At 36.8% G+C, this 144,179-nt stretch overlaps 1 protein-coding gene across 1 annotated transcript; it reads right to left on the reverse strand.

The window, feature by feature from the left end:
* Positions 1-57,655: 57,655 nt before the first annotated feature.
* Positions 57,656-119,237, reverse strand: LOC127029978 (cadherin-19-like). Its single transcript, XM_050915865.1, has 12 exons — positions 119,189-119,237; positions 98,006-98,235; positions 94,390-94,684; positions 87,496-87,615; positions 86,687-86,851; positions 85,761-85,945; positions 84,314-84,567; positions 81,129-81,265; positions 72,895-73,016; positions 64,506-64,623; positions 62,151-62,402; positions 57,656-58,146 (listed from the first exon to the last, which is right to left on the reverse strand). Exons 2-12 carry the CDS (start codon positions 98,204-98,206, stop codon positions 57,656-57,658), a joined length of 2,340 nt encoding a protein of 779 aa, XP_050771822.1. The 5' UTR covers positions 98,207-98,235; positions 119,189-119,237.
* Positions 119,238-144,179: the final 24,942 nt, after the last annotated feature.

Here is a 144,179-nt window from a genome sequence, read left to right on the forward strand (position 1 = left end):
TAAGTCCACAGAGTTGTGCTTAGGGAAATAATTTCTTCACTTGTTTTTATGTCAAAACTATAAGACTTTGAAAACAGTGGACTTTTGATGACTATTCAATTAACTGATTTTTTTTTATAATGCTCTAGATAAAGAACAATAAACAATTGTTTGTGTGCATATGTATGTGCAGGTGTGTGTGTATGTTCTTTTTTATTTGTCAAGTAGGAGGCAGGAAAGAGCAATTATCTGATATAAAACAATAAGCCATAAAATTCAGCATGACAACAAGAAATGGTAGACATATGTCTCAGGAAAGTTAAGATGAAATAAGCAGAAGTAAATAAGGGAAAGAAAGGAAGTATATAGCTTCTGTTGAGCATACTGAGCAAATGAAGAATTTAGGGATGTGGTGGGTAAAATGTGAATACCTTGTCATAGGGCCTAATGAAGCTAAAAGATGTATTGATGAGAAGTGAACTACTGAATAAAATCTGAAGGACATTTTCCCAGGCACAAATAATGACAAAAAGTGAGTGATATCACTTTAAACACACTGTGTTGCCTTTTTGCAATCATGTTATAGAAATAAAAAGAGTAGTAAATTACAAGACACTAGGAAAGCTCATGAAGGGATTCTATTGCTTAGAAAAAATGTAAAGAAAGCAGGTCTATAAGAAATTCAGAGTAACATCTGAAATTTCCACAGGCATGATAGCTTCTACAACAGCCAGAAATGTGTCTTTCAACTATCAATAAAACTGATTTTTTTTTCTTTTTTTTTCTGAAGGTTTGTTTCAAATGAGGTCTACCTCAGAGAACCTGTGGTTGACTCATTTAAAGCAACATGAATGAGAAGGAAGAAGAGTACCTATTTCCATTCTGAAGAAGGTATGCAGTTTAATAAGCAGAGATAGATATAAAGGAATAAATTCATAAGGTTACAACCCAAAATTTAGGAAAAATAACACTAAGCTTGCAGTCCTGTTATTTTATAATCATCAAAAATTTTCATTAATGTCCATTATCAAAATTATATTCACTTTTTAATTTTTTTCAGGAGATTTTAATCCTTGTCTTTGTAAAGACAGTTTAGATTCTGGTTCCAAGAAATCCCAGAAAAATACTTTTTTGCCTCTCTGAGGCTATTTAAATTTTCCAGAAGCAGCTTCACAGGTACTTCATTCTATAATAATGCAAATGCTAATTTGTCAGGGATTTTAATGACAAAAGGTGGAATATGACTGAATATAGGATGCTTTAAGAAGTTTGTTTCTTTATATCATGACACAATGTTTGGTAGGGGTAACCAAGTTACTCCTAAGTAAGCTGTCCAAGCTTGCTTAATGTGCTTTTAGTAAACAAAATAATTGTTAAAATGTTATTTATTGAAAAGCAGAGTTCCAATTTTTCCAATCATACAATGCCTTTTTGACAGGCTTCCCACAAAATCAAGCATTGTCTGCTTAATACATATACATAATATTATGTGACTACTTTGGCATTTTCTGTTTGTCTGCTGTTAATGACAGCAGGAGCCCTGTTAAAATGGATAATCAAAAGAAAGCTTAAGGTCAAAAAAACATTCTGTCAGTCTTCAGTAGTCTTCAATATCACATTGATATTCCATTGATATCGGTGAGTTGGTTGATTCCCAACTTGTTCATGGCCAACTCTGATATCTTTGCAAAGTAGTGTACAATGGCATTTAAACATACTCTCAGTGCCTCAAAAAATCAGAAGAGCTTGTTAAAATATAGAAAAATATGTAATTTTATTGTCAGCATACTTTATTGTTTATAATTGAATAACTTGCAGAGGCTGCTGCTTAGATTTCATGTCTGTAATGCTTGGCATTATGCTAGAAGATACTAAGCAACAGTCCTGAATCTAAAGAGCTTCTCCTCTTTGTAAAGGAATTATAGCAGGAAGGAAAAATAACTTTTCTTTTTAGGTAGTACATCAAGTTAGGAAGAATTAGGTTTAAATTAATGTGTCTGTTATCACAAAAATAGCTTTAATAAAACCAGGATCTCACTGCAAGTCTCTTGAGGCTCAGTTGTAACGTTTCGGTTATACTATCTCCCTAAGTATTTAATTCTGAAAGGCAGATGAAAGGAACAGATGAAAGATGTAAGTTTATATATACATATATGTATTCTAAAATGTATACATATATTTGTAAGGAAAATGTGTTAATTTGCTCAGGGGATAGACATTTAATATACTGTTTTTAAGAGTTTAACTGAACAACATTATACAGTATGCTGGGATATATGGCAATCATTTGACAGAGTGGAGCAAAAGCATCTTCACCTGCAGGCTGGCCAACCTGCTCAGTCAAGCAGGAAGATCAGGATTGGGACATTACAACCACAGTTAAATGAGGAAATGGTTGGAAAGATGTGGAAAGCAAAGGGTGTATGGTGATGGGAACAAGAGAGACTTTGGGAATGAAAAAATAAACTGAAAGAACACCTGCCTTAAGTGTTGGTACACAAATGCATGCATCCTGGGAAACAAGCAGGAGAAACTACAGTGTGGTCAAAAAACTAAACCAGTGTTGGAACAACTAAGATGTGTTGACTCAGCTTGCACAACCAGAGTGCTGCAAAGGTACGTAATCTCTTCAGGAACAATAGGCAGTGAAGGGGCACAAGGGAGGACGTTATCCTCTACGAGCAAGAGCAGCTTGGATGTATGGGGCTGTTGTAGAAGATGGACATCCGTCTGGATGAGAGCTTGCAGATCAGGGTCAGCAGAGAGGCCAGTAAAGGTGACATTGTGGTGGGAGCTTGTTACAGACCACCCAATCTGAGTGAGGAAGTCTGTGACATCCTTAAAAACCCCTTGGGAGTCTGCACCACAGACCTTGGTTCTTGTGGGGGTCTGTAACCTCCCTGCCAGCTCCCCAAAGGACAACAAGGAGGGACCCAAGTAGTTAAAGGATTTCTGGTGGGTGTTGGGCAAAACTTCTTGATGCACGCATCAGATGGGCACTGCAGGATCTGCAATTCACAAACAAGGAAGTGGCTGGGGAAGTGTTAATGGTTACCTTGGCTTTATTGACCACGAGAAGTTCAAGATGCTGAAGAGAATGAGGAAGGAGAGCAACAGTGTACAGGTCTTGGACTTCAGTAAAGTCTTATTCAGGGAACTGGTGGGTGGGATGCCATGGCAGGTAGCTTTAAAGGACAAAGAAGCCTACGAAAGCTGGTAGGACTTTAAGGACAGCATTCCCCAAGTCCAAACCAGACTATAAGCAGCTGTATCAGAGCTCATTAGCTGTATCATTAGCTCTTTGCTAAGCAGGGAACACTAACTGTTCTCCACTAACTGTCTCTGTAAAAAGACAGCATGCAGGAGGTGGGAGCAGGAACAGGCTTCAATGAAGGAATTTACAAACATTGCCCAGGCATATGATCTTGGTGTCAGGAGAGCCAAAGCTCAACTGGAGCAGAGACTTGTCAAGGACATCAAGGACAGCAAGAAGTGTTTCTATGACTGAGTTAGTATTAAAAGATTGAACGAGGAAAATGTGGGACTGTTACTGAACTGCATGTGATTTAGTGACTGCACACAAAGATAAGGCTGAGATATGCAATATCTTCTTTCCATCAGTCTTCACAAATAATCTGTCCTAGGCCGCTGTGATTTCAGACAGGGTTCAAGGAGGAGAGAAGCAACCAGCAGTGGATGTAGATCAAGTCAGGAATTACTGGAGAGATATTGACCTGTATGAGTCCATGGGACCCAATGGATGCCTCCAAGGCTCCTGAGAGAGATGGACGATGCCCTCCAAGGCTGCTCTCTATCATCTTTGAAAAGTCAGAGAGAACAGAAGAGGTCCCTGAGAACTGGAGAAAGGCAAGTTTTGCATCTATCTTCAAAAAGTGCCAAAAGATATCTGGGGAGCTACAGGCCATTTAGCCTCACTTCGGTCTCCTGGAAAATCATGGAGTGACTCCTATAGCATGTTTCTGGGCAACTGAAAGAGAAGTAAGTGACTGGAAACAGTTGGCAGGGTACCAACTGACCAAAGGTAAATCACACGTGACCCACTTGATTGCCTTCTATGTTGAAATGCTGGGATTTGGGGATAGAGGATGAGTGGAGAGCAATGGACATAATTTACCTTGACTTTAGAAAGGTTTTTGACACTGTCTCTAACAATATCCTTAGGTCTTATTCTTATTAATTTAGGACATTACGGTCTGGATGGATGAACAACTGGATGGGTAAAAGAACAGCTTAGATGGTAAGATTCAGAAGGTAGTGATTAACAAGTCAACAAGTTGGGTACCACAGGGGTCAGTCCTGGGAACTATTATGCTTAAAGACTTTCTTAGTCACCTGGAGGAGGTAATGGAGCTCACTCTCATCAACACTGCAGATGACACCAAGCTGGGGAACTAGTCAATATGCTCAAGGGCAGGGCTGCCATCCAGAATGATTTAGACAGGCTGGAGGAGTGGGCCAACAGGGATCTTGTGAAACTGAACAAGAACAAGTGCTAAGTCCTGCCCTTGAGATGGAGAATCCACTGCAACAACACAGGCTGGGAAGAACAGACCTACAGCAAAGGTCCTGGGAGCCCTGGTGGGCAGCAAACTTAACCTGAGCCAGATGTGTACCTTCACAGCAAAGGTGGCCAACAGCATCTGTTGCTGCATGAAGGAACACAGCCAGCAGATCACTTGGCAGGGGTTATTATCCTCTGGACATAACTCATTAAACCACACCTTCAGTATTTGTAATTGGGTCTGGCTGAGATGGAGTTAATTTTCCCCATAGCAGCACCCATAGTGCTGTGCTCTGTATTGGTAGCTAGAAAGGTGTTGATAACACACCAGTGTTTTGGCTACTGCTGAGCAGTGCTCACACAGCATCAAGGCTGTCTCTCCAACATTCCCCCCTCACCAGTAGGCTGGGGGTGGGCAAGACCTTGGGAGGGGACATAGCCAGGACAGCTGACCCAAAATGACCAAAGGGATATTCTATACCATATGGCATCTGCTCAGCGATAAAAGCTAGGAGAAGGAGGAGGAAGGGGTGGCATTCGTTATTTATGTTTGTCTTCCAGAGCAACCATTATGCGTACTGAAGCCCTGCTTCCTGGGAAGTGGCTGGACATCGCCTGCTGATGGGAAGTAGAGAATAAAATCTTTGTTTTTCTTTGCTTTCATGCGCGACCTTTGCTTTTGCTTTATTAAACTGTCCTTATCTCGACCCACGAGCCTTTCGTTATATTTTCTCTCCCCTGTCCATTTGAGGAGGGGTGTGATAGAGCAGCTTTGGTGGGCACCTGGCATCCAGCCAAGGTCAACTCACCACACATCCAGTCTTGAACCCCTTCCCCCCTCCCCTTCCCCACAGTATAAGAAAGATATTAACAAACTGGAGCAACTTCAGCAGAGGGCACCCAGGACACTCAGAGCTGGAGCACTTGCCCTGTGAGGAGAGGCTGAAGGACCAGAACTGGCTCAGCCTGGAGAAGAGACAGCTTTGGGGGCACCTAACTACACCTCCCCGGTGCATTAGATTGTTGGGAAGACAAAGCCAGGTTCTTCACAAGCATTCACGGTAGAGTAACAAGAGGCAATGGACATAAAATGAAACTAGAAAGGTATTTCCCCATGAAGACAGTCAGGCAGTGAAGCTGGCTGCCCAGAGAGGCTGTGTCCTCTCTGTCCTTTGAGGTTTTCAAAACCTGACTAGATAAAGCTCTGAGCAATCTGGTCTGGCCTCGTAGGTGGCCATCCTCTGAGCAAGCGGCTTGACTAGCTGTCCCTTGAACGTGAATTACACTCTGCTGCTATGACTATGATAAAAAGTAGGGACAGACTCATTGCAGATTGGTTTATTAGGTTATATAGCATTTGCCACAGATAAAGTTCCGGACATCCTACTTCTGGAATATTTTACCATATTGTAGGTTCTGGCCTTTAAAGAAATCATCTGATTTTCAAGCAGTATTCTCCTGAAACCTTTTAAAATGGTTTTAATGGTTAAAAAGTGCATATCAGTTCTCTTTTTGTGCCCTAAGCATGAAAGATAGCTTTTATTTAGTTTTAGCACTCTGAGCTCCATGCAATTCTTATCACAGCCTTAAAAAAATAATGGACGCAAGCTTAATCTAAAGCTAATTTATTGTTTATGGAATTCTATTAGCAGTTGTTAGTCTGCCTTCACTGAGCCTAAAAGGGAATAGTCAATGCATTTAGAATTAAACAGGGAAAAAAGGCAGGGGGGTGCAGGGAAGAGAAAAGAAAAGAAAATAAATTAAGCTTGTCTTGTCACAGTCTTCTACAGTAATTTCACTTAGTGAAAAGCAGAGTTGCAGTTTTTCAATCAAACAGAAAACCATTCTGAAAGAAGATCTACAAAATTAAGCATTGTCTATTTAATTCATATATATAATAAATTGTGGCATTTCTTTTAGCACTTTCCAATTGTCTCCTGCCATTACACAGGAACTGTATTCAAATGGATTATCAAAGGCAACACTGAGGTCAAGGAAACAAATTCTGCAGACTCCTCTTGAACATCCCATTGATTTCCACATTGCAGCTAAATTTCTCATTTGTATTTTTAATTCATTGTGGTTAAAAAAAAAAAAAAGACTTGAAGAAACAGGGATATAGATAGTTTAGTAAATCAATGCAGAAGCTTTTATTCCTTGCAGCACTCTCTGGATTGCAGATTTATTCCTTTGGGACTAGATTGTCTCAAATACCTTTCATTCTTATGGCAATAAATCTGACCCTCAGAATAAAATCATACAGCATTGCCCTAGTTTTAAAACTATTCAGTTCTTTAAAAATTACATTTTCATTTTTTATTTGGATCATACGATCTAAATTAACGATGAATTATTTCCTTTCTAAAAAATTCTTGGGTTTGGTTTGTTTTTTGTGGGTTTTTTTTTTTGGCTTAGATAAGTATTAACTTATGACTTAAAATACAAAAAAGTAGAGAACATTTAAAGCTACAGCACATTTGTGACAAAGTACTCATTTTAACAAGGAATTAGAAAAAAATAAAAACACTTGTTTGTATTTCTTAGGCAATAAATAGTCCTTGGTATTTTGTGTACCACATGCCAGCTGATAACATGAAATGACTCTGTGCCTATAAAATTAGAATGGCTCCCTACCTCTCTTTATAGAGATTCTGCACCTGCCCAGGACGTTGTAACCTTTTTAATAAAGACTGAGTATCTGTTGTCTCCTTGAAACTTCTCACTGCATTAATTTATTTCTGCTTCCGCGCTGCACGTGGATTGCTTCTTCCCTGTTTAGTGTTGTTATTGTTTTTATATTTTGTGCCTTTTTTTTTTTATTCCGCCTAGCACAGGGGTGAAATGACAATACACATCCTGAAGTGAGACTGAAAAAACCAAAGACTTTAACTACAGCTACATATATCTCTGTCTATCTCTACCTCTACCTAGCTGTATTCTGTAATCCATACTATGGCTATAAGGCAACATCTTATACTCTGTCAAAGGATAATGTTACTTCTTGATCATGAGAACATTCCAAATAAAAGAGGAAATCTGACAATGGCCATGTGGATCTCAACAGTTTATTTTCTCAGGAATTGTATTTTGCTTCTCATTATTTATTTCTGCAAGATGTTTTTTGACCATGATTTCATATCTACCCTCCACAATAAAGGTCTTTCAGGACATAAAACCTCAAGTGTACAGTCACAGTGGACTCTCTACTTGATACAGGATGCATGGTATAGACAGATCTTCTGTTTACGTTACGTCATCTGGCTTGGGTATCAGTGAACATGATCTTTCAAGTTATTCAGTTTATTCTTATACTTTTTCAAAATAAACATCTGTAATCAGTGTATTTTGACATCTATCAAAAGAAAACTATCTACTGGAGCTACTATTACACAATCTTCTCTTAGTACACCATGCATGATAATGTACTATGCCTGAAGAGTATCACATCCAACCTTTCCCGGCACCTTTACAGCTGTATGTTGTTCTACCTGATCCCTCCCAGGACTGTTATCAGTAATGGTCTCATGCAGAGTTGCAGCCTTGAGAGAGGACTGGCTTTGCTGACTTCTAGACAGAACGTGCTGAACTTTTTGTATTGCAAATGAGACAAAGGATTTACTGTCTCACTGTTCAGATCTACCACATACATTATCCAGAAAAGGATAATACAGAAGATACATAACCACAAAACTTCACAAAAGCACAGTTTTGGATTTTTAGGATCCAAGTTGACCATGTGCACTAAGATCTTGCAGAAGACAAATATGTTCAAATTTACTCTCTTCTCCAGCAATACGTTCTATCACATGTCACTTTTACCAGAATGGAGCAAAATTCTATAATGGTAATATCTATTCTCACATTTCCCATAGGATATCTCACTTTATCCTATCTGTAACATCTTTAAATAGTCATATGGTACTCCTGGCTGTCTAGTAATACTTCTGTGTCCATTTTACTGCAAAATTAAAGATTTTCTGAAATTATAATGGAACTGAGTAGAGCTGGATCCATGATTATCATTCAGTTTAGTTCAGTTCATAAATAATTATCAAATATAAACAAAACCATAATGCAAGTCATATATGTTGTTATCATTTACATCAACCTTTACAAATATTGATACAAAATTGTTGGACACAGATAGACGGTGTATTAATAACAGGTTGCTAAATAATGGCCTTGACGAATAACTAACTTTTAATTTTCAGCCACAGGTTTTTTTCCTTCTTCAATTTATTACTGAAAAGTCAATGTATCTTTAAATTAAATCCTTCACTTTAAAATCTTATATTTTACTTAATTTTTTTCTGACAAAATTTGTATGGCATTCCAGCTTGCTTGTATTGTTTACCAAAGACTGGGTTGAAACTTTGTCTGAACGTTGTTAGCAGCTTTACAAGAATGTAAGATTTTCCCAATTTGTCCTAACAGCTTGGTTTCTCAGAAGGTAGAAAATCGCAGTCATAGAAAGGAAATTAATTTTTAGGGAATGATCTTCTAGGACCTGATAGACCCTTCACACTTTTTTAGGTAAAACCAGCTACCTTTGTAATCTTCATACATACTGTTTTAACAGATGTTCTTAAACTTTTAGTGAAATATCTAGCAAAATACTTAGCTGTTAAAAATTGTGCAGTTATAAAGTAGACCTCAACCAATCATAAAAGACAATTCTCTATATGTGCAAGAGATACCCCAAGAAGGTATCCATCCCCAGACTCCATCTTCTCATTGCTTAGTTGTTGCAGCACGCTGAGACAAGGTGTATGACCAGAACTAAAACAAGTCACCATAACCTGTGTTTGAGAAAAAGAATATCAAAATCCACAGTGTGTGTGATTCTGCCTTGCAGCTATAATCTTAATAGAGTAAGTGACATTTTTAGTGTGTCCATTTGTTCTAAGATCTTCGTAAACAGGGAACAAGACAGGGTTTAAAACTGTTCATAAGCAGAATGGCAGGATTTTTATTCATGTTCTTAATTAATGGAAATCAATAGTATGATTACAACAGCATTGCTTTTTCAACAAGAATTTGAAGTGGAACTTTATATATTATATGTATTATATTATGAAGTGGAGCTTTACATTTTATATATAATATTATATGTATTATTTATATTCAGAACTGAATGAAATGATGTGAAGTTCATTCTTCTGTGACTTGTTTCAAAAAGTTTATAGGTTTGCAGCATGTGAGATGCTAAACTCTTCTCCGATGACAGAGCAAAATTCTGCAATAGAAAAAAAGCGATTTAATGATCTCTTATTACAGAAAGCAGGGCTTGTCTCTCTAAGTGTAAGTGTAAGGGCTCAAAGGTAGCAATTCTGTGTCCCTGTTTCCTGTCTACCTTTCCTAAATGCTGATCAAATGTGAGCATTCCTTTTGCTTATAACAGCAGAGCCTCCTGGACAGGCCTTGCAGGGATTCCCAAACCGGAAGGTCAAATTGTCATGTTGTTTTGGCCTGGTACAGCTTACACTGGCTATTGATGGGTTTTCATCACTGTTCTGAGTGTCCAGGCTTGTCGGGATCAATGAGTCAGAAGCTCAGACTGTCACATTGCCTTGGCAGGGTGCAATTCCTTGTAGCTTCTGATGATTTCCACTGCTCATACTTGGAGTCTCTATCTACTGAAATAGTTTGTCAGATTGTGAAGGTCATCCTGTCAGAAAGTGCTTACGATTTCAGAATTACTGTGCTTCATGGCAAGGCTTTTCTCTTGTGCCTAGATGAACTTGCACATCAGTGCAATCACTGAGCTTTGGAAAACGCTTTTTTTAGTGTCTCGTAAAAGCATCTGTGATCACAAGAGGAAGGTTGTTGTAAGAAATTATTACCTTTGTTCTAGTCCTCATTCCTTGTTAATGCCTTGTGAGAACGGATTCATTTTGTGCTGTCTTCTGCCCTCATTAGAGTTTGCCAATGGGGAAAGAGAACTGGGAAACAGGTACATTTTAGCCTTTAAGTTACATGAAAAAGGTCACAGTCAAGTGGTTACATAATGTATGTCAAACAGTTGAAGGTAAATGTATGCAAGGTTCTTAGAAATCACGTACTTAGTGTTTAAATCACTATGGGTCCTATTTTCAGATGCTGAACTTTTCTAGCAGGAAAACATAATTCAGTACATCTGAGACATGCAAAAGACCAAATGGAAAATCTAAAGAAAAAAAGAAAATATTAAAAGAAAGAGTGGGCGTGTGAGAGCAATACAGACTCAAAAATATACACGTAACTGTAAAAATATTTGTTTATGATTTCTGTCTGACATTTATAGCTGCATAATTTGTGTTACAAGTATGACAGCATAACAGGATTCCATTTTTTAATTAGAGGTGCCAAGAACTAGTGACATACAGTATTAAAAATATAAAATAAAAAAAAAAAATACTAATTATACTCCAGTACGACCATTATAACTGTTCACTTCATTTGGTTTGCAAGTTAGAAAACATTAAGAAAAATCACATCTTGAAAATAAAACATTTTTCTCAACTGAGCAAGACTTTTAAGGTTGCATTCTCTCACAGTTCTTTATGCCTATTCAGCATACTTGTTTGTAAGTTGTTGAACTGTGAGTTGTAAAAAAAGCATGTGACATATACTGTAAATAGCAAAAGAGAGTTTAACTAAAGTGTTTAATGTTTAACTAAAGCCTCCTGCATTATATATTCAGGCTTTCTATTTCCAGTGAAAGAAAAAGATTACATAAATTTAGGATGAGTATTTTATGCCAGAAGAAAGTGTTATGTTAACAGCAGTGGCAATGGACTTTTTATGGAGTTTCAAGAAGAGCAGGAATGGGGGCAATACTGGAGGCTGGGAATTGAAAACACTACAGAGAGCTCTGGGCTGGGAGGAAGAGCAGAAGAGAGTCTGAGGGTTGATACCATGAGGACAAAGCTACATGTCAGGGTGGCTGAAGAAAATGAAGAGAAAAAAGATACAGTGAAGCAGTAAAGAAAAACTGATCATTGACTGATTTCAGGAGTCAACTCAGAGTATAGTTGCTGACTTAAATAATATGGCAGACTTAAACAAGCTTTTTAAAGATCTGAAGAAATGTTAGAAATAAACACACATAGTCTAACTGCTTCTTCTGTTTTCCCAACTGTATGCATTAACAGTAACATGACATAGCTGTGAACCAGAAGACCCTTGAATGCACAGAGTATGTTAACTCTCCTGCTTTGGCATGAAGATGGTATCCCATATGAGGTCTGACTAAGAATCACACCAATTTAAAAGATGTTGTAAATTTCTGGCGCAGTAATTCTGCAGCAAAGTGAAATGGTCGATGTGTTTGCTCAGAAGCCATTGTTTTCGATTCTTCTCCAGCTCAGAGATATTTCATAAAGTACTGTTAACTAAGCTCAGGGAAAGGAAAAAAAAAAAATTAAAAAACCCTTAAAGTTTTGTTCCAGAAGGCAGTGTTAAGCAGTTTTCAAACGCAAACTCAGTATTAAAGAATCACAGAATCACAGAAGGGTTGAGGTTCGAAGAGACCTCTGGAGATTAGCCGGTCCAATCTCACTGCTCGAGCAGAGACACCTGGAGTCGGTTGCCCTGGACCATGTCCAGATGGCTTTTGAATATCTCCAAGGTGGGGCACTCCACAAATTCTTTGGGTAACCTGTGCCAGTGCTTGGTCACCCTCACAGTAAAAAAGTGTTTCCTGATGTTCAGGGGGAATGTCCTGTGTTTCAGTGTGTGCCCATTGCCTCTGGTCCTGTCACTGGACACCACTGGAAACAATTTGGCTTTGCCTTCATTGGAACTTCTCTTCAGGTATTTGTACACATTGAGGAGATCCCCCTTCTAAGCCTTCTCTTCTCCAGACTAACCAGTCCCACCTCTCTCAGCCTTTCCTCATAGGAGAGGTGCTCTAGTCCCTTCCTCATCTTAGTGGCACTTTGTTGGACTCTTTCCAGTATGTCCGTGTCTCTCTTGTGCTGGGGAGTCCAGAACTGGACCCAGCACTCCAGGTGTGGCCTCCCCAGTGCTGAGTAGAGGGGAAGGATCACCTCCCTTGACCTGCTGGCAGTACTTTGCCTAATGCAGCCCAGGATATTGTTAGGCTTTTTTGCCACCAGGGCACATTGCTGCCTCATCTTCAACTTGGTGTCCACCAGGAGCCCCAGGTCCTTTTCTGCAAAGCTGCTTTCCTGCTCGTCAGTCCCAGCATATATTGGTGCTGCCAGCACCACTCCCCAGCATCTACTGGGGAGGTTGTTCCTCTCCAGGTGCAGTACTTTGTACTTCCCTGTGCTGAACTCCGTGAGATTCCTGTCAGCCGTTCTCTCCAGCCTGTTGAGGCCCCTCTGGATGGCAGCACAACCTTTTGGCATATCAACCACTCCTCCCAGCTTTGTGTCATCCACAAACTTGCTGAAGGTACGCTGTGTCCCACCATCCAGATCATTAACAAAGATGTCAAAGAGGACTGGACTCAGTGTTGGCCCCTGGGATACACCGCTAGTTACTGGCCTCCAACTAGACTTCATGCCACTGATCACCACCCCCTGGGCTCAGACGCTCACTCAGCCAGTTTTCGATCCACCTCCCTGTCTGCTCATCCAGCCCATACTTCATCGGCTTCTCTATGAGGATCTTAGAGGAGACAGGGTCAAAAGCCTTCCTGAAGACAAGGTATGCAATATCCACTGCTCTCCCCTCATCTACCCAGCCAGTCATTTCATTGTAGAAGGCTATCATCTGGTTGGTCAAGCATGGCTTCCCCTTGGTGAATCCTTGCTGACTACTCCCAATCACCTTCTTGTGTTTCATGTGCCTGGAAGTGGTTTCCAGGATTAGTTGTTCCATCACCTTCCCAGGAACTGAGATGACGCTGACCAGCCTGTAGTTCCTTGGGTCCTCCTTCTTGCCTTTCTATTAGACTCTGCAGAAATCAAGCTGATCAAACTGTACTGTGTATTCCATAAATGAAGTTTGAACCTGTAGGGAAAATAACTTGTAACCTGTATATGACACGATCCAAACAGGACTATACCTTTCTTCCCATGATCAAGTCGATAACAGAAAGACAAAATTTCTTCTACGCCACTTTATCAATATACTGATAACTCTACAACTTATGCTCAGATAAAAAAAAGAATTGTGAAAGAGGGAGGATGATTGCAACAGTAGCTATCAAAACATGGGACTCTCTTCTTTTAGTGTATATGGTGAGACAATAGAATGAACATTCCACTATAATGGGAGTTTGTTATCTGCGGAGAGTGGGAAGACACTATGAACAAATGTCTGCTCCAAAGATAGCAAAAGAATATTTACACTACAAGAAATGTTTCTGCGCAAAGGATGGCAATTTAATCAGGTATGAACTGAAAATGCTGCTGATCAGCATTTCTTAAAGGAATCTTTCTATGACTTGAGATTAATAAATTAATCTAAACAAACATTTTAGCTTATATTGCCTTTATTGAATTTTTACTTAGAGACATACAGAAAATTTAGTTTTTAAAAAATATTTATATGTTTAAATATGCAAACAATTATTATTAAACTGTGCAGCTGATGTTATTATGAACGTTACTATAAAATGAAACTCACATTCTAAAACAAGTTGTCCACTTTACACAAAAAGATGCTTAGCCTGCCCAAGAGAACACAAAGTGAAAAGCTAGCCCAGAAAACTACCACTCTGTTTTAACTCAGGCCCTCTAGACTGAAATCTCCCACTGAAGCCAATCAGTCAGAACTGTTCTCATATGAGAACTAAATGAACACTGAATATGGGCCTCAATTTTAGGTGCAATATACCTTTGGAAAAGATACAGCTCTGCTCGCAACTGGCTGTTGTCAGCATAAAACACAGACACTGGAATGAAAACCACTGACCAAACTGATTTGCCTTTCATTTATTGCACAAAAATTTACATAAGGAAGTGATGGAAATCCCTGAAACCAGCTGTGCTACCAGACTGCATCAAGGTTGTTTCCTACTGTAATACAAATGACAAATTAATGTAGCCCCTCAGAGAAGCATACTGAAATATACCTAAAATACAGGCACCACTTCCTCTAACCTCCCAAGGTGAAACCCTGAAATGAACAAAAAAAAGACAGAGAAAGCAAGAGCTCTTTGTTTTCTTTTGGTATCTTTACTTACCTTCAGTGAAGATGGGAGCTCACTTCTCATGTGAGAGAGAGCTGGTTACCTCATGATTACCCTCCCGTGCTTCTTCCGACACACTGTAGTTTCACAACACAAGGTTGTGCCTAAGTGGTATGGCTGAGCTCTGTATTACTTTTCTGCCAAAGTTCCAAAGTGATTGCATCTCTTTCCTGTGATTTATCATTATGAATTTTCTATACACCTTCTGAGAGGTGTAACTCCCCATCTGAGTAAGTCTAGGATGTGTGTCCTAATTGAAGATCTTCTCAGATGGACAAAGCAAAAATTCACATCTTAATAATCATGTAAAGCTCAACTGCACAGCTGTATAGCAGGAAAGAGTTGCTCAAGTGTTACTCTTGCAGGCTTTGTCTGGACACCAAATAAGTTGTTGTTGGCTGCTTGGCCGGTTGGCAAGACTGTTCTTTTCTGGACAGGTCCACCTTCTTTTCGTTGACCTATACACAGATTTGGGTGCTATATATAGTAATAGTTATCCCCAGTGAGACCATGCCGATGCAAAGAGATTCATCAGTATATGAATTTTACAGAGTCTGGCTCGTTTTTAATGGTTGATTTAGGTTGTCCTATTTTCCATGTAATATCAGAATCTCAAAGACCAGATTTCTGTTGTTGAGACGTATGCCAGAAATTGTGACCGCAGAAGCACGAATACATAGCAGAAGTTGGCAGCTCTAATCCTGCTTATGTCAGGAATTTAGAAAGCTTGGTATTAGTATGCATAGTATGAATAACTCACCTTAGTGCAAAGTTAATTGTTTACATCTTGTGCTTAGAAAACGGCATATGGCCATTGACTTTAACAAGAAATAATGTGAAAGGATGAATAACAAAAAAAAAAAAGGGTGTGATAATGATATATGGTATGTCTTATTTATATTCTGCATTTAATTCTTCTGCTTCCCTACACTCCATCCTTGTCTTCCCAGTGCATACTGAAGAGACTGGCATGTGTTGTATATAGCAGATGGACATACGGTGGCAAACACAGATTCTCAGCGTAGTTCTGGCACACACATTTTCTGCTGAATTTGCTAGCTAGCAAGGACTCCAGCAGCTGTTTCACAGAAAATGTTGTTCACTGTCACTATATTAAAAATAATTAGGCCAGGGTGAATCAATGAAACCAAATAAATGAACCAACCTTAGATCAGGCTGGATGGATATTTTTGATATGTATTTCCACACTTTGTTTTTTGTTTTAACTGGAAGATATGTTATTAAAAGGAAATACAAAGGAAATTCAGTTCTCATCCTGAATCCTCTACTAAGGTACTTATTCAACAACTTATTCTCTTTGGAAACAGCTGTTGCAGCCCTGGTAGGTTTTGCCATGTTGGGAGGGCAGTCTTAAGCAAACAGTATCAGCAAACTCCACTGGTAGATGCAAAAAACTTTTCTCATTGCTGTATCTTGTCCGTTCTGAGGACTTTTTGGTTTGTGGTTTTTTTCTTCAGTGTAGGATGGCCTTAAGTGATTCAGCTTGGTAGACCTTATATTCCTCTCTTGGATGTAGTAGAAGTACTGATTTTAAATCTCAGACTACATTTTTTCTTGGCATTGTGAATATTATCACAAAGATAATAATAAAGTTTGCTCATATACATACCTACCTAAAAATGGGTAGATACTCAAAGGATCTTTGATTTATCCTATCATTTCTGCTGTCCAACTAGCTGGCCAGCATGGCACAGAATAAAAAGACTTCTTTCTTAAAGAGTGCTAAAACATTTTTTTTTACTCCTAATGTTATTTGAAGGATGGAAAGAATGAAATGTGGAGAGAATAGGAAGGAATTATACCTCTTCCCATCATGTCTTTCCTCCTTACATGCCGTAACAGCCATCTAGTTTTCTCTCAATAGATCATAACATTTGTTTAGTGATAGACACAGGTGATACCTGATGTTAAGATTTCATCATTAAATGCAATATACCCTTTTGAGTTTAAACTTGCAATTCATTCCCATTGTAATTCTTCACTTGCATCATGCCAGGTTTTGACCCTCAGTTTGAGACTACTATATTGATAATTGTCCAGATGATTGGCAGTCATGTAGGGTCTTCCTGACAGTAACTGATAACGTGATCATGTTCATGGCTCTTCCTTTAAACCTTGACTTTTTTTGCGATTTATTAAAAATTTACTAAATGAGATTGCTCTGGTGCTTGTCGAATAATATCTCCTCATTTACTACATACATTTCATCTTTAATTTCATACTGCATACCAATAGCTCAAAAGCAAACAAAGAAAACGACAATGCAATTACCTTGAATTTAGGGCTAAAGGTAAGCATTCCAGCATTTCAGCATTAAAATTATTGCTATTAGTAGCTGTCACTTCTGCAGTTGCTCAGGGGTCTTTCTTTGACTTCTCTAGTTAATACTATTGCAGGTTTATTACCTGGAGAACTACTGATTGCCTTACAGTAGGAAGAGTACTTAGTGCAACTGATATTCTCTTCTGTTCTCCCATGACAGGATTATGCTTGTAGTTCTTATTGGAAGTTGACCTACTGACCTCACCCTTATTTATGCACAGCATGTGCAGTTACCTATGTAAAGATCTGCTAGGAAGTCTTGTTCTTTATCATGTAAAGTAGGAAATGAAAAATCCCACTGCACAGAGCTGTCTTTGTGGATCCTACTTGTACTTTAGTTCTGTACATACAGGTATCTCAGGATTTGACCTGATATTTTTTTGTTAAGTTGAGGATACTTCACATCACATATGCTTTCCCTCATGGAATACATATATTCAATATGTTTATTTTTTACAGACATAAATGGGTAAGAACCAGGTTATTGATTTGCATTAGAATACTGACTACAAAAACTAATTTCTGAGCTGTACAAACTGCCTCATGTATTTTAGTTTTATACTTCACTTGTGAATACAAATTTGTTCCTTTTTAGACGACTCTCCACTTAAATGATTTGCCAATATTTTGCCTTTTTATTCACCCCTACCTTGTGTGAAATTATAAGCTGTCATAGTATTAGCTAATTTTTTCTGATATTAAGGTCTGTTCATTTGCCACTGATTACTGGGCTGCCTGTATGTAAAGTTACACAAAAGAAATTGCATTGATTTGCTCTAGCAGAATGAGTTACTTCTCACCTAAATTAACACGATCATTGAAAACGCATTAGCACAAAGACCAAAAGGTGAAAGTGGCTAGTTCAGTAAGACTTATTAAAGCAATAATTTGATCTGCAGGCCTAAACTTGGCCTGAGTGAATGACTTTAGATTTTGAAGAGGCAAGAGGAAGAAACTGCATGCAGGCTAGGAAATAGGGGAAATAAAAATTAATTATCACTTGTTAAAAGCAAACTAATCTCTGTAGTTAATAGGACATCTTATCATTACCCAGATCACTTTGTTTTATACTGTATTCATATAGCAAAGCTTTGTCTTTTTTCATTCTCCTTTCTTTTTTGACAGAATGAAGAACAGCACCACAGGTGAGGTAACTCATTCACACTTTGTCAGTTTGCTCCTTACAAATCTTTTTCTGGGTCTTGGTTGTATAGCAACATCTCAAGCACTATTGCAATGGTACTAGTAATCACAATTGCCACAGCCTTATAGCATTAACTATGCTACCTGGTGTAGAGCTAAACTACTGATGCAGTTCCTTCCCTAAGAATGTATTTAGAGTTTAAAGAAGGGTTTGTGAAGGAGATTTATGCCTTGTGACAAAGTACACCATCTTTTCCTAGGAGTTCTGTAAACATAACTAAGCACAGAAGCATTAAAGACAAAGAAAAATAAAGCTAAATGGCCCCAAGTGTAATAACAGCTACATCTCTCAAGAAATAAATTACCCACATGACAGGGCAGACTATGGGAAAGGGATAGGAGAAAATATATATCAGTAAATCAACAGAAGTTCAAACGGCATTATGCTGCATGTCTAGCTGAAAGGAAATTCAGAGTAGTAGCTGACACATTATCCTTTACTCACCCTCATTGCCAGCTGGTGCCAAAGTGATCCTTACTTGTTTTTATGTTTTTTAACAGGAAAGCAGTTCATCTTGTGGCAGGAGAATGACTTAGTGAAAAGGTAAATAGTATTAAGGATAGGACGGTGAAGCAGTTTTATTCCTAGCTCTGCAAGAGACTTCCCACGTGACTTTGGACAAATGCCTTAACAGTTCTATGTCTCAGTGTGTCCATTAAAATTCTTATCCGTGATCTACGGATGACTATGATAAATTAATATTGTCGAGACTGCCAATGTCATCCACAGTTAAGTTCATTTTCAATAAGGACATGTTTACAGCTTTTCTAAGCTTTTCCATTTTTTTTGTTAATTTGTTAATTTCTAATTAAAAGTTTGTAATTTGTTCATTTGCAATTAAAAATTTTCTGAAAAAGATGTTTTGATCAACCTTGGAGAATGTCTATTGAACTACAATTTTAATTTGTAACGTTTTGGCAGTTTTATCTCATGGTGACCTGAGCAATCCTTGATTAGTCTTTTGGGAAGTAATATATACTTGTTCTGGTTTTAGACCATTTACAACCATTATCTTGTCTATAACTTTGAGAAGAATACTACAAATTTCATCTTTCTTGCCTGTGGTAAAAATCTATGTTTCCAAATAGATATATTTGTAACCTGTGACAATATTGCTGCCCTTTTCCATTTGAAACTAAAATGTTTGCTGCAACTTTTCAACTAAAAGCACAGACAATGGGTCTATATCTCATTTTATGTAACTCAAAGTAATACCACTGATTTTAATATAAATATAAAAACACTGAGTTGCTGGAGATCTAGAAAAAATCCATTGATGTAATTCAAAATAGCTATGCAAAACGGTCCAGAAAAACAAAACAACATTTTCAATAGGAAATATTTTATGAATACCAGTAATCTGACACACACTGACCATTTCAGATAAAAAAAAAAACAAAGAAAAAACCCCTTGCTCTCAAGAATTAGTCTTTTGAGTCATCTCTGCAGAAATGATTTAAAAGTATCAATCAGTGAATGATCCCAACAGACTATGAAAATTTTTCTCTAGTTTGCTAATGCCAACTACTTAATAAAGAATGCCTGGGAACTTGTGAGTGCTTCACTACATCCCTTGATAGCCCTATCACATCTGTAAGGACAAAGAAAGAGAATGCAATGGTATCATCTAGTCAGAAACCAGTTGCGCCAGTTGAGGGTACATGTTAAAGCTACCAATGTTTCGAACTTTGACCTCTAGGTTAGACTCTTATCATATTTGATTCTATGATCTTTCTGAGAAAACACTGCAGATACTCCAACTTTGGCAAAATTGTATTGTCAGAATTTTCCTCTCACTAAGTGGCCTCAGCATGTCGGTTGTATCCTGAAGGGAATACACTGGCTTCCTGTCAAACATCAAATTGATTTTCAAATTGCTTTGATGGCTTATAAGGCAGTGCAGTTTGAGAAGTGTGTATTTATCAGAATTGCTTTCTCTGCATGAACCCAGTCTCTCTTTGAGATCATAAAAAGCAAGTAATTGGCAATTCTGGAATGTACAGCAGGGTAAAAAACTCGGGAACACATATTTAGCTGTTTCACAACTCAAATATGCAATTGATTCTCTGACCAGGGTCTGTAATATGACTTGATCCATTCATATTTATGTAGCATTTCAGACACCTGTAAATGATGAGCAGTATTTCTTTGTCTCTATATCTGTGTAATGATCTAGACCAGGACATAGGAACTGCCCTTGCAACACACTTTTAAGGGAAGGAATCTTGTTTGAAGGACGCCTCATAGCTGAAAAGGAAAGGATGGGCTGCTGTATGTGCTGGAACTTCTATGCTTAAAGTTGACCTACGAATGTACAGAGGGCTTTATATCATGTCAGTAGGAAAACTATGACGAGTGCACATGCCATACAGAGTTCTTTATATATGTTCAAAACTTTGTATTTGTAGGTGCTGAGGCCAGAGCAAAAGATGACCCTGTTGTAAATAATCTCCTTTTGGTGCCCTTTGGCTCACAGGCTTAATGTCAAAGTCAATAAATTTAACTCTTAAGCACATTTGAGTTAGGGACTGAGTAAACAAAAAGCCTTTCCTGCTTCAAAAAATACCCAAATATGTCGTCTTTATTATTTAATTTTAATATTGCAGTAGCAGCTGAACACCCGTTTGCCTTGACTCCATTGTGCTAGAAGCTGTTGGTCATATAATAAATGATAAAAACTAAATTTCTGAGTTTCTGAAAGAATTTCCAAAAGCTAAAGGCATTTGCCAAGGGTATTTCTCCCTTTCAATGGGAAAAGCGTGTAAGCAGGGGATCTGCCAAGACTTCTGTCAAATCAGCTATTTGCTCTCAATTTTAGGTATGAGAGGACCCCAAATTCTTTCAATGGTGGTAATGAAATTGTGTGGCCAGTATTATTTTTCATTCATCCTTATCTATTACTGGTCACTGATATTTAATATATTTTATCTACAAAATTTATGCCCATAAATTAAATAGATTTAGGAAATGATAATGAGACACTAACTAACCTTACTTTCCAACAGATATTTGTGAAATTAAGACAGGGAGCTTAGACATGAAGAGCTGATGATGTGTTTTGCCTAAAGGAGTATGAAGTGAGTTAGAGAGATGTGAAAAAGAAAACCACAAGTAAAGTTACATTGGGTTTGGATATGTGTTTGATTTTTTTTCCTGTATTAGGATCCATCTCTAGTCTACTTTGATTTTCATGGTGCTGTTATTCAGGTGACCCCCAGGATGTACAAAATGAGATGTAGTTATTCTGTCATTATTATAACTTGTCTTTTTTGTGTGTGTATGTAAAATATAATTTTTCAAAATTCAGGGATTTTTAAAATGTTTATCCCTAACTACATTAACCCTTTATTTACTTTTTTGAAAAGAACTCTTACCAACTGTAAACCACAGAACCATGTTTTCTAAGGCAGCTTAGAAAACTCTATAGAAAATATGCCATGTTATTTTATAATATGCAAAGCAAAATTCGTGAAAGCAAAGACCATTGTCCATAAAAATGATCTGTTTGTAGATAAGTGAGCATTAAATAGCGAGAACTGCATAAAATAAAAGAGGTTTTCACATGCTGGGGGGGGGGGGGGGTAATCAAGGAATTATAAAATTCAATCTAATCTAATCTAATATTTTTACCAGGCTACGTTCTGGCATGTACTCTGTTTCTGACTGTCCCAAGCTACGCAAAAGATTTTGAAGAATGTAATTTGCCTACTTTCGTCTTACTGACTTTTGTTTCATGAAAATAAATTGTAAGTTCTGATTATGTATTTTTAGAATAGTTAACACAATAAGTTTTTGGTCTCAAATGAAGGAGCTCAATAATTATAACAATAAATATTTTTCAGCCTTCAAAATAAAGATCTTGCTGGCAATGTAAAATTACTTTTAAATTGTATTCTTTATTTTTAATAACAAATACAAATGTTCATGCTGACATTTTCAATATGACTATCAATCTCCTTCATTAAAATTGTTTGAAGTGCTTTGAACTTTATAGTGAGACAGGGTGACTGCAATTTCAATGAAATTAGACTGTATGTTTTCTTAACAAGCTTCTTTGAGTTAAGTTATAAAAAGTGTAACGTATTTTCTTTCTGTTAAAGAACATAAAAATCAATTAAAATGTGAGAAAAGCATTTCAATTAGATAAAAATAGAAATAAGCATTTATTATTACTTTCTTAAATAAAAATATGTCAAAAGTTTAAAGCTTTGTTTTCTTCTCTTAACTGAATTTGCTTACATGTAAAATATTTTAAAATCGTGATTCATGTTCTTTGATTAGGACAGATATTTTGTCTTTGCCTTCAAAATGACACGGATTTGGCTTGTAGTAAGATATTATAGCTGTGGCATACTACCGGTTTTACTTGATAAATACAGAATTCCCCATTTCTATACATGTATTTCACCCTGAATATGGCAGATGTAGCCCCTGCAGTTGTAATTAGAACCTATTTAGTTGTTCAAGACAATATCAGTCAGTTCATCTGACGCATATGTGATGTTATCACATAAGCAGGTTAAACGTAAGTCAGACAACTTATTATGTAATGGTGTGCACATTGACCTGGTGGGCACACAGGCCAAGTATATGGCGAACAATGGGTAAAAATAGTCATGTTCACTTATAGTGCTACAAAGCAGTTAGTAAACATTATGAACAGTCTGAGTCCAGTACTTCAAGTTCATTGTTTGATTTGGACAAATCGTGTAGTTGTAACCTTGGAAAGGGCTTCTGTATCCTTTTAAAGAAGGTTTTCATGGTAAGTACTCATTAATTCAGTTTTTTAATTTTTTTTTTTTTTTTAAATTTGCTCAGTTAACATTCCTGTCAGTTAGGAACAGCAGTTGCAGAAGGCAAATCAGAGTGACTAAATATGCACATCTTTTGTAACACACTAGAAAACAACAACAAAATGTTCTGGAGATGCTATTGCTGTACCTATGCAATTAGTTCCACTTAAAATAATTATGCTGTAGCATTTTTATTTTATAAAAGCATAAAGAGCTCTCAGCTGAGATTAGTCTCCTCTTTTGATAGAGAATGTGCAAACATAAAGACAGAGGAAATTATTCATACTCCATGGACATGAACCCAACCTCATAAACAGACAAATAAATGTACGAAGTAACAAAAGGACTTGCCTAAGTTCATAGAAGATACGTCTTTAAGTAAGACCTATAACAATGTTCCAAGATCCAGTATGCAGTTCTATGCCACAGTGAGGGGAGACTTTGGGCGATAAGTAACCTATCCTGGTTTCTGTAGAAACCAAAAGGGAGCTGTTGCCACCCAGATGAGATGACCAGGGATTTGATGAGGTTGTTAAGATCTATCTTCTGTGTGCTAGAAAAGCAGTAAATCAATGACTCAGCCAGGAATAGGATCCAGATTTATAGACTCACTGTCCTTACTTTCTAAACTGTGGTGTGACATCCATGCAAGATAGTGCAAAATAATATTTTCATTAGCATGGATTATAGCCTGTGGGCTCAGGAGTTCATTTCTGCAACCTAGTGAGGTGTCTGATAAGATCCTTTTTCCCCTTAACTAGCTCTGATTTCTGTGGAAATTGAAGGTACTCAATATTTTGCAAAGGTGAAACTAGAAAGATAAGTCTATAGGCTATAACTTCATATGACATAAATCAGCATCGTTCCAATAGAACTGTCCTGATTTATACCTACTGAACTACAGTCTCATAGAAGTTCCTAACAAGTTAGTAGGTACTCCTTAAAATTAATGAAAACTTGTCAGATTTGAATATCTATAATTTATTCTGATAAAGTATGTTTTGGGGAACAGAGTTTAGTATGGTCACCTACATTCTTTATTTATACTGCCAAAATAAAGCTCTCAAAGTTGAAAACTTCATGTTAAGTATTTAAAATGTATTTTAAACTCTTATGATAAGTTGAATTAATTAAACCTAAATAACTCAGAATTGTCCTAAAAAGATAGATTTATGAATGGGAGGAGGTATATCACTTCGGCATCTATTGTCTCAACAGCATTGAAGGTCATGTGAAAAAATACATTGAATTCCTGCATTTTTGCCCCTTGGACATCACTGATGTATTATTTCTTCTCCTTTCTTCATCTACAGTAAGACCTTCACCAATAGGACCTAAAAATATCTTAACAACAAGATTTACTTTTCCAAGCTGTTCCCTCATAGATATCAAATACAATTGTACCTTTTGAGATGAGGCAATTTTCTTCAAATGCCAAACCTTAGTCAAGAATTAAGTTATTCTATTTTATCATATCTGCCGTCATATCTGTTTTCAGAAATGCTGGAACCCACATATATATTTGACTAAAATTTAGTGAATCTGTTGAAGTTGGGCCTCAGTCAGTGTAACATATACCTCTACAGAATGCCTAAGAAAAGAGGTCACAAAAACTCTTAGATTTCCAAAACCTGTATAATTCATTCTAGAGATTTATAGCTGCTTTTAGTGTTTGTTTTGGTTTGTTGGGTTTTTTACATTAAAAAAATGTTTAACATATTCCACAGAAATAGGTAATGAATAATATGCTGTGGAAAGGACACAAATGGATTCCCTCGAGAAACACTAGGTAACTGGTAAACACAGTAAATTAACAGCAACCAGCGCTTAGCTGAAGAGTTGCTCGTTATGGGGAAGATTAACCTTCTCTCCCTTGGCTTGATTTCAGAATTGCAGCACAGAGATTTATAGGAGAATCTGTGTACATGGGCAAAGAGAGTCCTACACTCCAAATGTCTTATCCCCAGATTATGAAGAAGAGGAAACACAATCAGTGAAATCTAGAGAGCTCTGGATGATGAGGAAAACGTCCCTGCAGTGCAGGCAAAGGTGGAAGAACCACCAGTGCCCCCACTGAACACCAGTTCCTCAGCCCTGTTGTCCATTCAACAAAGCACTCAGAGGGCTGGTCCAACACAGCCTGCTTTACTGAACTTCTCGGTACCACAGGCCAGTGAAAGGAGAAGAGGATGGAGGAGGAGACCTAAGTCTTGGTTTAGCTGTTCTGACGATTCTTGAGTGTTGAAAGATGAATTTTTTTTTTCTTATTGATTTTCAAAAGTTTTCTCAAAAACTTCCTTGACTATTGAATTAATTTTCTTAAAGCTACAACTGAAAGTGCTTTTGAAAGGAACACAACAAGCCAAGAAATATAATTTTTTGCAATACATTTAAGTTAAAAAAACACACTTTGCTTTATTTATGTTGCTTTGTTTTTTTCTTTTTTGACTAGATGAATCCAGCTCTAGATGACGTGCAATCCCACTTTTCCCATTTTCTCACAGCTCTCTGTTTTGACAAGTGTCAAAACACTTCTGTCCATCACTTCCTAATGACACAAAACAGCACAAGCTATAGGTTTCAAGTTAAAATAATAACATAAAATATGCCAACATAAAGATTGTCAGAAAAATACTATGCAGCTAGCACTGCAATTACAAGCAAGTCTGTTTTCATAAGCAGGTTTCCCTAGCCTCAGTAGGGTTAAAATACTGGCATGGGTTCATAAACTAAATGTAGGAAATTGTTTCAAAGGAGCTGGAAGTGAATAAACCTTTTAAAATACCCAGGTTATTAATAAATATGCTACCTTCTTCCTATTATTATCTCTCTGAGACACAATCTTTCCCAGCCTGGGACCTACAGTGATAAAAGACATAGCAAGAAGAATTGCCAGCTTCCCTTTTGCATTGCTATACTTTTTCAGTGTTTCTTGATCATGACAGAGGTGTTTAAAGGCTCAAGAACAGCACCTCAGTGTGAGATGGGGTCTAGAAAGGGATACGAGGAGTCAGGATAGGTCAGGCAGGAAGACATTACAAGACATTGAGAAGACTCTAATTTTACTGCACACCATGTTCCATGAACAGCTCCAACCTCTGAAGCAATCCAGAACTAGGAGTGCGTGGGGAGGGGGGGGGGTGTTTAATGCTCCAGAATTCATCTTGCTGAAGGGTTGTACATTTTGTTGTGTACCTGTTGATCTGAACTAGAGGAGTCTTACTGAACCATCCCACCATCTGAATATGAAATGTATACTTCTGAGTATACATCCCATTATAATTATGTATTCTGCAGCAAAAGATACATGAAGTAACAATATAATTTTAATAATGTTACATATAACTTCTAGATTGCAGAAAAGTACTGTATTGATACTCCTCAGAAAATGTTTCAAAAATAGTGCTATATATTTATCTTCAGAGAGATAATTATCTGGGCTTTTTTACTGTTTTACAATGGTTATTTCTTTAAATATTTCAATCAATTTCTATTTTACAAAATAGAAGAAAATTAATTGCACTATAATTTAAACAAAAATGTCTCTCGGCGCTGTTTCTGTGCCCCTTCTCTTGAGAGAAATCTTTAAAGTCCCAAGAAATATTAATTTGCTACAACTGTCTGTAATTAAAATATAAAAATAGCTAAAAATACCCGATTACCACAAAAACAAGGAAGGACTGAATTTCAGACATTGAACAGCATGGATGAGTAGAAGAAAATATGGTACACATTTTTAATTTATTCTCAGTAAATCTCATGGGCTTTGTAGAAGTGTTAAAATGGATTAGTAGTATATTAAATTATTCTTTGAAAATAGTCAATAACAAATATTCAAATTCTTTCAGGTCCTATAAAAATAAAACTACAAGAATATCACAAAACATGTTGTTTCTGATGTCAGCAATTATTATACTAAAAAAACCAAGGAAAAAAAACCCAGAAAGATAATGTAGCTGCATTTTCTCTGTTTAGTCAAAATTTTGTCTTTACACCCCTAAAAAAACATTAGGGATGCTTACATAAGTAGGAAGAACATAGACAATCTTTGTGATAAAGGATTTATTCTTCAGAAAATACTATATGTATGTGCACGTGAATCATCCCTACCAATATATGTTTATTATTTTTTCCAGCCTTAGCTGGACATCGTCTGCTCATTAATTCAGATTAACAAATGGGAGTTCATGGCATTATGTTTGAGGGTGACGTACCTAGGACATTTTTGAAAACCATAGTATTACCAACAGTGTAGGCATATGTTACGTGCTAAGAAGGTTGAACTTCCCCATTTCAGCGATAGCATAGGTCATAAACCTGCCTAGACAAATAACGAAAAGTAAGATTTTTCTCCAGATATATACACTCATTTTTGTTGTCTTTCTCCCATCACAGAATATGGAAATATTTAATAACAAAAGACAAAAGATGCAACGCTAGTTTCATGTAATCTGGTAACAAAACTTCTCTTGACTGTATTTGGGCTGGTTTCTGTGACAAATATAATAAATTAATTTAATGTATAATATAATTTATTATAAAGATTATACTGCAGCTGCATCAAGTACATTAAAATATAGCCACAGTACACTTTCTGTTTCTTGGTCTTAGTTTAGTTTTTAGATGCATTCTGAAATCTTAAAATGTAGTTGTTATTTTCCTCACCGTAGCAGCAGATGTCTTTCAGACATCTTGCAGCTTACTGCATCTATAGTCCTGAGTAAACAGCTTTGGTTTCTGATGCAATTTCTGGGGAAGGTTAGTTGTCTTGAAACAGAAGAAACAAGAGCCAGTCTCTTTACCCAAAGAGTAATCTGCTGTGCACAAATATGTGTAAACAGAGGAAAACCCTAAACAAAGTTGAAAAACAAGTTAGATCAAGTTAACAAATAGATATGTAAGCAAACTGGACACCCATAAGTCTGTTGGCCTGGCAGGATGTGCCCACAAGGTCCGAGGCAGCTGGCTGTTGTCATTTCATGGCCACTTTCAATAAGCTTTGAATGATCATGGAGAATGGGAGATGTTCCTAAGAAATCAAGGTTCAAGGATATTATTTGAGTTTTGAGATGCCTAAAAAATGCCTGTATTGGCTTATCCAGTGTGCTTTCTTAATATACTTAACAATATATGAGATCTTGTTTATGTTATCATTCTGGGTGGGGTTTTTTATGTAAACTTATGCTTTAGATAGGCTGGAATGGGATATCTAATTTTAACTTGTTGCTGAAGATCCTCAGATCCTGAAAGTAAGTGAGGATTACATAAAGCCATGCAAATTCATACAAGCTAAGACAATAGCCCATTGGCACTAAAACCCTGTGTTCCTCATGTATCCATATCCTGCTGAGTGAAGAAGGTTAACTTGTCATTGTCTGGATCATTAACTTTTTGGAGAGAGAATTTTGAATGCTCTCATACATAAATTTACATGGCAAGACAAACTTCTGAACTCCATAACTAGACATTTCAGAATCTCCCAAGGATAGCATTTGGAAATCAGCATTTTGATTAGCAGATATTTTTTCAGAATGTACTTTCTAAATGGCACTGGAATACCATTACTGAGGTACAAGGATGATGGATGCACAAGGCAAATAGAGAAGGAAAAGTTTGCTTTGTTTTCTTTGTGAAAAGGTTCACATTCCCCGAAGACAAATTTGTTTAACATACGTGGAACGACAATTTGATAAGATGGCTAACAGGCTACAAATAAACTCCTATTTTTTTTAGTCATTTTTGAAAGACAAGTGTAATGAAGAGAAGAATAAAGTCTTACCATGTCTATTTTGTTTGTATTCAAATAATGTTATAGAAACTCAATGCAGCTGCATACCATCATAAATTTTCTACAGGTATCTGGCATTTCACCTACTTTATCCTACTGTCGTCTGCTGTCTTGTAAACTGTAACAACGCTATGCATCTGCATCTACACACACCAGCTTTTTGACAACAATTAAAATTGGCATGTAGAAGCATTTTGAGATGAAATCTTATAATTGATAGACTAAGACACTAGCCAAAGGGGTATACATTTGGATAATCCCTGGGCTGAAACACTGCTGGTCTGTCAGCCTCTGAAATTATTGGCAATCTCATAGCTCGTATCTAGCAGCTGAGAGGAAGCTGTGCCAACCGGTGGCAGGCTTCAATAGGTTTTGAAAAGCCGTTAGTGTAATTGTCATCTTTAACACTGAAAAGTGCTTAGATGCCATTGTGATAAGTGTGATAGAAACTGTGTAAATAGAAAAGAGCCAGCAGAGTCTTGGAAAAGGCATTCTGCGTTTACCATCCCCCGCTGCTTTGAACTGCCTCCAAACAGACAGTTTAAAACAACAGACAAGTAACACATCCCATCAAGTCCAAAGCATTATGAGAATGACCTCGGTGAATTGCTCTGATTCCTTGTGCTACACCACATCGTGTAACGGGGAGGAGGCCAAGAGGAGGCAGAAGTTCCCTGGATCATACGGCTGCAGGATGTGACCGTCTCCCTGTTCCTGACTCTGGGAGAGCCAAGAAGCGAAAGGGGCAGATAAACATTTACTGGAGTGTTTTGTGATATTGGTATCTTTTCTTATTCTGGGGAGGACAAAAAACCCCCTCATATTCTCAATGTTTTAGGTACTTCAGTACAAAGTCCTTCAAACTAGCACAGAAGTATTAAAGCTATTCAAGTCATGCTGCATAGTGTGAGGCTGATAAGGTTTTTTAGTTTTTTTTTTTAACAACAAACGAACCAACCAACCAGACACCTCTGTGGCTTTTTCATTGTACCAAGACGGTTGTGTGTTGATAGGTTGAAAATAATTGCTTAACCATCACCCAAAAGCCTGTAAGAGCTAAGGCACAATATTAGAAAAAGTCTGGATAATTATGGACTCATTTCATTGTTCAGTGCTGTAGTACTAAATAGAATAAATACAAGAGAGAACTGTGTGAAAGGTTTTCTGTAGCAAACTATCTGGAAGAAGTTGTCCTTGTGTATTAACTATTTATTTAAAACAGCCAAATTGGAAACACAGGAAAGAGGACTAATTCTGAGTTGTTGATAAAGTAATAGCTTTCCTGCTTTTTCCAAATGATATAACACACACATACACACACACACACTCATACACACACAGAGGAACACTATTTTCTGTCAAACAGAATTATGCATAATGCTTGTCAGTCTCGCTTGCCCTACTGCTTTACATGCAGAGAGACAAACTCAGTCAGGTTGCATGGGATGTCATTTTAGGGAAAATATAGTTACTTTTTGCTTGGTTTATAGTGGGAGGATTTTTTCAAGATAAGAGATGAGATTTCATTTACTGCTTATAACATAAAAGTCAGCACAAATATGCTAAATTAAGATTTTTTTTTTTTAATATTTTTAAAGTGGTACCTACAGCCCACTGAAAATAAAAGTTTAGGGGAATTTTATATGTATTCTCCTTAGTGCACATTTTAACTAAGGATTACGGGCCCATATCAGTAAAGATAATTAGGCACCTGCTATGACACTGTTGGCCTGTATGTACCCAGTCTCCATTCAAGTGTTGCACATCTGTTGCAAACCTAACCTTGAAAAGCATTTGAATCTCCTGCATGACATTTCCCGAGGTACCTGCCACTCTGCTTCCAGACAAGCTTGGCATTTGCATCTCAGGCTCAGGAAGGGGTTTGTTCTTACAAGTGGCACCCAGCTCACATCTGCCAAATCTGGCTCTACCCAAATTGCAGCAGGAGCTAATACTTCCTTTCACAGAGACCTGTTCAAAGAGCCATGGTTTAATGGAAGAGACCAGTGTTTAAAGTCTGTTCAGCTCAACTGGAGAGAGAGCTGTGCTGAATTTGCTGCTCAGGCAGTTCAAATAACCTCTAGAAAAGTGTCATAAACATCAAGGCAAAGGGACCCAACCAGCTGGAAAAAGAGTCCTCAGATTGAAATTAGGTGTTTCCATGAAGCAATGTCTAGAGATTCCTTGGAGTAGAATGAGAACGAGGCAAGGGTGATCCCCCTGCCTCGAGGTGAGACTCCTCTGTCTGAGGAACTACGGGGCTGTGTTTGTGTGGACCCTGCTCCGCCATGTCTTGTGCTGGTGCCTTGCTCCTCACGTCCCCGCGTGAGAGCCTGCTGGCCTGCCGGCGTGGTTCAGGTGATGGCACAGCTTGACAACCTGGCTGGGAGGTGGGGCTGGCAAGCATTATCTTCTCATGGAGTCAGGGAAGTCCAGCTGGCATTTAAGCCTAGAGGAAGATCCTCCAGGTGTTAAATCTGCACATGGTCTTTGCACATACTTGTCTTTAAGCAACTGAATATGCTGAAGTGATCCTCAGATCAGAAGCTGGGCTTTTCCTTTCCTAACCTGCAAATTCGAGGGGCAAGCTGGGATGGTGCTGGTTATTATTTAAGAAAAAGAACAAAGAAAAGCATATTTTCTTATTAGCTTCCTGTACAGGAGTCTGTCTTCATTAAAATACCTAATAAATTACTTACAAATTCACATTATTAAAATATTTTTTTTTAAAGTGTGCCTTTTTAGAGTATTTTCTGCTCTGCTAACAGAAGGATGAATAATGAGCATTTGAAGCACAGACATGACTTCAGCACAGGGCATACCCTGAACTGTTACTAAGAGTGCAGATAGCAGCAGGGTCTTTTTAGATCTGTTTGGTAAGAAGAGTGAAGCTTTTCCTTTGTACACATAATGTTCTGCCATGTATTCATACAACAAATGGAGATGAATCAATGCATTATTAAAACATCTTATTCATAAAATGACAATTCAGAAGCATCTGCTTATGCATTCTCATTTAGTAAATACGATGCACTTTTTGGTTACTTGTGGAGATATAGCACATGCGAAATAGCACCAGTGGTGTTCCCATGTTTTACTGACTTACATAAAAGGATATAATTTGTTGCTGCATAACACTGCAATTATTCTAATGCAAGCCCAAGTAAATATGTTCCTTTCTGAGCTTCTATAAGATTATAGTTACTTTATACTTCATGCAAATAAGGCTAATGAGGTTCACTAGTTTAGTAACATCTTTTTCTAATTTCAGAAGTAATTGTCATCAACCACTTAATGTAGATTGGTCATTTGGTGTATATTTGATGAAAACCAAATGTCTGTGCTACTGAATATGCAAATGGTGGTTTTCATTTGTATTCATTTATAGGAGGTACCTGAAATGTTTAGTGTTTGTTTGTATTAAACAAAGAAAATAGCTGGAGATTAAATTAGCCACAGGAAAAAACTTTTATAGAAATAATCCCACAAATTGCACCACACTACTCCTGGCCAGTGTTGGCTGCTTTTAGTTCACTGCTATTGGTAAAGTTAAATACCACTGTTTTGTCATGGAACACATTTACTGGAAAGCCAGAGAGCGAGTCTAACATTTGAAATTTTTATTCAACACAAGCAGTACAAGGATAATCACCTATACGTTCGGAGCAAGACTAAAAGTGTGCTATAGGCAGTGTAACCTGCACGCAGAAAACCTGGATATTTTTGTGGCAGGTAAAGATTCACTAATAGAATATGATCCAAGCTCCATTAGTTTAAAGATTTTCTGACCTCACTGTACTGCTTTTTTCTCCAAAGGTAGTTGTTCTTATCTTAGATAATTCTCAACAGTGCAGACAAGCTCTGATCTTCTATTGAAAATTCTGTAGAATTAGATGGACAATATTTTCTGCTAAAGATCTGAAAAGCTCAAAAAGTGCCATAGAAAGGATGTAATTTTTCAGTGCTTTTTATCATAATTGTCTACTACATTTTTTTCCCTCTTTATTAACTTTTTCTAGACTTTTTGTAAAGGAGGATTGAGTCCTTTCCCTCAGGTAATTCTCTTAAAGACAAAAATCTCCAAATATAATTTAAATATTAATATAAAACAATAATAATAATAATATTGCTCTTATTGCTCTTCTGAGATGCTCCAAATTCTTCTCATCCCTTCAAATGGAGATCTAAACTTCCTCCATTTCTTTAGTAGAAATCTGCAACCAAATATGTATGAGGGAATACCTTAATACCCTATACTATTATAAATCTAGAATGATACTTGCCTTTCCACAGTTCTATTAATAACTAGTATTCCATTTGGAATTATAAGGCAAAAACACTTAAAATGCATGTAAATGTACTTGAGTGGTTAATATTGTTCATGGGTGAAGTCCTCAGGTTTATGAGGAGTGCAAGAGAGTAAATTATTTTAGAAGGATTCTGAAGATTAAGTCTTCAATAATTTTTTTTTTTTTTTAAATCACTTTGAAAGCGTAAAATGTGATCTTCATTTGGAAGCCTTAATTCCTTGGACAATTCACTGGTTTTCCACATTTGAAAAATACCTCTATGTCTTCAAAATTCTTGTTCCATCCCTAAATTCATTGCTGAATTTCTGTTCTGGTGAAATTCTTACTAACACCTGTCTTTTGAGTCACTCAGGAAAGCCTTTGTCTGTTCAGCGTTGTCTTCATTAGACTCTACCAGTAACACAACGAAGCATGTGTCCTTGTGTGTCCTGAACGATGGAATAAACTTACTTTCTTCACAAACAAAATAAGGGTGTATCACAAACAGATAAAATACCCTGGATTAGAAAGGTCAGTGATCTCCTCTGAATTCCTAATACCTAAAATCTGCTTGCTTTCCATTTTCTTGTATACTATAACATGTATAGTATAAACACAGTCTTGAAAGAGTATAACTACCTGTGTTCAAGGAGTGTAAAGGACTCCTCATTCAGCTGGTTTTGTAATTTTTTTCAGTTAGATGCTTTTGAGCAGTGGCTATTAAGAATTTCTCTTTGTAAGACATGCCTTTAAGTAAGGAAAAGGCTAAATTAAACATATGTTGAAGACTCAGACTTTTCTCAGGTGTACTCTCAGAGTGATCCTAAGCAATATTTCCCTTTGCAAACTGAAAGAAAATCCTAAGGGAAAAATTATCTATAATAATTACATAATCAGAAAGTATGCAAAACAACATAAGCAAGAAAAAAAGATTAAGCTTCTCCTGGAATTCAGTTACTTTTGTAAACCCTGCTGAATTTCATGCTGTGTAGAAAGAGATGGGTAAAATAACCTAGAAGAGTCATATGACTCAACACGGCTTAGTATTTAATGAAGAAAAAAATAAAACAAATAAACATGAAAAGAAAATTGGAAGATCAATTTTCTGTGAGCAATAAATTGCAATGGTTTTTTGAAGTATAAACTCAGAAAAGAAAAAATAATAAATAACAAAGAACAGTGATAAGCCAAGATGATTATAGCATTTTGAAAATTGGTTTCCGGCACTTTCTTCCTTTTATATGTTAGAATAAAAACCTATAATTTTTTGCCAATAGACTAGAAAACAACAGTTTTCAGACATTTGACACTAGACTGTTTGATAAAAAGAACAAAACCATTCTGAATGAGGATGAGAAGTTACATGACTGCATTTTATAATGTTGGGGTCATTCAGTGAACATATGTATGTACCATATATAATTGGGTGAAAAAAAATTACTATGCAGACAGAGCATACAGTTAAAGTCTTCTTGTTATCACTGTTATTATTATTTTCCAAAGGAACTGATGAAAAGGTATTAAATTATATAAAACGCTTTGAATAAATCTCTCTTGAATGTTGACCTATGCTGGATTTTTTTTTTTTTTTCAATACAATGCTTTCAGACATTCCAGATACCAATAGACCTTGCTAATAAGCATCTTTCTTCTAATCTTTATGGTAATTAGGGGCTATGGCCCTCACTTCAGGAAAACTGGGAACATGTAATTAACTTTGTTAAAGTGGAAACTCATGATGAAATTAAGTAAATGAATATGAGTTCTGTTAAATCATAAGAGATTGATGATTCTCTTGTACTAGGCTTCCTCTGCACTGTAAGGTATGTCTGTTTTGAAGTCATCAAATCTTATTTCACCCATATGTCATGACTCCATATCAGCTGAGGGGATGAGTATGTATCATTCCTACATTTCTTTGCTATTAATTCCATTCCCACACAAATAAAACACAGTTTGGACAACTTGTGATGATCTGTCAGTTTTCTGATGAGTGAACGAAGAATTTGGGCTTTCTTGTGGTATGTGCCAAATAGAGTAGTATAGTTACAGCCATAGAAATTCAAACAGGTAAATCATATGGAAAGAATAAATCGGCCTGATCTTTTTGGGGATAATGACCTGTTGCAAACATAATTTAATTTGAATTGGTTTGTTTCCTATCTGGTGTTTCAGGAAGACACTAATACAGACAATAATTCATCTTGTAGTTTTCTTATTACCCCCATTCAGGTTGCTTTGCTCTGTGTATTTGCTTTGTTATCCTGTGATTATTACGTATTGGCTACCTTAATCACATAGGTTAGAATTAATCTTCCTTAAATTTAGTTGCCCCAAATTTTATTGTGATGAAGACCATAATGAGTTGCTGAGTTGAATAAATACATTGTCCTGTATTTGCATCATTCAGGATGAAAGAGACTTCTATAAAAAAGAAGATAGACCAGTTGTATGCATAGGGTACTTTGAAAAAAATCAGTCAAAATACTTAGTTTAGAGCTTTTCTAATTTTTGGAGTGCTCCATTTGATAGAAATAAACAGTTTATTTGTTCAGTTAACATACTTTTTATGAACACCTAATGGTCCTGAGAAATTCACAGAGTGTTTGTTGAGACTTTGGCAAGAATACTATCTTTGGGAAAGCGTGGTGGGGAGGGAAGGTGAGAGGGACAGACTGCTGAGCTGACTCCTACATTTCACACATACAGCCACAGGGTCTCAGATGTCTGTAGGAGCGTGCAGAGGGTTCTCAAACACCTTGTACCATATGAGAAAGACACATGCAGCTACTGTATCAAAAGTCACTTTATAAGTTTAGAGAAAGTCTGGTTAAGTGGTAAATTTTCATAGGATGGACACTTTACTTCAGCCAGCCTTGGGGATATCTCATATGATAGGGTTTCCTTTTGTCAGAGCTATGATGCTCCGAGGTATTTCCCATGTGCTAGTGTGTGGGAAAATCCCTACATTTTTATCCAGTAATGACAATGTCTTTTAGCTACAAGATATTGTTTCAGCACATCTGAACTGAATGGAAGATATGTAGCCAAGAGCCTTTGATTAGTTAAAAAATTACATGTTTTTATCTTGAATTTTTGCTATCACAATGTAGATTTTTATGAAGGTGTGCAATGCACCCAAGAGGTTACTTTGTAAATATCAGCATAACATAAAAATGCAGGAACTTCAGCACAAGCACTTTAAATAATTTGTTGAAGGTCACCTAACAAGCCAGGAAGATCCAGAACCGAAAATCAAATCTGCTTACAAACCTATGTTTCCTTTTCTAAGGGAAAAGATTTTCTTCTATGTCTTTTCCTAGTAAAGTAATATACTCCTCATTAATTTTAAATAAAAGATAAAATCTCTATGTCCCTTCACACTGTGGTACAAAAGAAAACATTAATAAAATACAATCTAGAAAGGGAACATAACATTAGAAGTAATACTTCAGCCACAGGGCCTTCTTAGAGCTGTAGCAAAATATTGAACAACGTTAGATTAGTGTTCCTTCTAATCTTTTAATTTCCTTTTTTTTTTTTCCCCAGACTTTTTAAAATTCTGGTTGGGGACTTGGTCTCTTGAGTCCAACAAAGAGTTACAATTCCTTTAATAATACTGCGCCTCTAGCTTTCTACTCAAAAACAATTTTAGTTTACCTTTAAGTGTCCCTACCAATAAATCACATCCATCTGATTTTCTCGGTTTTTATTCATTCACCCCCTAGAAAAAGAACATAAGCATATGCTGAACTTGGAAATAAATTCAGTGTTTGTTTGCTTGTTTGGTTGGGTTTTTTGAGTCCTTTTTGTTTGCTTGCTTTTGTTTCCAGTGAAACTGGTATCAGGGTGCTCTGTTGGAATACAATCATAGATGAACTGCTACAATGGACACAAGATAGCAGTTCCTATTAAAAAAATGTTAAAATAATTGTCTTATGCCTAACTCTATTTGGAAAAAAAAGTCAATGAAAATTAAATGTAATGGAAAACCAGAAAAGATTGCATAACTATGACCTGTTCAGCTGTATTTATCTCCCCATGGTCTCATTCTTCTACAGATTTTTTAAATATTCCCATATGGATCAATACTTTGTTTCTGAAGGCCAGATCTATGTTACTTTCAAGATTGTGCTTGAGGCTGAGTTTACATTTACCTACACTGGCTGGACAGAAATAAGGCTTAAGAGACAGACTTAGGGAAAACTTCCAGCCACAGAGTACAGAACACGGAATGGTAATTTTATATAAAACCAAACACAACTTATTTTTCAGTCTGGCTAAATGAGTCATACCTTGTCACCATGGTTCATTCATTATGCACTTATTATGTCTTGCAACCTTGTTACATGGCCAGCTTCAGGCAGGAGGATCCTATAAAATTCCAATGTTTATGCCTCAAGACACTATAGATCATACATACGTGCAGGACATTATAGATTATGGTTACACCTGCAGATTGCAAGCCTCAGTGGAAGTTTTGTCCTCACTTCTTGTCTAACTCCATTTAGGCTTGCAGCCTACATGCTAAGAGGCCTAGTTCCCAAATCTTACACCATTTTGGAGATAGGTGAACAGGATTTTTGTCTTAACTAACAATTGATGACAAATCACCTTTTTTCCTAAAATCTGTGTTGACAAAGTTCTGAAGTGCTCTTACAAGGTTTGATACTTTGCTATTTTTGTATGACTTGAAGAGTCTAAACAACACAGCATTTTAGTTGCAACATAAAGAATGAGAAGGCGGCAAAGTGGCATCTCTACAAAGAGACAGAGTCTCTAAAATATCAGACAAAATTGTGGTAGTGTTGATGTATAATCTGACTCACAGAATAACCTCTATCAAAGAGACTAGATCACTTTGCCTGGCTCAAACTATTTTTTTTTTCCTTGGGGACTGGAACTTGGATTAAGAAAACAATAGGTATTAATTGTATACCATTTATTTCTCTATCAGTTTGGAAAGGCTGAGTTCTCATGTGTACTAGTCATGCTGAAAGTCAAATTTTCCCTTTTTTTTTTTTTCCCCCCAAACACAGCTTATTTTCATAGAGAAAGATGTACATACTCCTCTTGGTCTCTAATGGTGCAGTACTATATTAAAAAGCCAAGAAGCAAGCCTGTACTGCAAAATCATTAGCTCTGTCCTTGCCCCTGTTTTGCACCATTTCAGTTGTCCTCAAAGTGAAATCTAGGCCCCAATCAAAGGACAAGACCAATCCTAACAGGAATTGTCACACAAAACCCTCAGAAGATATATCCAATATTTTGTCTCCTTGTTTCCCTGAAGGCCTTGTATATACTTAGCCAATGGTTTTGGGTTTTTTTAATGCTGTTAACATGTAAATTTGTTGAAGCAGACATTGTAGTTGGGATCACAATTTCTTTACTACTAAGTGCAACAGGAACTCAGCCACGACTGGCCTTCTAGGAGCTATGATAATGCATATAAAAGTACATTTATAAAATGGAAATTTATCTCTGCACATGTATCATACAACTGCTGCTGCTGCCAAGAACACACTTAATTGTACATGAATTGAGAGCATTCTGCAAATAAGAAGATAAACAGTTTTCCTATTTTTTTTAACTAAAAATATCACATCATCAGAATAAACACAATTTAAAAAATAGAGAATAATAAGGTAGAAATAGACTACCTGGGACAGGAATATAAAAAAAGAGAAACGGCTTAAGCTGTGAGTTATAGAAATCTTTCTCATTCTCTCATCTAGTCTTGCAAATAATACGTTTGAGGTAAATATGAACAACCAGAGAATCACAACACAAGGACTGAAAAAAAAGCAAAGGTGGAGAAAAAAGGGAGAGACTATTCTTTCAATTAAACTATATTATAAAAATGTGGCAATAACATTAAAAAAAAAGGCACAAGAATTTTAACACAAAACTGCTGAACATGCTGAAGAGAAAATTGTAAATTTAGGTTTAGTTTCATCACAAGCTAACCTCAAGTTTTAAAAGTCTGACCTAGTGGAGAAAATCAGTAGTAACTCCGAAAAGATAAACAGGTGAAAGAGAAGTATATCGAATAATCTCTTTGACTTTACTAGATTGTTTGCAATAGTGGTTATTACAGTTTTATTGGAGTGCTGTGTTCCCTCTCTAAACTGAATTCCTTATAATGAATAAAAGAAGCAAAAGCAGCAGACAGAAATCCTCCAGTCATAGAGGTAAATATACTACTGAAAATGTACTAATGAGAGAAAACAAGTAGGTTTTTCACATTTTGTGTAATTAGTTCTTGTATAGCTACAGTGATGGTATAGAGGGCAAATTTTCGGTGGCACAACGTTTTTCATTGATATTAGAAGCCATTTCAGACATTTGTGAAGATCTGAGTGATAAGGACACTAAACATTGACAACAAAGTTGGCATTGTTGAGTTCCACATTTGTTCTTTATCTATGACTTCTGTATTAGATTTCATCAGTCTCTGAGTCACGTTTTTTTATTGTTTTCACCCCCTCTGACTACCAGATACATATATGCCACCAGGCATATGAAAGTCAAGCTGTGTATTTTCTAACTTTTAAAAAATTCCAAAGACCATGCAGTAAACACGTAGCTGACAGTTTTGCCAACTATTATTTAAGCAGAACACAATAATAGTTTTTTAATAACTATGTTACTTTTTAAGTTGATGCATAAAAAAGCCTTCTTTGCTTTAGAAAATGACATATGTACCTAAAAACTGCTTAAACAGCCAAAAAATGGAGGGAAGGAAAGGAAATAATACATGACACTTCATTCCTCAAATAGTTATAGTATTAGACATTACATGGTAATTTTAGAGGTGCCAATGAAGATATCTTTAAAGTAATAGCTACTACTGCTTACAAGTGTCAGATGTTATTTATTGGAAGCCAGGAGAGAAAAAAAAAAAACAACAAAAAACCCCCATCACCCACCCACCCCCTGGAAAAGAACCCTCTCTCTGCCCTCATTATTTGTAATGGTGGATAGGCAAAAAATGAAGCGCTTCAAAATAGACAATTTTAATAGAAGCCAGTATTTGATATGAAAAGTGAACACTGACAAGCCTTCCATCAAATTAATTATCTGAAATTTGTAAATAAATTACTGGAAGTTGCCCAGCTTCTCTGTAGATTAGTGATGTCACTACTTGGTTCTCATGTTTAGAATTTGGTGCTAACGATTTATTGCCAACATGAATTTGGAAGCTAGCCTATGAAATCAACGCCTTTAAAAATGACTGGAAAGACATTCAATGAATGCCAAGTTAGAGCTAATTATTTTCTTTCTTTGAAATCACAGATAATTTTCCAGAATTCTCTTAAGCTTGGAATATGACACTTCTACAATCTAGCAGCTACAGATAAGTGTATTCTAAATCTACGAAATTTTTAATATTATGCACTATTTTAATATATTCTTGGGTCAAATTGTACAATAAATTAATTGATATAAAGCTGATAAAGCTATTCCACTTGCCTAGATGTGTCAGAAAAAAAGAAAAAAAAAGGGATTTTGTAGAATACTTTTAATTCAGGAGCCAATTTAAAATAAACTTATTCTGTTCCATATGAAGCAGTATAATATTATTTAACCTGCTTTACAGATAGGAAAAACAATCAAGATTGTCTCAAAGTCACTAGTACTCTTCTAGAGGTTTCGAAGTTGACTTGTATGAGATCTTACTGTGAGACTGGTATTTAAATACAGTAGAATATAGAGCATAAACAAAAAGTAAAATCCTGGAACAACTAATCCTGGAAACCACTTCCAGGCACATGAAACACAAGAAGGTGATTGGGAGTAGTCAGCAAGGATTCACCAAGGGGAAGCCATGCTTGACCAACCAGATGATAGCCTTCTACAACGAAATGACTGGCTGGGTAGATGAGGGGAGAGCAGTGGATATTGCATACCTTGTCTTCAGGAAGGCTTTTGACCCTGTCTCCTCTAAGATCCTCATAGAGAAGCCGATGAAGTATGGGCTGGATGAGCAGACAGGGAGGTGGATCGAAAACTGGCTGAGTGAGCGTCTGAGCCCAGGGGGTGGTGATCAGTGGCATGAAGTCTAGTTGGAGGCCAGTAACTAGCGGTGTATCCCAGGGGCCAACACTGAGTCCAGTCCTCTTTGACATCTTTGTTAATGATCTGGATGGTGGGACACAGCGTACCTTCAGCAAGTTTGTGGATGACACAAAGCTGGGAGGAGTGGTTGATATGCCAAAAGGTTGTGCTGCCATCCAGAGGGGCCTCAACAGGCTGGAGAGAACGGCTGACAGGAATCTCACGGAGTTCAGCACAGGGAAGTACAAAGTACTGCACCTGGAGAGGAACAACCTCCCCAGTAGATGCTGGGGAGTGGTGCTGGCAGCACCAATATATGCTGGGACTGACGAGCAGGAAAGCAGCTTTGCAAAAAAGGACCTGGGGCTCCTGGTGGACACCAAGTTGAAGATGAGGCAGCAATGTGCCCTGGTGGCAAAAAAGCCTAACAATATCCTGGGCTGCATTAGGCAAAGTACTGCCAGCAGGTCAAGGGAGGTGATCCTTCCCCTCTACTCAGCACTGGGGAGGCCACACCTGGAGTGCTGGGTCCAGTTCTGGACTCCCCAGCACAAGAGAGACACGGACATACTGGAAAGAGTCCAACAAAGTGCCACTAAGATGAGGAAGGGACTAGAGCACCTCTCCTATGAGGAAAGGCTGAGAGAGGTGGGACTGGTTAGTCTGGAGAAGAGAAGGCTTAGAAGGGGGATCTTATCAATGTGTACAAATACCTGAAGAGAAGTTGCAATGAAGGCAAAGCCAAATTGTTTCCAGTGGTGCCCAGTGACAGGACCAGAGGCAATGGGCACACACTGAAACACAGGAGGAACTTTTTCCTGTTTTTCTTATAAAAACATTTTAAAAAATCCAATAGAAATATAAAAAAAAAAATCAGTTACATAGTTTGAAATTTTGAAATGTTAGAGCTTTCAATGGTTTGTCCTTAAAAAACTTTTATTTTTAAAATCTAAGTATTTAATCTCTTTTTAAAAAGAAAATGAAAATACTACTTTGACAGCTGCTTCCTACAGATGGATGTTAATATATAACAGAACAAAAATATTAATGTCTTTTAAAAGCAATGCCAATTGAAATGATAAGACAGCAATCAAGGAGGAAGTTAATATTGAAGCCAGCGCTTGAAAGCTTGAAACAAGTGGAAGAGAAACACACCTAAACAACCAATAACATAGACTAAGACTGGCTTGCTCTTCTCTGGGCTCATGCTGTAATCTCATCTTACCTGACAAACTCAAATGAATGTCATGAATGTCATGAAACTCAAATTTTCATTAGGAAGACATATACTTATTATATATATACATATGGAGCTGATATAATAGCTGTAAAACATCTCACTCCAGAAACCTCTACTAAGAAGAACACAAATAAAAAGAAGAGTAATTTCAATGAAACTGAAGGAGTGAGTGCCATCAGCTGTGATAGCTGGTGATAAAAATCCTGTCACATACTGAACCACCAGAATTTGTCATTTCTTGGTGCCAACTACCTGCCCTGGGATATCAGCCAAGCAACCTGATGGACTCAGTGGACCCTTCACGTACAATTTGGTAAAACAGGGTAAGGGGAAAGTACATCAGCTGCATGGGAGCCTCTATCAGATTTGCCTTATGTGACATTTTGAAATATTTGGGAATTTTTTTTTATTCCCCTTACACAGACAACACAGGCAAAGCTCATCATGCTTTAGGGCAGTTCAGTCTGGACCCATGTTCCTTCTGGCTATCAATTTAACTTTTTGAGCACTAGGTTTGGTTTTTTTAGATCAATCATCAAGCCTAATTTACTGTCAGCCAAGCAAACCACTGTGTAAGCAGTGAGCTTTATTCAGAAAGCCACCTAGTCTTCAGACAGCCTGAGGTCACTAGGCTAAATAATCTCTGCTTTTGTTCTCTAGCCTTTCTTAGTGGGCAAAACACTGTATGCAAAAAGAACAAATCTCATGCTTTGTATTTGAGAAATAGCCCAAAACATGTTCCTGTAGTGCTAGAAAACACAACCAAGGTTTTTCATACAGAATACAGATGTAGAAACTTATCCCCATCATGCAGAAAGTGGGTTTCTCCTCCCTTGCCGTCCTCACAAACAAGTATCCCTAATTTATGAAGTCTATCGCTTTATAGGATGAGTCTGGTAACAAGTTGCCGCTGTGTGCCCCCTAGTGCTGTAGGAATGTGCATCTGGGTTCCCTATGGACAGCGCTGCTCAGAGCAAGGCGTTTCGCATAAGCTCTGACCTCATTACCAACGACGAGCATGAGATGGGTGCTTCTTGCCACTCCTAAGCTCTGCCTCCTTTAAGGGGAAGCTGGTTATTTCATTTACAGTTCCCTTTCTCTGGCTTCTGGCTCTCACACAGAAACCACTGCAGTCCCCGAACAGCAGATCCACCATGGTGGAGAAACAAAGAAAGCTCATCCATAACCCCTTTTATTCTTTCCTTTTTTTTTTTCTTTTAATGATAAGAATCCTTCCTTTATTCTTTTTCTTAGAGATCTTTTTAAGTAATGCTCTCTCGTTGTTTGATTTCTCAATTTGTTCAGTATTTCAAAGCTCTTCATTTATAGCAATAACATTTCTCCTTTGGCTGGGATTGCTTATTCTTCATTCTTTTTATTTATAACAATAATAATGACAAAACAAAACAAGCATCTGTTCAACTGCAGTAAATTATCTGGCTTTCCATGCCCTGTGCAGAGTAAAAATAGCTGAAGCTTATTTCATAAAGTGAATGTTTTCAGGCTATAGTCTGCCCGACATGAGTACTGCTCACAGGCAGAATTTAACCTTTGTTCTTTCATGGCTGGTTTGAAGTGCTCAACTACTCTCCTATAATTTTCATCAATTTCTGGCTCTGAGTTTCTATAAGTCTTATATGACCAATTAATTAGAAAACAGAGCACCACTTGAAGAAACAAGTGATTTATAATGGAAGGTCCACTTCTGCAATTTGCAGTGTTATTGGATGCTGTTAAAATAGTTAACTCACAATACTAATGCCTGTTCCCCTGAGAAGTTGCTCTTTTGAATTTGACCCCTAATAGTATAATAATCCTTACAGAATAAGTCAGGGTTAGGCTAATATTAGAGAACCTCTCTGCAGAGAGGTGCAGGCAGGCAAGTGTAGATATGTCAAGGAAGCCACATGTAAACCATTTATGATTCTGGAGCTGCATACTGGACCTGGGTTTAGACCAAGTTAGCATACTTTCTTCCTAATAATGGTTTATTTCTGTGCTTGAATGGTAATAAGTTTTCTGTATTTACAGCTGGCTGGCATCTGGACAGCTCAGAGGATGGTGGGAATATTCACATGATACTCTGCACCTATCTATATTTATTTGTATATACACACATACACATGAAGCAGGGTGACAGGAGTGGAACGTCTCCTGTGCAGACTCCTACCTGTACCACACTTCTGTTGCCATCTTCCCAGTAGTGCCTCCTACAGAAAAACATACTACACGATTCTTTATGCTGCATTAGGTATCACTTTGCACAGCATTTTTGGTGAACTCATCAAGCCTTCCTGGTCCCTTGCACAGAAACCCTTATTGTCTATGTATGCAGTAAAGTAAATAAATTTCAGCTGTTGAAGGGTGTGGATCAATATCCAGACTAACAATTTGTTTTTACAGTTAGCTTTACTGTGACTATACTTTCAGTAATTGGAGGCAAAAGCAGCTTATGAGGCAGATAGATGTTGCACTTACTATGGGATACATGGGGAAAAAAGAGAGGATTCGAGTTTGAATAGTCTATAACCAAACTGAACTGATGGGCATCTCTGAGACAAAATAACACAGCTACGTGGAATGACCTTGGATTATATAGGCCTTAAGAGCTCTACAATGGATCCATACCTGTTTCAAGAAGAGTATCACTGTAAAGCATTGAATAGTTTAGCCTATCACATACAGAATAGTAATAAAAATAAAAAATAAAATCACTATCTCATAACCAGAGAGCAGTCATCTTCTACAGACTCAATGCCCCAGGCTGCTGTTGGGTGATCACTGGTCAGCTTGGGATTCAAAAGTCAACCCTTAGGACTGTACAGGTGGACATTTTCTGAGCATGATTGTTCTTATTTCTTTAATGTCCCAAAGTCACTTTCCCAAAACTGTGACAAGACCTTCAGTAACTTTTAGGTCCTTATTATTCACCTTTTTTCTACTCTCCTCCCCCAGCTGAACGCGTACAGGTAAGCCACAAACAAGCCTGATTTGTTTAACAGTGGATGCTGTATTAACTGTTATGTGTGATTAGACAGAAAAATCACTTGGAAGGGAAAATAACTGAAATATTAAAGTTTGAAAGCCTTGTGTGAGCCTATTTTGAAATGAATCCTTTAAGAAAGAATAAGAATTATTTGCAGAATTGGTTTATGAGAAGCTGAAAAAAAGAAAAGGATGTAGAATAAAGACATTTCATATGAGAATAGTGTATTTCTAACCAAAGTGTTCAACTGATAACTGACATAAACTTATTAAAACCTAGAATTAAAAATCCCATCCTGCTGCCACTGCAAAGTTAATCACAGTGTGAAGCTAATCCTGGATATCAGGATTTTCCCACCAATAAGCTCTGTGGTATATAAAGTAGACCCTACAGTAGCACATCTATGCTTTACATGCTAAGACTTGAACCCATATGAACCATCTTAAGTTAAAAAAAAAAAAAAAAAAAGGAAAAAGAAAGAAAATGAAAAAGAACCACAATAATCAGCATTTAAGTTAATATAGGAGCATGAAAGGATGTATATAATCATCTACTTAGTGGAAGCTGCTTGTGCAGTAATTCTCAGTAAGCACTGGCTCTTCAGGTCTGTTGTAAAGCAATAAAAATTCACTCCTTAAATAGATGAAAAACTATTTTCTGCAATCAGCAGAAAAATAAATAAATAAATAAAGCCAGCAGACCTAGCTATAGTTCATTGGGATTGTTTCAATAACTTTGCAAAATAAGTTCAATTGATGAGAGCTTTCAACACGGCAAATAGCATACTGCAACAACAAAGACATATTAGAGTAGTGGTTCAAAAACCAAGGGCTTAGTCCTATCGCTTTACTCTGATGTTTTGCAATGAGGTGCAGAAACCTAATAAACAAGTGATAAGGTTCTTAATAAAGTTCTTAGGCTAGTCCAGCAATGTAGAATAACACTAATATAAAAGTGTTGGGCAAACATTTTCAGAATTGTTTCAATAGTATAACAGTCTATAAAACTGCTCAGTGTTAAAGCATATGAGTATAGTCTTAATGAGGCCATATGCTTCTACACTCAGAATTTCCAGCAGTGCAACAGTTTAGTAATTTTTTTTTCCCTTCCATTAGTCTAAGCAAACCTGCATGAAACATTACCAGCAGTAAATAGCTCCATACTTTAAAAAAAATCACCATAAATATCCCCACAATGACATTATTTTAAGGACTTTTCTAATATGGTTTCTCACTGTATAGATGATTGATTGCTCCACGCCAAGAATCCCATCTCAGTGAAAAGAAAAATACCTTATAAGAAAATCACTAGGCACTTTTTCATTTTCTACTTGTTTTGCATAAGATGGGGCTAAGCATGCATTGGGGCTTCAGCATATCAGTTTCAGGTGGCAGGGATTTAGAACATGTGTTGTAAATTGGATAATTAGCTTTTTTGATGAGGAAGCATGCACAGTAAAAAAAGGCATCTGAGACCAGAAGAAGGAAGTTTTTGAAAGCGATAATGTCAGATTGAGCTGGACTGTTGCCTCAAATGTGCTCAAAGATTAACTTAAAACTTGAAGTGTGGATAGCATTGAAGAAAATACTCGTTCTATCAGAAAATTATGTTTTCCTATATTTAGACTGTTGCCCCATATGTACTTTTGAAAGCTCAGAGGATGGATCAGAGGTATAGTGTCACCTTAAAACAATCATAGAGGAAAGAAAAATTAATGTTTGTATCTCAGATTCATCTCTAAAGCTTACATTTTAATGGCTTTTCAAGATCTGTAAAAGTTCTTTTGCTTGTTTCTTTGTTTTTACTTTTTGTTATCAAAGATGACTTGTGACTTAATTTCTAATTTTGGTTTTGAGTTGCATGACTTCTGTTTTCTTTCTTGTCCTTCCACATTATTCTCTAAGGTACAGGCTGTAGGGGTTGCCTTCAGCAGTTACTATGAGAGATAGTAGTAAGGAGGTACGAATACAAAAAATCCTCCAGGTATACCTGGATTCAATCTAACTTTTTTTAGGGTATGCCAACTTCTGAAAAATGGCAGGGAATATTAAATTCCCAGGAAGTCAGGCAATTCTCATGTTTTATTGCTTCTAACTGTGATCAAATAAAGAACTAAGCAAGGATTGTTGTTTTTTAGGACGATGTTATTTATCTAAGAAAACAGAGTTTGTATGCTTTCTCTACCTACATATGCATATTACAGTGTCAGCAAAAAGTTGTTTGCACCTCTTAAATCATCAAAAACACAAACAGAAAGCCCGTACTTTGAGCTTATCTGTGTACTAACAGCTTTCTGGATAAGCAGATGGTTATGCTACTTATTGTGTACCTTTCCTTTCTCCCAGCTAGAATATTTCTGGATGTAACTATTACATTCGGTGAAAATTATCCGTGAATTTAAATTGGCTAACACATTGCTTTCCCTTCTGAGTTAGTTAAGCAAAAGAGAAGACTATGAGTATCTTATTAGCATGTGAAACTCCACGCTCAAACAGCTGCTACTTCTTCCAGTTTACTAGTGGTATTTGGACACCTCTTGTTTTGGTTGTTGATTTTTTTAATGTAAAGCTTAACAAATTCATTCTATCATTCATACGAGTAAGTGACCCTTGCCAGAGCAGGACATCTATGAACAGTCATAGAATAATGTTTCCCTACCATTTTGGCATATTGCCACCTGTGCCTCTAGCTTCATCAGGTACATTTTGAGGGCATCCCTACCCTTCAGCATATTAAATGTTCCTCCCAGTTGGGTGTTGTCCATGAACTTGCTGAAGGTGCACTCCCTACCATTGCCCAGGGAATTGTTGAAGATAATAAGCAGTATTAAACATAGTAACAACCCCTAAGGAATGCCACTAGACTGGACACAGGTGAAGTGTAGGCCACAACCCATTGAGCCCAGTGGTCTAGCCAGTTTCTCACCCATAGTGTAGTCTACCCATCCAACCATATTGATCTTTTTCTACTTTAGGTAGAGTACCTCCTAGCTGGCCCATGGGATTAGTCCTGTAACCGGCCCATCCAATTCATACATCAAACAGCTGTCACCTAGTATGCCAGAAACTCCTGGATTGCTTGCACTCTACTGTGTTGCTCTCCAAGCAGATGTTGGGGTGGTTGAGGTCCACCATGAGAACCAATGGGACTTCTGTCGTCTTTTTTTTTTTTTCTGTGCAAACTGGCATGAAAATTTGATTATCTTTTCCTTAAACAATTTCTGTAGACAAGGAATATAAATTCTTAAATATTTTTAAGCTGTTAGATTTCAACTGTCAAATTATTTAAAATAAAAATAGTAATAATAATAAAAACCAACAGGAGTATCAGATCAGATCATCTGTATGTAACCATCCTAGTTACATCTACCTTAGAAACATCTTTCCCATTATCAGCTCCCTAGTAAGGGTTACAAAATGCTTCCCAGCACACTATCGCGAGCTTAAGAGCTACAGTAAAATATCTATAACGTGCCACACTAAGAGAACAAGATGATGGAAAGTTTCTCTGATATCCCAGGTCTCTGCAATAGCAGGAATGTTGTTAGGTGTCTATAAGGGTATTTTGTGCCCTGCAAAGGGAAAATAAAGGCCCAAATTCTTCTTTTATTACAGCTTAAGCTGTAGAACTCCAGGTAAGATCCATTTCTGATTGTGTTTCAAACTGCATTCCACAGTGGCATTTCTACCTGCTTGCGGAGTTTTTGGTTCCCTTCTCCTCTTTTCTTTTTTTTTTTTTCTTTTTTCTTTTTTTTAAAGGAGCACACAAAAGGAACATCAAGAAAATGCTCAGAGCAAAAAGTGCACACCTGTCAGAATCCTACAAGCCAGTAAATCGATAAGGAGGAGAAACCTGGAAAGTTAAAATTGTTCTGTATGATCTTTAGAGTAAACCAAAAAAGTGTGAATTTTACAAGGAATGTCAGGAACAGTTAATTTATGTCCTGGACACTGCAAAGGAAAATTAGAAAGGTAGTACAAACTGGATGTAATTTTCAGTGTCCAGAAGTATTATTCCTTTCCATTTACCCTGCTATTCAGGCCTAATTCACAATATCAACATTACTAACAGCCTGCAAAGATCTGCTTCATCCCTAAGGAATGAAGTAGGGCTCCACAGTGGTCTGCTACAACAACTATTTGGTGCATTTTGATTGTCCTCACAATGACTTGCATTACAAAGTTCTTTTCCTGGACAGCAAAAAAAAGCAAACAAGAAAGTATCAGCCAAATAGATTCTTCTTTGGATTTCTGCTGTTCCAAAATTTTGCAAGTTTATAGCAGAAGCATTCACTTTGTGGATCTTTTTTAGATTTGCTCTCTACTCATCAGGTCCTCATTGTCTATACCATTCTCCAATAATAATGGAAATAAATATTACAATCCTGTTGCAATAAATATTGCAGACTGCTTGTGTTTGGTTGGTTGGTTGATTGATTGGGGTTTTTTTAGTGAATCTGAACCACCTAGCACATAGGAGCAGTTATACAGCAGAAGGCTGAGGAACTTCTCAGCTGGGGGCAAGGATCTGCAAACAGTCAGGAATTTCATATTGCAAATACATCCTGAAGAAATAGCAAGGATGAAAACACATTTCTGGCAAATGCTTACAAATTATATTAGTTCTAATGTTGGTCACTTTTTCTCTGGTAACTCAGACCAACAGAAAGGTCAGGGTTATCCTCTCCTTCTTTCAGAGTTGATTACTCTTCCAGAAATGTTTGAAATTGTATGAGACTGTTAATTCTTGGTTTCTGATGGTGATTTCCCTTTGAAAATCTTCCAGGGATTGTAGACTTGTAGATAGTAAGTACAGAGATGCCACTGTTTGTAAAAGGCTTAGTGCCAGGATAACACAGGCCTCAGGACCTGCCAGCTATTCTCTGGACATCTTGGCCTGGCTGGAGGTACGTTTTGGCTTGTTTAACCATAAAAGAAATTACCTAATGACCAGGTGATTATTATCTAATTTATTTTAGCTTTGCTTAGCTTTGTACAATTGTGTGGTGTAACTATACATATTTATGTATTTTTGTATTTAATTATTTGAAAGAGTTATTTGCTGTAGAATGAACCTATGAGCTTAGAATAAAATGCAGCATAGAATAAAAGCACAGAATGAGAGGAGGCCTTGAACGTGTTGGCCCAGGATGCTGCCCTTGGCACAGGATGCTGCAGGGTACAAACAACTTACGAATGCTTAACTTCTGATCACCAAAGGGATGCAATGTTGGGAGCTGGGTAAAATGAGCTTTAGAACAAAGAAGTATTCAGCCTATGTAAAACAAACCATATGAAGTATATTCAGACTTGTAGACCAGCGAAGAAAGATTAAGGTGTAAAGAATGTTAGCAAACATATAAAAATGCCCCCAAGCAAATGTTGGAGCAAGGAGTAAGACATGATCAACATCAGTGTTGCATTCTTCCTGGCAAAGGACTAGCAATACTGATGACTTGTGATACCATTCTTCCTGCTTCAGATTGCAGCCTTAGGAGCATGAGCACAAAACCAGAAAAAAAGCAGTAGAGAGGAAAAAGTTTGATTATGTGGCACTTTAACCGTATATAATTTGAACTATGAGTTTTAACAGCTGGACTAATAATAACTTTAATCAGATCAACAGTAAATTCTTGCGTTTGAATATAACTGTTTCTCTATAACAAGATATTGCGTCTAACAAATTGGTGGGTGTTCAAGCAACCTACTCTGCAACTTGGCTGCAACTAATTGGTAACAAGTCAATGGCGATTTCCTTAAACATTTCGACTGTTTCGTCTCAGCTCCTTTTGCTTCTCCACAATTAACTGTGAATCTTAGTCATAGACTGTTATTTACAAAGTTCCTATAAAAAAAGGAATATTGTGAGAGGCCTGCATTTGCTAAGGCTTTCTGTTTCTTTTAAGGCGCAACAAGGCAAAGGTGGATCTAGATAAGTTATATATCAGGGAAAGGACAAGACAAAGTATTTCCCAGAGCTGTACCCTTTTTTTTTTTTTTTTTTAAAGCCACTCATGCACTTATAGTCTAGTTTATGTTGGGAAAAAGCATCATAAACAAGAAACTAGCAGTTGCGTTACTTTCACCTGGTTTGACAATGGTCACATGCAAAACGTTGTTCAAAGTGACCTAGAAAACCAGAACAGACCAACTTGGGTGAACATAGTGTTTTTATTTTAAATGACTATTATTTACCAAGAAAGCACAAGCAGAGCTGCAAAAAATTAACTGTAGTCCAGGGAGCTGGGCAGTGGACTGAATATTTCAGGATCTGCAACTTGTATCCATCTCAGGAGCTGACGAGATACATGAATCATTTGACCTCCCTTGGCCTTGATTTCATGTCTCTTTCTCTGCATTTCCCGAAATTTGTGATTGCAAAATAGCTATCTCCACAAGGAGCTGACTTGGAAATGTTTAGCTGTTAGTAGAATACTATAAAGCAATAATTATCATTCAAGACTGACAGGAACTACTGTCAAAGAAAAATATTTATTAGGTTTTTAAAAGTAAACCCAAATGTACATGAAGGTAAGAAGACAAAGCAGAATCCTTCTACCCTTGTCAGGTTGGGGAAAGCAGATGAAGCTTTGAGGGTGATTCATCAGTGGGTTAGAGTCCTCAGTGACATGAAGGAGATGTATTAGCAGGAGTTCTTTGCTGTGGAAGGTCTATCATGACTAAGTCAGTCCCATAAGGAAGGATGCCTCTCTCATTTTGTAGTCCTGGAGAGTGTCTGTCCAGCCTGCCCTGAGTTTCTGGGATGTCCAAGAGAGTGCCAACACAGGATGGGAAGGAAGTTGGATAATTTACACTGATTTTTAGGTGGCTAAGGCTGGGCAAGATGAACTGCAGTGGATGCAAATGCTTTTAGAAGCTAACTAGGATGTTTTTCTATTTAGTGATAGCAAAAGCGGGGTAAGATTTTTGTGAGAATAAGCTGCTTTGACAACAAGAACCTGGATAAAGTATTACTAAAGCCACTGTAATCTTTAAGAATTCTCATAAAATATTTGTAAAGTCATTGTAATGATATTTTGAATTCATAAATGATGTAAGTACATTGGCATTTGCAACCAATGAAATTAGGTTCACCAAATATATAATGAAATGTGTGCATATTGAATTAGACTGCTGAAATTATAAAAGAAGAAATTTAAAGATAACTTTTTTTATCACCTCTTTTACATCTGTTGGACACCTTGTCTGGCCTTGCCAAAGAGTTTGTACATATGGAATAAATAATAAATTAGTAACAAGACTTTGTCTTATGAAAACACTTTAATAATAATTAATATTAGAATGACTTTTGGATTACAGTTTAAATTAATGTGTGACTTTCAGAAACAATATTAGTGTGGCTGGTCAGAGTCTGACAAAAAAGAATGAGCTGTCACGTAATTAAATAGTTAGGTAATCTAATCTCAATCTAACTTTATGGTCAACATTTTCTTTTGTCTATTGTATTGTCTAGTGCAGCTTTTGTTAATATTTGATTTTTTTTTTGGCTTTTCTGAGCTGAATCTTGTTGGCAGTTCATAGGTATTTTAGCAGCTAGAATATCCTTGTCCTGTTTAATTACTCTACTGGATAAGTGCCCAGTATAATAGCAGATTTTTTTTTTTAAGAACTACTTCCAGAGTGGATGATCTTTATTTTTGCTGTTACTTTTTTTTCCATTTTCTATTCTCCAGTCTTCAAGGCCATCCTGTTCTTGCTTATAGGTATCCTCACTGTTAATAATGGGAGATATTAAGTCCAACATACAGAATCAATATATAAAAAATTCTTGTTCCAGCTCCTAAGCTACTAAAACAGTTGTCCAAGATGCCCTTTGTAAAGTCTATTTTCAGTAGAATTTGTGATGACAGAGATTAATTTACTCGTAACAATGTCAGAAGGGATGCATCATATATCTGTGGGTAGGTCTGCATCCTTTTAAGCTTTAATCCAATAACTTCTGTCATATCCTTTTGGTCAGAGATATGTATGTAGATGTTATTGTTTCTTTACAAACCAATCCTATTTGAACCTCCGCATGTGGAGTATTGTTTAGATAATAAACTTTAATATTATTAAAGCATTACCTAAATCCCCATTAAAATGTTTGGGGAATTAAAAGCCATTGATATCCTGTTCTGGTTTCTGCTATTGGAGAGTTTTGTGAAATAGTGATGATTTCTAATTGTATTTATTAATATTTGCTTTTAGTACCATATGTCTAACTGCCTTTGCTGGCAGATATCCTCTTGAGTCTTATGCATATTTCTGACTATTGCTATTATGTATTTGCTGTGGGTAAAGTGTTTCATACTGTCCGAAACCAGGACATGATCTAAGCAGTGTCTCTGTATGTATGCACTATACTATACTGTGCATTCTAGTTAAATCTTACTGTTCCTTGGACTCTGTGTATGAGACATAAGGCTGATATAGACCCATATATGAAGAATTTTTTTTTCCTGAGTAAATAGGAAAGTATCCAAATTACTGTTGTAAAATGTGTCAACTTTTTAATAAACATTAATCCACTCTATTTTTCTTTATAAAATATAGGTTTAACAATTTTCTGGTAGAGAAATCTTACAGACTTTACTAATAGCTACTGATTTTTTTCATATGACTTCTACTCCATTTGTTCATATTCTGGATCAAGGGTAAAATGTATTCTTTGCCAGAATGTAAAATCACATAATCTCCTTCAACTTCTACTCCTCAGAGAGCATATATTAGATCTGACTTTGAAGCATAAAATGCACATTGTCTTTTCAAAAATATTTTACTCTCATCTGACAGGGTTACCCCATACAGTTAAGAATGAGTGTTAAAACAACCACATTTCCAATGCAAATTTTGAAAGTAAAGCTAGGAGTATAATGACAGTATCTCTGAGAAGATGCGGTAGGAAAATTATGTGAATTAAAGGCTAAGATTATCCTCAGTGGCAAGCAGGATTGCTTCTCAGTGTTATGATAATAAAAAACCTACATCGTGATATACAAAATAAAAATCAAATTAAAACATTTTATTTTGGGTGAATTGATTAAAAAAAATACCCTTTTCCAGTCACAACAATGAGTCTGAAGCTGCAATGTCCTATCAAGTGATTTTGTTCTTCTGTTTTTTAACTTCAAACATCTGAATGTTAAGCATTTATTAATATATGCATAGTCTTCATTTCCTTGGCTTTTAAATAATAAAACCAATAACACCACACTCTGAATCCCTATGAGAGAGGACTGAAACAGGAAGCCAATATTTTGTCAGGTATTTCACCAGTTCTTAACCTGTCTCATTATCATGTTACAGAAAAAGAAATACACAAGAACATCTCTTCAAAGCATTCATACAGAAAAGAAGTGTGCATGATCATACTTCCTTAGACCAGTCAATAAGTCTTCCTTATATTCCCTCAGGCAGGTCATGAACAGCTGAATATATATTTACCATCTGGTACCATACTTGCACTCGTCACTTCAGCCAATAGCATAGCTAATTCTAGCTACTAACGAATTTTAAAAGATAAAGGTAATGGACTATTCTCTTGGGAAAACCATTCCACAGTTTAATAGATCTCATAATCAGGAACTCTGGCTTATAACTTATCCTTTATTAATTTCATACCATTAATTGTTGGGATATCTCTTATGTGTTTAATTTTGGCTTCCTCAGAATGTTTACTTCCTTCACATAAGCAGACACTTCTACAAAACCTTTTTGCAGACATTGTTCAGCTAAATTAAGTATAGTATATTAAAAGAAGTGTGAAGTTACTAGGTCAGTTCAGTGATTCTTTTCTCATCTGTGGAAATAAATTGACAGGTTTGACTTAGATTGCATACCAGGAACCTAATAAGATGTGGGCCAGTAACAGCTAGGAATAACTTCCTACTTTGGAGCAAAACACCCCCTTTCTCTGCTGTGCAAACATGGTCTTATGTCTTTTCAGCTAAAGATCATTTAAGACCCATTGTAGGCCTTTATTCTCTTTCATATAGAAGTTACTGACAATGGCATACATTGGTTACAAAAAATTACACAACGATGGTATACGCTGGTTACAAAAATTATTTATTGTTAAAGTTCCTTACAGTGAAAAGAGGAAATTATTACATAAGTGCAAATATTGTTGAGTGTTCAAGGCTATTTCCCCACATAAATGGACAAAATCTCTGGATTGAGAAAGGATTAGACACTGTTGTACTAAATACAACCTGAAAGCACAAGGAATTCTATTAATGCCACTGGGACCATCTGTGGAATAAGGATTTGTTTAGGGTATAACTCGCATAAATCTATAGACCTAATCCTAAAAATGTACTTTTCACCATCTCCAACCACCAGTGCGTGTATAGTTGTTCTCTCTTTCTCTATTCCTCTCCATGGAGCAAATTACTAATATGTACAATATTATCTCAAATGAAAGTTATTTTGTCACATCTGTTTGAGAGCCATTGAACACAAACGTTAGAGTCATTAATACAATGTTTTTACTTGTGCATCTTTTAAAGCTGTTTTGTAGCTGTTCATTCATACTGGCATCCTAGCATGAGACTGGTGAGAACCAGTTTTTCCTTATGAAGCAGATGCTCCTTCATCTGCACCTGGTCGGATGACCGCCCCCCCCCCCACTCCCCCCTGTATTTTTCCAGCTATGAATATCATGAATAATGTTTCTGCTCTTACCAGACGTTACACTGGAAATCTCTCCCGATTTTCACACTCCTCTATGTTTTATTTTTAGCTGACGGGAATTTAAACTCTTCACTGGCACCTTTCCCCTAAGCTTACATGCCTTGATTTTCTTCAGTGAACAGCAGTTGTAGCAAACATTGCAGAGCTTGTATGTTACATGCCTTTTTTTGTTTGTTGTTTTTATTTGTTTGTTTGTTTTTTTCCTTGCATAAGCTTTGCCTGGCTTTCTGTAATTCAGTAGTGCTTACCTAAAATCTTATTAAAGAAAAAGCGAGAGGGGGGGAAGAAACATGATGCATAATTTTCTTTATCCTGATGCCAACCTTTAGCTGTGGAAATGTATCAGTTGATTACATGATATAATTTCTGTAAAATAAGAACCTGATGGAAGAGAGGTGAATAAAAAACAGGCAGGTTGCTTTTTCCAGACAGACCATTTTGAACATATTTGATGACCCTCAGATCCAAAATTTCTGCTGGGTAGTGGTATAAGTAAAAGTAAAGAAATATTCTGAGACAGCTTTATATTCATTATGGAATGTTTGGAAAAAACATAGTGGGAAATTAATTTTGAAGTCTGACTTGAGTCTCGCAGAATCATTCAGGATCATTTTCAGAAGTGGATTAACATTAAAACATTTTATTATCTCATTATCTAATGTTATACATAAAGTTTTATAACCATCAGCTTAGCATTTTAAAGATTCTTAATATTGTTATAATAAAACTGACTACTGCAGATAATTTTATATTCCATAATAAAAAAATAAATCTGTGCTGGTAAATCAGTCATCCTTTAAACTCCTAATAAAAGGAAAAATGCCTGTATTTGGATAGCATTTTGTTCTAAGTACAGTAATATATAATGTGGTCGATTGCAGTATTTACGTTGAATATTGATTCTAACTTGAACAGATTTCTTTTTTTCTATCTTATTTGCTAAATTAAGTATTGGTTTATACTTTTTCCAATAGCTCCATTAAAAACTAAAATGGCAGCAAATACTTGCTGATGTTGTAATAGGTCTTTATTTTTACACTGATAGGAAAAAGACATTTGTTTTAGCTTTATCATCCTAAGAACAATAAATAGATGATTCTATGAGTACTTCTGACAATTGTATTAGAATATCTAGGGTCTGCTTTTTCACACAAGTATATCTATATAATGAAGCATTATACAAATATGCATGTTTAACTTTGGTTAATGAATATATTCAACTGCAACAGCAAAGGTCTGTCTTAACTTTGGAAACAGTTTAAAGCTTATGGATAACAGAATATTTACAATATCCATTTATGGCTTCTATTCCTCCTTTTGTACTTGCAGGACCCGGTTTTTCGGTACCCAGAAGGGGGCCTAGATATCCAAAGCAGCAGAGTTTGCATTCGGGCACCTAAATAGCCACGAGATTTTTAAATGGGAGTCTCCTTCCCCTCACCTCATGACATGCCTGGTGTGATTTTTCAAAAGATCTCTACCTCCAAGACTTTCCAGAAATAAAAACTTGGGCTTTTACTTTTCATGCTTAAATGTGGGATGATCGTCTTTTTAAAAATCCACAGTTGTTTTTGGTTGCTGAGATTCAGGAAAATAAAACAACATACCAGAGTAACTAATCCTCCACACTTCTATGGCAAGCGTACATGCTTGCAAGCTGTTTAAAGTGAGGTCCCCAGTCTGTAAGGTACTCATAACTCTGATCTGCGTCTGACACGTTTGAACTTAAAGAGCTGAGGGATCCTGCCAAAGAGCCAGTCCCCTCAAAGGCATAGGTCTGAAGTGAGTCATATGGAGGAGCGCTAGGATCTGTATTCGCTTCTTCAAGCTTTTCTGAAATGAATTGCCTGAAGATCGCGCTGTCAGGGCCAACCTGCAGAGACTGTCTGTAGAGGCTGTGGATTTCTGTGGTGACCTTCTTCCGAGGTTTGTGAGTTCGCACGACAGTGCGGGTCCTCAGTGCTGAAATATCAAAGGCTTCTGTGTCCTCCTCACCACCTCCTTCATCATCATACCTGACAATGTTCTCTCTGAATTCTTCCATTTTCTCTGAAAAGGGAGACTTCTTCCTCTGCTGCCTTATGGCTACAATTGCCAAAAAGAACACTGACAAAAAAAAAGAAAAGAAAAGAAGGAAAAAAAAGGGGAAAAATAAACAGAACCAGAGACTTTGAATGTGTTTGGAAAGACTTAAAAAATGGTAATGTTTCTTAATATCAATACTATTGCAAAGTAAAGCTATCTTAACAAATTTATAGAGCTGTAATTTTTATGGATTTTATTGTTTTGAGATGAGTATAGTATGTGGTGAGAAAACGGCTACAAAGGGACTTATAAAATAGGTGAATGAAATGGAGCAGTTCTTTTGGTAGATGGGAGTTTGAAACTGATGGAAACACAGGTTATGCTTTTTGAAACTGCTTTGGTTTATCACGTAATATATCAATTTCACATTCAGAATTTAAATTCTTAATCTCTCACTCTCTCTCAGATAAAAGCCTCAGGAAGATCACATGAAAAATGAGGCAATGAGTAAAATATCCTCCTCAGTTGGTTGAATCATTCAGTTCCATAGACTATGCAGGGTGTGGTTCAATTATTTCTGTTAGCTGGTTTGGAAATTTGAAGACTATCACTAAATTTTGCGTGATGTTGTAGCAGTACTTACTATCAAGGCCTATGAATCAGAGCAGCTTGTTTGTCATATATGAAAGCTTTTTAAAATTTTATTTTAAAACATTATTTTTTAATCCTACCTCATTTCATTTTTAGCTGAATGATCCCTTTGAAATAGTCTATGACTTTCACAGAGATTAATGATTTCAGTTTTTAACTAAGTCTTACTGCAGTTGTATTTAATAAGTAGTTTGTGGCCTGTAATTTTTTACTCAGGACATAACATGATACAACTACCAACAATGACAGGATTTTACCTCACTTAAGGATATGAGGGACCTGAAGTAGTTCTTTATTTCTACATATTTACTATACAGTATTACATTTGATTGGGAGATAGCAACACCAAACTTGAAAGCATTGGAAACAAGAATTTCTGCAATGTTATTATATATTTACAAAACCCAGATAGTTTCAACTCTCCAAACCCTTTACATGGTGAACTCTTCTAATGGTATACATGATGATACAGGAAAATGGAAAAAAATGAAACTTTAGGTTTCAGATTTAAGTGGCAAACATATTATGTATAGAACCTTTTATTATTTCATTTTAAATAATCACAAAAATATACTGGAAGATTTAATGGATTTAAAATACGTGTGTCTGTAAAGAGTGTGGTAGATTAGGTTTTTTTTCTTTCTGATTAATATATTTATCTATATCACTACTTTGACTTTTGTGATATGCATAGGCCCAGTAGACACCAAGGGTTTATTCCATCTGGAGAGAGGACCTTGATGAATAATTCCACTGACAGCCTGGATAATGCAGTGATATAGTTTGCCTGATCCTCAGTCCCTTAAGCGCATAACACAAAGTGACCAGGTTCAGATATCCTGCAACAATCAAAGAAAACTTGAAATGCACACTGGCCTTCCTGTAAGCTCACACTGACTGCCAGGTCTAAGGCAGGGACTTCAATCAGAGGGGCTGCCTTCCTGTGCCACTACTGAAGACTACCTGGGACAAGGAATGCTCAGATTTAAATAAGGTGACTCTGGGAGTGCAGGTAAGTCTAGAAACCACAAGTCCAATCGTATGTTCCTGTTTTCTCTGTTGGAAACCAGGAGATGGAAGTAGAGGGACTAGTGCATCCCTGGACTTTGCTGTGGAGTCAAGAAACGGCTAGTGTCTGCCCAAGAGTACTCCCATCTAGACATAATAATTATGAGGTACCCTTCCATTGTTTTCATCCTTGCCCTGTCTATTCAATGTGTTCACAGGGATAAATAAAAACGTGTATTTTTTTGTAGGCTATTCTTTTTCCTGCATGTCACCTAATTTTGAGAGCCCAAAGCCATTTGAAGATGCTGACTCATAATTAACAGGTATGTGTGCTGCTTCTGGGCAACTCATTTATCTACATGGGACTAAATTATAGGGTTCCATCTGAGGAGAAATTTCAATGAGTTGTCACCAAAAGGTTCAGTCAGGAGGTCAAAGGTACAACAGGAAATAATTGGAGCCAGTTTCTATTCCTTATGTTAAAGAAAATAAGCCATAACCTTGTGGACAGAATGCAGAATATGGGTGATTTTTAACTCGTTAAATTTTTTTTTTACTGGTATAAAGTCAAAATAATTCCATTAACTTTATTAGACTAGTCTTTCTTGTCTTCTGTTGCTACTATGGCAGATCAAAATACAGCATCAGAATAGAGCTGCAAGCCTTCATTTCCAAGCCTCAGCTTTCTTGTAGTTAATGATGATATGTTTAGTGTTGTATGCTGCTATTTATGGACTGGTAGAGGTCATATTGCATAACGAGGGTAGAAAAAAGAATGTTCTTTACCTAGATATCCTTCATATGGCAAAAAAAAAGGGTTTACTTAAAATTGTTTTGTGTTTCAGTGATATAGGAGTTTATTACTATCGTGTTTGCTCTTATTAACAAATACATTGAGAGAATAATTTTCAGTGAAAGTTTTTGTTTCTTAAGGCAATGTAATTTCTGTTATTATTATTTCTTTCCAGACATTATATTTGTGTAGCTAGATATTATGCTGCAGTTTTCTTGTTTTGACTCTGACTGTATTTTTCCTTATTTTTTTTAGAATTTTGTTGAAAAACAATTTATGCTAGGTTTGCACAATTTATAATGGTGATTTGATATCACACTGCTTAGTGAAATCCTGATTCTATATTTTCTTACTTTGGAGTTGTTTGTTTGTAGTTTCATCAGTGGAAATATGGTTTTACTAACATAATCCATTGTTTTGTGGTATTTTTAGATATGATGTTTTACGAAATATACTGCTATATGGCATAATATGGATATGCCATATTATTACACAGGCAACAGGGATTTGGAAGTCTTTCCCTGTTGCTTTGTTGGCATCAGCTTGAATTCGGTCTTGAGGCCCATGGTCACCATCAGTAACCAAGCTCTAAGGTCAGTTATTTTGCCTTGGAAAACAAACCTACCTGGCTCTATCAGTTCTCTTTCTTTCCTGCTGTCAGAATCTACCATACCTTAACCTGACTAACTCAGACAGGGACAGAGTTTCAGGATGGATATTTAGACTTTGGGGAATGATTAGTACAGTGTGCCTGCTGTTACAATGTGTCAGTGTCATCAAATCACTCATTGAACACTGCAGGAATATCCTTTTGCTGAAAAAAAGGAAATGCATTTTAGCAGCGATAACTGCATGCTTCACTAGGTGAAGAAGTTGTTTTCCTGAGTGCTGTCACTCCAGTATGTCTTGCAGCAGCCATAGCCCCATGCAGTGCAGGAACACTGAGCCTTGGGTGGTTGGTCTGGTTTTGAGTGCCATGTGCCAGCTATGTATGACCCTTTGCAGAGGTACAAGCACAACTCCCATGCATTTAAAACACTCTCAAACCCACTTCTCACATCCACAAGCTCCCAAATGTAATGGAGGTTAATTTGGTGTCCCATGAGAGGAAAAAGGAGATGCCCAACATTTGGAGAAAAGGCTGTCTGGAGATGCAACCTTATTAATTGACAGAGAAACTTCCTATTTGTTTCTGGAATTGCTTTCTGAGAGTATCGAATTCTCTTTTTCTTTTATTATTTTGTATTGATCTTAGCTCTACATTTGGCATACCTAAGGCAGAATAAGTAGGGTACTGGTCCTTCTAATATATTCTTATACTAGCCAATTTCCTTGTGTAATGCTATCTTCAGCTTTACCTGGGCTCAATACAGACTTTGGACCAATACAGACAAATAGAACCATGACTCAACTAAAGCCAACTTTTCGGACATTGTGTTAGAATTCAAATTTTACTGAAAACTGGGGGGGAGGAATTATAGTTAAGAAAACAGAAAAGAAATGAAATATTTGCCTTATTGCGTTTTTTCTCAATAACACAGTACTTCCAAGCTTCCAGTCAAGGGAACATCTGTGTCACTTAATCAAGCCTACTGTAATAGGAAACGAAGTCATTTCTCTTACTCATACTTACCTAGGAGTATTAGTATGCAAGCCAAAACAGCAACTAAAGCTTCTGTGCTGAGACCCATGGCATACATGAAAGCTCCATATCGACAGTAGAAGGTGTTAACTTCAGTGTCACAGTCGCAGACAGTGATAGTGAGAGTATTTGTGCTTGTCAGCGGTGGGGTTCCATTATCCAGAATTAAGATTGGCAAGTAGAAAGAAAACTGCTCTTGCCTCCTGAAACCACTTTTTGCTGTGAAAATTCCAGCTGTGTTATCTAGAAGATAAATTATTATGCATGATATGCATTTATCATTTTTTAACAACAACAATAAAACTCCAGTGGAATCTGACCTATTTAAAAACAATGGTACTCTGCAGAGCTACATATTAACAACGTTAAAAAAGTAAAATGAGGCACTGACATATGGTGAGTTTTTTGTGTCAATTGTGAATAAATGCATTTATTCTTGACATATATATTCCAGGGGCAATAATAAAATTTGAACTAGGACTTCTGTTTTTAATGTTCAGAGCTACAAAAATCCCAGTGTGTTCAGTACCTGACACCTGCTCAGACTAACTAATTGATTCTTAAAATGGTTCCATGTAAGCAGCTGCTACCAATCCAGCAGTTCACAGATGAAATATAGACAGTTTACCAATCAAAAGGCTTCAAAATGTGTCTGGCAGCACACAGAGAAAACAGGTGGCAAGGGAAAGAAGTGAAAGCAAGAAAAAAGTCCACTAAAATAGTCTTATATTTGTTTCCCTGACTCAAAAACTGGAGCTAGCTGAGCTCCTACTATCTAAATTAGGGAAAAGTTGCTAGAGGCTCTCCCCTTGCTTTGTATTTAACTATTAGTGTTTAGAAATCAGTTCCATACAAAACCCAGTAAGCAGCTTAAGTTCAGCTCCTGCTGCATATCAACTAATTCAAATCTGAAACTTAGCTTGCCTCAAAACAAATTAGCCCTGTCTAAATCTGTGTATAATGGAAAGAAGAAACATCTATAAATGTTGACGTCAGAATTTTTTATCATGGTAGGGTGAATTACTGCATGTGTGCATACATGTATGCAGGAAAAAAAAAAAGTGTTTCTACCATTATCTGTATGATACTTCTATCCAGCCTACTGAAACTAACTCCCTCACATTTAAGTTCTTCTAGATTTCTGTCATAATTCAGAAGATAATTCTGAGATAAAATGCTCCAGATCTGTAGACTCACTTTTGCTTTTGCCTAGGACTATCCCAATTTACCCAACCATTTCTATGAAATGCAGCAGAAAGGGAGAGACTAAGGGCTGACACTATCATGTTATAAAAGGTGGGTTGTTTTTTTTCCCCATCAATAGCCACCAAAAGGTCCTGGATGTACTGCCTTGTGCATGGCTCTGCTCGAACTCTGTGCAGAATAACCAAAGGTGAGAAAGGCTCGCGGCTCATACACAGTTTGACCTTAATGTAACAAGTTATCTCTTCCTGGCACTGAATGAGAGGTTAATGAAGCTGGGAGTTTAAACACATATTAATACATTAACTTTAACTTTGGAGATATTGAGAGAAGTAGTTTGCCATTTAACATAGTCTGAACTTTCCAAAACTTATTTCCATTGATTTATTCACCTAGCCAGGACATTCAAATAATTAGCAAAGTCAATAAGAGCAATGTGTGCTTTAGCCAAGTCTGAAGAAGCTCTTCTTTGTAGTCTCAGCAGACTGACTGTAAGCGGTCATCCTCCCTGCAATTCCATCAGATACTGCACTTACATTTTCACCTCAGACTGGTGTTGCTTGATATCCCTCTATATCACACTTTGTAAGAGTCTCAATGTATATCAGTTCTGAATAACTTTAAAATACATATAGAAGACATTTTATGATGTCATCATTAATCGCATATGCAGTTTAAAATACATTGGGAAATAAGATTATATTCGTATTTATCAGTGTTTATAATTTTGGTCTTGCTGAAGTTATGAAGTAACAGACTTGTATTAACAGCAATCTTCCCTTTCTGGCAATCTTGTTTCTTAGATAAATAGATAATTTTAACAAGAAAGTTGGTATTTCCCACCATATCCTACATTAAGAAAATAAATTTTAAGGAATACCAGTGTATTTTTCATCTCAGCATTTTTTCTTTCCTTGAAATAAAACTGTCTTTTGCTGTTTATGTTACTTGGCTGAAAAAGGAAAATAAACTGTTTGGTATTACTGAATTATTGTTTTGAAATGCACCTCATGACATGTTCATATCTTATAACAACAATTTCTATTTAAGTGGAAATTTTTTATAAAATTGGTGATGTGAGGACCACTAGAAGCATGCATCTTGTATTAGGAAGGTCTTAAAGAGCTACAGGAATTACACCACCTTGATTATCTTTGACAGTAAAATGTGAGTTGTTTGTGGCCTCCTGAGCCAATGAGAAGTAAAAATGGTGACCTTCTGCTGAGTCATCTTGATCCACTGCACTGATGCTTTGAATTAGCTGGAAACACAGATAAACAGAATTGTTTAAGAATAAAAGTATTTACTTGTCCTTTAAAACAATAAAAGGACATATCAAGTATGTTAAACTGTTGATGCTAGAGATGTGATTCATGAATACATATTGAGTGCATGCTATGCAGTCACAAATATACACCTCCCATACTCAAACAGTCTCATTGAGACTCAAATTCTGCAAATACTCTGCTTTGGTTTTTCTTCTGTTTGAGAGAGGCAGGCATTAAAATCTTGAGAAAATGTAAAAGATTTTCTGGATCAAAAGACAAGGGGTAAATAAAGTTTCCATAAATGAAAAAAGTAATCATATATATAGTGTTTTGTCCTTTTTTTTCAAGGTGAAAAGTATATAATTCTACATTTGAACAAATCTCTATACAAAACCCATTTCCTTCCAGCCCACAAACACATTGACATCATTCAACTGATATATTGTAACTCCAGTAAATGAGATATAGTGACAAGTTCATGTGCTGAATTGTTGATTCTGGATATTATAACAGATTGATTATGGAACTTCTTGGCTGCTTTTTCTCAAGAAAGCAGAATAGCCTTCATTTACAACTATGTCAAACCAGATAGTCATTGCAAGATAAAATAAAAAATAAGTTATCATTCAAAAGAATATCTTTCATGTCTGTAAATAAACAACTACACTACAGTTAACATAATTAGCAATATTTCTGTTTAAAAAGAGCTTGTATTTGTTGCTTTTATCAGTAAATATTTAATGACCTGGGCATCAGCATATATTAGTAAGTGAGTATCCTCGCCGATCAGGAGGAAAGCAAACTGATGTAAGCCCATCAACTTTCAGAAAATTGTCCGATTTGAACTTGGTCATTTTTTTTGTCATCAGTCATCTCATGCCTTGTAGATATTTGTACCCAAGAGACTTGAAGCCTCAACTTTCCCCAAAGCAGAAAGCATCTGAATGCTACAAGCGGTGCTTTAAAAGCAAAGCAGTAAGTCAATGGAAGTGACTACAGCCTTCCATCTGTGCCTTTGAAAACTCTCTCCCGATTAAACAGTTTTTCAGTCAAAGATCTAAGACTTCAGCAGACATTCTTTTTCTTTTCAAGCAAGCGAGTTTGATGAAATCATCACAGCAGAGCGCAAAATGTGGCTCATACCCCAGAAGCTCTGTATTCTTAGCATTCCGCCCTTTTTATATGTGAAATTTATTTCAAATCTATATTTTGACTCTATGAAAAAATGAGGACACTTGAATTTTTTTTGTTGCCACTAATGAGAGGAGTGATTGTTTGGTGTTATACCTGGTGACAGTGTACAAAGGATGAAGATTCTTGAGGAAATTTTTTCCCTTTCCTCAGAGCAAACAAAATAGCTAAGGTGATGCAAATACAGGTATAGGCATGCAGGTCAAGAAATCAGTGAAGAGCAATAACTGATCCCTATATTACCTGATCATAAATCATAGACTTCATTTTTATAAAGGAATATAGTTTTCAGAATATGCTCGATATGAACAGCAATAGAGAACAAAACTGTATATTTAGTCTAAAACACGAACAATGGCACAATTTCATGATAATATGCTGCCATATACCTGAAAAAATGCAAAAAGACTCTGATGGCCTTTGCTGATGATTTGCTAGTAAAACCTCCATGGCCGCAGCTGAGAAAAAGCTTTGTATGGATATATGTCTCTCCATACAATTCAGGGTCTATCAAGCTGGACCGAATATGCAGAGTAATACAATAATCTACAAAGACATCTTAGCCACATACACTTTTTTAATTTTTTTATTTTTTAGTTTAGTTACTTGACAGAGAAGAATTACCTACCTACCTACCTACCTACCAAAAAAAAAAAAAAAAGCATTAATTATAGATGTGATTTTTATACTTCCAGTTTTCATTCTGATTAACAGTTATTTAACCAGGTATTAGCAATGTCTTTGGAAAGTATATTTGTAGGAGTCTATCATGTTTGAAAATCATAAAATTATTGCAGTTGCGAATTAGATACTGTTTTGCTATTTCATTATTAAATTCCATTAGTTTACATACAGAATGTATTTGTCCATATAAATTTTATCTATATCTGATCCTATCAATACTACTCTGAGGAGTGTATGTCTAGCTGAAAAAAACCCCACCTTCCCTTGTTTTGATCTGTACTGTGCTCTTCTACACAAACCTACGACTCCTATGGTTATTCTAGGCATATTCACATGCCTTTAAGGATTCAGTCTAGAAACAGGGGAGTATTTGGAACATAAGGACAGGGTAAACCCTTACTGTTTATTTCTTACTGTATCACTTCCACTAAGATTCAGCAAAACCCAGATGAGTCTATAAAATATTCAGAGAGCAATAGGCAGCTCTGATTTTGCTGGCTCTAAAGGAAAAGTAATCCAGAGAGAAGGAAACTGTTTCTTTTTTTCTGGTTTCCTAGGCTTTTGTACATCTAATCTAGGAGATTCTAGCCTTTTACCAGGGAAACTGGCATCACAGACTGAAAAACTGCACTTATTGTTTGTGAGTCAAGGTTTAAAAACCCCCTACATTTTAGTATGTAAACAAAGAAAATAGAGTGAATGATGTGTTGCTTCTGCAAGGTTGTAACAGTTGTTGTATTGACTAGGCTGAAATTTTATTGCTGTAAAATTTCTTATTTCAAGTCTCTTTAATCTAGAAGCTTCATAATCCAGCAGTCCATTTGAAAATGTGCATTTCTTTAAAACTGAGATTAATTCACTCAATTTTTCTGGAAAAACTGATTTAAGTTCATGGTGGGTGGGCCTCATTTACTGTTTCTTTCCAAACAGACTGAGATCACTGCTGGGAACAGCAGGGGCTCCTTTGATCAAAGGTCACAAAAAGATGTGGCCTGCTATACTCAACTTCCCCATCCATCTGATTAGTGGGCCCTTTCAACTAATAAATATCATCAGTGGGGGAGTCTAAGATATCGGTAACAGCTCTGATCTCTCATTGATTAATTATTTTGTATAGAAGGGAATTTCTGTAAATCCTTCTGGACTGAATGTCTAGCTGAGTGTTTGTCTTGCAAATAACAAGTTCTGGAGTATAGAGTAGTTGACTGCCTGGTAGTCTTAATGAAAATTCATTGAAAATTTATTTCCTCTACCCCAAGTAGTCTCACTGAATTGGATTTATGGAGATATCCAGAAGGAAGAATAAAGCTTCTCATTTACAGTCCCTTCTGCTTCTGAGGGCTTTTTCTCTACCAAGTTCAGCTTAAGGCATAGACTGCCCATCTGAACAACCATCAGTACCATTAATTTTGATGCTAGAGTACTCTGAGTGTATAATTTGGAGTCCTTTGCGTGTGCTCCCACACCCAACTATAGTCTTACCATTCCCATTAGACAGATGGAAGGACGTAGGAACAGATTTGCCACCTTTCTCTTTCTGCTTTAGTTTCTTCTGTTTTGTTTTCCACCCAACATCCTTCAATAGGAGGTCTGCTGTGTTTTATAGGATATAAGAGATCTGATCATCCACCTGTTTGGGGAGTACAGAACTGGTTTTGTTCAAATTGACAGAGGTCTTATAAGTAGTAGGATTTTTCTCATTGCTTAGTACTGTTTGAAGACCATCAGAGTTTAGTGCAGGTAGAAGATTAAAATGTTCATTACTACAGTCAACACCTGCATTTTCCAGCTAGACCTTCTACCTCAAGACCAAGGTTCTCCTTTTGACTGCTTCTATTTCTTTTTTTGAAAAGTAAATTGGCACAATATTGATCTGATTTCTCTGGGTCTACTGTTTCTTCTCAGCTATAAATAAAATGGTGTACATCTCAGCGAAGGAATAACGATTATAAAGGTCTTGCCATGACACTTAGGTGCCTTTTTATGTTTGTATATGCTGATAAACTCTTCCTACCTATTCCATTCTGCTATGAGATAAGGTTGTTGAATCATGGTCTGTATAAAACAGAAAAAGAAATTTTCCATGGGCCACTGTGCCTACTGTTTCAAAATGTCACAAATTATACTCAGTGCATCTGCAGGTGTAGCTTAGAGTAAGGACCTGCTAGAATATATGGTGCTTTCACAGCTTCACCATGTTTTTTATACTCTAAGGGTTGCCCTCATTGCTTCTTTTCTTTTTAACTTTTTATTTTCTTATCACAACTGTTCAGATGCTTTTTGTAAATGATGAAGAGAACATAGCAAGGTAAAATAATAAACATTGGCTTACTAACCCATCACTTTCACTTCTCCACTATCACAAATCATTTTACATCATGATTCGTTAGGACAGATCTGTTTTAGCAAACTGCTCATTGTTAACATTAATTGTATACCCCTAGAATTTGGTTAAAGATTTCCCCTCTTCTCTTCTGTCAACATTTCATTATGTAGAGAAGTAATATCAAATGAGTACTCTTCACTTTCACTGCAACTGATGATTATTTTATTATATACTAAGTACTGAGTAAATAAATTAGGTTTTTTTCTTATCTCTAACTCAAAGTGTTCTGCATATATAGTCACTTTTTTTGGATCTAATAAAAATTACTAAGCAAGCTGCAACATCAAAGTCACTTCATACGTGATCTCCAAATTACAGGAAGTCAGAATTGCCAGAATAAATATGCATTAGAGAAGACAGCATTAATTCAGAATGTAGGTGTATCCAGTGCAGCTTGTCTTCAGCTGAAATCTGTTTCCTGCACGATATGAAGAAAGACCAATATCCACAAAAGGACTGAAATTACCATACATAAAAACAGATACACTCTGGATGGTCAGTTTGCTTACACATGATGTAAAACATTTGATATAGCTTACTTCAAAACTTTCAAGCTTCAGTTTCAGGCTGAGTTAATTTATTAATGCCTTGGGAATTAAGCTTTCTGGGTCAAATCCATTCTTGCTGGGATGTCTCTAGTGATATCTTCGGGACAGATTTGGTCCATTTTATGTCCTGATTATTTTTATAGAATATTGCCTCTAGAATTCAACAGTTTGTATTTACTGTACACACACATAAAGGGTAGCTATAAAGAATTAATACCACATTGTGGTCATCATTTACCATGTCTACATACATGTTATAAAGTCAAAAGATCCAATCAAAAGGGAATCCTGATTTTGGATGTCTTATTAATATTGTTCTATTTGATCTGATACTGGCTATAGCTGTAGTAAGACAGAAAACTATTTTACACAGCAACTTTCATGTTAGAGTTATTTTGAAAATAATGTATTTAATACTGGTGGTGCAGAGAAAGTGGTTTTTCAATGTGCAAAAGAAAACTTTAGTTGTGGTTAGTATACAGCTGACTTAGCTTATAGGAGAGTACAGAACTATAACATGAAGTGGATAGTGAAAAATCCATTTGAAATGCCTAATATACATGATGAATGGTTTTAGAATGATGCCAAAAAAACACCTATCTATCTTCTTTACTTCAATTTTCATTGTCAAATTCCAAATTATAGTCCCACAGACCGAAATGTAATCCTTTTGTTAGAATGCCTTTCAGAGGCTAAGCTAAACATGTCTGTAACTCTGACAAAACCACCATACAGGGACATGAAGGTCAACATTCATTGAATAAAAGCAGACAAATAATTTTTTATAATCTTTCAGAAAATCCAAAACTTCAAAACAAGCATTCTTCTCCAGATTGAAGCTACTGTTACTGCCTCTGAGTTTGGATAATTAGGAAAATAATTAGTTTTATTCATGATGTGTTTCACATTCTTTATCATAGCCTAGTATACTCTAAGGCTATGTAAAAATAACTTATTTGCCACATGACTCTACGTTGCTTTTATTGTAAACCAGGCAGACACCAAGAAAAAGTAATCCCAATAAGAAAACTTATTTTTTGACAGTATCTTTCCCTCTGCAGTGCTTTTCCTTTCTTTCCCCCAAACACTATAAGCTGGGGGATGCAAGTGTATTTCAGAATATCCTATGAAAGTAGACACAACTCAGCTGAGATCAGGGAAGCAAGTGAATTCCAGAGGTGCAGAACATCTCTGAGAATATCTCTCAGCATATCGTTTCCAGCTAGATGGATAGAGATAGCTACTTTAGAAATTGAAATGCAATGGAATATCTATAGAAGCTTTGATCTCTACTCATAACATGTAAGCAGATTCCTGAGCCGTTTGGAATTGATTGCAGAAATATCGCTAAGATAAAAAGGTATATAATGTCCTGATTAAGCCCTTCAGCTGCTTAAGCTGATTCTTCTGAAATGTAAATTGTGTTATTCAGTGGACAACCAGGGCATCTATAAAATCATTTTTGAACCTTTTGGCTTCTTGCTGATGAAATTAAAGAACCTTTTCTTCTGTAAGTGAAAAGTAAAAAAAAAAGAATAATAGCACTGAAGGAGATACATCAGCTATCAGTTCTGTTTTAAATCATAAACAGTGAATAAAATATCATAAACTTTGACTGTGATAATTATGCACTTTAGTAGCAATTTCCTGTTGTTCTTCTTCCTAAGGTCATTTGTTAATGAGAAGATTATTTAACATTACTGTCATGGTCACCAAAGACTAAACTAAAGATGCCTGTGACTCTCAAAAACCTATAGCAATGAAAAAAGAAAAAAGAAAATATAGAGTAACATTTTGCCTGTCTGTAAAATGGGAAAAATATCCTGCTCATTCCTCATTCAGATGTTACAATGTTAAACAGGAATACTTCCGTATCCTATGCTCAAAGAGTTTGCTACTATTGTTACTACTATTATTCTTTACAGTGCCATTTTCTCCAGTGATTCTCAAAATACTTGATATATATATAATTAGTTATTGAAAAGTAGCCATTAATGGGTTAGCATACAGATGTTATTTATCGGTAAGCTACTATAGAATAATAAAAACCTTGGGAAATAAATCACCTGGGATTTTATATTGTAGGCAAGTCCAAGACATGGATTACAAATATCCATTTTATAAGCTTCCATATTTATTTCACGGTGTCTTGAAGACAAGGAACATGAAGTGGCATTTACTTTAATGCCTATACTTTGATCTGTCAATGAGTTACCTGAAGACCAAAAGAAATGGCTTGCTCCAAGTACCTCTGAACCAGAAGTAGCCTTTGCAGAGTGGAAAATTACCAAATGCAGAACAAACAAACCAACTGCTGATAGAGAAATATATAAATGGATGCAAAAAACTATAAAGAACATACTTTCGCTACAAGGAAAGCTTTATTTAACTGCAGACTAATCAAGGTCAAAGTAAACCAAGCTGGTGTAAAAAGGAAGGCTCTGTGATTCAGAAATCAAAACATAGCAAAACGTTTGAATAGAACCATCACAAATATCCCAAAGGTCTCTTCTGTATGTCCAAAGAATGCTTTAAAGTGATCAAAAAACTTATAGATTTTTCTGTCTATGGCTTTTTGTTGTTGCTTTTTTTTTGCTCATTTTGTACCTTTTTTTTTTTTTTTTTAAACTTTGAAATCCTGTTTTTCTTTTTGCAGTTTTCTTTTAGACTCCTGTGTGGAGCCTGGCGTCATGCTTATTGCACAGCTTAGGGCTTAGGCTGTAGAACTAAATCACTTAAAAAAAAAGTAAAACTGTAGAGGAAAGTGGGTGGAGGAAAATGAAGAGTCAGCAGTGTACCTGGGGGGTTAGGGCGGCTGGCTGATGTGACCCCATTCGCCTGGGGAGTGAGTAGGAAATGAAGAAAATCCTCCAGGGAAGGATGCTTAACACAACAATCCCATAAACTGCCAGCTAGGGAAGGTGTTGCAAGGGCTGTGACTTTAGGGAAGGTGTTGCAAGGGCTGTGACTTAAAGATCTTCAGACTTCCACTGAACTAGACAGAGTCTGAATTCAGTTCACAGCAAATGATTTCTAACTGAAGAACACAATGAATCTGGTTTGAGTCTGGTCAAAGTCTGGTTCTTCTGGGCTACGTTATGCTGTTGCTGTAAATACCAGGCCTAGTTTTAACTTCTGTGACATGAACATGAATCAAATCTGTGTTTTATGCTGGGGTTTTTTTCAGAAGTTTCTGTCTATATTTCTCTATTACCCGTTTTGATAGACAAACAAGGAGATGTATCGGTTTTGTTTTAAAGGGGGAAAAACACACACCAGTCTTCTGAAATCTAAATTTCAAACCATACATATATCAACAGAACTGATTTTTGAAATAGACAAAACACAACCTGTACTCACAGTACTGAAATAATCAATATTAAAGGAAATAGTAACATCTCAGACCAAATCTTCATTGTAATGAAAAAACTGATGACTAACTCCTTCACACTTACCTGGCCAGAAACTGCATTTTCACAAACAAATGTTTCATAATATTTAGGGAATTCTGGCGCATGATCATTAACATCAAGAACTTGGATATACACATTTGCTTCTGAAATTTTTTCAGGATTTCCTAATGGTTAAAAAAAGAGAGAATTCAAAAGTTATGATCTACTACATATTTCAAACTAATGTAGGCATTAGAAAATTTTACTTATATTCTGCAGAGAAGAAAATAGACACATTTTATACTAAATCTTTTTAATGAGTTCAAATATATCCTATACATATAAAAAAGGGCATTTTCTTTCTTTGCTGGGGTTCTGTTTACAAAAGATGCAAAAACAGGGGTTTGTTTTTGTTTTTGTTTTCTCACCAATCCATCACATTAAATTATAGTAGTATATCTTGAAATATATAAGGATATTTCATGCAAAATTTTAGATTTGTTCACTCTTTCATTTACCAAGTCAGAAACTGATTTAAATGTAAAAAATAAAATCTGGTCTGGAGAAATTAAATGAGGTTTTGTTCATGCAGAACAATTTACTGTACTAGTCGTGTAAGGGTATATGGAAGGAGAGTGTCTGCTCCTCTAAGGGTATCTGGTCAAGGGCCTTATTCAATGCAACAAGAGTTAATAAGAAAAGGAAGAAGCCACAAACAAGAACATACAGGGACACAGACCTGAGGGACAAATGATAAGGGAGGGAGTAATGAGAACCAAACCGGCTCAAACACACTAATTGATGGGGGCACGTTAGAGTGTGAGAAAGTTTATTCCTGGGAGGTTATCAGTTCGGGGACCTTGTCAATTGGGAAACCGGGGGAGAAAAAGGGGAAAATAGAAACAAAATATACCAAGACACAGACCTGACAAAGCAAATATGGAGACAATGACAAGAAACAAACCTCACAATAATTGATGGGCTATCCAGAAACCACAGGGCAACAATTCCAGGCAGATCAACCTGGACTTTGCAACTGATAGGACTGTAAACCAGAGGGACTTCAGACCCAGAGGGGCGCGGGAGTCAATGGAGCTGTACGGACCCATGGGGGATGCGCAGGGAGGAACAAAGAGGTGGTGGACAAAATGGGTATAAAAGGGGACAGTCGTTTGTAAAACAGGGCCAGTCAGTATATTCGTCTGGCTGAGTCCTGCGCCTGATCACCAGTCAGTCCTGTTATCTTATATCTTCTTATTAAATCTTTTCTTAGCTATCTCTCCGCATAATCTCACTCTCTATCATTGCATATGCATGTGTGCTGCAGGGACTAAGTACCAGCTACTGGTGACACCTGCGTATGTGTGAGTGTAAATTGGTGCCAACTACTGGAGTCAGACAGGGGTGTGGGTGCCCCTGGCCCGTGGTGCCAGCTACCCGAGTGAGTGGGGGGCACAGAGTGTCTGTATCTTCCCCAAACTGGGTGTGCATGGGGTGTGTGTGTGTTTTCGCTAGCAAACTTTAAGCTAGACTGAACAGTGAGTAGGGGGTCCTTGGGTCCCGGCTGGACACTCAGGGGAGTCCATGCTGGTACACTCAGGGAGGACTGGTGAATGTGGGGTGCATGAGGGACAAGTGTGTGAGTGCTGTGGGTTTACCAGCAAGCATTGAGCATGGACTAGCTGGTGAGTTGGGGACCCACGAAGCGGATAAGAGGACCTGGGATCCAGGCAGGGGTGCCAGGCAGACAGGTTCCACACAGGTACTGAAGGGATCCGTGAGTGTGTGTCTGCTTGTGAACCTGGAGAGTGTCGTGTGTGTGTGTGCCTGCACCAGTGACCTTCTGCCTCTCCAGCCGAAGAGGAGGAGGGGACTTGGCTGTCTGTCCCTGTGGTTTATGTGAGTCCTGTATGTAGGTGCTGCTGAAGGCAGTGCCTTGTCTGTGGCAGTCTGCGTGACCGGCTGTGTCAGTGTCCTCTGCATCTGTGTGTGTGTGTCTCTGGGACACATGCTCAGCTTTGCTACGGGTTGAACCTGCAAACCGGAAAGCGTCAGCCACACCCCTGAGCCTGGGCAGAGGCCTGGGGTCCCCAGGCACCGGGCTGGGCTCCAGAGGCCGGGCAGGAGGGTCCTGGGCCGGAGCGGCTGGAGGAGGTGGCTGAACTTTCTTACATCACTTTTAACATTATGGATACCACAATGATTGGTCACAATCCTTTAAGAAATTATGTTACTCTTACTCTTCTTTAGTATTTTGAAATTTTGAAGCTTTGGGAGAAAATTTCACCAAAGTTCACGCGCTTTAAAAATATTTCTGCCACTGCTAGGCATGGATTAATTGCAGTGCACGCTGATACCCAACCCTAGCCAAGGCAGAAAGCTGAGACTTTGAATTTGGAACAACAGAGCTGTTCTATCCACTGGTCTCCAAACACATATTTGCAAAGAAGTTTGATTTTGCCCAGGCATGTCTACGGCATTACTGCTGACAGACTTCATAGACTGAGCTTATAGTTTTGTTCCAAGTATTATTTGCACAACAGGTTTAATTCTACAGCATTTTGTACTCACAGAAGCTGTATTGCTTCTGTTATACAAGTATACATTTTTACTGTATTTATCTAAAGCCACTTTATTACTGTGGCTTTAGATATAAAAGCTATGTCAGAACGGCTTATTCCCATATGAAAAGGAAAATAAACTCTGCTAATACAAGGCACTTTTTCCTGCATTTACTGCATTTACACAAGGTTATATTGTTATAACCACCTCAGACAAGGAAAAGCGAGACCTAACTATACTAGTTTCACGGTACAAAAGCCATGTGTAGACTAGGCTGAAAAAACTATTTATTTATGTAATAAAAATGTTTATAAATATGTCACCTGAAACCAGGGGAAGGAAGGTCTTCAGGTACAGCATTCTCCAGGAGAAACTGGCTGCTCATGGCTTGGACGAGTGTACTCTTTGCTGGGTAAAAAATTGGCTGGATGACCAGGCCCAAACACTTGCGGTAAATGGAGTTAAATCCAGTCGGCGGCCAGTCACAATTGGTGTTCCCCAGGGCTCAGTATTGGAGTCAGTTCTGTTTAATATCTTTATCAATGATCTGGACGAGAGGATCAAGTGCACCCTCAGTAAGTTTGCAGATGACACCAAGCTGGGCGGGAGTGATATTCTGCTTGAGGGTAGAAAGGCTCTACAGAGGGCTCTGGACAGGCTGCATCCATGGGCCGAGGCCAATTGTGTGAGATTCAACAAGGCGAAGTGCCAAGTCCTGCACTTGGGTCACAACAACCCCTTGCAATGCTACAGGCTTGGGGAAGAGTGGCTGGAAAGCTGCCTGGCAGAAAAGGACCTGGGGGTGTTGGTTGACAAGCTGGCTGAATATAAGCCGACAGTGTGCTCAGGTGGCCAAGAAGGCCAATAGCATCCTGGCTTGTATCAGAAATAGTGTGGCCAGCAGGACTAGGGAAGTGATCATCCCCCTGTACTTGGCACTGGTGAGGCCACACCTCAAATAATGTGTTCAGTTTTGGGCCCCTCACTACAAGAAAGACATTGAGGTGCTGCAGCGTGTCCAAAGAAGGGCAACAAAGCTGGTGAAGGGTCTAGAGAACAAGTCTTATGCGGAGCAGCTGAGGGAACTGGGGTTGTTTAGCCTGGAGAAAAGGAGGCTCAGGGAAGACCTTATTGCTCTCTACAACTACCTGAAAGGAGGTTGTAGCGAGGTGGGCGTTGGTCTGTCTTCCCAAGTAAGAAGTGATAGGACGAGAGGAAATGGCCTCAAGTTGTGCCAGGGGAGGTTTAGATTGGATATTAGGAAAAATTTCTTCACTGAAAGGGTTGTCAAGCATTGGAACAGGCTGCCCAGGGAAGTGGTTGAGTCACCATTCCTGGAGGTATTTAAAAGATGTGTAGATGTGGCACTTAGGGACATAGTTTAGTGGTGGATTTGGCAGTATTAGGTTTATGGTTGGACTTGATGATCTTAAAGGTCTTTTCCAACCTAAACGATTCTATGATTCTATGATTCTATACTGAATACCTCTCGGAAGTCTCCCGCCTATCAGCACATCAAATCCTCACTTACATGGCATAGCTCCAAGAAATGTCTGCCTTCTCCACAATGTAATTTATTACTCTAATAGGCAAGAAGATTCACTGCAATGCTAACGTTCACATTAACTTGGATGTGTTGTTGGGTAAGGACCATAATGAAGACATTTTTCCAGTGAATAAAATCATCTTAAGACATTCCAGGAATACTAAATACTTATCAGCCTAAATATCTATCAATATCTCAATCTGCTCTGTCTAAACCAGAAGTATGTCACTCACAAGAATATTCATTATAGTTAAAATATGCCTCATGATGACTGCTAGTGTCACTGCTTCTGACCTGTTCAGAAGTCCTGAAGGCATTTTCTTAAATTAGTCAAATGGGCCTTTAAGAGAAAAACAAAATATACTCCTTTCTGCCTGACTTCAAACTGTACAGGTTTGGTTGGTTCTTACATTGGTTTTTTGATGTATAATTCACTAGTTGCTTGGAGCAAACATTTGTTTTCTTGGATCTTATGGAATCTGTGCTGATAGCTTTGAGTCTTTTGCCAAAGGAAATGGCAGCAAAAGCAACTACCACAGAGATAAAGGGCTAGATACTCAGCAGTTTCACATTGCTATTCCTTCTGTGAAATCATTAGAAGTGTGCTAATTTACCAAAGCTTATGATCTGTCAGAGTAATCTCAAAAATGCTTCTTTGTGGGATGACATTTCTCATGTTGAATCGAAACATCCATAATAATACAATAGGCAATGAAACAGTGCTGGGCTTATCTTTTAAATAAACATAAAAAATAGCACACATCCCTTTAAGAAATAATACAGAGAGTGTAGGACTTACTTAATCTCTTTTACTTAAGTCAGAACTGAATGTGTAGGGCAGAGATTTGGCATTGAAAAGAAAACTTTGTAATACCTATTAGAAGGCAGGGAATACCTTTGGTGGCTTCAGTCATATACAAAGTGGCATGGGAAGGACCCAGATACCTTGGCCTATTCCTAACTTGTTTGTTCATAAGATTCGTGGATGCTATATTGGCTTTAAAGCCTACCCTTTGCTTGCACAATCATTTCGATAGCACCTTTCAGCCTAGAGCTGCTATTCACATTTGTTTTCTTTCACCAAATAACCCTTCTTTTTTAATTTATTTTTGGTAATAGTCTCATTTCTACTTCCTTAGTATATTTGGGTTGTTGTGTTGTGGTTGTTTTGTTGGGTTTTGTCCTCAGCATATGGTTAAATTACAAGGAAGAGCATTTCTCACAGTGCTGTTGGAAGATAACAGTATGGAAGTTTCTAATTTTTCTGAAATCACAGGTGTTTTGTTTTGGGAGGGAGAAACACATTAAAAAACCACTCTTGGAATCAGTGTCTGGTAAATATTTAATGAAAATTTTGGGTGAAGCAGAGTGACTCCCTTTGTTGCAATTGGGGAAGATGGTAGGCTACACTTATTTTGTCTTTTATCCCTTACACAGGAAAAGAGTTGTCAGAATTTGAATACAGCTATTGTACAGTATCCTACATTAGGCTAAAGAGCTTTCAATGAGCAGAAAATTTCTTTGTCATGACAGAGATCGGAACTTGAAAGACAAGATCTGAGAGAAGAGGATATCAAGCGCAATAGACTGGATCAGTGTGAAGAATGAAGCTGATGTTTTAATTATTAGGGACCAAAATTAGTAACTTGCTTATTTTGGAGCTGTGTGAAAAGAAAAACAGTGACTATCTCTAGAGACAAAGTAGAACTCAGTACTTGCAGGGAATTAAAGAAAGCTTGGCATTGTCATAATTTAGTAAAAGGAAACTTGTAGTAATAATAACAGTAATAATAATAGTTGTTGTTATAATTATAATTTAAGTTAAAGCAAATTTCTTTACTTCCTAAAGGAAACAGACACAATTTTTTTTTTTAAAATGACTAATCTAAAAAGTTAGAAGTCTGTCAACAAAAGTATATATGACCAAAGTGGAGTGACAATTAAATATTGAATTAATTATATGATCCATGACTGAAACCTTCAAAGACCTGTAAGTTCTGTAGTCATGTAGTAGGTCTGGAACCCGCTGTGAAAGGACATCTGCAAGACCCAGTGGGAAAATGACTGCTGTCTCTTGTGGGCAAGTTTGCTTATGACTGGTAATGCACTTTTCCAATGGGTGTATAGAGAAATGAGGATCAAAGTAAGCTCAAGCCAGTTGCTATCACTGGGAATTTTTGTTGATCATCTATAGTTCAATAGAAAGAAAGCTGAAGAAGATATTCCTCTTCTAAATGAATGAATTGTCAATCTTCATCTGACTCAGTACATCAGTGTTAAGTAAAGCTGATGTCTTAAGGATTTCTTGCTCTCATGCATGGTTAGAATGCTGCTGTTTACGCTTCAGCCTTGTACTAGGTGGAAGCTGATTACAACCAAGTGAAAACTGATCAAAGGAAACTTGATTGCTCTTGAGCTAGAACCATATTAGGCATGAAGTGGAATAAGACTCAACTGATTGCAGCTTCCGACTGCTTGCGTTTAAGGTCCAATGAATTAGATCTACTTCTGGGTACCTTTAAAACATGCTATCTCAATGCCATGAGGACAGGATGATCCACACCACAAGTCTGTAATAACAGAGGCAAGCTCCTTTTACTAATCTCTGATCCCTGTCATTGCAATGGAGGCAAAAGGTTTGTGTCCTTTATGAATGCCAGGACCTCAATAGGCCCCTAGGGAGGTTGCTGTTGTAATGCAGTTTCAATATCTGTCTCAGCTGCAATGAATAGCTTGTGTGGATGGCATTTTGATTTGGCTTCAGTGGAGCCACAATGTCATGCACCAAATGTCTCATACACACAGTGTATGTTATGACTATATTTCAAGGAATAAAATGCTACTAGTTCATAATATAAATCATTTCAGGTATGCCCAGACCAAGGTGACCTAACTTCAATGCTTTTGAATATAGTGTTATAGACAGTGACCTTATCATCATTAAAGAAATAAAGAATAAGAATATGACGATAATGAGGGCTTGGTTTCTCTACAATAACTTTCATTACTGTGAAAGACTTGCTTTCTTTTGCTGCAGGAGACACTTATTCATTTGTAACATTTGGTTCTTTCCTATTTTATTGTTTAACTAAACAGAAAAGTCCAGACCAAAGTCATCCTGCTGTGTTTCCATAGCGCTATTCAAGACATGACAAAAATATGCCAGAGATCAATTTTACCAACACCTGCCAGCTGCCCAACAACATAAGTAAAATACATTCATGCTTAAAAACTCACAGAGAAGCTGAAAAGGAAGAAATACTATCAATTCCCAAACACAAAATAAAGACTTCAATAAAAAAAGGCTACTGACTATCGTATATTAAACTTCTAGCAGTAATATTCTACATATGTACAGGGAATGCTCCCTTTTGGGAATAGTGCAATTTATGAATGTGTGTTTAAAGTAGTCTTAGCAACAAATAGCATTTAACTGAGATTCAGGAATAAAAAAACGTGCTAAAATTATTTGGCAAAACCTGTCTGATTTATTGATTGGACTCTAGTTTCATATGCTTTTTTCTCCTTCCTGAGGATGGATGTGATTAGTTTTTAAATAATATCCCAATAATCTTGTTAAACTGCCTTATAAATCAGTAGCTGTTAATTTTCTAGAGTGTTGTCCCAGAGTTAGGGCAACCAGATCACCAAAAGCACAAACAGAGGCAATTTGCATTTGACTTTCAAACCAAACTGACAGGTGAAATCTATATAAAGGACGCTTCACAGATTTAATTGTCACTGAAGAGAAGTCTAGCTTATTTAGGCCTTACATTCACAATTAATGAGCCACAGGTTTCTGACTGGTGTTAAATTAGACCCTGGCTAATTTCACACTAGTCAAAAATCTGGTGTGAAATTAACCAGGGTCTAATTTAACATAAGATCCTGCACTGCAGGAGCAATTCGTATGCTTCAGTGTAACTTGAAAGCGTTACAGTCTCGATCCTATTACAATTTCCTTTCTTTTTTTATAAGGTCATCTTTTATGAAAGAGCACAGGACCTTGGAGCTCAAATACATTCCACTTCTATTTAAGTAATCATTTTAATAATGCTCCTTAATGTAGCAAGCAACAGTATTATAATGAGAAAGAAGCGTGTATTCTCCACTTAGAAGAAGGCATATTCAGAGGATAATTACAGTTCACAGTATATAAAACACAGCATTCCTTAAATTTCTTACTCACTTGTTTCTGTGGCTGTAACAGTTATGTTGTGCCAAGAAGCTATCTCTCGGTCCAGAGGTTTAGTTGTAATGATTGTTCCATTGTGTTCATTGATGCTGAACAATCTCTTTAAATGCATGCCATGGACAATAGAGTACCTTCACCAAAAAAAGTAAAGAGATTCCCTAATACTGAAACGTTCCATCAGAGGCAAGGACATAGAAAGCTATTGTCAGTTGAGAAAACAGAGCTGTGCATATATACATATAAATGTGTGCTGCAACAACTCAGAAATCATGAAAAATGTACACTTATAAGCATTCAAAATTCACTGCTGCCAAGATCAAAGCTCTTCTTTTTATAAAACTAAATATGTCTCAGATCTATATTAATGTGAACTGAATCTGAAATGCATTATTCATTCTTACTTCTAAGTCAGGCTCACAGCAGGTGAATGACTTCGTTGAAAAGAAACAGCAAAAGTGCCACTTGTGAAATGAATAACACTAACAGCTAAGTGGAGGTATAATGGCAAATATATTTTATCATTGCTGACATGCTCTGATGCCAAGGGAACGGGCATTATAAAGACAAACAGACAACTATCTGTAATGAGGTGACACTGAGGCAGGGTGCAAAACCCTAATGCAGGAGATGATTGCAAATGAGTCCGGTGTTCCTGAGTCTTCACTGAAAAGGCTCTGGATGCTATGTCCATATGTGGACATGCACATGCACACATACGTACATACATACCGTTCAAATTGTTAAAGTCTAACCACTGGTCACAGGCCAGAGATGGACTGAAAAAGACACTAAAGATATTGGTTCAAATGTAAAGGATATTTACCAATATTTTTCATGACAAATAAAAAAAAGACCGTATGTCACAGTTCCTAGTAGAGTCTGCTTCATGAAAATAATACCTGTTTGAAGAGTTGAAAGGTTCTTACCACTCCAGTTTGGAATTCCCAGGTACAACTATTCCCTCTTTTATTGTACCTTTAATTGTGTTTGACAAAGTCTTTCTATCTCCTGTTGGCACTTAGGACTCCAGCTCAGATTATGTGCCAGCAGTTGGATGACTCCAACTTGTTATTTATAGTTACATTTTGTCTGTTTTGAAAATCAGTAAGAGGATAAATCAAGGAACCAGCACAACACAGTCAGTGAAAGTTCTTATCATTTGAGCCAAAGATTTGACATTTATAAGTCTCTATTTTAGGGATTTACAATTCAATTTCTTCTTTTTTTTTTTTTTTTTTTATGTGAATATTCCTCATCCTCTGCATCCAAAGCCTATTTAAGGTTTTCTGACATTGGTGTTTTGTTTTGTTTGGGGTTTTTTTTGGTAATCTGATTCTTTATAGACAATTGTCAGAAAATCTATGTTTAATATTTTTAGTTATTTTTTATTATTGATGTAGTGAGGTGTTGTTGCACGGTTTTTTTCACTTTGTTTGTTTGAAAACTGGGGTCCACGAGGCAACACAGCTGGTTTTCTATATTATAAGAAACTGCTGTCGTTTATGATAGCAATGGTTTCAAAATTAGATTCATATGCATGGCACTTAGCCCAATAAACATATCTTTACATTAGAAGTGACATACTCTATTTTAAAGAAACTCAGTGATGCAATATATGCGTCACTGTTTTGGGACTATGCAGACATATTCAGTTTGTAGCAAGTTCCATCAAAATATTTCAAACTAAGAAGAAGTCATAGATATGCACCATGTTTAAATGTTTCACAGGAGATGTTGCAGTCATCTAAATAAACCACAAAACAAGCTTTTTTTTTTTTTTTTGAAAAACAAAAACATGTATATTTTTATTCTTATTTAATTTAACCTATGACTAGCTTACTAAATAACAGTAAATGAATGTAAAATCATAACAAATGGCCTTGCATTGACTAAACCTCTGAAGCCGTAACTATAGGTAGCAATATATATACATATATATATTTCTGCTATTAGGAATCTACACGTCATAAATTATTTTGTGTCTCATCCATTTGTCCCTGCATCCTAGCTTGTCTAAATTGCACAGTATACAGTGACGTCAAGTAACTCAAGAAGCTATTTTAATTATAAACCCCATGTTAAAGATTAATTACCTGTTTTCTCCCTTAAGAGACAGCAAAATTATTTTGCAAAATTAAAAGCCTGGGGGACTCTTTCTATATAATATCTCTGTGAGGCAATTGCAGTAGATGTAGGGAATTGTTAAATTTTTGGTCATGCTGAGCTGAACAGATGCCAGTGGAGCTGTTCTGTGTCTCCCTCCCAGCAATGAATCCATCTCTCCATATCTCCAGAAGTTATTGGGAACAGACTGGAACACCTCCAGGCACTTACATGTTTGGCCGTGGTACCCTAGCTCTGCACAGCCTCTTCCAGGCCACTGTTTAAAATATTACCCTATCTCAAAGTGATTGCAAAGGTGCACAAACAAAGCTCATTTATTTAGATTTTGGGCTAGGCGTCAGGATTTAACCTACTGTACTGGTTTTGGCTGGAATAGTTAATTTTCTTCATAGTAGCTAGTATGGGGCTATTTTTGGATTTGTGATGAAAACAGCGTCGATAACACAGGGATGTTTTAGTTATTACTGAGCAGTGCTTACACAGCACCAATGTCTTTTCTGCTTCTCACACCGTGCCGCCAGCGTGTAGACTGGGGGTGCACAAGAAGTTGAGAGGGGACACAGCTGCGACAGCTGACCCCAACTGACCAAAGAGATATGCCATACCATATGATGTCATGCTCAGCAATAAGACTGGGAGGGACTGCCATTGCTCGGGGACTGGCTGGGTATCGGCCAGCTGGTGGTGAGCAATTATTCTGGGTTTTTTTTCATCACTTGTTTTTCTTGGGGTTTTGTTGTGGGTTTTTTCCCTTTGTGGTTTTCTTTGTTTCTTCTTTTTTTTAATTATTAAACTGTTTTTATCTCAACCCATGAGTTTTCTCACTTTTACCCTTCCGATTCTCTCCCGCATCCCAGTGGGTGGGGGAGTGAGCGAGTGGCTGTGTGGTCCTTAGCTGCCTACTGGGGTTAAACCATGACACCTGGAATAACCTAGGCTATCACAATGAAAGCATGATTAACCATAATCATGAGCCAAGGTAAGGAATAGAAGTAGCCTTTGGACATCCCAACTACATTTATATTTAAGGCCTGTTCACATTTTAAGTTAGGTACCTGACTGGGCAGTCATCATTGTCTGGATCTCTAGCAGTTACAACGCCCACCAGTGAGCCACTCATAGCCCCTTCAGCAATTTCCATCACATAGTTCTCCAAGGTAAAAACTGGAGGTTCATCAGCATCTTCCACATTGATTTTGACAATGGTTTTGTCTTCAAATGGTCCTTCTTTCAGAAAACGGTCATCAATGTACCTGTTTACAACTTTTGCTCGAATACTGTATCTCCTTTTGCTCTCATAATCCACTTTCTGTTAAGAAAGAAAGTGAGATGTGGAATATTTCTTTTTTCACATTTGAATTAAATACAGTTCAGTAAGTGGTGCGAGATTAAAAATGAAATAGTGCTACCCTTCTTTTGGGAATATTTCAGAAGTAATTACTTATAAGATTTCTTTTTTATGTTAAAAACACTTTAAAATTAAACTGTGCTATGCCATTGTTTGCTTTCGCATGTAGTCTGGCTTTAATGTTACAGTTAAACAACACTGTTAAAGAAGTATTCCCATAGAATGTCAGCCCTAAGAAAAACAACTTCTTCTAGTAGTACTTGTATTTCCAACACAGGCGTAACCTTAGTGAACACTATTCTTTACTCTTACATAAACAGTGAGAATCAGTTAATCTGTAGGGGTTAAGCTGCATGTGTTAAAGTTTCGTCTCTAAAGGAAATAAATTCCAGAAGGCAACAATGAGTGTTTAATAAACACTTTGTTACATTACTATTTTAGATAGTCATTATCTTCTGTAATTAAAAAAAGAAATACTAAATAAATACCTTCCTGAATTGTAATAAATCCAAATAGAAAAAAACCCCACCAAATTTATAGCATTCAATTCTACAGGGTCCTGGATTTCACTAGACTATCAAACTATCATCATTTCAGATGATGACCCAGATGACCTAGAAATCTTCCTATGTGATTCCAAAATAAATCACACAGTATCAAAGCCTCTTAAATATCTTAATTCATAAACTGGTATCTTTCTGAGTGTATTTAGCGTCTCTTCAAAGCTATGTCACAACAAAAACTCCACTGTCTATCTAATACTGTAATACATTCTGGCTTCAGTTAAGTTTAACAGGTGTTGGAAGTGAGGAAATATTGTGTACAATTTATTGATAAAGATTTTACAGATGATGCACAGAAGAGATAGAACATTTTCTCACAATGGGATACACTGTGTTGCACAGCTAGGAACAACATTACGATACTTTGACTGCCACTATAGTATTCAGCAGTAATAGGAATAAGTCAAAAAAAGTAAACAGAAAGAAAAGCATGTTTCTTTTTATCCCCCTAACATCCCAATCAAATCACAAAGCCTGAAGAAAGAAAAGGTACTAGAATCCAAAACAATAGGCCTTTTTTAAACATCCAGCTTGCTTGAGGAGGTTCTTTCCAGTATTTAGAGATTTTTTAGAAGGTTTCTGAGATCTCACCTTTTTTAATAAGATAATTCCTTCTTGAGTCTCCTTGTTAGTAATGATGTCAAAAACATCAGAGCTATTTCCTTCAATGAAATAATTCATGGCTGCATTCTCCCCTATGTCGCTGTCTTCTGCGAAGACTTTGCCTACAGTAGTGCCTACAGGAGCCTCTTCAGAGACGCTCATATAGTAGAGTCCTAAAGAAACAAATACTGGCACAGTTTAGTGATCTGCCATGGTTAATAGCTGCTGTAGCTATGATGGCCTGAGGCTCTCAGAAAGTTGGGGAAAGCCCCCAGCTTTTATTAGATAAATGGATCTAATCCAGCAATGGATAGATCTTGGGGGCAGGGGATGACAACCTTCCCACTCCTGAGTCCTCCTGTCTCAGCCCCACTTTAGCAACAAATAAAGAGCTAAGAAGAACCAACAGGGTGAAAAAACAGTGGAGGGCAGACTCTCCAACTGCATTTCACCAGTTCTTCCTGACAGCCCAGCTAGCAGTTCCCACATCTGCTAGAAACTCCCTGGACAGAGAAGGTCACATCATTTGCCAAAAATTTTACAGTATCTGTCAGCAAAGAATGGAGAGAGGAGAAAAAGAAAGAAGGTGAATGAAAATGATACTATACATCCCATTGCCCAGATTTTAGGCTTAGGTAGAGTAAACAGTATGGAAAGCAGTTTAGTAAGTCATTTGTCTCCAAAGCCTACTGATAAAAACAGCAGGCCTGAGGTCTTTTGTAATGATAGGTTTTCTTTTCCTCTTAATTTTTGAGCTTTTGTGGGGGATTTTTTAAGTTTTATTTTTATTTAAATCTGTATGCTGAAGTCAAAGCACAGACCTGTTCTGAAAAGACCTACCAGTGAACTTAACAGAGCTACAGTAGATCTAAATTTCCTCAAGACTTCAACTACTGTAAATAGCCTATACTCACGCTGTTGAAATTTAGGTGGATTGTCATTGATGTCGGAGAGGTTGATGGTAACAGTGGCTGTTGTTGAAAATGCCCCTGCTTGCCCGACCATATCTTTGGCTTGGATGATGACCAAATACTGATCTTTTGTTTCTCTATCCATTTGGGAAGCCATTCTGATGACCCCTAAAAATGAAAAATATAATATAAAAACATATAATAGTCCCATTTTTACCCAACATCTGGCCATATAATATGGGTATAAAATGCATCATTGGACAGTTATGAATTTACATTCTAGACCGTGCACAGCACAACTGTCCTAATACTGGGAATTAGTACTCATGGCAACATCCACGCTGTATGACAGATCCATTCTGCATACTTAGAGTTCTGGGGAGCAGAACACACCGTGTATCTCCTCTACCATATATAACCATCTTTCTTCCCCAGAAATCAGGATTTTGGAGGGATGTCACATATCTGTGGTTTCTCCAACATAGAGATAGGAATGTCATATAATGAGTTGTAAAGCTGTTAACCCAGAAGTGTTCCTAGGTCCTAGGTTGAATGGGGTACTCAGAATCCAACTCGTTTCTTTAGCAAGATAATCTGCTAAATAAATTGTTGATTCTTTAGAGAGAAAGAATTTCAGCTTCCTATGGGAAAGAAATAATTGATTTTTTTTAGATCTAGGAACTATATGAAGATTTACAAATGTATGGTGGTATCAGTTGATCTTTGTGTTGAAATGAAGAAAGACATTTTTGCTTGCATGCATTTTATGTTAGTTTATGAAAGTTTTCAAGTTACAAGATCATTTGTAGTACCTGTTTTTGGCTCCACAGAGAAATAAGGCTGTCCCTGAATGAGACTGTAAAGCAGACGGGCACTATTCCCATAAGAAGGATCATCACCATCTGTAGCTGTTACCTGTGTAACCGAAGTACCTCAAGGAAAAAATAAAATAGATTATGTTTATTTTCTTCTTGTGTAAATTATCTTGTAATTACCAAACATAAACTCTTTAAAAACCTTTTAACATACCAGTTATATTAGCAAACAGCCCTGAAAATCTACAGGAGTAAATAACACCTTCTAAAATTTATCATTAAAAAGGCAAAATATTTCCTCAGCAACTATTCTTGTTGCATTCAAATTTTCAATTAAAATAAAAATAAATAACGTATGACTTTTCAGCACTATATTTATGTTGCTTAAAATACTATATATCTTATGCCTTTTTCCCTAATTTCTGATATGTGAATGGAGTACAGCAAATTGTTTCTCCTCCCCTTATATATTCTTCCACGTATTTTATGGAAGTTTCCTATGGGAATAAGACAACACAGCCACTTTATCACCAGTAGGCCCACTGGTGATAAAGAAATTAATTGTTAGCAAGCAAAGCAGCCAAGAAGTATAACAAAGCTCTGATAACTTTTTTTATCTTTGAGTCTTTAATGAGCCTGTCCCAGTGCAAGAATGGCGGCAGAATCCCCAATGCAAAAACACAGCAGAATCAATCTGCAGAGCTTGATTTCATCTCTGGCTGGAAGCTGGTTATATCCTAGATACCAGATTGACAGCGATCTCATGGCACCATCAGTGATGACTGTCCTTAAAATAAAATATTCACAGGAGTATCATTTTGTAAGGTAATCATTATTTTTGTCTTTTTTCCTCACCTAGGTTAAGAATACAAATATCACTTCTCGTGAGGAACAGCAGGAAATCAAGCTACTTTCTAAAACTTTCTGGCATACGTTCACATGGTTGCACTTGCTTACCAATATAGCTGTATAGTTATGCTGGAGGAGAAAAGAAGAAGAAACGATGGAGTGCAAGGAGTTAGACCAGAAACACCTTTTTTATGACAAACTCAAAGTTGATACTTATCCTCAATAAAACAAATATATTATTTCTGAGTTTTCTAGCAGTTCAATAGTTTTATTTTTAAATAGAAATGAAGAAGGCTCTCTTATATAAGGTTATGTTGAATGAAATATTTTGATTATTTAAAAATCAGCGTTTTCTCCCAATTTATTCAGCAGCACTTCAAGTGATTCCATAATATGTGTTATCTTCTCTCAGAGTGGAGGTACACTAAAATGTTATTGATTGCCACCAACTTTTGGAGTTATATGTCCTTCAAAACATACTTACAATACCAAACTTCTGACATTTAGGTGTGTATTAGGTGTGTGTATAGATGTATACATATATATACTGCTCCCTATTGCTCTGGAGAAATGTTAAAGATAAAATGACAGATTAATATTTAATCAGGGCACATATACGCTTCAGAAATAACAGTATTCTTTAATAAGACTGAAGGGTAAAGGAAATCTTCAGCTACACAACCATTAACTTCATATCAGCTGCAGCCTATGGAAACTGTTATAATTAATACAGGAAATTTATCCTGTAGGACAATTTAGCATGACTAGAACGCAGTTGCTTTCAAAAAAAATGGCATGCTAGTTAGGAAGGGATCAAGAACTATGAATAATCCAATAGGTACAGTCTGTTATAAATGCCATTTTCTACTAAATAAACCCAAGTGCCCACAACTACACTTAGAAATGGACTTGGTTGCAGCACCGTATACAATAAATCAGGAATAAAATCCAACATATATAGGACTGCAAAGTTATCATTACATATTTTGTGCATCTCACTCATTTAAAGGTAGATTTTTTTTCTACACAGTTTCTAACCATTAGAAAGAAATGCTGAATCTAAAACAGCATTTGCTGCTTCTCTAAACCCCAGCCTACTTTTCTGCTTGCCTGTTGACTCTTCCAGAGTGTAGCAGAAGGCAGAACCATGGAATTTGTCCAGTTGGGCTCAGTGAGATGCAGCTGGTGGATATAATGGAAAGGTGAGCAGGCGAGGGGCATCTGGTAAAAAGGGAGCTGACCTGGAGCGAAGCAATAACAGATCTCCTGCAATCTCAGGAGGAAGACTATTTTTAACTGGGGTGGCAAGAGACCATGTAAAGAGAGGAATATGGTTTCTCACATTTTTTTAGGACAAAGATTTCATGATCACTATATGAACTTCTACATTAAATACCGGCTATGTAATAAGCAGAACAAAAATGTTATCCTGGGTTTAGAATATTTGTTCAGTTTTTAGTTTTTCACTGCCATGAAACCTGTATTTCTTTATACATCTAACTGACAGCAAACAAAGCCATTTGCTGAATGGAATCATGTTTACCTAGACATTTGTATTTGAGTGATAGAAATCACAATGTTAATATTACGTACTCAAAAACTCCAAAAAGCCATTTTTTGTAACTCCATGGTTGGGAGAAGAATAATTGATCAGATACAAATAATATCTTTTAAAACAACCAATTAACACATGACCCCCCCCCCAAAAAAAACCAAACAAAAAAACCCCAAAACCTCACCTCTTGACAGTCCAGTCATCCATGACGTGATATAATTGACAATCCAATCATGATACAGTTTCACAACATTTATGTGAAAATGGATATCATGGCAGAGACAAATTAACTGAATATGTCTGTAGGCTTTCAAACATGCATTTTTGAATATGGGAGTGTGTGTGAAGTTGATATAAAGTTTAGCCCCAAATATGTGTTTTACATACACAGTAATGTCTTAAGCTGGATAGTAAACATGCTTACACACTTTTTGCTTTTTATTAGCTTTATTTAAGGCGAACTACATTTCGCTGATTGCTGTATAAGATTTTTTTTTTGTATTCCTGCAGCCTTAGTTTCACCCTTCTTGGGCAAAACATAGCAGTGCCACTTATATAGTGCAGCCCATTAGGTAAACTATAGGGCCCTCATATGGCAAATAGTTATTCATTTTTCTAACTAGAGCTTGAAATCTATAAAAACATTAAGTACTGATATATTATTGCATCTGACTCTTAACCATTCCATCAGATATGCTGCATTTGTCCAAGTTTAATAGCTATATGGAAGACACTTAACGTCAAATTGTACCAAATGCCTGAGGGAAAACCACAATCCTGTGTTCTCAGAAGAGAGTACATTCGCTGACACACTTTTCATTTACTGTGACACTTGTATATGAAATCCTAATAAAATTTAATACTGAAGATAAAAGAGAGCTAAGAAAGAATTAAAATGTATTCTAATTTGTTGGCACATTAGTATATATATTAATATTTGTACCTAACTTTAGGCAAAATTATCTGTGCCTATTTTCTGTTTTTCTGTGGTTCTCTGAGGCAAGTGGCCGGCTGTGAATTATTCTCTCCTTGCTTTCTTAGTTCCAGACAAAATGTTCACTAACAGTGAACTGCTTTCCCAAGTATTGATCACACTTCCTGAGCATGTTTTCTGTGAGGAAATTACTAGGGCATCCCAGGACTAGCATCAGTGAGCAGAACTGCTGCTAGAGAGCTCGGAAACACAGCAAAGGCCAAGTCTCTCTATTGCACTGTATCATTTAAACTAATTCTGGTCTACATCCCTTACTATGCAAGAGGATGTTCTGTTTTACTGGGAGAAAAGCACTGATATAATGAACTATTAAGGTATCAATGCTGCAAATTTTAGTTGTTTACTGTTTCTATCTACTGAGAGGTTAGAAATTTCCTTGTAATGATTAATGCTTTAGGATGCACACTGAAAGAGGTTTCACCTCAGAATTGCAGTCCTTAGCCTTTGAGAAGCAGGGTAAGAGAGCCCAGAGAAGTCCTCATGGTGTGGCTCAGCTGTTTCATTGGAGCTGACCATTGTTAAGGTATATACTATTATATACCACTGCACTTACATTCTATATGCCAGATATACATATTAGTATGGCAGTAGTGTAGTAGTGTCTACATGGAAGAAGTAGGTGAAAGAATGATCTCTGAAATAGCTATGGTATTAGTGCTAGAGAGGTCAAATGTAGAAGAAGCAGCGTAGAAAATATTTCAAGATCTGTAGAACTGACTTAGATTCACATCACACACTGGATGATTGCAAATCTGTAAGTTTACTATTTCAGGTAGTCTGTGTCTGAGAGAGGAGGCACACAGGGATCTTGTTTTATTTTTACCCATTCTGACAAATGGGAAGTGGTGTTACTTCTGATTTTTTTTTTTTTTTTGCATTTCATATATGTCTACATTTTACTGGAATCTTTTTTATAGTCTGACAGGAATATCACAAAATAAATTAAGTTTGTTGCAGTTTAATTAATCTTATGCTGAAGTGATACGGTACTTTAGGAATTTAAATATATAATACATGACACAGGAGATTGGATAAAGACTACTGAGCCTTTCATTTTTAAGGTATCAATTTATAGCCAACTCAAGTCAATATAGATTGAAACTGCTTATCTGTCAACCGCTTGTTGATGGTTTCAGGTGAGAAACAGAGGTATATGGGAAAAGATTACTACTGTTGTTTTTGGCCATAAGTACCGCCCTACCTAACTTTTTTCTTTTTTTTCCATATAGCCATCATTAAGACAGGAGCTCATCATTAAGACCAGAAGATAAAATAGAAGGAATCCATAAATCAATTCTTGATATACTTCTGTGAATGGTTACAGGTCTGTGTGAGTATAAATCAAGCCATACTAAATTATCAGCTATTTTAAAACCATTTTTATAAGAGACCAAGTGCCTCATAAACAACAATTTACCACAGGAAAGAAAAAAAAAGCAAAAGAAAAGGGCATTGTCAAAGTCCTAAATCTGTGTAATCCCAGATAAAAATACCTAGATAATTCTAGACAATGAACTATGCCCATTATTACTGTGAGCACATCATAAAAAAAATGCAAAGGTGCTTGACAAGGCACCTGTCTTCTTGTCTCCAAACTTGAGTGAATGAGCAAGATGCAAAGACTAGAAGTACCCTCTGAACAAGCAACTGATTATATTAGAAAAAGTTGTTTGACCAAGAGCTCAGATGCAGAAGTCTTGAGACAAAGAAGTCTGTCTCTATGAAAGAAAGTGGCAGTGAAGAAACAATCATACACCCAAAAGTGATTTCCCTGGTAGAAGGTGGTACAAGCAGGGTGACTAGGAAATAAATTGATTAAATGGATGTCTTTTGTAGCTATTGCTGGCAGTGATGGTGAGCTACTGCTTCCTGGCAGAAATTAGGATACTAACCCCACTTTTGATTAAACCACAGGCATGAATACCCTTTTCTTGCAACTGCTATCCAGGCTGGCAGAAGAAGATAAAGTTTACAGCTCCCTGTGAAAGATTCACTGAAACTGCCCTAAAAGTTGAACGGGTAATGCTGAATGAAACATAGTTTTTATTACCTTTTATGATCATTGGTGTTATTACGCTAATGACCTCATTAATTCATACAGTTTTAATTAGCACAATATTTGAATTTCTTTTCAATATTATTTGCAATAGCAATAACCACAAGAGATAGGGGGACGAGTTTAAAAGATTACTGAGATTCTTTCTGTAAGATTTAAAGAATGGAGTTTTCCTTTGATTTTTGAAGATAGTTATTTGGAGATAGCAGTATCTATAACATGCTTGTTTATGTCAGCTGCATTCACACTTGGATTTTTTTTAAGGATTTAAATGTATGTGTATACACATTATGTGTGCATATGTGGATGTACACATATATGTATATATACACCTATATTTGTCAGATGTTGACTTTGCTTTGTATTATTTGTTGTATTAAGTTTCCAGATACATGACAGATCCTAGTACGAGTCTGTTTGATCATGTGGAGGTGCGAAAGAAGAGGTGCAGGATTAAGTTGTTCCTCTTGACAGGAAAATTACAATTCATGTGCTTAGGAATTCGGAAGGCAGTCCTTCACTGCACACCATCTAATCCAAAGCAAATGAAGCTGCCTGATAGGAAAGAGGCTTGGCAGTGTAAATAGGTAGGCATCATACATGGTGTGAGGGTGGTCATCACATCAGCCCCACATCAGCTTCATACCATTCCTGTTCTGAACGCATTACTTACAGGAAGGAAACTATCCCTATCTTTGGCGGGGGGAAATCGTGAGTGCCTGTGATGTGAATGTGATTCTTTTCCAGTTACATTATAATATGATTTATACTACACAGGGTATAATAAAGACATATTGTTTAATTATTAAGCAGAATCAGAGTGGACTGAAGGATACTACTGAGTACTTTTCAGTTCAACCAAGCTTATATTTATACCCTTAAGAGAGTCAACTGAGATCAGAGGACTTTAAAGTTTACGTGTATGCTACTTTTCTTTCAGATTGGTAAAAGCCTGAAGAGCTGACAGGTTGTAACAATAATCATACACTGAACAATTTTCTAGAGACTAGGGTGCTACACTGATTGAAAAAGTAATGAAATCTGTCAGCCCCAAATCTCCTTTGCAGTATCAACTGGCTATAGTACTCTACCTATTTCGAATCGTAAAGTTGTATTTTTAAACAAGTACCAATTTCAAGGCTGAATCACTGATGGGAAAGACAACTCTCAATAGTCAATTCAAGCATGTATCCAGATTCTGTAGAAGGACTTGGATACATGTAGGTACCTAAATATTTAAAGGCAAGGATGTTAAGTAGAGGTATGCACAACCTTCAGTTTAAGCACACACCTTTGCAAATTTCCAAGCTTGTAAAATAGTTTGCTTCCTTCTCACTGAAAGGCAGTCTATAAAATATGTTATTAAGATTTTATATCGACATAGCTACCTAGAAAAAAAATCAGGAAATAAAGAGTTTGGTTCACAGCATGTCATACCTTCAGGTGACATCTCTGGAACAGTGGCCACATAAGGTCCATCCAAGAACTGTGGTTCATGATCATTGACATCTCGAACCTTGATAATAAATTCTGATTCAGGTTCAACAGGAAGCTGAGTGCTCCTGTTAATTGCTTGTGCTCTTAAAGTGTAGAAGGGTTTCTTTTCTCGATCCAGCTTTTGTGTCACATAAATTTCGCCGTTATTTTCATCAATGATGAAAATGCTTCCAGCTCCCTCCCCAGTCAAAATGTATTTTAGGTTGCCATCCTGCTTGTCTAAATCTGATTTCAGCTGCAAGTACAGAACAGAAAAATAAGCCACATTTTGGGAGGAATAAAGTTTTTTAATATTCATTTTAGGCTTTGTTTGTTTTCATTCTACAATGAACCCTGTCACTAGTGAGCCTTCTTGGATACTAATATTTAAAAGAGGGTACTGTCATATTTTCAGCCAGCCATGGCTCAGTTTTAAAGTATTGATATAACAGACACATAAATGCATAGTAAACCTGAAAAAAGATGCTTCAGCCACTTTGAAGTGAAGGGAATCAATGTAAGTACATACTTTAGTTCATTGTTTTATCAGCTCCCATAAACTTCTGCTGAAAAGAATGCAAAGGTCATTAAACATTATCTAAACTTTTTATTATTATGAATGACAAATGTACTTTGTAAGTTTTATATATTTTTTTGTACTCAGCAATACTAAATGTAAATATGAGAGACAGTGGTGTTCTATTTCTGTTGAAATATTAAAGAGATGAAAAGCCATTCTGTGGTATAAGCCTGTACTATTTATTCTGAAATAAATTGGTAGACTTTTTCCATTTCCTTCCAGGATGATCTGCATCCTCTGTTGTCTTGCTCAGATGAACTTTACGATGATGATTCCTCTGATGAAGCTGAGCCCTGGAGACCATTGCAGTCCAGGTGCATTTATTCATGCCAAAAAAATAGTTCTGTTAATGTTAACAATATGTAACAGTACTTTTTTAACAGCAATAACTTAATTTCTTAACATGTCAAGCATCCACAGTTGAACTTTATGGGAACAGCAATTTCTATCGTATCATTAATTCTCCAATTTTTTCTTTATTTATTTTGGGTTTAGAAAAAAAGGTGTCAAAATCTCTAAGAGCCTGGATAATCAATGAAAAATCCAATGTAAAAAAAAGAAAAAAAAATATTCAACCTGCTTCTCCTACAAAGCAGCAGGTTTTAAATGCAAATAATATGTCTACCTGTTGACTTCAATAATCTCACTGTTTTGCTTCATGCTTATTGACCCTACAGCTCAGTGTAGGATACGAGGCCACAGAGTGGGAAAGAAGTAACTATGAGGTGTAAAGGGCACATTTCCCTATTGGATCTAGTCCATATATTTTGTAATAGCTTCTGAAGTTGCAAAAAAATATTTTAACTTTTCTTTAGAACAATGCCCATGCCTTTTGAAGATTTTCATAATGCATAATTGTCTGCATGCATCAAATGGATAGTTTATTCAGAATGTGACTGGGACAGTGCTCTGAGATATGAGGAACAGTTTTGAGTTCCTGCTCTGAGTTCTGTCAGCCCTAAAGTATATAGAATTAATTCCCCTTACCAGTACAAGAGAGAGAATTTTCAAGGCTAGGGAGTTTAAAACCATTTAAAATATGAACAACTTAAAGTCAAATGTTTTCAACATAAGTAGTTGTGTGCAAAACATTGAGCAGGTTCACTCCTTTATGAGCAGTCTGGTTGAACTCATTTTAACACCATCCAAATTTGGCATCTGGCTAAGGGGCACCACAGATTCTTTTTGATCTATAAATCTTGGTTTCCTTGTCATGAACTCCAGGGCATGGGAAAGGTGATGAATATCTAGATCTTTAATCTAAGATGGGGTTCAGATGTGATCACAGAGTGCATCAAACCCTTAGAGACTGGAAGCATGCCTTGGACTGGCTGTTTAGACATAACCGGTGTTGAACCTCTTCAGTCAGAATCATTTATCCCCAAAAGATTTTAACGACCTTGACCATGTTAAATGAGAGGTCTCTTACAGATGACATTTGCTGAGAAAGCATACTGAAGGTTCTCAGTTTACCTGTTTTATTAAGCTAGACACAAAGGAATAAATGGTCTTTCTGTTGTAAATGAGAACTGGGAACAAGAATTTATGTACTTGCCTTCATATATCTGTCATTGCAGTGCTGATGGACACATTTCTTTTTCTTAAACATGATAACGGAAAAGGATTCATGAGTCTATGTTAAATGAAATTTGAAGATTGAGCTCTGAATCTGACTGCGAAAAGAAGTTGATATGGAATAGTGACTTAAAAACAGAGACCTTTGTATTTTCATTGATGCAGTTTCCTTCAGGGCCTTACTTACTAAAAATTTGTGTGTTGATCATAGACTACTGCTTCATTTACTGAAAGCAGAGCATATTCTACTCAATAAAAAGACACAAGTAAATATGTCTGATTAGACAATTGTTAGACTGCAATAAATTAACCATAATCTTCAATAAAAATTCCCCATAGTTTATCTGTGAGAAATAGAAAGGCAAGATTATGAAATTTTTCTAAAGCTGTATGAAAATACATGACATTTATGTTGTTTCTTTACAGGAAACTTTTCCAGCTATGGGAAAAGTAATAATAATTTAAAAATGAGTATGTCTACACTTGTTCTTTCAGAAGTGAGACATCACACTTCAATAGTAGTTACTTCGAAGGGGCTGTGAAAAAGTAATTAATGAATTTTGAGCACTTCACCCTTTGGGCCCAATTAAATTTTAGTGCTAGTTAATTAGCAGTTAAACTTATTTTGGTTCATTCATCTAGAAAGTGCCTTAAAGAAAAGAAAACTAGATCTCAAGATTACAATTACTTCTAGCATACAAAAATAAATAATAATAATAAATAATAATAATAATAAGCAGAGAGATAAGAAAGGGGCAGATAAAGCCTCATTAAGACAATTATCTTAAAGCACATTTTTAAAGGAGGGTGAAAAATAATCGCTCGTTGTGCTAAACCTATGTTAATCTAATGAACCATGCAGATTCCTGTAGTTTCTCAGTGGTAAGAGGATTTAGTATTAATCTGCTTCATTAAAAATTAATGAGGGGTAAATCAGCTGCTACTTAGTGTAATAGAAAATCATGCTAAATACTGTTTGTAAACTACACTGCACTCAGTATGGCTGCTTTGATGCAGTGCCAAAAATAGCACAAGCAAATTGCCAGATGTTGATAAATGAGTCCTTAACTTTCATTCAGAAGACAGAAAGGAACTTTTCAGCTTGATACCTTCATCTGTTGTGTATGGAACTAGTTTTAGTAACAGAGTGAATGTGGAGTTTCCTTGACAGCAGACCTAGGTGAAGGAAGGTCCTTGGTACTGCCACGACCTCCAGCTCTTGGAGTTCTCTGACCCTAAGTCATGTCACAGGAAAGAAGAGATGTTGTGCTGCCTAATCACAGTTCCCTGAGCTCCTCTTTCTACCTTTCTTGATATTTCCAGGTCACCGGAGATGCTTGGTCTTCCAAGTCAAGGCAGTAAGCTGCTAATCAGCACATTAAACCTAAATTTTTACTATCCTTGAATCATTACTTATCATACCTGTCCAACATACACAGGCACCGTTGGAGTCTGTTCCTCAGTTGCAAAAAGTGGCTCCCATACCCAGCCACGTTTCACTCTTCGAACTGCTGTGAAAGACTGATCTGTGTTTTGAGCACTGTGGTTCTCCAGCATGCTTGGAGAGCAAGGCCAAAGTTGAACCAGCATCAGTATGACAGACAGCAATGCGGAGCAATTCATACTGAACCCCTTTTTCAATCTATTTGCATCTGTGGAAGAGGAGAAAAAGAGAAAAAACTTTGACAAAGCATCACTTCTGTCTTTCCACATTTACATATTGATTCTGTGCTAATATGAGAGCTGATTTGCAGTGTTAAAACCTCCTTCTCTCCCTAAAAGGAAAGAGCTGAAATAAAATCTGTTTCTGATTAAAATAGAGATTCTCTTAGAGACTCTGGCATGAAAGTCAAGTGTTCAACTTTCCTTTATGAATATCCTACACAGGGACTTTCTATGCAAAAAAGGAAAATCATCCTTCAATTAATTCATCTTCCAAATTAAGCTGGGTAATTGTATTGTATAGCCTAGGAATAATTTGATTGGAATAATTGTATGTTTCTGCTTAGACAGGGCTCATTTTGAGCTGCAGTCACAGAACTGCCTGAAGGGTGAACATCTAGCCTTAGTGGCCCTGGTGACTGACAGCTGAAACAGAGCAGTGCAGATTTTTTATTAACCTCTTCTTTCCCTACTTCCCAACTCAGCAAAATGCCTGCAAAAATGCTGAAGGTGGTAGGGTACCATGAAGAAGCAGCAAAAATATGCAACTTTCTCCTTCCTGGTCAATAGAAATTGTCTTAACTGATTTTACCACCTTTGACATTCTTGTCTTCAATTAAATAGACAAAGGGCAAATGCATCTTGAAAGCTGTCGGTTTCTGCAGTTAGTTACATTGGCACAAAGTATTCTTTCAGAAAATGAAGGCTTTGCACAAACTGTATGCTATTATCGACTTTTCAGTGATTTGGGGTACTATAAATGAAACTGAATTTTAAATAAAGTGCAATGCTTAGTTAAGAATGGCCATCTTCTATGAGGCAAAAAAGAAAATTTTGAAAAAATCCTTACCACACACATTTCAAGTCTTAAAACCTTACTTGGCAATGGCATTAGCCATTCTTTTCAAGGCTTTAGCCTTGAAGAATAACATTTCCTATGCAGGAGCAGTCTGGTTTATGAATTTATTACACGCCAGTCAGTTTGTACAGCACATTGGAAAAAATATTTGGCTGCATTTACTTTAGGCCTGAAAAATCCATGAGCCTTTTACCTGTCCAGGATAAAATATAAATTTGTGTATTTTAAGATCATGATTTAAATAATACTGTTATAAATACCCATCCGTATGTGAAGGGAAATGCCATAGTTGCTTAAAATGACAGACAGGTCATACAGACAACTATTTCTTTCCTTCCAGCAATTTTACATGACATTGAACATTATTCTGTTAAAATGTAATCTGCATATGTGTATTTACTGAGAAAAAGATAATGGAGTTCTAATAGCAAGGCATATAGAATTGTAGGTGTTAAAGTGCATGTTCCAATTTCTGAACACTTTCTAGTTTTCAACTGTAAAGCTGTAACAGTGCAAGACGAGACTTGAATGGAAGGAATGTGACTTGGGTACTCTCTCGTTTCAGTTTTCTGTGGAAAATTGCTTATTTTCCTAAAGCTGCAAGAATAATATTTGTGACATGGAAGACAAGGCCAACAAAACTCAATTTGGCTCTCAAATAAAGCTTGAGTGAGGTTTAAAAGGCCTAAAGGCCTTGTAGAGTCTCTCTGTATGATGGGTGTATTTAATGCTAAGCAGTCATTTGCACAGAAACTAGTCTTGAAAATGAACATTCATTTTGTTGCAGTACATACCAAAGGACAGACAACTCAAACAATGAAAGCTGAATAGTCAAAGAGACCTTTCTGAGGAATCATAAAGAAATTTATTTCATCCACTATTTAAATGAGGACACAGGTGTTCAGTCTGGGCCATAGCAAATGCTTCTGGCTACTCATTAGCTGGTGTTTTGGCCACTTGTTCTGACACTGCCCACCTTGTTCAACAAAGTATTTCAGGCTTGTGGGGCAGTATTTCATGCAGAGTGAATGCCAAACAGACACTCATTATCAAACTCGTCTGACAGACAACATGTATACACATCAACATAGTGAGGGTACAGAATATGGCTGCGCTGGTCTACTGTTGGCCACCTTTTAGCAATGCACTCAGCAGTTAACCATCAGCAATGAACAGCTTGAAGAGCATAATTAATATGTCCGTTTCAGTGTCTCCTCTTTACTAATTTATGTTAATAGCCTATGATACACCAATTCAAGCATCACGTCTCGGACAAATTGGGAGGGAATAAACATTTTTAGATTTTGACATGTTGCACACTGTTATGTGTATAAAGACTTTAACGTGAAAATACAGACGGTAGGCAAATTAATGTAAAAAAACATAAAGCTATGTAATGGAATTGAGAGTTATATGTATTTCTGCTTTTCTCTTCTCTGCTATATCAGACATACTCAATTTGCCTTTACTTTCAGGATCTTTCAAAGCATATTTGCTTCCAGTGTCTTCCTACTCATTTGGCATTGAGACACTGCCTCCAGCCTCTGGCCAGCACATGTTGCCATTCTTTATAAATCCAATTGTTCCCCTGTGAAACAATCATCTTCCTTCTGTTCCACAGACTGTAACTCACTCTCAGAAGTAGCTCTTGTAAAATATCCAGAAAATAATTTCTTATTCCCTCCTCTATTTCTAGTCTTTCATTAAAAAACCTAAATTTCAGTGTTACCTACTTAAAGGAAAAAAAGTGTTCACAGTGTTTAAGGTGATTCTGTGCAAAGTCTGCTGCCTATCACAGTGACTAGTATTGTCTCGTTATTCCCTTGTACTCCTCTGTCTTTCCCTATCCATCAGTTGTCTCTTGTTTTACACTTGATTTGTAAGGTCTTTGTAAATGAAATGACCTTGTACTCTGTGTTATAATTATAATATGCAGCAGAAGGGAGGATTAGTAAAAGCACAGAGCTTTTAGGTGCTATAGTAATATGCACAAATAGATAAATTTTTAATAGAATAATCTCTCATTGAAAAAAAAAGACATATTTTCAGAGAAGAGCAAACGAGCTATCACTAATAATTTCCCAAGGGAATGAGAGAAATGGGGACCATTGTTCTGCTCCTGTCCTATTCTTCAGGAAGTACATCTCCACTCTCTCTCACTTGCATTGGATTGCAATAATAAAGACTGATACTTAGAACAGAGTAATAAGAATATCAATTGCAGTTGTAATAAGCAGGCTACAGCTTTTAAAGCAGTATCTTCTTGTTATACACAATGAAAATCACAAGTTTCCTGTAGACTAGGAACAGATTAACCTTCTTGGCACAAAGTTGCAGAGTCCTTTGTAAGGTTTCTTCTAGAACCATCACTAAGTGACATCCTGTCACCATTTGAAACTGGATATTAGTTTCAGGTGTGCTGGTAGTCTGACTTCATTCTGAATTCCCTTTGTTTTAATAATAGTAATATATTTTAAATTATGAACATGTCATTACATTACAAAATAATACCTGCTGTTGCCTAGCATTGAAAGAATAACAATAGGAAGAATAAGAGGTTTAAAAAATACAGCCTCTGGGGTATATTGAAGTTATATATTTGTTGGTGAAAAAAAAAAGACTAAGGGTGGACAAAACAACAGCCTTCTAAAGCATTAAAAAAACCTCAAAAAACAGAGTACAGTGAAGGTGAGGATAAATTCTGTTCCAGTTCTCTTAGCTGAAGAATAAGGAGAAAACAGCTTAATTTTGTAACAAAAACCCCATAATTTGATAAAAGTAAAGCCTTTTAATTAGGAGGTAACAAAACACTGGAACATGGTAACAAGGGACGTGGTAGATACTCCTTAACTAGAGACCATTAGGAGCATCTCGTATATGTACTTGATCCTACTTTAGAGTAGGATTTTGAAACAGTGACTCCTGAGAAAAACAAATCTCGCTGTCCTTGAAAGTACTGAGCAGAACCAAAAATGCCTTACTGAAAGACATTCCTTTTGTGGAGTTTGGTGTTGTCTTTGCTTGTTTTAATAATATCAAGCAAACAACAACAACAACAGAGTGGAAAAATTCATGTAAGCCAATCTAATTCATTAATATGCAGCTTCTGAAACATATTTCTTATCTCAAGCAGAGGCCTAACATGATGTTGTTTCAGTTGCAAGTTCTGTTTTGTGCATCGGTGTTATTATGATTACAGTGAAATTTGTCTCCCTTGTATGTTGCTATCTTTAATTTTCACTTAATAGGATAAAGAAGAAAGGGTATTTGTAACTAACACCTACAGATTACTGTGTTAGAAGAAGTTTGAATGGATAGAAACCTTCATAGTTTCAACTATACATTTGTTCATTTGTACTGTGTCTACTGGTTATTCATCCTAGTTGCATTTTAGATGGCTGATTACTGATAATCCTAGTGTATTATAGTGTTGCTGCTCTATTTTCCTTCCAGAAAAGACTGTATATGGACTGATTTTCATTGACCAGTTTAGGTTTCACACAATATGGTAGACACCTAGGCTATATTATTTCTAGAATTCCCAAAGAATTAATCATATTTATGATGTATTAGAAACCATGGAAGCACCTGAGAATGGTCATGTAGGAATTAGGGCTTCTCCCCCTGAAAAGATGGCGGGATTAACAGCCCAGCTGAAGTCCATCTACACCAATGCACACAGCATGGACAACAAACAGGAGGAGCTGGAAGCCATTGTGCAGCAGGAAAACTAGGACATAGTCGCCATCACGGAAACATGGTGGGATGACTTACACAACTGGAGTGCTGCAATGGACAGCTATAAACTCTTCAGAAGGGGTAAGCAAAGAAGGAGTGGTAGTGGGGTAGCCCTGTATGTTAGGGAGTGTTTTGATTGCCTAGAGCTTAATGACGGTGACAACAGAGTTGAGTGTTTATGGGTAAGAATCAGGGGGAAGGCCAACAAGGCAGATACCGTGGTGGGAGTCTGTTATATAGCACCCAACCAGGATGGAGAGGTAGATGAAATATTCTATAAGCAGCTGGGAGAAGTCTCACCATCACTAGCCCTTGTTCTCATAGGGGACTTCAACTTACCAGATGTCTGCTGGAAATACAATACAGCAGAGAGGAAACAGTCTAGGAGGTTCCTGGACTGTGTGGAAGATAACTTCCTGACACAACTGGTGAGTGAGACAACTAGGGAAGGCGCCCCGCTGGACCTGTTGTTTGTGAACAGAGAAGGACTTGTGGGTGATGTGATGGTTGGAGACTGTCTTGGGCATAGTGATCACGAAATGATAGAGTTTTCGATTCTTGGAGAAGTAAGGAGGGGGGTCAGCAGAACTGCTACCTTGGACTTCCAGAGGGCAGACATTGGCCTGTTTAGGAGCCTGGTTGACAGAGTCCTTTGGGAGGCAGTCCTGAAAGGCAAAGAAGTCCAGGAAGGCTGGACATTCTTCAAGAAGGAAATCTTAAAGGCGCAGGAGCAGGCTATCCCCAATTGCCAAAAGACGAGCCAGCAGGGAAGACGACCGTCCTGGCTGAACAGAGGGCTTTGGCTGGAACTCAGGAAAAAAATGAGAGTTTATGACCTTTGGAAGAAGGGGCAGGCAACTCAGGAGGACTACAAAGATGTCGTGAGGTTATGCAGGGAGAATATCAGAAGGGCCAAATCCCAAGAGACAATAAAAAATATTTCTATAAATACATCAGCAACAAAAGGAGGGCTAAGGAGAATCTCCATCCTTTATTGGATGTGGGGGGAAACATAGTGACAAAGTATGAGGAAAAGGCTGAGGTACTTAACGCCTTCTTTGCCTCAGTCTTTAATAGTAAGACCAGTTGTTCTCAGGGTACCTAGCCCCCTGAGCTGGAAGAGAGGGATGGGGAGCAGAATGAAGCCCCCATAATCCAAGGGGAAATGGTTAGCAACCTGCTACAGCACTTAGACACACACAAGTCTACAGGGCTGGATGGGATCCACCCAAGGGTACCAGGGGAGCTGGCAGAAGTGCTCACCAAGCCACGTTCAATCATTTATCAGCAGTCCTGGCTAACCAGGGAGGTCCCAGTTGACTGGAGGCTAGCAAATGTGACACCCATCTACAAGAAGGGCCAGAAGGAGCATCCGGGGAACTACAGGCCTGTCAGTCTGACCTCGGTGCCAGGGAAGGTTATGGAGCAGATCATCTTGAGTGCCATCACATGGCACATACAGGACAACCAGGTGATCAGGCCCAGTCAGCATGGGTTTATGAAAGGCAGGTCCTACTTGACTAACCTGATCTCCTTCTATGACAAGGTGACTCGCTTAGTGGATGAGGGAAAGGCTGTGGATGTTGTCTACCTCAACTTTAGTACAGCCTTTGACACCATTTCCCACAGCATTCTCCTGGCAAAACTGGCTGCTCATGGCTTGGATGGGTGTACTCTTGCTGGGTAAAAAACTGGCTAGATGATCACTCCCAAACACTTGTGGTAAATGGAGTTAAATCCAGTCAGCAGCCAGTCACAAGTGGTGTTCCCCAGGGCTCGGTATTGGGGTCAGTTCTGTTTAATATCTTTATCAATGATCTGGACGAGAGGATCAAGTGCACCCTCAGTAAGTTTGCAGATGACACCAAGCTGGGCGGGAGTGATATTCTGCTTGAGGGTAGAAAGGCTCTACAGAGGGCTCTGGACAGGCTGCATCCATGGGCTGAGGCCAATTGTATGAGATTCAACAAGGCGAAGTGCCGAGTCCTGCACTTGGGTCACAACAACCCCTTGCAATGCTACAGGCTTGGGGAAGAGTGGCTGGAAAGCTGTCCGGCAGAAAAGGACCTGGGGGTGTTGGTTGACAAGCTGGCTGAATATGAGCCAGCAGTGTGCCCAGGTGGCTAAGAAGGCCAACAGCATCCTGGCTTGTATCAGAAATAGTGTGGCCAGCAGGACTAGGGAAGTGATCGTCCCCCTGTACTTGGCACTGGTGAGGCCACACCTCAAATAATGTGTTCAGTTTTGGGCCCCTCACTACAAGACAGACATTGAGGTGCTGCAGCGTGTCCAAAGAAGGGCAACAAAGCTGGTGAAGGGTCTAGAGAACAAGTCTTATGCGGAGCAGCTGAGGGAACTGGGGTTGTTTAGCCTGGAGAAAAGGAGGCTCAGGGGAGACCTTATCGCTCTCTACAGCTACCTGAAAGGAGGTTGTAGCGAGGTGGTTGGCGGTCTCTTCTCCCAAGTAAGAAGTGATAGGACGAGAGGAAATGGCCTCAAGTTGCACCAGGGGAGGTTTAGATTGGATATTAGGAAAAATTTCTTCACTGAAAGGGTTGTCAAGCATTGGAACAGGCTGCCCAGGGAAGTGGTTGAGTCACCATTCCTGGAGGTATTTAAAAGATGTGTAGATATGGCACTTAGGTACATGGTTTAGTGGTGGATTTGGCAGTATTAGGTTTATGGTTGGATTTGGTGTTCTTAGAGGTCTTTTCCAACCTAAACGATTCTATGATTCTATGATTTTACATATATATCAACTAGTTTAATTAATGCATATGTTTTGTGGTTTTTGTTTTGTTTTTGTGGGTTTTTTTTAAATCTATATAGAACAATGATAAAATCATCCAGATTATGCAAAGTGGTGGACGTAATCATAGAATCATTGAATCTTAGAATCATAGAATCGTTTAGGTTGGAAGGAACCTTAAAGATCATCTAGTTCCAACCCCCCTGCCATGGGCAGGGACATCTTCCACTAGACCAGGCTGCTCAAAGCCCCATCCAACCTGGCCTTGAACACTTCCTGAGACGAGGCATCCACAACCTCTCTGGGCAACCTGTTCCAGTGCCTCACCACCCTCACAGTGAAGAACTTCTTCCTTACATCTAATCTGAATCTACTGTCTTTCATCTTAAAGCCATCTACCCCTTGTCCTATCACTACATGCCCTTGTAAAAAGTTCCTCTCCAGCTTTCTTGTAGGCCGTTCCGGAGAGGGCCCACATTTTCTCTAGTCTTCCTTTTATCACCGACGTACCTATAGAAGCTTTTCTTGTTGCCCTTGATGTCCCTGGCCAGATTTAATTCTATTAGGGCTTTCGCTTTCCTAATCTGATCCCTGGTTGCTCAGACAATTTCTCTGTATTCTTCCAAAGCCATCTGTCCTTGCTTCCACACTGTGTAGGCTTCCTTTTTGTGTCTGAGTTTGACCATGCTGCTATTCTTGCTGCTTCTTACCTTTGCTGATTTTTACAGAGAGGCAGATAATATTTTTTACAGGTTTGGTGTGTTAGAAACTCTTCATTACCATTTTCATTGATTTTTAGCTGCGATTTGATCTTTTGCAATCAGTGCCAAGATATTTTTTTATGTAAGTTTTCCATTCTTCGTGTATTTTAGGTATTTTATTTGGAGATACTAGAAAAAGGCATACTAAACCCCTAAGGAATAAATATGGCATATTTAGCTCCAAGTATGCTGGGTTTGCCCTCTTGTTCCATTGATAACTACGATTGCAGATTGGCACAGTAGAACTCACTATTGTGACAGTAATGTTTAACTGAGTTGATAAAGCAACAGTGGGAAGAAAGGACTAAAATTTGCAAGAATTTATTTTGCTATATGAACTTCATTATTTACTGAATATCATAGTCGTCATATGCCACACATAGATATTGTGTGATTCATTGATTGATTCATTTTTGTGAATGGGTAAATTTGATATTATCCCTGCTGTAGCTCAGGTCACCTTTTCTATAATGCCTCTCAGCTTATGTTTATCTATCTGCCTGATTTCTTTTCTTTATGATTAGTTTAGCATTTAATATTGTTTTAGTTTTAGCTATTATTTGTATTGAATCTGAATATTTTAATTTAGTCTTTTTTGACTTTCTAGTCTTTCACACAATTTTTTTTTTAATAAATTTGGACTGCTACATCTAACAAGTATGCTGAATTTAATTATACTGTGGCTATCAGAACTAACGTCTAAAATGTAATAATGTCTTCAGTCAATTAATTAGAGCTATATCCACAATAGTCTTAGTAGTCTGTTGTACAACTAGCTATTTTAAAAGCTACTACTTAAGCCTGAGAAATGTCTTCTTTAATGCACATCTTGATGTGACATTTGACCAAATTATATTGACTGGTGGTGCATATTAACGCAGTACAGCTGCATGTGTCTCCACTATTCACCCAGCACTTCAATTACATGGACAGCAATTACTTAGATGTTATGAATGTGATATAAATTTCACTTCATTCTAATTGGTACATAATTTTCTTCATTTTGTAAATATGCTACTGTACTATTAGGCAAGGTCTTCAAACTATTATATAGAATTGCCAGAGTAATTATCTGTCAGTTATACATGGACAAAACAGCTTTAGAGAAATGAACTTGTTAGTTGATTAGTGCCTTTAAGTCTATGGATTTTAACCAGTGTAGATCTGACTGACTAGAAATCCTGTCATTCCTATTGTTTTATAATGGTTTACTGACTATCCTTCCAGGTAGTATATTAACACATATTATGACTCCAGTATTTTACTAGAATATCTGTGGCACTGTAGAAAAAACCCAGATGCCATTTCAGATGACAAAACCCTGAGTCTTCAAAGCATGACAAGCAGTAGCCAGAAGTCTGTCCATACTAGAGATTCAAAACATCTTTTACAGTATCAAACTGTGATATTTATTTCTTCAAATCCTATATCTCCCATTAAATGGGAGGGGGATGTAGGACATTTGTAGGGAAATGTAGGACATTTACTTTAAATGAGGGGAAAGAGGTCAAAGGTGAAGGATGAGATTTCCTGCAGTGACTGAAGAAAACAAGTGGTAGAGCTGTTTCCTGTTCAGCCCACAAGCCAAAGGAGATAGTATAGAGGATGGGGTGACATGTTCTATGTTTTACAGCCTCATGCCACAGTATCTTTGGTCGTTCTCATTCCCTTAGTGGAGTTATATTAATCACCAAAAGACATGAGTAAACCAACATGGAGAAACAGCCTTTTTCTGAACTAAAGCCTGTGACTATTGGTGCTATTCTATTCCGTTTGAACTTTGTCATATAAAACTGGCTGCACAATACCTATTTCCTAATGGATGTGAGCATACAAGATGAGATAGCCAGTCTCTTGCCTTTTTCAACCCTGTTCCACCAGTATTTTTAGAAAAGAGCAATGGGTGGCTGATCTGCAGTTTGCTGGAGATATATGTAGCTAAGACCAGCTCAATATTTCTGGGTCTGGTTCAGCATTCTTATGTTTGACTTCTCTTAGGTGACTGCTGCCACTGCTGTGATTCTGTGGACAAAGATTCTCATGATTTTGGAAACATGAAATTATTATTTCACTCACTTTTATCAATCATATTACACAGAGCTGGAAGTGCAGCTTCAAACACTTCAGTCATGCCCGAGGCACAAGGAGACCCAAGTCTTCTTGCTGCAATTCCTTTGAGCTCCTTTAGAAACAGCCTGGTAAAGATGACCCAACCCATCTAAAAAGTCTCTGGGTACAAAGAAAGAGTCACCCACACCATTTCCACCAACAGAATAGAGTGTGTAGGGAACAATAAACTTCTGGTGAGCATGAGTCTGCCAGACTGCTTTCGTTCTGCAGAGGTGACCTTTGGGAGTGCTGGTTAAGGTAAACACTGCATATGGGTGGAGCCAAAGGCAATCCAATATTACTTTAAACTTTCCCTGTAAGTGCTTGTGTTGCTGTTTTTCAGCTGAACCAAGATAATATTAAAATTAAATCTGGAACATCAGAAAGTAATAAAATAAAAATTAGAAGTTTCTTCTTTTGGAGTCTACTGAAATCCCCCAAAGGGACCAGCAGGTATCACTGAGAATTTCACACTGACACACATACACAGAGCTGCAGCAGATTCCCCAGAGGTAATTAAACCTTTAGGATTTCTCCCTGGTTGGTGTGGCATCTTCTCTTCTTTTGGAAGCATAGCTTTTCCACATGTTACTAACTGAAGAATAGAAGTTATTTGGTGAATAGTTTCATAGACAAGAGACACAGATATTCTTACTTCACTTTCTTGTAAGGAAGAAAAAGAAAGGAAAAATGAAGTAGGAATATCTGTGTCTCTTGTCTGAACACTGGTAAATTAATGATTATATTTATTTCTTTTTCACAGACTATTCTGCCATACAGCTACATCCTACTTCAGTCGAGATGCTTCCTAGCTAAAGAAAAATTGAAACACTTACCTTAGGACTTAACTTTATGAAAAAATACATTCATTTTCTGCAGTCATTCAATAGCTCCAGCAATTTTATTCTGATGAAAAAATCAATTTAGTAAACAGATGCTGAGATGCTAAAAGATTCAGTTATGCCAGTAGTTGTGGTACATTGCACTCTCTACACTAAAAATAAGTAAATGTTTAGTTTTAATTGTAGCTTTCCTTAACTATGACTATTATTTATATTTAAGATAGTTTACACTATAGAAAATTATGACTAAACCCATGTCTTTTAGCATAAATATTTTGCTGATTAAAAAGACTAACACATGTACACAGTAAAACCAGAAATTCTTGCCTTCTGGCATTTGCTTTTTATTGTAGAGAAGTAGCAAATCCAATTACAAGATGTTTGATTCACTGGGCAAATCCTACTGGAACATTTTCGGCTCTGCGGGATACCACTCAGTACTGAAGAACCACTTGTCAGCATAACGATGTAAAGGGCCACATTCTGTGATTCACACTTGAATCTGTTTGCCAAATGATTTTCAGGAAGGCACTTCATGAAATGCTCCAAAACTCTCTTTAGAATTCAGATTCCTTTTTTTGCTTTCATTCATAATTATTTTTTGTATACACTAAAACTTATAGTGCAATGAATTCACCTTTCCCATGGTTTCTGAGGAGATTTAATTCCCCCAAACATGAAATGCACAAGGATAAAAAGAAGCTTCAACATTTCAGTTAAGCAGATGCTTTTTGCTATAATTTGACTTATTGTTAAACTGGTGGTTTTTGCTTTAAAGTCAATTTTCCACATAAAATGAGGTAAATCAGAAACACCCTTAAATGAAATCATCCAGTCTATGCCAATGGGAAACTGGACTGAAATCAGATTCAAATGCTTATATTTGAGGAAACTTACCAGGACTCATTTGTAAAGTAAATAATCATACAAACAGTCCCCCACAAGCAATTAAAGAAACAGTACCTTCACATGAAAAAAAGTAAGGAAAAAAAAAAAATTTTTTTTATTTTCATTAACTCACTTTGTGCTCTGTTTATTAATAAACCACATTAAGGTAAATAAAGCAGGGAACAATTACTTTTAACAGTATTAAGACTTTTCATTATAAGTTAGAAAATTTACTCTGATACATAATACAGTTTAAAGAGGCAATTTAAATTCATGAACAGACAATGTCTCTTCCATACATACATACATGCACTCTGTGCACCACCACAGTGGAAGTCAGTCGGAAAAATATTGAAAGAATGCACCTCCCTCAGAAAGGTTGCAATAATATCAGACAGGAAAGGGTAGAATTTGCCTGCTTTTTGATCGAGACAACAAACTGAAGAGTATTTGTAGTTTTCAGAATAGTGAGAAGTAGAGATGGAAGAGACTTAATTGACAAACTTGCTAAAAATGTAATATTGTTTCTTGCCTTTTTATTCTCTTAGTCTAGTTCTCAGCTGATGAATCTTCCATTATGTCCTGCAATGCAGTAACCTCAGTTTCAGTTCTGCTTAGATCTCAATGAGCAGAGGCTTGTCTCTCCCTTATTCCTTTTTTTAATATTTCACTGTTCTGCTCCGCTACCAGGAACGTATCTTATCCTCTTTCTTCACTCATTCTATCAATTACATTAAAGGCTAATATCCTTTTTTTATCTGTCTCATATACCAAAGATATATTAAACCAATGTGGCTCTTATTTGATTCCATTAAAATTTGTAAGAACTTTCCAGGCACCAAGGTATTCAGAACAGGAATAGGAACAGAGCATTAGGTCATACAGGCCAATAAAGGGTGTTGTATAATCAATTTCATGTCAAAGATTTAAAAAAAAAGATTTCTTTTCTTTTCAGTTCTATTTCAAGGTGTGGAAAAAATATTCCAGGTATAGTCCAACAAACCCCATCAGATTTGCAAATTGTGCATATTTTTAAGGGTTTTTTTTAATGAAATCACATTTTGTTAGAGTCATAAAAAAAAAATCCTAAACCTGGAATGTCTTTTCTAGCTATTGATATTTCATCCTCCAAAAATTCTTGACTTTAAAGCTATTTTTAAAGGATATGAGTTACTCTAGACCCCTCTGATATTCCTCTATTCTAACACAACAGCAGAGAATAGTTTCAGGTGGAAAAAAAACCCAAAAACATAAAAAATCTAAGTTGCATTGTATCCAGGACCTAAGTCTTGACACTCTTCATAGTCAAGTCGCCTTTTCTTCCTGTGATATCTCAGAGCATAAATTTTGTCCATTACTTTCATGATTATCCATAAAATAAAATTCTACTTTGTCTTATCATCTTGCTACTTGGTACGTGCAACATATCTACTCCTGCAAAATGAAGGGGGAAAATACTGTTTATACTTCCATTATCATTCAACATAGTCCTCACCTCAAATTGAATTAAGATACCTTGGGACATTCTTATTAATTATAAATTCCCTTTTGACTAAAAATCCATTAATCAGAAAGTCAGGAACACCATTAGAATTTGTGTTGAAACTTGCCTTTCTACAAGTCATTGTTCAGGTTGTACTGTGGTTTTGGGTGGTTTTTGTAAGGTACTTCATCTATGTAGGAAATAGCCTTTGAAAAGTTCCTAGCTATTATTTTGTGCCTTGAACACCCACACATACTTCTGGCAAAATGCTGCCTTTTTAACACACTTTTATCTCAGGTCCTTAAATTCTGGTAATTCTTCAAGTGTATTACACTATTTTAGAGGGGAAAAGGAAAAACAAACAAACAAACAATGAGAGCAGTGGAAAATTGGATTAAAAATTCAATATGGCTAAAGACTTCAAAGTAACCCCCAAAATTCAGCTGATATTATTTCAGCTAATTGTTATTGTTAGTTGATAAGTTTACTTATCTTCTGGATTAATACTCTTGATAGAAGAAAGCCAGACACCCAGTTTTCTTTGAAGCTGGCAAAATATTTTGTTATTTCTCCATATTTTCTGTTCTGTTTTTTTTTTTTAACTTTTCATTCATTTCTTTCTTTCTCCAACCAGTTTTTACCTTACTACAACATGATTCTTCCTCTTCCTAGCCTACATTGAATTCTCCTTTCTCACTGAGAAGCTGAGGCACTGAGGGTCCCTCCCCACTTTTTTCCCATTCTTCATTTAAAAACTGTTTTTCTGTTTGCACCTAAGATTGATGAACTACCTACTCATCCATCAGTTCTGTCTCCACCACTGTAACTCATCTGCCATAACAGTTTATTGCATCTTGATCCAAGTTTTTTACCTCTCTTTAATCTTTGTGTGTCATTATCCCCTTGTTACGTGTGTGAGCCTCTGGTGCTTCTCTGTTCCATGTTATCTCTCAATCAGTCAGGCCTCTCTGTATGGATTTCTTTTGATATTTTACTTCATAGAAACCTATTGTAAAAAATAAATTGTGCTGTATTATATTGTTGAGCCAGAATCCCTGTGAGTCATTCAGAGGGTAATTTTGCCTGTTTCAAGAACACTTATGTACTTTGTAGCCTTAGCTTTTGTATCTCCATCTGAGCAGGTATCTTCAGTACTTTAAGTATTACTAGAGTGTTAAAATGCATGATCAAACTCAACATTTTTAAACTTCATCACCTACTTTTTCTTTCACCTGAAGAAGCTTCTTAAGCCAAGAAGCAAGTGGAGGAGAGAGGCAGAAATAGGAGTTCACACTAAAAGTAAATCCTGGCTAAGATGACTTTAGTAGGGTAGGAATCATGCTGAGTGGTGACAAGAAGTGAGAGACTAGAAGAACCTGGTGTTTAAAATGCAAGACTTTATTTTCATGCAGTGATTAGGCAAGAAAGAAGCTAGACATGGAGTCAGACCTGCAGTGGAAAGGAGCACTAGGTGTGCTGGGCCAGGGGCCTTTCAGTGCACGGGAGACATTCACAGGATGAATTACCTCCTGGTCTGTGCACACTGCTGTAGAGCAGGGCTGTGGAAACCAGCAGGCAGGTCCTTGGCATGTTTCGATTTTCTCCTCAGCTTTAAAAGTCAGACTTAGCTAAAATCTATAAATATATCCAGTTTACCTCAGTTGAAGTTATTCAGAAATATTACTTCTGGAATGGTTTTGTGTCCTTTCAACTGAAATCTGTAGGTTGTAGAAATTCAATGCAAGAGCCCCATGTCTGTTAGAAAGCAGCAGAGCACTCTGTTAAGTATTAAGTACTCTCCCAGTTGTTTCAAAAGAATATTAAAACCACCAAAGGCTGGTATTTGTGCTGTGACATTAGTGTGATGTGTTGCATGGTCAAAGTGGTTTCTCCAGAACAAAGGAGGTAAGAGAATGGATTAAGAAGATTATAGATGTTATTGTTTTCAGACCTTGATGATGAAATGGCACAACGTGTACCACCAAAAGAAGTTTTGCAGTCAAGAAAGGAGCAAAGTTTATGGAAGGCAGAAGTAGTCTGAGAAGATTTCAAAGATCCATGAAGAACTGTGTTGAAAAGGAGGAAGGCTTGGGAGTTGAACTAAGGAAGAAACATGAGGCCTTTGCAAATAGTAAGCTTATCCACAGATGATGCATGTTTGAAGAGCTAACAGCTCCAGGATTTCTGTTTTTCTTTTAAATAAGAATGTGTAAAGGTAAAATATTAATTTCCTGAATAAATTTTCTGAATAAAGAAACAAAGTAACAAGGTAAAGTTTAAAAAAAACAAACCCAAACCCAACCAACACCAAACTAAATGAAACTTGAAGGTATATTATGGGTAAAATTGTCTTTCTATGACTAAATTCATACCATTATCTGTATTAATTTTCTTAAATAGAAGCAACTAGATAATAACCATTGTTTGACCTTGGAAACTCGCCTATAAAAATTAGAGACTTATGGTGTTTAGTTGGCAAAATATGATCAGGACTATTTCTGTCATGATCATTTCAGTAAATTTTATTACCATTTATATTGGTAACTTTTATATGTCTCTGTAAATTCAGCTAGCAGCTCATGGAGAAGAGCAGGAAAAACAAGCGTGGATTTTATTTCCCATCCCTCACTGCATTAATTACTATGTTTGTGAGAGGAGTGGGGGAGTTTCCTGTAGGAAGTAATATTTTAAGAAAATCCCAGGATAGGAGATAGGAGACCTCTTCATGGAGATAGGCATATTTTTTGTGAAATTGATGTGTAAGACTTTGGGTACTTCTTTCAAAGTTCATCCCTTCACAGTGGCTCATGAAAATTTGTAGTGAAGACATAGCACTTCAAAGTCCGTTGAAATGAGTGGATACTTTTCAAGCAACTTCTTGGCCTTGGACCTGGCTATCAGCATGCCTGCTTTGTAGACATTTCCTTTCCTTCATCAGACTTGAGAGCATTCTCTAGTTCCTACGCAGCCAAGTGGATAACTTAAATGCATATAAACATGAATATGCATGACCTCTCAAAGATGGTATGATTCATTAAATCAGATTGTTTAAATTTGCCCCCAAAATAAGTTCTCACAAAAGAAATTACTAAAATGGGTTTCTATGGATATCTCACTTCTTTAAAGCTGGTTTCATCCACACAATCCCCCTTCTTTCAGGAGTCTGTCAGAGTTTCTGACTTTAATTCATTGTAAGCCAGCTGAAACTGGGAAGTCCATAAAGTTGCCATAGTAACTGAATGGACAAGGACTTAATTCACTAGTTTATATAAGCCAGAACTCATATCCTGCAGACAGTAATGGTCTTAAATTATTTAGGTCTATAAAGTCCACCGTTAATGGATTATATATATATTTAATAAATAGGTGTCAGCTCCTTAGTTAGTGAAAAATGGGCTTTGATTGCCCCATGCTGTCTCAAAAGTAGTTGTATGTTTGATAGTAAGCCAATCAAAAAGTCAAGGGGAATGAAAAGGAACAAGAAACCAGGGTATGGTAACAGTAGTGCTTTCCATGTTAAGAGAGGCTGTGAGGTATGTTATTAATTTAAGAGTTTATTTCAAAAAAGTTCCCCAAACTGAGCTGTTGTTCAAGCCGTGTGGATTTAACAGTAACAGAGGACAGCACACTTTGAATTTTGCAGTCCAGTGAAAACAACAGGACTGGGGTCAATTGTTATTGTTCCCAGTCCACAGATATAATTTGCAGCAGCACTGCTCAGGTAACAAGAAACATGTGGAAGAGCAAGACTGAAGGAGAAGCCTCTTGAAGAATGGGTTATGGATCACATAATTTTGTCCTGGGCAGCGTGATTTATTTAGGGGCACTGCATTCTTTTGGATTAAAATAAGAGTGTGACATAGTCAACTGTTATGCTGGGTGGTGTCAAGATGGATGTGACAAAATTAAGTAATAAAAAATAATTATATATTTGCTTAGTTCAGACAATTCCCTGCTTCACAGCTCCTTGATCACGAACTGAAAATCTTTTACTTTGAATTGATTTGAGATCACCCACTAACTCTGAGAACAATTACAGTTTTCTTTTTCTGTCTGCTTAATTCTGCCATCCTTCCCCACACCTTCTGCTTTATGCAACATTTAGCAATCGGGCAGATTAAAATCGTAAACCAGGCCTGCTGCACTGCAACTTTCCTAAATAGCATTGGTAAACATTACAAATATCATAAACATTCTTTAGGAACTTTGCACTAGTAAATGGATAGGGACATTTTAATCATCGAATCTACCTATACCTTCAATGTCTTAGAGAACCAATTCTATATAATTTAATTCCCTAGATTAATGAATTCTGTAGCTCTTTTTCATGAGATTCCTGAGTACATCAGTTATTCGTTTTAATCCTGCAAGTGTGAAAAGAACAGCCCGGATGGGAATTGCCACTACAGCTTTATTGTATTTTATGTTGCTTTATTTCATTCTTTTCTTGCATTTTAATTCTAGTGCCAGCTTTCAGCAGGATGTTGAACCTGAAAGTTTCCCCTGCACATTTAATTCAAAGAGCAGACTGACACCTATATTTCTCCCTGAATGGAATTCCACTGCTCATCATGCTATCAGACTTTATCAATAGATTTACATTTTGTGTCATGCCAGCTATCTCCTATCATTCCAGGTGGTTTGGGTCCTTTTATAGATTCTTGCCCAGGACTTCTAAATAGTGGATAAATGGCATGAAAGGCAACAGGATGTGGAAAACTATTCAGGGAAATAAAAAGAAGATTGTTAACAAAAGTGAAAGAAAACAAGGAACAGTCAGATCATAGAATCATAGAAAAGAATCATAGAATGGTTTGGGTTGGAAGGGACCTTAAAGATCATCTAGTTCCAACCCCCCTGCCATGCACAGGGACACCTTCCACTAGACCAGGTTGCTCAAAGCCCCATCCAACCTGGCCTTGAACACTTCCGGAGACGAGGCATCCACAACTTCTCTGGGCAACCAGTTCCAGTGCCTCACTACCCTCACAGTAAAGAATTTCTTCCTTACATCTAATCTAAATCTACCCTCTTTCAGTTTAAAACCATTACCCCTTTTCCTATCACTACACTCCTTGATAAAGAGTTCCTCCCCACCTTTCCTGTAGGCCCCCTTTAAGTATTGGAAGGCTGCTATAAGGTCTCCCCAGAGTCTTCTCTTCTCCAAGTTAAGCAACCTCAACTCTCTCGGCCTGTCCTCACAGGGGAGGTTCTCCAGCCCCCTGATCATCTTCGTGACCCTCCTCTGGACCCACTCGAGCAGGTCCATGTATTTCTCATGCTGGGGGCCCCAGAGCTGAATGCAGTACTCCAGGTGGGGTGTCACGAGAGCAGAGTAGAGGGGGAGAATCACCTCCCTCAACCTGCTAGCCAGACTTCTTTTGATGCAGCCCAGGATATGGTTGGCTTTCTGGGCTGCAAGTGCAAATTGCTGGCTCATATTCAGTTTTTCATCCACTAATACTCCCAAATCCTTCCCCTCAGGGCTGCTCTCAATCCACTCATTGCCCAGCCTGTATTTGTGCTTGGGATTGCCCCAACCCATGTGCAGGACCTTGCACTTGGCCTTACTGAACTTCATGAGTTTCATACGGGCCCACCTCTCAAGCCTGTCAAGGTCCCTCTGGATGGCATTCCTTCCCACCAGCATGTTGACTGCACCACACAGCTTGGTGTCATCAGCAGACTTGCTGAGGGTGCACTCATTCTCACTGTCCATGTCGCCAACAAAGGTGTTAAACAGCGTTGGTCCCAATACCGACCCCTGAGGAACACTGCTCATCATTGCTTTCCACTCGGACATCGAGCTGTTAACCGCAACTCTTTGAGTGCGACCATCCAGCCAATTCCTTATCCACTGAGTGGTCCATCCATCAAATCCATGTCTCTCCAATTTAGAGACAAGGATATTGTGCAGGACAGTGTCAAATGCTTTGCACAACTCCAGGTAGATGACATGCATTGTTCTTCCCTTATCCACCAATGCTGTAACCCCATTGTAGAAGGCCACCAAATTTGTCAGGCACGATTTGCCCTGATACACCACTATCGTAAATTTCTTTTGTTGTCCCATACAATAATAGAAGTGTTGGGGTTTTCTTGTGATTTTAGGTAAGTTTTGCTTTGTCTAGGAAGCTCTTAGGAGCTGTGAGATAACATAGGCAGCTGCCTTAATGATAGGTTTCCTCTCATCTCCCTTCTCCAACCTCCACTACTGTTCAGCACATTTTGACTTTTTAGTGGTCTCTTATGGAAAATGTTTTTTATTAGAAGATGTCCTATAATTCAGGACTTCTGATATAAAAAGAGTTTTTATGTTTTTTTTTTCATTAGGTTTTTTTTCCCTCAAAGGCTGTTACATATCATATGAACTTTGCATTGTGCATGCTACAGCCTATTTAGCCTTCAACAGTAAGCGTTAATTTTAAAGCAAATATCTGTCCTCCAGAATTAAAAGGCCACTCTGAAAATCAGTGCCTAAATCACAGAAATATATTTAACTGCTTTCACAAAGGACATCATATGCCAGTGTAATGAATGGAAGGGTATTTTCCAATGCAGGGTATTTGCAAAATACAGAGATGTTCTCGATTACCTTGGGTTGAAACTTCATTCAGTAGTGCATCATAATTTCACTAATGCTTTGTTTAAAAAGCCCTAAGATTAAAGTATTTAGACAACCGGCTGAAAATTTGTGTAGAGATAAACCAGGATTACTCCTTGGTCTCAAGGTTTTGCTATAGAGAAGGATGTACAAAAGAGTACTAAAAATATTGTAGTCCTGAGTTGTTGCTGTTATTACCAAAAACTGTCATCCAGGAAAGTAGATTCTGTACATTTTCCCTCTCATTTTCCTTCAAATTACTTTTGTGACCTCCTTGCCCTTGACTGAAATATGACTCAAAATGTATGTCGCTAATGCTGATTATGTTATTGTACTATTTCACCCTTGCAGCTGTGCAGTAACAAAGGAGTAGAAACAGGAACAGGGTATTGGCATGGTGCTGTGGAATCTTAAGGACGGCACAGAAATCCTTCTCTCTGGGATGGGGCCAGGGCTGTTATCCACGCTAAGACTGTTAGCATAGCAATGTGAAAACAAAACAAAAATTCCCCACTGGATAGAAAGTATAGTTTTCCTAACAAATAAATACAAGGGTTTCAAGATTTCTTAGTAGAACATGAAAATAAGCTCTGCTCTGTAGAGTAACCAATAAATCTAATGTGTTGACTCATTGCTGAAATAGTGTCAAGAAGGATTAGATAAAACTAAAGGAAACAAATGTATGAAACATTCACACACAACCTCCAAAAGAAAAGAGGTAACATGCCAGCTAGAACAGGGAGTAGACAAAGGATTTTAGATCTTTTGAATTTGCCTTTTGGGATGTCTTGCCATTTTCTCTACTTGATGTCAGGTGATTTTTACAGAATGCACACAGCAATATTTAAAATAAATAAATAGAACAGTACTACTGCTTAAAATTGCAATTTGCTTGAAAAAATTATTTTACCTTGAGGAAATGGTTGAACTCCGAGCTGTTTCAAAGTTGAAAAAATCCAAGCGGATCAAATTCTCTGAAATGCTTCAAAGGAATATCTTTCTCTGTTAAAAAGAATTAGAAGGGGGAAAAAAAAAGTTATCTTATACAAATCCAGTTGGTTCATATAAACAGGAAAAGAGGGCATTTTTATCTGTGGATCACACCACTCCATTTTTTTTCAAATATTGATATCAAACTGGATGCTGAACTATTTGCAGCTAGGATCAAATAGAGACCGAACAGGCTTTGTGAAAAGGCAATCTTAAAGCAAAATATGATCTATTATCAGGATTCTTGCAATTCAGTCTATCTGGATTTACAATGCCATCTTTGTGGAAACAGCAACTGATTCAGTATACCGGCCACATAATTCATCTGCAATGAAAGCACTTCACCTTGAAGAGCATTTCCTCTACTGGCTCTCAGTCGAACATTGTTCTGTATTAAAAATTCAGTTATTTTTGTGCTAAATGGTAAATGAATTGTAAGAAGTCCCCTTTTTACCCCCTCAGAGGACTACCTTGCTCTTTTGCAGTCCTCTTAAAGGATAATTTATAGTTTATAGCTTTTAGTTTAACATAAGTTTTTTCAGTAGCACCATGACTTTAGGTTGCCTTTTCCCTCTCTTCTAACATCAGCCACTTTTGCTGCCCCTGGTTAGCCCCTCATGTTGTTTGTTGTTTGAACGGAGAAATCATATGCTATGAATTGAATGAACTACAAAAAAAAAAAAAAAAAAAGTTTTTTTTGCCAGTTTATTTACTACTTGTACAATAGAGGAGAAGGTTTGAAGGGAGAAAATGCCTGATGAGGTAGGAGAGTGACTGGGATGCTTACAGCATGTTTATGGCTTCAGCTCCTTAGTAAAGATGGTACTGTTTCTTTTCAAGGCTAAGGTTAATCTCTTCATGTCACAGGGCTTTTTCTTGTATAGTGTTCAGTTTGTTGAGCATCTTAATACAATATCTAAGAACTACTTCCAACCTTACTACCTCTAAATCCAAACGCTTGTTCCTCTTTAGGATGCTTAGACAATATCCCCAAAACAATGTATTTTTTTCTGTGTAGGAAGCAGAGGGATGAAAAGAACTGAAAGAAAATTAATATTTCAATATAATGCCTTTTGAAAAGATTTTAGCACAATTTCCTAACTAATACATAAATATCACGAAGATTGACTGAATACAAGAACCAGTGCAAAACAGAAAGTACTTGGAGCTTAATCACTTTACCCGTCTGATAAACAAGATTCTTCCTGGCTTTCTCATTCTTTATAGAAAGAGGTCTTTGACTTGGTTGAGTTTAATGGAGTAGATTAGATTGACATCTATAGGTTTTGCTTAAGGTTATCAGCAAATGCCAAATTAATCTCAAAATGTGGTAAAAGATTCCCATGCTATAACTGTAACCTGCAAGAAGGTTACAAGAGAAAGACATTATAGTTATTTTTGCTTCATCACAAATTTAGAAATGGGAGAGTTGAGGGCATTATGAATATTGGAAAACAAAACATAAACTAAATATATATACAGTTACTGCATTTTTAGAAGTATTTCAGAAGTTCAAAGTGTAAAATAGTTTCCAACACTAATAAGGATGTTTTTTTAACACACCATTAGTATCACTGGTGGACTATTGCTGTACAGCCAGGTTGTGGCCTTGTAAATGATCAAAACCCAACCCCAATTTATGTTTGCAAGTTAAGGAGTTTATACATGATTTAATGAACATGCTGTCAAATTGTTTCCTTTTTTATATATGTAGTTTATTTTTTAAATAAATGGTAAATAGTGGTAAATACACAGACCTTTATGCAAACTTGCCGATATATATCTATAGCTAGCTACCTAATGGAGAAGTCGTGAAGATCTAAAGCAATTACTGTTGAGGTATGCCCTCTAAAAATCTTTAAGTCATTGTGACTTCAGTGCAAGATACTTGAATTAAACTTTTTTTTTTAAACAAAAAAATGTTTCCATGGTATTTTATGACCATTGTTTATAAATATGTTGGTGTTTAAAAATAAAAATGGTGGGTTTTGCATGTGAAAACCATACAGTTTAGCATTTTAGTTTTTAAAAAATTGAAAACGGTTGTTTGTTTTCTTTAAATTAATTTCCTCTTTTGAGAGAGCGATGTGAGAATACATAACTTTAAATTTGATTTTTTTGAACTGATTTTTAACTAATGGTGAACTAATTTTGAACCAATTTTTAACTAACTGTTAACTTCATGAAGCGATATAGGGCAAGACCAAGCAGGCTGTGACTAATAAACCTCCCGTGATTTGTCAGCAGTGCAGCTGCAGCCTGCAAAGCGAGCTTGGTGATGTGACTGGCAGCAGGGCTGGGCTGGCTCAGCATTCCCCGGTTATCTCCTTCCCGCAGCTGTGGGAAGCAGCAAGCCATCAGCAGCTGCTGAGGCTGTCACCTATGGTTCTCCCTTGCATCAAGCGATTGACGTGTCTGATGGGCAAATACCTTACATTGTCTTTTACACAGATGAACTTGCCGCCACTTGACAGAGTTCCAAACTTTTACACCTATTAAGGAAGGAAACAATAATGCTGTCCTCTTCTCTCTAGGGTTTTCTATATGCTACCACTGACCATGTCCTAAATGAATCAAGAAATCAATTTGCAGCCTCTCTGCCTCAGTTAAATACAACTTTTTCACAGTTTCTGCTGAGTACAAAACATCCAGTGCTTCTCCACAGGTACCGACTGTCACTTTGACAAGATATATCAGAGCCTTGGCCAAAGTTACAATGTCCAAAATGTTTAATTTTCCTTTTTTTTCAGCTTTACTTGTTACTTTTTTACTATTTTATTACATTACCTTTATTAGTACTATTTGTGTGAATTAATTCTACTCCTAGAATCATTGCCTGCTAAATACAACTGCTAAATGAGGTAGAAAAATTAATTTTATTACCAGAAGAACAGAATATAATATGGAATAAAGTTCCTTTTTATTGAAAAATTGTGACTACAAGATGAAATATTACAGTGTTTATTGTGGACTCATAGATATTATAGGCCTGCTAATAACCTAAGAGATTATCTAATTTTTTTCCATGCCTGTGAATGATTATTCTTTATGGCATAGATAACATTTTTGTTTTTAATAATACAAAGCCTGAGGCTCCCATGTTTTCTTAAGACTACGTTTATTAATTTAAGCGCCTGAAAGTTTAAGACCTAGCGTAACGTGCCTATGCAGGCTCCCTCAATAGTCAGTGGAAAGAGAAAGGCATCTGTGTTCTACTGCATTGTAAGAAAGGTAACTAACATATGAAGTCTAAACCACCCTCTTTCTGTCTAAAGGGGATCTTGACAATTAACCTAAGCTAATAAATTACTTAAAAGACACCTCAAACAGGTCAGATGAACTGCATTCTTAGTCTTATTGCCATCCTCACAGAAAAATTCTATTTTTGAGCAAGTTCTTTCCCTTCTGAGTTCATATTAATATTAGTGAAGATCAAGGTACATCTTGTCAAATATGTTAGTACTAATTTACATTTAGAAGTATAGCTCACAGTTCCTTTGTTAGATATGTTTTGCATTTTAGGTAGAGAGAGATGATTCCAGTAAAGGAAATTAGACCAGAACAAAGATGTTTCATAGATTAACTAGCTTAAAATAATGTTTGAAATTCTTAAAAACACACTATTCATCTTCTTGGTACAAGTTACTTCGAATTGTAATATAAGCACTTTTTAGAAACCATTTGTCTCTAGATTGGACAAAAGGAATAATAGGAGTTGACGTTTCTTCATGTTTTCCAGTATATTAAAAAAAAAGAAAAAGATTTTCAGGAAACTTTTTCTCATGCATTTTGAATCCCTACTTAACACAGCTGATTACCAGAATGCCTTTCCTCCATATGATTACTATGATTTATGATCAATACAATCATAATGTAATACTACCATGGTATCACACTACAATATGTAAATCATAAATACTATGTCATAGTGTAGAAAGAAAAGAACCATGTTTCTTTTGGATGTGAAAAAACATCAAAGCAAAACTAAGTTTTCATTATTTATTTCCTCACTTTATAGTTTTCTGTGATTTTGTCACATATATATTAAAACTCTCATATTTTTCATGCATACAAGTGTATATGATGCATATGATGCATACAGTGTATACCAGGAATCGGTGAATACAATTTTAGTCTTTTACTGACAACAATTCATTCTCCAATAGGTTCTGCTGCGTGAGCCTGTAGGCTCATCTCACTTCCCTGGTTTAGGTGTAGTGAGCATTGCTCCAACATACCCAGACTTAAAAAAAAGAAAGGCTACACACAACAAATACAAATTCCTAGAAATCTAAAGTTGCTGTCTGTAAAAGGCCACTGAAATTGTTCCAACAGAGTTTATCTTCAGATATGCTACTGAAATAGTATACTTTTTACTCTCTCTGACATTTATGATTAGTAATACTCAGGAATACACTCTATCATTTTTATGATGCAACACTTTTTGCTGAGCTGCCTTGTTTTCATTTGAAACAAAATGGACTGAATCACGTTATAGTAGCTCAGACTTAAGCAGTATTTCTCCACTTGGAAATAAGCTATTATCCTGGAGAGGCTATCTATCAGAAAAAAAAAAAAAAAGAAAAAAAAGGGCAAACCTTACAAGAAAAAATTCAACAGACAGAAAAGCAAAAATCCATGATTTATGACAACTTACCACTTATTCACATCTTTGAATTATTTACATTTCCAGTTTGTATAATATATCTGGAAAATGTGATTATAAATTTATATTTCAGAGTTTCTTGGAATGTTTCATACATGCAACAAACCCATGCTTGTAGACACTATATTTGGGGGTAAGTTCTTACTTTAAATTTTCTTTTGTCCTGAGAGAATAGTTTCATTTGTGGGAAATAAACAATATTATCTACTGAGAAAAACTTTTTTTTTTTTTTTAATGTAACTTAATTCTTAGGTTTAGTTTTAAGGACTCAGTGTAATAGGAACTTTTTGTTTGGTTTTGTTAAAACTGGGTTGCTAAGAACAAGCAGTTACTTGCCTAGGTTGTTCAGATGGTGGTGGTGGAACTAACTAGCTCTGCCCATCAAGAGAGGAAGCTTCAGGGTTACCTTGGGTTAGCACCTGAGGGGGGCTCAGGTTCCCATTGCACACAGCTTGCAGTGCTGCTCTGTGTTAGCTGCTCCTACTGATGTGTCGCTTGAGAAATTTGCTGTCTGTCCATATGTGCATGGCTGGGCCTGGCAGCGCTAGGATGTGAACTCCACCGAGCAGAGGAGCAGCCCTGTCACCAGAACAGCGAAGCACCTCGGGTGCAGTCAGCCTCCCCGTGGCTGCGGAAGCCGCCAGCAGAGGAGAAAAGCCCAGTGGGGCCCAGCCACAGCCACAGCCGCATCCACGGCTGGTGCGGGGTGCTGAGGGGATTCAAACAGGGGATCCCAGTCAGATATTGCCTGTGGAACCAGTAATTGATGGGGCTGGGGTCACTCAGGGAGAGATCCCAGAGGTACACGGTGGAGGAACCCCAGGGGTATGTGAGGGGAGAAACTATTTGGGTACATGTGGGAGGACTCTAAGAGGGAACCAGAGAGACCCCAGGGACTCCCATGGCCCCATCCCAGACTGTGCACCACATGGTGGGGACTGCTGTGCTGACCTGCCTGATCTTCCTCCTGGAGGGCACCATCTACCCCCTGCAGGTCAGGGGAGTCATGTCACTTGTAAAAATTTCATATAGCTGTGATTAAAATGTTCAGGTAACTGAGCCCATTTAGTCTCCACACTGTCAAATTGGTCTTAAACTGTGATAGTCTTCGAGTCTAGGCTTTGTTTTCCCATAATCTTTAAGTGGAAAAAATCTTTTCATAAGATGATCACTTAAAAAAAAGCTGAGAGAAAGAATTGAGTAGAATAATATTACATGTAAGGCATCAGAAAATGGGTCTAATTTTATAACATTTGCACACTCCTGAAAGTGCGCATATGAAAAGCTGAGCAATCAGCACAGTTTATCTCTATGTGACATTTCCAAATGCTATTTATACATTTCATGGGTCAGTCTTTTATGAAAATAGCCATGTACGCCAGCTATCTAATGTTCTGGCATTTGAAACCAATTCAATTTATATGTTAAATTTGATGTTAGGGGAAAACCAATACACTTTCCACATTTTCATTCTGTAAGTCTGGTTGTCATCTTAATTTGTCTGGAAACGTCTTTTTATTTTCCAGAGATACCTCATGGGATACAAAGTAGCATAAATCATTCTAGCTCATCTACCATTGGGAATTACCATTAAGGGTAAATTTTGGTCCAGCCAATATATATCACAGTGATACATGAAAAAAGCTCCAGCAATGCCTTTAATCTTCTCCGACAGCTATCCGCATCTCATGGAGAAATACAGAGTGAGAGCTGTTTGAAGATGAACAGGGCAGTAATTGAAACCAGCACTGTTTTCCAATTTGTTAGCAAAGATGAGGGGTTTATAGTTTGCACCGTATTGGCACACGTCCTCCTCTCCCTTCATTCTTTCCCTCAAGTTTTCTGCGGGATCCACTGGAAGCTGGGAGGCACCAGGGAAGGGCGTCATGAGCGTGACCCATTGTCGTGGCTCATGGACCCTTGGACAACGGTCTCTTTTTGTGTTCTTCTTCTGAAGGATGAAAGAGAGAAGGAATTTGCACCATTTAGAGAAAAAAATCCTGTTTCATATCACCTCAAATGTCATGGATATGTCAAAAGGCAACCAAAGTTAGGACTACTCCTAGTCTGTGTCCATCTTCTCAAAAATACGTGCAAATGCCTCAGGGCACTAGGGAGCTTCTGTAGCAGCTTGCACATTCATACCCGTCATGCCAACATGTAACACAGAACATGGTTTTGTGTATGGGCATGTGTGCTTTTATGACTGTTTTCAGTAAATTTCAAAAAATATGCAGAGAATATTTAGAGTATTTTGGATTATATAAATTCTGACATACTGCTGTGTTATGATTTTCTCAGCTTTATTTATGAAGTTTGTTGGCAGTTTTCTTGACATTTTCAGAGTGCTTCCAATCATCCAGAAATCACAGATTAATGATTTAACAAAGATTCATGTTGTTTTGGTTTTCGGCTTCCGTGTTTAGTCACCATGGGTAAAACTCCTAGGAAGTGAGCTCTGTTCCCTTGTGACCACATCCAGCGAACCACAATCTGTTTACAAAGCAATATAAAACATATCTCCGTGTTCCATCTCCTGACAAATTCTGTTTTGGATATCTAGATCTCATTTAACAATTTCTAATTGTTAAAGAGACAATAATAAATACAGTTTTCTTTGCCAAGTCTTTTGATCCTGTTTTTTTCTGACCAGTTTTGACAGATGGCATTATCCCACTTCAACTTATGAACCCCAGGAGGGAAAAATTTACCATGATGCTATGTAAATTGTTCCCCACATACTCTACATATCCTATTCACCATTCTGAATAGGTTATCTACAGGGAAAGGAGGGTGTAACCATCGTGTCTTTACCATTTGCCAGGCATTGCCTCTTTAAATCCCTTTTAATTTTTGTAATCTTTGTATTTAAAGAGAACTCATCAGTTTGGCTACACCATCAGAATGTTAAGAATGAAGAGCCACAAACCTTCTTTATGCTGCATGAGAATGAGGGTAGGGCATTTAAAATATTTGTTAATATAATAAAAATATATAGTATTGCTTAATATAGTTGTAAAAAGTTTTAAACAGAAAATTGTCAACCAAAATAAAGCTTCAAGAACTTTAAGTTGCTATTTTATTTACCCATGTTATTTACCACTGTCTTAAAGATCTGTAAAATATTGAAAAAGAGTTTATTTTGCAGAGAGATTTTATTCTGGCTAGATTTGAATCAGAATAAATACATAAAGACAGTGCTCAGTCACACTGAATTCAGTTATTCTTTTGTTATTTATATTTTTTAGTTTAGTCTACTAAGATGTGTTTTGGCTTCCAATGTGTCATATTTCCATGTAAAAAGTAAACCAGGAAAAAGTTATGTGACAGCTTAACACTTCCTCTAATGTTTAGTTAGCAATTTTAAGGTTGCAACAACAGTCACTCATAAGTTGGAAAAAAAAAAAATAGTGCCAATGCAAAAAAGAGTTTGTCCTCCACAAATTTAACATTGCATAAAAATATATAAACTTTAAAGTTCTCCCTTAAGATAGCTTTAATAATCTTATTTCAGGTATTACAGTATTTTTAGTTCCAGTACTATATTTGCAGACACAAAGTCTTTTACTGAGGTTTTACTTCTTTCTTTTTTCTTTTATTCCCAATTGGATATCCTTTATGTTGTTGTTCATTTGAATGTTTCTAATTTTGTTGTCTCAAAAGGAGTTTGATTTAACAGTTAGGTCAGTGGCCTGAGAATGAGGAATTCTAATTCAATATCACCTTCCATTTACAAGGTCTTCTCTATTACCTGGGAGTAATGTCCTTTTGCAAACGTTAACAGTTGCAGCTTGTTAGCAGCAGCAATTGCAATTCCTTTTATGCTACAGGCAATGCAGCTGCGGAGAGGAGACCTGGATCTGTATATCCAAAGCACAATTATGTTCCCAAGTCTGTCCTATGTGGTCCTGTTGACATTGCTCTATCCTCATCAACTTCTTCTGTAATGGATATGTACCTTGTCTACTTAGCAGGGTCTGGAATGGAACCTCCCACAATACTCAGGATAGCCAGGATAGCTGAGGCTACCATACACTCTCTGGCCTCTTGATTCATTCATCTTCAGAAACAAGTATTTTGCTGGGTAAAGAAGACTGAAAGGATGGATAAGGAAGACATTCTGTTACACCTTTCTTCCTTTAGCATCATGTAGACTCAAAAGGGCTTGGGAACATAGTTGAAATAGAGAAAAAAATTAAGGGACCGTGGTGGAACCCATTTCTACTGCCTGTGGTAGAAATCAGGACTTTCTGTGACTTGCAAAGTAAAACGAGAATAATGGTTTTCACCTACAAAAGAACTAATACTTTAATTTAGTATTATCTATTGTATTGCCAGATCTGTTGGCAAAATTACCTGTTTTAAATTAAACTGATTTAAGAAATAGCCAAATCTTTCTGATTAAGCTAAACAAGAAGTTTCCAAGTATATTTATAGTGAACATGATGCAAAGACTACAGAATGGAAATTTGACCCCAAAGAGTTATAAGGTATCAAAGCAAATAAAACAAAGGGCAATAATGAAAAGCAACAGGTAGCTTAAACCATGGGCATCATTAAAATCTGCCTGCATAGCATATTGCTTTCTTATTTCAATATCAAAATGTGCTGATATTGTCTGGTATTTATTTCAGGTTGGTAACTGTAAAGCATTCTGAAACAGGGAGGCAACATATTGAGTTCGTTTTTAAAATATTCTGCATTTTAGCAGTTCTGAATGTAAAATGTGCATTATAATTTCATAAATTACCTAACACTAGATTAAAATAGTTACACTTTGGTTCTAAAAATGCATGGCTTTCCATAGTAGATTTGTAATTTTATTCTTCAATTTTAAGCTACTTTTCTTAAAGTATTTTGTGAGCAAGTCCCTCTTTCTTCCTCCCTCCTTTACCTAAAAATAATTCCAAGAATGGATTTTCATTGTCTGCTAACTCTTACACCAATGCATTTTTTAGTCTGTAAAAACGCAGAAAGTCTGAACTCCAGACACAGCCCTATATTCATTTTATGTAAGTGCTTGGTTTAACACTTCTAACAGAAAAATGCTGAACATTGAAATGTATCATTATAACCCCTAAAACTGAGTCCACAGATCAGTTTTTGCACCTTAGTGCAAATTTATCCTGGTATAAATTAAAAGTAGTTTATCTGGAGTGCTTTTGCAACCACAACTGATTCTAAATTACAATCTATTAAAAAATAATGATATAATTCAAAAGCCATGTAATTCCTACCAGTTTCATACCAAAATAATTTGTAGAAATGAACAAGCTGACAGACATTCAGCATTTTAATAACCAATCAACAGCTATTAAATATCTCTGGGCTATATTCTACTGGCTATTTCTTGACTACAGTCTAATCAGAGAGTTTGAACATGAAAAATAAATTGTATATAATACTTCCTAATATAAGGCTTACAAAAGAAACATGCAATACAAATATTTTGACAGTATATATACTGCACTGCTCTTTGAACATCTTATTTATTAATAAATCACCATTTTACACTTGATATCCAACAAAAGTAGAGGCATCCCTTTTTTGTGGTCTGAAAGACTTTGCCGTCGTTAGGTGCGGGATGATAAAGAGAAATGGGAACAGAAATGTGAATGTAAATTTAAGACAAAATTTTAAAAAAGAGATTATTATTGCAACAGTAGAATGGAGAGTAGCAAGCCAGGGAGTATTTCTAAGTGTTCCTGTAAAACAAGAGACTTTTCACTCATCTTGATGTTACCCTCAGAAATTGTAAGCACGTTTTAGTGACAATCACTTGCATGAACGTAGACGAAGCAATTGCAAGCAGTCTGTCAGAGGTGGGGGTCTTGCAAAAACAGATAGATAATCAACATGAAAATCTTAATGTGCAAGTTGAACACAAAACAGGCACAGTAAATATTTCTTCTGGTAAATCCAACCTAGAAAGTTGGACTTCCACAGCTATAGAAGTTATTCGGTGGACCCTGAGGAAACAACAAAAGCAGATTTCCCCTTCTAGAGGTTTTGAGTGGCTTCTGGGTTTGTCTTTGCCTGTTGTGGTTTTTGCACTGGAGACACCCAGCTAAATGTTTTAAATTTGATTTTTGAAGATAATAAAGAAAAAAAGATAGAGCTCTTACCTGTGTAACCTCAGGGCCTTCTAGATTTAAAGAAATGGGTATTGTAAAAGTTGAATTAAACAACTGATGCAGAGAAGTAAGCAGTCCTCTTTTACTTCACAGATCCTCAGAAAGCTTTAGGAGTTACAGCTTCCTGCCAGTATAAGTCACTTCTGCTTTTAGTTTTGAAAACTCACAGTATGACACTGCTTACTGCATGCTATTTTGGGTGCCCTGAGTAAAACTATGAACACAGGCACTTTTGTGCAAAACATCATAAGGCCTCTCTGATGTTCATTCAGAGTTCAGAATTAAAATGCAGAAGGCTCTAGCAAGGAAAATACAAGCTGATTTTCTTTTTCCTAGTGGAAAAATAAAGTACTCCTTGGCAAGTAACCAAGGTGGTGGGAAGGTAATTCATTTTGTGTGAGAGCATTTTGCAAGTGAAAGGGATATGCCCTCTGTTTAGAGATTAGTCAGGGAAACAAGTGATCAATTTAGAGTAGACACAAAAGTTAGTCAAAGAAGAGAGTTTCTACAGTCTGTTTTTTCCTCTCCAGCCTTTTTTTCCCCAAAATAATTTAGTTTCAAGAATCATAAAATCTTCACGCTGAGAAAAAAACACATGCCCAAGGTATTGGTCTATGTCCTTACGTATTTTGAGAGATGTGAAATAAATCCTTTTACTTTTCTTACAACTGTCTACAAAAGTTATTTTTTGTCTACTAGCTAGTGTTGGGTTTTTATAGTCAGCTGAAAAATATAATAAAAATAATACAATCCTCATAAAAAAAAAAAGACCCTCAAAATCTTGTGGAATAATTATGCAACAGTTTATAATTTTTTCATAGAAATTAAGTTTTATCTTAAGTCAATTTAGGAAATTTTGAACAGCAATTCATATATTCATTATGCATTTCTTGTGCTCTCAAAAAGAAATAAGGATATTTTGGGAATAAACAAGAACTGTGGATTACAGTAACACTTCTGTAATTATTATGGAAGACACATTTATGGTGAGATAATTTAGAGCTTAGTGCTACATCAGTATTAGCTCCAGGCCAAGAAGATTTCTGAGAAGTCCTAAATAGTAAAACAACAAACATGACATTTTGTCAGACTTAATGCATCTTGTTAATGATAAAACTAAAAAAAAACCCCACCCCAAAAACTTCTAAAACAATTTTAGATTTTCCACTATGAAATTAGTAGCTTAAGGAATAAATATGACTTCAGTTGACAGATTTCTTTTTCTTCTGAAATTGCATCCTTTAAACAGAAAATTTTGATATCTCGAGAAAAGTTATCTCTCCCTGTTTCTTCTTCCTCATCCAGTTTAAGAAAATTTAGCAACTGTTCCTATGTGGAAATTAAAAAACTCTTGTCTGTACTTTTGTCACGTATTTTTAACATATTTTTTTCTGGAAAGGAAGGAAAGTAAATTCTGACCAGCCCTGCAGATCTTTCTCAGATCTTCAGGAATCTCATGGCCAGAAAGGTGGCGAATGGGGAAATGTGATTCTTCAGCATATGTAATACTAAAAGAAAACAGGACTAGACAGTGTTGCCAGGTCAGAGAACAACGGCAGAGCAGAACATGGTCTGCAAAGGGAACAGTTCTGATTGATGCATATGTGAGCTCTGGTACCTTGGCTAACACTGAATCACTGTTTACTGTATTTATGTCTAGATGTCAGGGGCAAATTAGCTGGTTCCAAATAAATACAAACCCCCCTAATATCACAGACTTTAAAACTTGAAATGAATAGGCTTGAAGTAACACAGGAAAACTGTCCATCCATTATGTCCCTCTTGACACAGTCAGAAAGCCTTATACTCTGTAGAAAAGTATTGTGTACACTATCTGATCATCTGGATTTTTGTGAGATTATTCAGAATTACTTCTGTCTTTTGCAGATGATCTCCTGATAACTTCTTGAGGATTATCTCCTCCTAACTACTTCAATATATATATTCAACTACTATCTCCTCCTAACTACTTCAATTACTTATATAAGTAATATAGTTTCTGTATCAGACTGGAAATGAACACACAATTTATCAAATGATATACAGTTTCAGCTTTAAGAAGTAGATAGACTGGCTAATATTTTTTTTTCCAAATCAGAGCAAACATGATAATATTATACAGCTTAAGGTTCTTTGATAACAGTGTTCTTAGTAATGGTTATTTAATTATTTATGAAATTAGATATCAAAAACAAGCTGACAAAGATTTTTCTGGTGCTCTTACCTCAAGCATTTTTGCCTGTGCTAGGCAAAACTTTATTTCTTTCTCTAAAACTTGATGTTAGATTTGAGTGAGGGAATCGACATAAACTAAGATCACATTTTCATATCTTCTGCAGTTTTTATCATGCTTGTTTGTTTAAGAAAGAGGAATGTTTGGGGAGAGCTGCTATTTAGTAAGAATGATTGCATCCTACTTTTGGTTCATGGTCTGACATCAGCTCTGCACAGGGTGAGGTACAGCAGATGCAAAACAGAAAAATGGGAAGAGGAGAAGGACGCTCTCCTAAGATCTGTGGAAACTGAAGAAGTGTAATTGGAATTCAGTGACATGTTACTGTTTGCCACCTGGAAAAACAGCTTTTTACCAACGCTGCTTCTCACTGGCTTTCTAGCAATACAGAAGAGGTAACGTTTCATTTGCCAAGTCAGAATTAACTAGACATAGGTGTGAAAAAAGGGTAAAACCATTGTTGACAGTTGTCAAACAAGATATGCTCATTTACTGAGAATGCTGAATCTTGTCACAGGATGTAATCTAAATAATATGTGCCATGTGAAGGGAACAGAAATGAGTAGTTGGAAGCAAATAAAAATGGAAGTTTCTTGGAAATGTTTGTTGAAGAACTGATGAGGCCCACTGGCCAGAATAGGAGGGACTTTTGACAAGGTACAGATAGTATGCAGCAATAAGGAAAAAAAATAAATTAGTTGTGTAGTCTGCACCCTAAAAAAGAAGTCACATAAGAAGGTTAATTCACAAAATTATGAGAAAACGTTTCTCAACTGAGAAGAAAACACATATTTATTCCCAGTACAGTGTTCTCGTGATAAAATGTCTGCTTTTCTTTGTCTAGGCACCTGTTAATGACAGGCAGGCTTTTTCATATTAACATTGAAAGGAAATAATTTGGACTGCCACATGTTAAGGAAAACAGTTACCCTGTTAGCTCTTTCCTGATCTCACAGACCATGCTATTTCCTGCAGAGAGGGATCTCAGTTATATGGTAGCTTTCAGTAGCCACTGTCACCTTGACTGTTGTCACAGCTTCCCTCCAAGGTGTGTTAAAAGCTTAACATCATCTCGCTCCACAGGGGAGATTCATTGCTTGCTGACAGCAGAATTAGTAGCACAATCAACATGAATGGGCAACCCAGTTCTGAGGGGACATGTGAGGATCTCTACTCATTGCCTGAGCAAAACTTTACTGGAGGTTTGGAAGAGTTGGGTGAACTTTATTTTACCTAAATAAGTAAATGAGTTGTCATATAGACACTGGGGACTGAGAGAGAAACTTCAGAACTCCAGTTAAACTGTTTGGAGTCTTTTTCTTTTTCATTATGTCTATTGTGATTAAAAATAGGAATTTTATCCATCTGAAAGCTATAGCTTAAATTAGATGTTTGCCTGGGGGCAAGAACATGATAATAAAATTGGAATTAAAATGTCTATACAATTTAAAACTTGGTTACTGATCAGTCAATTGTAATATGATATCTATTAATTTCTTTTGAAGTTAAATTTCTGTTCAAATATAATGACCAATCGTATTTTGTGGATTCATACGTATGTGCTATAATGACTTGAAGAAAGACAGTCCTAAGAATTCAGTAGAGTTAATTATCTTTTTTTAAGGAAAATCTATTCCATTTTCCAGAAACTAGAGAAAAAAATAAAGATGGGAAACCCTAGAAGCACTGTTTATTTTTAAACGGAATAAAGAACACTAAAAAAAAAAAAAAAAAGAAAGGATTAAAAAGCAGTCGGTTCTCATTCAAGGAGATGAATGAGATTGTATCCTCATCTTTGACACTTGCCTAATTGGACTGATCTCAGAAGATTTCACTCTCTTGGGTTCAGTCAGTGGGACTACAGGTAAACAGTTCTTCCCTTAATCACTTTCTATTATGAGGAGAATTCAAAATACAGACGGATCCTTTGGCAAGGGCAAAATGTTTTCTTGAAAAATCTTGGAAAACCAAAAGAGGAGACAAACAAAACCTAAAAAAAAAAAAAAAAGGAAGAAGAAGAGAGAGAAAGAAAGAAAAAGAGAAAAAAAAAAACATATTTCGTTTCTTCTTATTTCATTTATTTGTTGTTTAATTATTCTTCTACTATGTTCATGGGCTGCGTTTACCCAAGGCAGGGGTTTAGAGGAAACTCAGTGATGGGATTTCAGTTCTATCCACCTGAGGAGGGATTTCTCTCATAAAACACAGGGAAGAAAAAAAGACTTTATACTCAAAGCAAAACTAGATTTTTTTCTTTGAAGATATTTGTCTCTAGAAGGTGAAAAATGAATGAATAAATTGCATGTATATTAGTTTGCAGAGAATAAGAAACCATGGTTTTATCTACAAATAAAGGTTATTATTTTAAAAAGAAAGCAGTTTAAAAAGCTTCATATTTTGGAAAAAGTTAAATGAAGTTAGTCAAATGTCTGCCGAGTTTTACGGCAAGCTGCTATATAAAAGCAACATATGTAAAGACTTACCTATTAAGTCCTGTCCTCGGTTTTGCATAGGAATATATTGCTCCTGTGAACTAAAACTGGGGGGAAAAGGAGGTTTTCATCTCCATATTTGGTCTCTGAATATCATGCAGGTTATGATGTTTTTACACTTTTATAGATTGTTGGCATGAAATGTGAGAAGAGTAAAGTTTTATTCTTTGATTATTTTTGTTTTATAGATGGTATTTCCAACTTCCAAGTAATAGCTTATAACCTTTGCAAATATATCACGGAGAAACTAAGGTAGGTTATTCAAATATTGATCTGATATCAGAGTAAGTTGAATTTACTCAGTGAGGGACAGGGAAGGAGAGGGACAGAACTCAGTGTTTCAAGGGGGATGATTCTTCCAAGTCACCTGTACCCAAATCATGGCTCTTGTGTTTGGAACGGGCATTTGGAATTTGCGTCAAGCTAAGCAGAATTATTCCAGGCTAGGTAAGCAGCCAGCACAACACTGCTAAAAGGTGGAGAAGGTGCTGTGAAAATAACAGCAGCGGGGTATGAACAAGAGCAATGAAAGCATTCATAATGTCTTCTCTGGGGACTCAATACTGAATTTGGGGATTTGTTTTGGTTTGGTTTTTTTTTTATTGTTGGGATCTTTGCCATTTCTAGACAGACTTTTTATGGGGATTCAGATATGCAGCTTTTCCTAAAGTGAGTCTTACCTATTATCACTTAAGGGAGGCACAGCTCCGAGAGGAGCCAAGTGGAACCAAGAGAGGAAGGAGAAGTGGGCCTTGGAGGGCTGCATAGGCTGAAATGAAATATTTTTTTTGCATTCCTGAGCAATATCTTGTCACTATACAGAATAAATATACTACGCTGAATTATTTTGTTGAATGAATGTATTTCTTTTTTTTTTCCTTCTTCTTCTTCTTTAATAATTCCACTGCAACTAAAATTCAGGTCCCACTAAAATATGTTATAAATCACAGCTTCTGGAACAGAAGTTAGAAGCTACTCATAAGGCAGTGTAAATACAAAAATGCATGGATTAATCTACAATACCAGTGAGACTTTTTTCATGGAATTATTTGGAATCTGTTTCAAAATGTCTTTGTGTCTTATTTGTTTCAATATTTAATGATCAACTTGTGTGTTTTTGCATTTTCCCCACATGATTCTGTGCTTTTTGTGTTATGAAATCCTTTTTTTTCCCTTCTTTTTTTTTTCTTCTTTTTTTTTTCCAGAGGGGAAAGAAGTTTAATGAATTGCAACAAAGTATAATTACTTAAGATAAGTGTGTACTTAGTAGTATGTGTGAAAAGTCTGTGGAAATGGTGCATAACCTTCTTAATTACAAGTATCTGAATATCACACTGTAATCAGACCTTTCCAAAGATGATTCCTTTCTCCTTTCCTTTCCCCTTTCCTTTTCTTTTCTCAGTGAATATTGTTATGATAGAATACATGGTGTTTGGAAAATAATACACAGACACCTTGTTATCTTTTCCTGTTTATATTCCCATCACAAGACACAATCAATAAGAGCAAATTCAGAGCAGGAAAATCTTCAAGATGATCCCCTGAAGGAATGGAGCTCCCTTATTCTCTTACTGTTACACATTGTTTAGATATAGATTGAATGAAACTGGGGATGTTGTCTCATCTCTGTCTTTAGCCCAAGGTCTCATGCTGATGATTACATCCTAAGATGTGATCAGCTGAATTCAGCTGATTTCTGTAACTACCTAGTTCATATTGTCCCACCTGTCTCCTGCAGAGAGGACAGCAGCTGCTATTAGATACAGGTCATACATAGTGCAAGTCAGAATTCATTTGTGAATTATTATAAAATATGTTGAAGAATAACAACAAATATTTCTTTCCATTTGGTTAGCTGTGTAACCCTCATACACTTTTTCACATACACGATCAGTCTGCTACAAATGTTAGACAGCTATTCTACCTCTGTGGTAGGTAGTGAAGTAAGTATTAGTATACCCATTTACATGTAGAAAAAAAGGAAGCATGAAGGTAGAAGTAATATTAGAAATATTAAATGCAAGTTCATGAAGACCAAATCTATAGCTGTGACTGATCAGCCCAGTGTTCTGCTGCATTATAACCTCCCAGTATAAAAACTAATGTAGAGATTAGTATGAGAACTGGTATAGAGATTACATGGCCAGGTCAGTCTGATTTGGAAAAGATATTTATGCACAAATTTCAGTGGCAGGAAAATAACCCTGTTGGATTAGTTCAACAAAACTAAATGAAATATTCCAACTTCAGAAATGTCAACGTGTTTTGTTTTATTTTTTCTTTTAATTAATCCCCATGACCTTTCCATTCCAAAAATGAATGAAATTAAATAGAACAAAATAAAATAAAATGAAGGATTCCTGTCTGAAGAATTTCATAATGTCAGCATTTCATCGCACGTCCCACCAGCAAAGCCTAAATGATAGCTTGGAAGACAATTGTGAAAAGTGAAAAACCTTTGAGGTGAGCTGCTGGCTAAGGAAAAGATCCAAATCTCATTCCTCCTGCCAAGAGGGAGAGGAAAGCAGAAGGCCAGCTTTTTTTCTTTTTGTTAATGGATGCTAAGAAGATGACATGGGACAAGGTGCCCTCACTCTATGCTCCATGGACCACCCTTCATCTCTACATTTTTTTAATTTCTAGGTACAGGATAGGGGAAAGCAGTAACGCAATTTTTTTGAGCTCTCTGGTTTTCTAGAATGAAAAAAATGGGCTTTTCAGCTACACCCTGTGAAAAAGTCTTTCAGACAGCAAAAATGAAATTAGAAGAACCTTGCTTTGTTTGACACCAATTACCCTGCCCCCTCCCCCTTTTTTTTAAGGAATTACCCCCTCTTTTTATTTGTTGTACTAATTCCGAGGGAAAAAAGTTGGGGAAAAAAGGTTTCTCTTTTTTGCAAATTGTGTTTTGCATTGAGGTTCAGAGGTAGACTCTTGACACACTGTCGTGGTTTAACCCCAGCCGACAGCTAAGCACCACGCAGCCGCTTGCTCACTGCCCCCCCACCCCTGGGATGGGTGAGAGAATCAGGGAAAAAAACTCGTGAGTTGAGATAAAGACAGTTTAATAGGACAGAAAGGAATGAAAAACAATGATAATGATAATAATAATAATATGACAATAGCAATACTAAAAGAATTAAACTATACAAAGTAAGTGGTGCACAATGCAATTGCTCACCACTCGTTGACCGATGCCCAGTTAGTTCCCGAGCCGCGATCCCCCCTCCCAGTTAACTCCCCCCAGTTTATATACTGGGCATGATGTCATATGGTATGGAATAGCTCTTTGGCCAGTTTGGGTCAGCTGTCCTGGCGGTGTCCCCTCCCAGCTTCTTGTGCCCCTCCAGCCTTCTTGCTGGCTGGGCACGAGAAGCTGAAAAATCCTTGACTTAGTATAAACACTACTTAGCAACAACTAAAAACATCGGTGTGTTATCAACATTCTTTTCCTACTAAATCCAAAACACAGCACTATACCAGCTACTAGGAAGAAAATTAACTCTGTCCTAGCCGAAACCAGGACACACACGAGAATTTAATACAGAGTTTACGGTTGCATTCTGGGTACAACAATTTAACCTCAACTGTCATTATAATGACACTAATTCTAACTTGTTTCCTTTTGTTTTTACCTAGAGGGTATGTGATTGCTTACACCATATTAATACCTATCGCAGATTGAAAGGATTGCTGGTTTAGTTAAATAAAATAATTATTTTTAAAAAGTGAAAAAAAATCTGAGTTTAAAGCATTTTACCCTCCTAAAAAGAAGGCCAAATTAATAACTTCAGCTGAAATAATTCACTCTACCTTCTGTAAAATATCTGAAATCAAGCTTATAGTGTTATTTGTTTTTCTGTACTTCTCACTGTGATATCCACAGTGAGATTCTCCTATTTAATATCTGTGTACAATTGTAAGGATTAACAACATGTTCTGTCTAAAAAACAGTCTGAAGTTGCACTAAAATCGATGGAAATGTTAAAGCAACCAGCAGATCAGTTTATGTGGGCTAAACGTCAGAATCCTGACTTGTTCATAAACAATATCAAATTTTATATTTTGGGTTTTTTTTTAAAATGCTACCATAGCTGTTATTAAAGAGTTAACATAGCATTGCCTAACACAGATTTATAGCTGGTACAACGTAAGTCCGTCCTATCTTTAAATGTCAAAGACAGGTCAGATGATAGATAGTACTGAGTAACTGCTGCTTGTAAAATGCTCCTATTTGATCTGTGAGCAGGACAGGCAGATGTAAACTTACCTAGCCTCATTGACTGCTGTGTAGTCTACACCAATTAGACCAGCTGAAGACCCTGACATGAATGCTACATGAGTAACAGCACGGAAACACATTGACCTCTAAGAGTCAGAGGCACAGTCAACCAACAAACAAGACCTTGTGTGGTAAAATCTGAGGAGAAAAATCAGCCTAGTTACACTGAGATATTTTATAGTAAACTAGAAATATTCACAGAGGCTCTTCCTTTTAAAACCATCATCTCTTTATGCATTTTACAATTTGGTACCAAGGATATAAGATGTTCATATGGAATTAATTTTTGTGAATGTGTGTTGTTAAAGGGCTTTACCCACTGGAAAGAAAGGAACAGATATATGTGTGTAGTTGATAGTGGTGTATCAAAAGGACGATGTGAAAATACAGTAAAACTATAAAATAAAAATTTTAAGCTGTTCTATTTTTAGGGGAGGGGATTGTTTTTACAAAACAGCAGAGAATATACAGGAAAGCTGTGTAACAATTTCACAGTATTTAGGAAACTTTCTGCCAGCTACTGGAGAATAGAAAAGAAGGAAAGGACACCAAAAAAAAAAAAAAGAGAGAGAGAGATTGAGTGAGAGAAAGAGGGAAACAGCCAGATGTCTTCTCCACAATTATGCAGAAATCTAGCCAGAATTAAATATGTTGTAGATGCAGTAAGTAGGCTGGGGAGAGGGGTAGGGAGAGACTGACTATTCTAAATTAAGAACATTCAGTTCATCTTTCCAAGAATAAACCAGATGGAGAAACTGTGACTGGATCAGCTTGGACACTAGCCAGACGGAGGACCAGTTTTTCTGGCAGTCAGGAGAAAGGGAAGAGCAACCTATCAGAAGCACAGCAAGGACCCAGACAGATGAAGATGTGGGTAGCCCAGGAGCAAGGTCAGCCCTGCCTTGGGTGCTGGCCAGCTCACCCGCAACCAGATGGAGAACAGCTCGTGCAGCGGTCAGGCCACTGCCTTCAGGAACCATCCCACCTCCCGTGCAAACAGCAAGGCTGTGGGGTTTCACACAGGGAAGGAGGCTGATAGGAGAAGGAACCGTCGTTGCCACTGGATGACTCTACTTTTTAGAAAGGGTTTAGGGATTCAGGAAGCTAAATCGAGCAGGGGTGCAACAAAGGCACTTGAATTCTGTTGTTTGATACAAAACACTGAAGCTCTACTTTCTATTTTTGACCTTGGCCAAATACCTTGCCTCCTGAAGTGCAAAAGAAATACATTATTGTTTACTCAAATTCCCCAGTGTTTTCAAGATCACCAGTAACATTTATTACAGGCCCAGTCTCAAATGTGACTGCTCCTCAGAGAATTTTAAAGTAGCATTCATATTATTATTGCTATTAAACTAATTAAAATGTTTGATCTTTATTTCACAGGGAAAAAAAAGAAACATTTTTCAGTGTTCACTTAAGATAAAAAGTCTGGCATAACTTTCATTAGCATAGTACTGTAATTTATTGATGTTACTGTTGTTTTAATTCCAATATGACAAATTGAAATAATGCTTAAATTGCAGCCCCAAAATAGTACATTTGACCACTAGGCAAAACTTTTCTCTGTGCCTTGGTTTTTTATACATGAATATTTTATAAGCTGTAAAGGTTAAATCTTCCTTTCTCTTCAACAGAAAAGCCATGCCTGTATCCAACTGCAGATCTGAAATCTGAATGTTTACACCATAAAACTGTGCAAAGATGCATGAGATAGTGGAAACCTCAGTTAGTAAGTCTAGAAACTAAGATCCAGAGGTGATATATATGTAGCTTCTTTCACAGGTACCAATGTACCAAAGGTACCAAAAGGCAGGGTTTATCTGCCTGGTTACACTTCTGAGCTTATGTGATTGTATGTACCCTCATAAAATTGACCTACTTTGCAATAAAATGACAGACTTTAGAGCAGTGATAAGTATAGCTCTTTATCTTATCCCTCGTCTTAATCTCAGTGATAAGTGCTGTATGTGCTAGAAAGCTAAACATGTCCTGGTATGCAGGGCCCCTGTATGCTGTGGATGATTCTCTAGCGAGGGAGGTTACCTGGTTGGAGTATGGAAGAGCACTGAAACTGGTATGAAGAGGAATATCAGAGCTAAACTTAATAAACAGTGTACCCATAGCTATATAGTTCTGCACTATATTATATGAACTTGCCAGCTTGGTTTCTTCCAGCATTGGTATCTCCATTTTATCATCTCTATAGAATCATAGTTTCCCAGCGAAGTAAATTCTTAAATCCCAATATTGCTTTAGATCTTTGCTACCTTCAGTCTGGACTGTATTTGTTATGAAGAAAGTAGCAATTTCAAGATTTACCGCTCATTAATTTAAACTATGTTACAGAAAACAAAATCAAATGGCATATGCCATTGTAAATTCTGTCTTACAAATATGCTCCAGGCCTGACCTGGAGAGAATAATTTCTGCATAGTCCCCCACATGGCTCTATATTAATTGAAAAAATATCTGCTATGCTGGAGTCTACCAAGACAACCAATTAATCAGAGTTCTATTGTCAATGACCTATTGGCTGACTTCAGAAAAATTAATCAGTCAGTCTGTGATCCTATAAATCGACTTCAAGCATCTTCTTAGGACCACCTCTTTCAGAAAAGCAAGCACAGCCTTCTAGCTCAGTAGAATGATGTCATTACTCATACCAGGCTACAGGCGTTGTGTTGAGAAAACAGCACATGCTCTAGGACTTACCAGGCTTTGTCTGGACTCATGTCTGAAGATCTTTTTTAGCTTGTTTAACCACAAAAGCAATTATCCAATGATCAGATTAATAATTATCTGATTTTATTTTATCTTTGTTTAGCTTTGTAAAATTGTGTAACTATGTATACACATGCATATGTGTTTGTGTGTATAGCTATATACATTTTGGTAGCTGCTTGATATTCATATTCAGGAGCTTTTTGGTGTGGAATGAACTATCTATGACCCTGGAGTGAAAAGCTGCATAGAGGAGGGGAGGCATAGGATAAGAGCAGAGGCCTTAAAATTATGGGCATAAGATGGTACCAGAGACTAGATACCGCTGTTTGTGAAAAGAATGCAAGCTGATAACCTAGGTAAACATGTAAACCACACCATATATAGTGCATTTGGATGTGACATGGTCCTGCAGGCCAATGAAGAAAGAGCAAGGTACTAGAAACGTAAAAAAAAAATCGCCTCAGGCAGTGAGGGGGAAGATGCTATCCATATCAACATTTAGCTTCTTCCAGTGAAGGGCTAGGGATGCTGAAGTTTCAGTGTACAATTCCCCTCAACCCACACTGAAGCTATTGACCTCAGCACCCAGCAGGGTGAAGAACACTTCACCAAAGAAAAGGGGACCATAGTAGGAAATTTGAGCATGATAATTTTAATTGTATGTATTTTGAACTGTAACTTATTAAGATGGTAATTGGGCTAATAATAATTATTATTTCATTAGACTCTTGAGATTTTAACTAGAGTAAGAAATCCTTGATTTTGAAGACAACGTGTGTTTGTTGCCCTTTTTTTATAACAAGATTTGGGAGTAATTAATTCAGAGGAATCCAAGCAACCTACTCTACAACTTGGATGCACCAAACTGGTAGCGCAAGTATGCATGTACCACAGTGTTTCAGAATTTGAGATTCTTTGCTCAACATGAGTTAATGTTTGCCCTATCGCATGAAGTTTTACAGATTTTCAAGCAAAAAAGTAAATGCTTACGAGTAGTTATTTATATGACTGTTCAGAATTCTGAACAAGGAAAAAAAATGATATAGTATACACACAGACATACACAATATAGATAATAAATGAAAAAGAGAATGTTGCCTTCTCATTTCAGTTAAGAGATTCAAGAAGAAAATTTAAGAAGATATTAATAGCTTCAGTTTTGCAATCTCTTCCTAGGTCAAAGCATATACTCTGCATGTCCAATTATTAGAAGAAAAAAAGTGATCTTCATTAATTTAGTGAACTTTAATCTGATTATTATAAGCAATAAAATAAGATCTCAAAAAAATGGGGTGCAAACAATGTATCACGTCAATTGATTGAAGTAAAAATTGTTGTCTTTTCCTAGTTCATAAAACTTTCTGGAACGTATGTGGTAGGAACATTAATATTCAAATATTTCTTCTTTAACACAACAAATAAATTCATCTTGTAGTCTAGTAATTATATTTCCATTGGAAGTTAGATGATTTTGTCCCTAAATGCCCAAAGAATCTCTGATACAAACATCACAGATGATTAATTTTTCTCAATTCATTTATCTGACCAACCAGCTACAGTGGGTATGTAAAGTATTATATGCCAGTAGGACTATTTCAAAAAGGCCATCTTCAACAAAAGCAGAAACAAAGTATTCAGAATAATATCCTAAGATTCATCAAACAAGGTAGTATGGCTTTCTCATCTTCTGTTTTTAATGTCAGATAACACAAAATTTACATATTATAACTCAGTACTTTTTTCAATGTAAAATTTCACAATTGTTCTTAAAATAAGCAATATAGAAAGGGAACGAAGAGCTGTTCAAAACATAATTTGTAAGTAATAAAATTAACATTCCCTATTACAAGGAATAATATTCATTCTCTAGAGGTCAATGATAAGACATTTCATTTTTAGTTGTATTTGACTTTCTGCCCTTTTTGCTTCTAAGGCCAAAACATTGTCACAAACCAACTCACTCTTTCATATTACGTCTTTACCACTTGATTTCATTTCATAAATCCTTCATACTACTAGAAATGTAATTTTGTAAAAATTAAGGGCACAACTCAAGAAATAAATTTATTCTGAAGTGCTACCCCACTAGGTTAATAATATTAGTTTTTCATATTATGTGCAGTAATGTCTAGGAGACTAACAAATAGCATTTTCATTGTGTTAGGTACTGTACATACAGAGAAAAGAGTAAGTTCCTTAATCCAAAAAAATATGTAATTAAATATTTCAATAAAAATGAGAGGTTCTGCTGCTCTTTTTAAAGGTTAAGTCTGATATTCATAAATTAAAAAATTAATTAATCATCTGTATATGATCTCTTAATTTTAAGCATAATCAGGAAAATATCAGAAAATGGATTTTTCTATCAACAGTGAAA

The sequence above is a fragment of the Gymnogyps californianus genome, chromosome 2, assembly GCF_018139145.2.
Source record: "Gymnogyps californianus isolate 813 chromosome 2, ASM1813914v2, whole genome shotgun sequence".
Taxonomy (NCBI): domain Eukaryota; kingdom Metazoa; phylum Chordata; class Aves; order Accipitriformes; family Cathartidae; genus Gymnogyps; species Gymnogyps californianus.

Excerpts from the sequence above, each read along its gene's own strand:
- LOC127029978 (XM_050915865.1), bottom strand. The coding sequence starts at position 98,206 with ATGAATTGCTCCGCATTGCTGTCTGTCATACTGATGCTGGTTCAACTT. Across the intron at positions 87,616-94,389 it reads TCCAGAGATGTCACCTGAAG|GTACTTCGGTTACACAGGTA; the intron begins GTATGACATGCT and ends TTTTTCCTTGAG. Across the intron at positions 84,568-85,760 it reads GAATTATCTTATTAAAAAAG|AAAGTGGATTATGAGAGCAA; the intron begins GTGAGATCTCAG and ends CTTTCTTAACAG.